The sequence below is a fragment of the Gordionus sp. m RMFG-2023 genome, chromosome 1 (genome assembly GCF_954871325.1).
Source record: "Gordionus sp. m RMFG-2023 chromosome 1, tfGorSpeb1-WG-v2, whole genome shotgun sequence".
In the NCBI taxonomy this organism is placed as follows: Eukaryota; Metazoa; Nematomorpha; class Gordioida; order Chordodea; family Parachordodidae; genus Gordionus; species Gordionus sp. m RMFG-2023.
Genome location: NC_088775.1, coordinates 7063393 through 7207571, shown reverse-complemented (window position 1 = coordinate 7207571; position 144179 = coordinate 7063393). Strand labels below are relative to the sequence as shown.

General features: G+C 26.5%; 7 protein-coding genes and 2 long non-coding RNA genes across 10 annotated transcripts in view; 6 read left to right on the top strand and 3 right to left on the bottom strand.

Moving 5' to 3' along the window:
- Positions 1-14086: 14086 nt before the first annotated feature.
- On the bottom strand, positions 14087-14462 carry LOC135922412 (uncharacterized). Its single transcript, XR_010570883.1, has 3 exons — positions 14412-14462; positions 14168-14363; positions 14087-14125 (listed from the first exon to the last, which is right to left on the bottom strand). It is a non-coding gene; the product is annotated as an uncharacterized LOC135922412 (long non-coding RNA).
- A 21144-nt stretch (positions 14463-35606) lies between these two features.
- Positions 35607-58791, top strand: LOC135931028 (phagosome assembly factor 1-like). The gene is made up of 13 exons (XM_065467882.1): positions 35607-35681; positions 35726-35808; positions 35849-35976; positions 36019-36098; positions 36143-36222; positions 36265-36368; positions 36663-36781; positions 41574-41656; positions 43504-43668; positions 44034-44116; positions 49925-50078; positions 53232-53399; positions 58592-58791. Exons 1-13 carry the CDS (start codon positions 35618-35620, stop codon positions 58646-58648), a joined length of 1368 nt encoding a protein of 455 aa, XP_065323954.1. The 5' UTR covers positions 35607-35617; the 3' UTR covers positions 58649-58791.
- Positions 58792-62142: 3351 nt separating this feature from the next.
- On the bottom strand, positions 62143-77129 carry LOC135931339 (solute carrier family 35 member F2-like). Its single transcript, XM_065468388.1, has 7 exons — positions 76967-77129; positions 71817-71926; positions 67450-67676; positions 66109-66292; positions 65835-66000; positions 64651-64876; positions 62143-62886 (listed from the first exon to the last, which is right to left on the bottom strand). The coding sequence occupies exons 1-7, from the start codon at positions 77065-77067 to the stop codon at positions 62518-62520; spliced, it is 1383 nt and encodes a 460-aa protein (XP_065324460.1). The 5' UTR covers positions 77068-77129; the 3' UTR covers positions 62143-62517.
- A 1512-nt stretch (positions 77130-78641) lies between these two features.
- Positions 78642-78971, top strand: LOC135931055 (uncharacterized). Its single transcript, XM_065467918.1, has one exon. The coding sequence runs from the start codon at positions 78642-78644 to the stop codon at positions 78969-78971; it is 330 nt and encodes a 109-aa protein (XP_065323990.1).
- A 6036-nt stretch (positions 78972-85007) lies between these two features.
- LOC135931776 (ATP synthase subunit O, mitochondrial-like) lies at positions 85008-91130 on the bottom strand. The gene is made up of 6 exons (XM_065469074.1): positions 91068-91130; positions 90985-91026; positions 90697-90940; positions 90452-90564; positions 88452-88538; positions 85008-85262 (listed from the first exon to the last, which is right to left on the bottom strand). Exons 1-6 carry the CDS (start codon positions 91086-91088, stop codon positions 85149-85151), a joined length of 621 nt encoding a protein of 206 aa, XP_065325146.1. The 5' UTR covers positions 91089-91130; the 3' UTR covers positions 85008-85148.
- Positions 91131-98471: 7341 nt separating this feature from the next.
- Positions 98472-102711, top strand: LOC135931047 (protein PFC0760c-like). The gene is made up of 4 exons (XM_065467907.1): positions 98472-98571; positions 98938-99089; positions 100873-102210; positions 102261-102711. Exons 1-4 carry the CDS (start codon positions 98472-98474, stop codon positions 102369-102371), a joined length of 1701 nt encoding a protein of 566 aa, XP_065323979.1. The 3' UTR covers positions 102372-102711.
- An 8366-nt stretch (positions 102712-111077) lies between these two features.
- Positions 111078-121350, top strand: LOC135931653 (uncharacterized). 2 transcript variants are annotated; one of them, XR_010573115.1, is made up of 6 exons: positions 111078-111138; positions 111286-111347; positions 120379-120618; positions 120659-120727; positions 120776-120820; positions 120863-121350. It is a non-coding gene; the product is annotated as an uncharacterized LOC135931653 (long non-coding RNA). The 2 variants fall into 2 exon arrangements; XR_010573114.1 differs by lacking the exon at positions 111078-111138 and adding an exon at positions 111170-111243.
- Positions 114747-118367, top strand: LOC135927647 (uncharacterized). The gene is made up of 2 exons (XM_065463776.1): positions 114747-115017; positions 115064-118367. The coding sequence occupies exon 2, from the start codon at positions 115195-115197 to the stop codon at positions 116284-116286; it is 1092 nt and encodes a 363-aa protein (XP_065319848.1). The 5' UTR covers positions 114747-115017; positions 115064-115194; the 3' UTR covers positions 116287-118367.
- A 19499-nt stretch (positions 121351-140849) lies between the features above and the next one.
- Positions 140850-144179, top strand: part of LOC135931036 (uncharacterized protein DDB_G0271670-like) — a 5369-nt gene continuing 2039 nt past the window's right edge. The window contains exons 1-3 of the mRNA XM_065467900.1: positions 140850-140965; positions 141044-141235; positions 141282-141383. Coding sequence (XP_065323972.1) covers positions 140921-140965; positions 141044-141235; positions 141282-141383 — 339 coding nt within the window. The 5' untranslated portion in view covers positions 140850-140920. The remainder of the gene's footprint in view (positions 140966-141043; positions 141236-141281; positions 141384-144179) is intronic.

Below are 144179 nucleotides of genomic sequence, written 5' to 3'. Positions count from 1 at the left end.
AATTATATTTAAATATAAATTGATATAATTGATTAAGACGATGGTTGATTACAATGATAGATTTAAAAAAAAATTATATTCAAAATCGATAAATAATTTTTCTTTATTCCTAAAACGGATCTTATCTTTATAAAGCTGTCTGATCCACATTCGGTCCTGTAGGTGAGATGGAATTTGTTAATTTCTTAAATTTCAGGAAGAGCATATTAAATTTATGTAAAAACCTATATCTTAAACGATAAGTGTAAATTGCGTAAATGTAAAAACTGGTAGAATAATAAAATGTTTCTGGTATATATATCCAATATGACAAATGGGGGATCCCGAAGAACCATTTGAGGTTTAAAAATTTTTCCAAATAAATGCAAAAAATGGGAATAAAACTAGCCAATTGAAAACTTAGTAAGCACACAAGCAACATTTGATTACGATTGCCCTCCTTGAGTAGACTGTTGCGACTGGGCAAAGAACGGTTCCTTTTGTATACGAACCTTCTTAATGCGACTCTATAGCTAATATTGACCAATACCTGTCGCATATAATTATATTATAAAAATTTAACCAATTTCCAATGAAAAGATAGATATCTTAATCTGGACTAAAATTAGCAAACGGCTGATAACACATTTATAAAAATAAGTAGTAATCAATGTAAGGCGATTTGCTTAAATATAAAATGTAGAAGACATATTTTAAATTAAAATAGTTACATATACTCTACTCATTCTTTTATCTACTTTGAAGGCAATTATAAATAATTTATAAATATTTGATATATAAAAACATAATAAAACCAAGAAACATACCATAATTACTAGGAAAATTGCTCTAAAAAGCACTTCCATATAAATATAAATTTTGTATTCTGTTCCAAATGGTAGGTTCGCGGGATGAGCCAGATTGATCATATTGGTTGACACATTATTAATATAATCATCATATTCGTGGATCTCAATGCGCAACTCGTTAGAGTGCTGTAATGAATAAATGTAATTTCGAACTTCATGGAAATATATATGATAAAAAGGAAATATTATGATAATGCTTATTGTTATTAGAATCGGTATAAGATATTTTATTTTTGCCACGGATAAATGTCTTCTATGCCTTTGGAAAAATCTTATCATCATATACCTCTCTAGACTCAGTATAATTATAAGTAAGATATGAAATACCTTCAAAGTTATGGATATAATATCCTTAGTTTGAATGACGAATGAGACGGAGATAAATAATTTTAAATCGGGAATTAAGTGCTTCATTTTAAAGAAAATCCAAAAGCAGAAATTAACAAAATTGACACAAAAATTGGTAATGTTGATCAATCGTACCAGAGTCAAAAATAATTGAGAATTCGTTCTTTTGACCCTTATCCAGAAAGCTAGGAATATAATATTGCCCACCATCCCGTGAATAGCGAAAATGAATATTGAGATTTCTGATTCAAAGTCATTTAAGGGCTTCAACCAATATTCTATTGATTCAGATCGATTATAGGTGCCTTCCATCGTCCAATTAAAACCGGTAAATTTTATGTTGATAAGATCCATTATTGAAGTTGTTCGAAAAGCGAATATTTGTAATTAAAAAAAAATATATTAAAAAGGGGAATTTTTTTTATTTACTATTACTATATTAAAATACACTCATGTTATTTTTTTAAAAAAAAAAAATTTTTAATAAAAATTCTTCTTAAAAAATTTATCAATTCTTATATTTTTATTGAAAAGTTAACAGATAAATCCGATTATTATTTTAAAATTGGCATACCAAGAGGAGATTCCCCCCCCCCCCCCTTGACAAATTTCCCTGTTCGTAAATATCATTTTCTAAAATTATTATCTTATACCCTTCCCCACCCCTTTAACGCCCGAAAAGCCTCGTCTAAAGTCATCCAATAAAATCAGTGAAGGAAAAGGTCACTCCAAAATCCCCCTAGAGATACATTCTGCGCCTAGATAATATATTAATTAAGAGATTAATAATTTTCTTAGTTCTATAGCAATAATATTAAATTTCATATGTCACAATGAGGCGATTTGTCATTGTGAATCAAAACCTAAATATAAAATAGAAAACAAATATATATATATAAAAAAGAAATTAATAATAATTAGGAATCACGAAATCAATTTAATGCTTTATTCAAAATTATAACATTATCAAATTAACAAATTATAAAGATAAAAATAAAAAAATAAAAATAAAAATTAAAATAAAAATAAAAATAAAATACAAAAAGTTAATAATTAAAAAAGATCTTTTGTATGGTAAAAATTGGCCTTTTTATACTCTTTTTCAATCTTCTTATAACTAATAATCATAACTATTCAAATATAATATTTTTATCACGCGTTATAACAATAAATCCACAAGAATTCTTTATGCAAATTAAATATAAAGTACAACAAAATCCAAAAGAATTCTTTATGCAAATTAAATCTAACATTTACAACACCTCCCTACTTAAATTAGACCCAACATTCTGCGAATGATCTATCTTCTTTCGATCTCGACTTATTCTTCTTAATCTTTGCTGTCTTCTAAGTTCTAACGAAGGCTGACTCTTGTCTAGTATTCTTAGTTTCGAACGACCGTTTGTATCCGATTGTCGCTTGAAATTTTTGGATTCTATCTTTTGTCGCTTGTCACCCTGGGAAATGATCAGCTTTTTATCTCTGTAGACCACTGACGAACTTGATACACGCCTGTTTTCCACGATCCACGCTTGATGAACGATTATCGATGACATCCAGTTTCATCGTAGCTTGTTTTCTATCATTCTCTGGTAATCCACGATTAGCTCTTTATCTCGATAAACAATTGATTGGTCTGCGATAAACTATGGTTTTCACGAATTCTTGTTCCTATGATTGTCGATTTCCGTATCTTAGACTCAAGTCTCGGTAATAATTGGCTATTATTGGTCCGCGATTAACGATTGCAGCATAACGTCTTGACCCTCTTTTTATCACTTCGCTTGTTTTCTACTTTCTCTGGTAATCGATTGATTGTTGCCTCTAATTCTTGTAATCGTATCTATCTTTTAGACTTCCGGGTCTTCTACAACAGTTTGCCCTTGCTGAGATATCGGGTAATCACCTCTAATCTACTTCTACCTAAAATAATCTATTTAAATAACTTCTGATATTTATTCTCAAATATAAACTACCTAATACAAATATACTAATAAAATATATAAATATACCAACTTCATCCTAATGTCTACATTTATCTCCTCTAATCTAATTCTGCCTTTAATAACTGGCGTAAATTATACTAAATCTTAAATTTATAAAACGTAGCAAAAATATCTATAATAAATTATATAAATATATCAAATTCTATCACCCCTCTCCCCTTAATGAAGCCTAGACCCATATTTTCATTGAAAAATTTACTTGTACTCATCCTTTAGCTATTGATCCTCATCTTTTTTTCAGCTATGTCTATACTAAATTTATATCTAAAAATCCTATTCTAAAATATATATCAAAATCTATCTTTTAAAAAAATTATTTCCTCATGTACTCTTTGACACTCAAGTCTTTAAAAAAAAACTGCTGAAATATATAAATCTCTTTTCATACATACATTGTCGAGAAATCAATGACATCTAATCATAAAAGTTTTCATACTAACGTTTATGAACAACCTATTAACTCTAATCACTATGGTTTTCACCCCACGTCTTTGAAGAACTTATGAACTCTTATCATTATAATTTTTCCCACAACCGTTGTTGAAAACTGATATGTATATTTCTAAAGCATGTTTTTCTTTCTGTTATTATTAGAATAATGTTGCATAATTAATCTCAAATCTTATTTATGATTCAAAAAAAATAAAAATCCGATCTCTAATTGAGCTCGATTGCGGCATAAATTTTCTAATGACGAAAGCCGTTTCTCTTTATGAAGATTTTTGGTTAATCTACAACCTAATATACTACATTCACATTAATCCTTGCGGCTGTTTTATCTCTCGCAGCCCTTAAAATAAAAGTTAAACGTAAATCTTCAATAAAAATTTAATTAACTATTTCCTAACAATAAAGTTATATTCTAATCTTATTCACCGAATTTTTTAATTATTATATCTCAGCAACCTATTAGTTAAATATTAACTTTCGCAATTTATGTTTCTATTTCATTGTCAAAGTTATTTCTAGTGATCAATTGATAATAATTCTAAAATCTAAAATATCATAGTCTCTATTAGTTTCAAAATTCAAATGGTTTTAGTTTACCAGTAACTTCTAAATATAAAATTCCTAATTATCACCTTTAAATAACTAAACACAAACTTCTTTATATCATATCTACTATGAATGTTACCTATATAATTCTTTGTTTTTAATTTTAGATTTTATATTCTACCTAAACATAATCTTAACAACATAATTTTTCACCTTTATTTACATATTTTTCTTACGTTCTTCTGGAATATTTTTTTTTGTATTAGAATACAGTTTGACACATCTCCTTGTTGTCCCACCGGTCACAATGCGTGATTTGCATTAGACTGTGTTACAAGTCCGAACTTAACTCAGGGTGTTAATGCAGTATTGGGAGAGCTAATTAAGAATCAAAGGTGTATTAAATCTATATAATTAAAATAAAAGATTAATTTTAATAATAACGATTGCTAACCACTTACTTTTAAGCACACCTAAAATATATAATGTAAACTCTTTTAAATAATTCTAATTTATTAAATTGTGGTCTTACTTTTTCTTTATTAAATTTTTTTTTTTTTTTTTTTAAATTTCACACTGACCACTTTATTGAAAATTGAATTATTTATATATACATAAGTATTTGCATATTAAATATAATAATTTTTCGAAGAATAAAAATATAAAATTAAAATATTACCATTTTAATATAAAAATGTAAAATCTAGTACAACTATTACTAATTTTCGAAGAATAAACATATAAAAATTAAACTATTATTATTCAAATATAAAAATGTTAAATTTCGTACAATATTAAATTTACATAATACCACATCTCCCTCCTTCAGTTCTCCCTTACCCCCATTGTGTCCGCCGCTTCTAACATGTTCCTGCTCGGTACACCTGAATTATTATTCGTTGTTAACTCCAAGCTGGGACAAAACCGTAATTTATGTTCTCCACCACAGGCCCAACAATCTAATCTCCTTCTTGCACCATATGGGGTTGTTCTTCGATTCCATCTTGTTCTAGTCGGAACTTCTGGTAACCACTCCCCGTATCTTTGTCTGGCTTCATTCCTTGCCGCGTCTACCCATCTGTTTGATTCTTCTGAACCGTCAACGTCTCTTATCTCGATCCTCATTATCTTGTTACCAACTCTGACATATGAGGCCATCTAAATAAAATACATTATACACATATATATATATTCTTCGAACTCTTATTTCTCTATACTAGGTTAAACTTTCTTCTCTAACTCTTTAAGTCTATCATCCCTTTTATTTCCTTCAATTATTATTCTCCTACTTTGTATATCATCAATTTATTCCTTTCTAAATTATGAATCTCTTAATTATGTCTCATCAGTAAATTTGATTCTCATAATTACGTCTTTCATCAATTTATTTCTTCTAATCCTTCGTATATTTCTTTTTTCTCTCTAAGGCCCTAAGCTTCTAAGCCTTACTTGCTTCAGGTGCCTTGTAAAAACTCCTTCTTGTCCTTCAATCTTTACTTCTACTTTTTTTTTCCTATATTTTTGCTTATTACACCCTTCCCCCATTTAATAGGCCCATCAAACAACAATACCCACACCAAACTTCCTACTGGAAATCTTTCAATCTCTACTTGTTCTCTCCTTATCACTTTTTCCTTTAAAAAATCTAATTCTGATCTCGTCTTTCTTCCTAAAAATATTTCAGCTGGTGACTTTCCTTTTGCTGTTTCCGTACTGTTGTATGCTAACAATGATAACCACCATTGACCTTCTCCATATTTTTCCCTTTTCAACCAACTCTTTACTAACGCTACCATTCGCTCAGCTTGTCCATTGCTTCTTGGGTAATAAGGTGGTGATAATAAATGTCTAATATTCCACCTATCACAAAATTTATCAAATGCTCTACCTTTAAAAGCTGGACCTCCATCTGATACTATCGTCTTCATTAATCCATATTTGCCTACAAAATCCTTTATCTTATCTAAAGCTACCCTTGTTGATAAACCTGAAACTTGCTGACAATCTATCCATTTTGAACCTGCATCTACCATGATAAAATATCTTTTCTTCTCATATTCTAAAAAATCTACATGTATTCTTTCGCATGGAATGTCTGTCTTTGGCCATTTATCTTCCTTATTCTTTGTTGGAACATTAGCCCACATGTTACAGGTTTCACAGCTCCTCGCTAACTCTTCTATTTCCTTATTCATTTTAGGCCACCACATATATTCTCTTGCTTTATTTTTCATTCTTTCTATGCCTTGATGACCTGAATGTATTACATTTAAGGTTTCCTTTCTTAATTTATTCGGTATCACTAATCTATATCCTCTCAATAAACAATTGTCTTCTATATTTAATTCACTCTTAACTTTTTTAAACGCTTTATCTGCATTTTTCCATTCTATATCTCCTTTTAAACAAGCTTTAATTCTTATTAATTCTTCATCTTGTTGGGATATCTTTTCTACTATTTCAAATGTTATAGGTTTTTCTCTTGTATCTATTCTCACAGCTCTTATAATATTACCATTTACATTTTCTTCTTCTTCTATATATTCTAAACTATTGATTACTGGCTCTTTGTCTTCAATTTTATTAAACAATCTTGATAAAATGTCCGGTAAGCAATTTTGTTTACCTTCTCTGAATTTTACATCAAAATCGAAATTACCAACTAAAATTAGCCATTTATGCAGCCTAGGTGAAATTATAAGTTCCTTATTTTCCTTCTTAAATAAATCTACCAACGGCTTATGGTCCGTATACAATAAAAACCTTTTTCCTATCAGATATTCCTTGCATTTCGTAAATCCAAATTTCACTGCTAAAGCCTCTCTTTCTATCGTGGAATAATTTTTCTCAGAGCTATTAAATCGTCTCGATAAAAACAAAATAGGTTTCTCAACATTATCGATCATCTGTAATAAAACTCCTCCTATACCTTCATTAGAGGCATCGACTGCTAAAATAATATTTAAATTCTCATTAAAACAACTTAAAATAGGCTTCTCTACCATCTTTATTTTCAAATTTTCGAAACTTTTCTCCTGTGCTTCTCCCCATTCAAACTTTTTATTTTTCTTTAATAAATCATACAACGGTGTAGCAATTTCTGCAAAATTTTGAACAAACCGATGATAATAATTTGTTGCTCCTAAAACCGCTTGTACCTCCGCTTTATTATTCGGGGCTCTCATATTCATGATCTTATCAATATTCTTTACAATTGGCGTAATCTCATTTCCCTTTATAACATGTCCTAAATACTTTATTTCTTTTACTCCAAAAACGCTCTTCTTCAAATTAGCTTTTAAACCATTTTCTAATATAATATCTAACACTTTAACTAATCTCGAATTGTGTTCTTCTTCTGTTCTACCAGATATCAAAACATCATCTAAATAATACATTATTCCTTTTATTCCTTGAAATAACGCCGTCATCGTTCTTTGAAATATTGGCGCTGATATTTTCAAACCAAAAGGTAGTCGGCAGAATGCAAACAAACCTCTATGAGTTGTAATCGTTAGTATCTTACTTGTCTTTTCACTCACCTTAATTTGCAAATAAGCATTCGAAAAATCAATCTTTGAAAACAGGGTGTCTCCTCTTAAATTCGCTAGCAGTTGTTCTATTCTAGGTAGTGGATACTTTTCATTTATTACGAACTTATTAACTGTTACTCTATAGTCTATACACAATCTTAAACTGTTATCTGGTTTTCTTATGGGCACTAAAGGTGTTGCCCATTCACTATGCACTATTGGTTTTATTATTCCGTCTTTTAACCATTTATCTAATTCTTTATCTATCTCTTCTATCCACGAAAACGGTAATCTTCTTATGCCGCAAAACTTAGGTTTATAATTTTCTTCTAATCGTATATCTACTTCAAAATTTTTCAGAGTACCTAATTCTTCTTTAAAGACTTCCTTATACCTATTCAAAATAATCTTTATTTCTTTTTCAAAAATATCCTCAACAACCTTCTGGTCTACCATATTATTAATTTCTTGTTTAATTTCGACTGAATCTACCTCTATTGACTTTATATCTCATATTTTCTTATTTTCTTCTAAATTGCTTCTATATTTAATCAAAAATTCTGGTGTTCGATTTTTAAGTTCATCGAGAACTATCTCATTTTTGACTCATAAACAAGGTAACTCAGTCTTCTCTTTATCCTCACTTCTTATTATCTCTTTAGTTGTTTTGTTGTTCTCTTGTATATTTTCAAATAAGGACCACCACTTATAATCAGGACCTATCTTCTTAATGTCATTCCAACCTAAAATTGGTTCCATATTTAGTGTCGTTATCCATAACTTTATTTCCTTCCTTATATCTATCAATTTTATTATATAAAAACCAAGAATTTTAATCATACTCCCATCTACCTGTCTCACTTTTATTTTCTTTGTGATGAATCTATCTTTTGAAAAATATTTATTAAATTCTTTTACACTCATTAAACTAATCTCGACTCCTGTATCTAATAAAAAGCTAATTTCCATTTCACCTATCTTTATTTTAATCCTAGGACATCTATTTTTCCTTATAATATTTTCCAAATCAATCTTGCATATGTTTTTTGTTTCAAAATTTTTTTTATCATTTATCTTATATTTATTAGAATATTCTAAATCATTTATATTATTATCATTTATTCCTAATTTACAATTAAAATTATAAAAATCAGATATATTATTACTATTATAATTTATATACTTATTCTCTCTTTTATATAGTCATCTGTTACATGTTTCCTGAACATGTCCTTTTAGTCCACATTTTAAACATATTAAACTATTATCTGCAAAACTTCTACAATTTGTTACTAAATGGCCTTTCCGTCCACATCTCGTGCAATTTAAATGTCCAGTTAAATCACATTGCCTCGACATGTGTCCGAACTTTCCACAACTGTAACATTTAATTGTCCCTACATTATTTATTTGACTTATCTTGCTTTCCTTTCTTATAGCGTTCTTTATTCTTTCTAAATCTTTATTTTCCAATCTTATTACCGAAGTATTTCTACCTATGATTAATCCTACCGAGAAACTTAAAATTAATAACAAAATTATAATTATACCTATATATTCAAAAACTAAACTTAATAAATTAATCTGTGTAATATACATTATAAAGTACTCAATAACCACTTAATTAATAAAATTTTAAATAATTTAAAAAAATTGCATAAATATAAAATTACTACTATAATAAATAAAAGTAATAATAATTTATATAACATAAAAATAAATTTGTTTTTACCTTTGAATTCCTAAGTGAATATCTAACAGGCCCTGATTTACTTCGGTCCAAATTGTTACAAGTCCGAACTTAACTCAGGGTGTTAATGCAGTATTGGGAGAGCTAATTAAGAATCAAAGGTGTATTAAATCTATATAATTAAAATAAAAGATTAATTTTAATAATAACGATTGCTAACCACTTACTTTTGAGCACACCTAAAATATATAATGTAAACTCTTTTAAATAATTCTAATTTATTAAATTGTGGTCTTACTTTTTCTTTATTAAATTTTTCACACTGACCACTTTATTGAAAATTGAATTATTTATATATACATAAGTATTTGCATATTAAATATAATAATTTTTCGAAGAATAAAAATATAAAATAAAAATATTACCATTTTAATATAAAAATGTAAAATCTAGTACAACTATTACTAATTTTCGAAGAATAAACATATAAAAATTAAACTATTATTATTCAAATATAAAAATGTTAAATTTCGTACAATATTAAATTTACATAATACCACAGACTGAAAGTTGTAAAGGGCCGGTCTCCTCCGCTCTCCAACACCATTGTCACAATGAGGCATTGACATTGGAGCTTAAGAACCTAAATATAAAAATAGAAAACAAATATATATATATAAAGGAAATTAATAATAATTAGGAATCACGAAATCATAAAATCCACTTTAATTCTTTATTCAAAATTATAACATTATCAAATTAACAAAATTATAATAGTAAAAATCATAAAAAAAGAAAATAAAATAAAATAAACATAAAATACAAAAAAGTTAATAATTAAAAAAAGATCCTTTGTATGGTAAAAATTGGCCTTTTTATACTCTTTTTCAATCTTCTTATAACTAATAATCATAACTATTCAAATATAATATTTTTATCACGCGTTATAACAATAAATCCACAAGAATTCTTTATGCAAATTAAATATAAAGTACAACAAAATCCAAAAGAATTCTTTATGCAAATTAAATCTAACATTTAAAACACATAACATAACTTAAGGGTAGTACAAGTCCTTGAAAATATATTTTAGATAGAGATATAAGATATTTTTTATGAAGAAGTCTATCTATTCCTTCTATGCAATGAATCGACAAAGCGGTCAAGGTAAATACGTGATTCACAAAATCTATAAAGGCATGGTGAATGACCCACAATCAAATATGATATTTTGACAATTATAATACTCGCAGAATATGTGATTATTGGTTACTAGTAATGTATCATCGACAAATATATATTTGATGATATTAGTTCATAAATTCTGAGAGGAGTTCGTTATGAATTCTATTGAGTCTAAGGGGGTGTTATTACAAAAAGATTTTTTAATATTAAACAAATATACAATCAACAAATTGAAATCACTAAAAGATTATTATTTCTATATCCAATATTGTTCAAAGGGAATTTTATTCAACCCGATAAAATAAGGTGATGAATATTAAAAATTTCAAAAAAAAAAAACAAAGTATATATTCACAAAATTTTTTTTTACCTTAGATACAAGTAATTCGTGATATCGTTCAACTCTTCTACCTAATAAGCGATCAACCGTGTTCTATCTATAGTTTTATCATATATTATATGAAAGACGAATGTCATAAAATTACCTCTCGATATATTACCAAATTGTATTTAAATTTTACCTTGATTATTCGTTGAAAAAAATTAAACACTAAATAATTTATTACTTAACAACATAATATTTCAATCCAGATTTGTGCTGATAAACCAAATAAAATTAACTACTTCTCACCTCACTTGATGTAATTATTGTCTTCTAAATAGGGGAGGGTGGGGCCACTCCCTTGAAAAATACTGCAGATAGAAACCCTGAGATCCCTTCCCAACCTCATATCCTATGCTTATCATTCTTTTCAAGCCCACGTTAAAATTTTGAACTGATATTTTGATTAGACGAATTCTTGACTGCTTGATAACAAATTTTTAACTTTATAAAGATGAATGTTATGTTTATATATAAACATAATCGTTTTGTTTGTGGTAACAAGAATTATGAGAATCTTGATTTTAAATGTTGATGATATATATGATTGAGTTGTTGTTAAATAACGGTTAAATTATGAGAATCATAACTGTAGAAATTTTAAAATTGTTGATAAACATAATCGATTCGTTTGTGGTAACAAGTGACAATTATGAGAATCTTGATTTTAAATGATGTTGAAGGACATTATGATAATCATATACAGTAACAAGCCAATAAAGTTGCAATTGAGAGAGATATCATGAGTTAGGATTATAATAATAGTGAGGGTGATATATATATTGCTATACATGTATAGTTAAATTCGTTTATAGATGGCGTCGTATTTTAGAATTGGGAATAAGATCATTAAAATAGAAATTAGAGGAATAGACGGGACGGTGGAATCCAGAAGATGGTTATACGCGGCTAGGAAGAAGTTCAGAATCGTTACGGTGAGATGTTGCAAGAACCAACAAGAGTAACAGAGAGACGATGGGTGCCCGAAGGTTCCAAGAAAAGGAAGATCGATTGTTGGTCATGCGGAGGCAATCACCTAATGCGAGTTTGCCCGTCACTATATGTAGCTAATGACAGTTCGGTAGTATCCCGGCCCATTCAAGAAGAGGTGATTAAAGGGAATTTAGCCGAAGAGTCAATAGAATAGGAACGACAAATTTAAGGAAGAAGGTGTCGTGATTATGTAGAGAGTTAGACAATATTATTTTATTTATGCAAATATTTCTTGTTATGAGTTCGTTTAATTATATTATAATACATATCGATATATTCAAATTTTTCTTATTATAAGTACGTTTAATTATATTATAATATTTGTCGATATATTCAAATTTTATTTTGTGTAATTTTCATGTTTAATGGTAGATTATATTAATGATAAACAGAAAAAAGCAAATTGAAAATAGATTTGAATATTTAGTTTTTTTTAGTTTATAAATTGTTTAAATATATTTTTGAATAGCGATAACCGTAAATAATTTAATTTATGAGTATAAAGACTCTAATTTTTTACCATTCGCGATCATTAAATTTTTTATTATAATTTTTTCTAAATTTTATATTTATTCATTATCGAAATAAAATCGTCAAGTTCATTAATTCGTTTTCTTTTTATATTATATATATATTTATCCTAATTTATTTAAATATATTTTATTCTTTCTTTTATTTAGATTCCATAAGAATTCTAACTTGCACTCACTTGCAACAAAAAATTATAGTTTTTATATTAAATTTTTTATTTGCAATTGGGCTTGGTTAGAGATGATTATATGCTGATTGTTGAATATAATCAAAAAAAAATTAATTTTAAAATATTTACAAAATTAAAACTTTGTTTTAATATTTTTCTTCTCTCTTGCTAAGTTTAAAAATCTTTTTTGAAAATTCGAATTAACTGTTCTGAGGCGATATTTTGTTATATATAAAAATCATACATTTTCCTTTTTTATTTGACTGTTATATTAACAAGAAAAAGAAAATTATTTTTTAAAAAGATTATTATCATTATTTATAAATTGGAATTCACTATAAAATAATAAAGCTACCATTTCTGCTAATCCCTACAATGCCTAGTTCTAATTTAGATTTCCAACAAAGAGCTTAGAATTGCTATTGGTTGATTAGGCTCGAATCCATTATTAACGAAGTGTGCATTATGTAAAATCATATAGGTAGTCTAGGTCACCATTCTCTATATTTTCACATTTAAAAAAGGGGCATAATATAAGCCCTATGCCATCAGTTGATCATCAATAATGTTGAGAGCTATAAATATTCCTTTCTTATAGGAGCCCTCAGGCTCCAACCCCGACAACTATCAAAAGGAGAGACTTTGCTTAAGGCCAATATTTTCATCAAAGTGAAACAATCGTATTTCTATACATATATCATTCAGTCATAATGTCTTACCAAAGATAGTTTTTTTTTAAAAAATTATATATATTTTTCAGAGTTGTTAAAAGATACTTTTTAAATGGATCTAGATACAGATACATAGTCTCAAAAGTTATCTAGATACAGATACAGATACAGCGTCTAAAAAGTTATCAAGATACAGATACAATTTTTAAATGTATCTGTATACAGATACATTTTTTATGCTCTTATAGGTTTGCATAAACCTAAATTAATATTATATTGTGAAAATTCATGAAATGAGCTAAAAATTTATTGACGCGATATAACATTTATCAGAATATAACCAAAATTATAATTTTAATATAATATATGAAAATATATGATTAAATAATTATTAGATTTCAGTAATAAAATATTTTCAAAATTTTGATCATTTAGGCATCCTCGTTTATCTGTGAAGACATTTTTAGCAACACTAAATAGTCTTTCCACAGGGGCGCTTGAAGGAATTGTAGTGTTATATTTAATAAATAACAATTTTATATCAGTTCTTTAAAAATGCTAAAATCTCTACATTTATTTTTGAAAAAGTTATTTAAAATTTGTTGATTATCAAAATTTAAATCATTATTAGAAATTATATCTGCTGTAGGGTACTGAAAAAAATCTGAAATTAAATTATTTGTTTTTTTTGGCAGGTTATTTGCTTGCAGTCAGTTGATGACTTTGATAATTCACCCCTTTTTTATTTTTGTTAACAAGGTTGGATATTTTCTCTTAAAATTTTAATTAGAATTTTAAATATATAATATCTATACCCTTATGTGCTTCACGATATTGCACGTTGAAGTCATACTGACGGATATTTTTGTATTTTTAGGTAGACACGGCAAACCTTTTACCATCAGAGAATTAATTGTTTTCTTTGTTTTGAGATATTATTTTAAAATATGCTCAATTTGGCCATGGTAAAGCAATAGAACTTGTTGCTTCCTCTTCTTCATCGATATAGATCTAAATAAATATATAAACTTAAAAATTTAGTTATAAAATAAAATTTACCATTTCCATATTGTAATATTAAAATTTGTATGGTTTATTGATAAACTCGGACATAATATTTAAATTAATGAATATTTATATATATTTTTTATATATAAGTTTTAATATTTTATGTATATATAATTCTTTATTATAGTATTAATAAATATTAATATATAATATATATATATTTATTTATTTCATAAGCTCATATGAAATAAAATAAATTTTACAGTCAAATATTTTTATTTACAATAAAAAAAGGGGTATATAAAATGTATCTTAAAAAGTATCTAAAAAGATACAGATACCTCTAAATAAATATCTAGATACAGATACCTTTCTAAAAAATCTATCTTGATACAGATACAGATACTACATTTTTATATCTAAATACAGTATCTAGATACTTGTATCTAGATACTTTAACAACTCTGATATTTTTTATAGATAGTATATAAATTTTTTGGATAGTATATATATATATATTCATTATAAATGTTATTATATAAATTTTTTAAATAGAAAAATAAAATCATAAAATTAATATTAAGAAAGCATTTTACTTACAAACTGTGCAAATAATTTAAAAGGTTTATAAAATAACTTAAAAAATGCAGTGGCCCCTACACTTACTGAGCGAACGAAGCAGAATACCCCCCTGAAAAGTACCCCCCCCTTCGAAAAAATGTTAATTATTTTATGACACCCATAAATTTCAAAAATAAATAACTATAGATATAATAATAATGATAATTACAAATATAATGAAAATAATTATAGATATTTTAGACATCAGAACGAATCGAGATACATGATACAATAATAATCAGAACAATAATCAGTCATACAACAACAATGATGATGACAAGGCAAATGATGATTACAAAATTACGATATACCTTAATGATTTACCAATTGTCATGCAGATCAACACCGGGTCACGATTTTCCAAATTGCCGATTAATATTACTAGAAAGATAGGAATTAAAGTCTTAAATAAATCGGATACGAAACTGACTGGCTATGATGGGAGAAGAATAGAGGTGCTAGGAATCGTTAAAATAAAAGTGAGATATGGACAAAACTCAAAACTTAAATGCGTATGTAGTCCAAAATGACAAGATTACAATTAAGGGAAGGACGTGGATAAAAGTTTTTGGAAACATACTTAATAAAATTGTAAATATAATTGAGGAAAATAAAGTAGATAGTAAAAATTATGAAAGTATACATATTACAATAAAAAGCATGAAAATTATAATTATAAATATCATAATAATAAAAACTTGAATAAAATTTAATTATGTAAATTAATACCAAATGTTAAAAAAGAAATAAATCATATGATAATAATTGATGAAATAATAGTGATTAAAAACAATAATGAAATAAAAATTAAAGAAATTAATTAAATTAATAAAATAAAAAAATTTATAATTAATAAAAATTTTATAAAGAAAATTAAAACAAATATTAAGGTGAAATATCGTGATGTTGAAAGAGAGATTAAGAGTACGATATGGAGATCGTATGTTGAAAATGGAAGGAGAAAGAGAAATTTTGTTATAAAGAACAAGTTGAAGAGTAATTATGATATAAAAAAGTGTTTAAATTGAAAAATAAAGGAGTAAAATTTAAAAATAAAAATAATTAAATAATATATAAAAAATTATAATATAAAATGAAACAATTCCAAATATTCTATTATTCTATATTCCAAATTATGATTCTTATTCTTATAAATGATTCTGATAAATTATTTATTCCATTATCTTTCAATTATTCCAAAATTATTTTATTTGAGATATATTGATCATAATATATATTTACAAACATTGATAAATAAATAAAAATGATAATAAATAACGAGATGAACAAGCTAATGTGAGGATGATATTCAAGCAATGATTAGACGATAAAGATAACAAGATGCGAACAAACCAATGAAAAAGATATGACTCAGGCTAAACAACGAACAAAATATCAAATGCAAATTCTACTACAAAAAATGAAGATATTTTTAGAGGAAGAAGTCAACAAGTTCAAGTTCAACAAAATTCGAAAATTCAAAGTCAAGTTCAAAATTCTAAAATTCAAAGTCAAGTTCAAAAGCGAGAATATGACCTACGACATAGAAAATGATTGTTATAAATAAATAAAAATGAGAAATGGGATGATCAATACAAACAGCAAATCAACAAGCAATGTTCAACCAACGACGTGCAACCAACGATGTTTCATGATGTTCGATAATCGATTCAACAAACGATAATCAGATGGTCAAACAAACAATCTAAAGATATACGAACAAATGACTAATGGTGCAATTGAGAAACAAATGACTGGAAATGAAGATAAGAAACTGAGGAAAGAAGACATTAAAAGAAAAAGGGGGAAATGTTAATATATAAATTTTGCATATTTTTTAATTTGTAATTAATGACCTTTTCGTAAAAATTCTTTCTTTTAAATTTATTTAATGACCTTTTATTTAAAGATGAATTAAATAAAAGATTTCAAATATATTTTTTGGTTTTCCTTTACCTTGCGTTCCCTGAAAATATTAGGTATATATTTTAAAAAAATTAGATTTACAACGTGGTCGCCTAAATAATAATTTTTAAAGTTTTATATAAACTGCAATTTCAAAATTTGTTTGCAATTTCTAGTAAAGGTGATTAGATATAATTCTCGTAGGGATATTTATAAAATAATAATGGATAAAGATCTATTGGTTAGCAACTGGTATTACAAAATTTAAATGTATTAACGCCATCTATTTAATACAATTAAATTTTATATTTTTACATTAAAATTCAAAAATAATATTTGGTTTAAACAACCTAATTTACAAAATTATTAATTTATTGAAACTGATGTTGTAACAAGCAACTTTACTATGTATTTGACCAAAAATGTAGCAAAGACACACCTAATATATTTACTATTAAAATACCTTTTTTAAAATTTATGTTTTCATTACCAGTATTTTTCATTCGACTCATTCTGGATCAATAACCTTGTAACTATAATAAAAATTATTCATATTAACTAGGTAAGAGATACGATATATATTTTTCAGAGTTATAATGTTTGAATAGGATCAAAAGTTATTGAAAAGGAGATAGACACTTAGATGAAGAAAAAGTGAAATATAGAATAGATAAAGGTGGTAGCAAAGTATGGGAAGATGTTGGCATGTAGGAAAAGGTCATGGGGTATAATGGCCTAGTATATAATAGCCTGAATAATCAAGTAAAATATAATTGGGATGGGGGGGGGGGGCTTGTTAGAAATTAAATAAAATTTATATTGATCTAGGAGAAAATGGGTAGTTGGAATGTAAGAATTGGAAAAAAAGAAAATTATTTGTTTTGAATTTTTAAAAAATATTTCTGTTTAAAAACCAAAAACCTCGCTAAACTACCGTTTACATGAAGACAAATGGTTTGCTGTTGGAATTCGACACAGGCACTGCTTGCAATATGATAGACTAAGCTGTCTGGACTCATACTAGAAAACCAATACTTCCTGAGTTTAAACTTGCAGGGTATGACAATATTAAAATCGAAGTTTTGGGTAATTAAAGGAAAAAATTCCCTTAATTTTGAAATACTAGAAAATTTAACATAAAGCTTTCGGAAAAAAGTGCGGATAAATAATATAAAATATTAAAACTGTTCCTAGATTTAATACGATTATATCAATATTTCCTCAGGTTAAAACTCAAACAAGCAGTTGTCCGCGTAAACCCGAACGCAAAACCTATTGCTTTACAAGCAAGAAGAGTTACAATTCTTCTGCGTTTATGAATAGAAGATGAGTTGGACAGATTCCTAGATGAAGGCATCATCAAAAATGTGAATGCCACCACAACAATTCCAATTATTTGGGTGATACTAGCGATAATTAACTTAAAGAAATACGGGCCGTGCCGATATGCGAAGATTTTCGTTTAACAATCAATAAATATTCCGCAAAAGATAACAATTTACTATCAACTTTAGTAGATATTAACTAATAGGATAAGGTGGTAAAAAAATTTTGACGATAGATTTAGAGACACATTCCTATCGGAGTTAGTCCGGAATGTATGGATCTTTTAGTAATTTTGATTCATGTAAGTTATTATCGATACCTAAGAATTCCCTATGGGTTGACTAGCTCACCGAATATATTTCAATGCTTTATGCTAAATGTGTTAAAAGGATTTCCTATGGGCAGTGTTTTTTAGACGATGTAATCACTTCTAGGGAATAATTTTGATCACCTAAATAATTTAGAAGTTATAACAAGAAAATTTGACTGGGCCGACGACTATAGATAAAATAAAATTGGGGAAAGGTGGTCAGATATTTCGATCTTGTAATTAATGTTCGGAATACCCCTGACAGAAGATAAGATAGTAGCCATAAAAAAGTCTATAACACCTTCAATGTGAATGAAATACGTTCCTGTTTCTTGGTATGATAAAATACCATGAGTAGTATTTACAAAATTTAAATTCTATTTATGAGCATTTATACCCAATAACGAGTTAAAATGTTAGTTGATCTTGGTCCACTCAAAAAAATAAAATAATTAATTGAGTTTAGAACACATTATCAAAAGAGGTTGCAGTGATTTTTCGCTCAGCCGATATTCTTGTCGTGATTTTGTGTGACGCTTCCGCTCTAGAAGCAGTGTTTGCACATTGATTTCTTACTGTCCAGAATTGTATACCTTAGAAATGATGTTGATAGGACGCTTAAAACGACATTAGTGAAAATTATCTACAAAAGAGAGGACTGAAAACGTATTTTAGGAAAAAAAATATTATAAAGCGAGGAAACTCCGAGCCCCGTTAATTTCAAAAATAATTAAAAGTTTGGATATAATACGAAAGAACTACGGGATAATGATGTGGATAGCATAGTAAAAACAGACCAACTGAAAGTTGTCTGACATGTAAGCAAAGGAAATAACAGTGATGGGAGACTTAAAAGTGTTTCGAAACCCCATTACCTTGACGACAATTAGTAATGGGAAAAACTGTATTGTATAATCGATTAACTGTTATTTTAGATTATATAACAACTTAATCTATTAATGTAATCGATCATTTGCTATTTTCTTTAAAATTTATTTTAGAAATTAGCTATTAATTAAAATGTTGCTGTTATTTTAATATATATAATGTGATTTGATTTGATTAATAAATACATCAATGTAAGAACATGTATTATGAATTCTATGACAAATCAACAAAAAAACACGATTTTCAACCAGTTCCTTCCTTATTCTTCCCCGATTTTTGCCTGCTCCTTTATAATGTGAAATAAATTATATTATAACAAAATCACTATATCTATATGGCAAAAATGATTATGATTTATAATTATGCATCAATGAAACTATTAACACGTTAATAATTTAATCTGATTAATAAAAATTGCAAAAATTTAAAAAACACTATACAAATTTTTTTTTACCAAAATAAGAAACTCTTAAATATTTTAGTACATCCAATTATGTATATACCGCTAAATTAGCCATTCATTCATAACATGCATTTACAAATGTTTATACTTAGAAATCAGCTCTAAAGATATTTTGTGGGGTGCATGTTGATTAAATGACATTAATAAGCATTCATGTAATGATTAATAAAGACAATTAATTTCGAAATGCAGACCGCAAAATTGCGCTATAGCTGAATCCCGTGTGTGGACAATTTTAAAATGAATGGAAATCTAGTAGTATATATATAGATTATTGAGTACATCTTGGTTGAATAAGGCAAAATTGATTAAACATTCAAAAATATTATTAAAATTTGAATGATAAAAATATAAATAATAATAGACACCATCTAATGGATAAAATTTTTTGTTTTTTACTTTTAGTGAAAAATAAATTTATGAGTAGATTTTAATTTATAAACAGATTTTAGGGGATGGATCAGCATTATCTATGTTGTCTACTATGTCGATAACAATATTCTAAATGAGTTACATAAAAATTCCTATCATAAAAATTTTTTATGTCCATTCCATACTGAGATAAGAAATATCATAATATCAATCACAATTAATTGAACTAAAATAAATTTTATTTGTTGTATTCGCTTTATCCGCGAAACCCCCAAATAAATTTATGATCTATTTTTGTTAAACTAATATTGGTATTGGACCAATATATTTGTATAATTGGTATTAGTATTGGTTGTAAAATCAATATCAATATTTGATTTTATAGTATTGGTATTTTAAAACAAGAAAATATTCGTATTTTGTCAGCTTACTTACAGTTGAGCAATATTTAGCAATATAATTGATTATGTAATTAGCCGAGCTATATTTAGTAATAAATGGTTATATTAGAGCTATATTTCTCATCCGAGCTGTATTTAGTTAAATATATAACTTTATCTTATTCCCCCTAATATATAATTTTATCTTATTCCCCTATCTTGCTATTAGAGATCTGCAAAAGTAGGCCCGGTCTGAACTTCGGGATAGACCTAATTTTTTTAAAAAATCGGGTTCGGACTGGGTCGGGACTAATAAATTTAAAAAAAAATTGCCGGGACGGGTCGGGCCTTGGAAATATTTTTATATTTCTATTTTAAATAAATTCAGGCCGGGCCGCTAAATTTTTTTAAAAATAATTCGGGTTCGGGCCGGGCGGGCAAAACTTTTTAAAAAATGTCGGGCCCGGACATGAAAAATTAGGCTCGATGCAGATCACTATTATAGCCCCTCCCAATCCCTTTTAAACTTTACTTTATTTCCCAGACCATTGCTACTCAAGTGCCCATTCCTTATACTATCACCTTCCCATTACTTTTATCTTTATCTATTCCAAACTATTACACCCTTCCTTCATATAAAGTCTCCTAAATCTAACATTTGATCTTTTTCAACCACCATAACCTTGTCAACAATATGTCACATATTTTTTATTTTAGTATCAATTTATTAATCCAGAATAAGTAGAACATAAAATATTGACTTGTTTAAAGATCTTATTTACAGATCTAATACCAAATATATTAGGAAATGCTATATTTTGTAGTTTAGCACTTAATACATTGTTATAACATCAATCTACAATCAGCAACTTAATAAATTTAAAATTGATATTTTGATAGATTTTATGTAAAATTTGGTTTAATTGGCTAAAAATTTTTTTAGGAATTAAATTTAAAGATTTAGTTGATAAGGTTAGAGGGCGTTAAATATCTTAATTTTATGATAAAATTACATGTCAATAAATGTTTTATAATTAATTTTTTTATAAATATTCTCGTGATAATTAATTCTAACCACTTACAATAAAAAATCAAAAAAAATTATAATATTAAAGTTCATTTATAAACTTTATTATTCATTTTTAAACGACTAAATTTTACAAATAATTTTCATATTACATAAGCGCACAATGACGTTTGTCTAATATTGCATTACATCAACTTCTAAATAATTTAGAAATTTTTTGGTAATAGCATCATCCCATGTTCTAAAATATAATTATTTGAATTTATTTTTAAAATTATATAATATTTCAAAAGATTTCTAACATTTTTTTATTGTCAAAATATCTATTATTATATAAAAAAGTTTTAAAAAAGCAAACCAAGTTGTGTTTATTTAAATTGGCGCAATTGTAAAACCTAAATGTGCGCAATTTAAACAAATGCATTAGTTGCGTTTGCAACGCAACATTTGAAACGCTCAATTTGTGCGTTCTATAATGCATATCAAAATTTGAGAACAATGGGTCCAAAAATTATATCAATCAATTTTTCTCAACTCATCGTTCTGGAGCATACCTTGGCCTTTTTTAAAGAGATTTGTAAACCAGATCTCTACTGGACCGATGTTTTTTTAAATTGGCGCAATTGGAAAACGTAAATGTGCTCAATTTAAACAAATGCATTAGTTGCGTTTGCAAAGCAAAGTTTGAAACGCTAATACATATCAAAATTTGAAAACAATGGGGCCAAAAATTTTATCAATCAATATTTCTCAACTCATCGTTCTGGAGTATTGGCCTTTTTTAAAGAGATTGGGTATCAGATCTCTGCTGGACCGAAGATCCCAACGAGGGGCACTACCTACATCAGTGGTTTCCCCTAAACATAACAAAGTGCAATAATCTCAGCTTTATAATTTTAATGACCGAAACTCCTTGCTTGAACATCCCGTGCATAGTTTAGGGTTAGTTATTTTGCTCTAAATTATAACGATGGTGATAAAAAGAAATTTGGATTACAGCTAAAATTAATGACAAAAATGCAAATAAAGATGTTCAGAATTCAAGAATGGCTACCAAAGCTAAGCCAATGCTACTTTTGAGATGAAGATTTCTCAAATATTTACTTACTTAAATAATAATTAAATTAACTTAAATTATTAACTTTATATTTTAACAAATTGTTTCATAAATAATATATTTATATATGTATATAAGAATAAATTATTATATTATTTAAAATATCGATTATTTCATTTTTAATCCTCGGAATGCTCTCCATAATAAATGAATAATCCTTTAATGTTTTAAATTTTACAAGACCACGAAAATTATTTCATAATTATTATTATCAATTTCAGGCTTCCTAAATCCAAGTGGCCACGTAAAGGTCATGCAATCCGCTCCAAAACAAAATCCTCTTACCCCACTGCTTACTTACCTGATAAAAAAATATTATTTGGATAAATTTGATTGACGTTTTTTGAGGATTATATATAGAATAAAGAATATGTAATATCATAATAAATAGTCCTGAATCTTGATCCTTGTTTATTTATGTTGATTTATTTACTTTTGATGACATTTAAGATCAGTGTGACCGTAAGTATCGGTGTGATTTCACGGTGGAGGGGGCAGGAGCGTGTAATATCAAATTCGCTTTAGCAGAAATATATAAAATGATCTGTCTTGTTAGGGTTTGCCAGTATTTACATGGTAGGAGGGGGAGGGGTAGGAGACAAATGCCTCCTAAATAGTCCCATCTTATATATCTGCTAAGAATATAATCAATTATTTAAAATATTAGAAAAATACTTTAAATTATTTCCAAAAAAAGAATTGAAATGAAAAAAATAAGCATAAATTCTTTTAAAATAAATAACTGCCCGAGCAAAGTCAAAAGTCTTAAAAAAACTCCGCCTAAAGTCCTGCAATAAAATCCGTTAGAGACCTAAAGCTCCCTCAATAAAAATACTGGCCATGGTAAGAGAAATTCTGATATTAATCGTTTTCTTAGACTTAAACCTATATTATTTAAATACATAAGAAATTTCAAACATCCACCTATTTATGAAGAGGTTTACCTATTCCTTCTACTTAATAGGCTATGAATCGACAAGGCGATCAAGAATAAATACGTGGTTCTTAAAATGATTGATATCATCGCTTTCCCACCCAACTGCTATAAAGGAGAGTTTTGTTGTTTATTTACCCAGAATAATCATGCCAAAACAATTTCAAATTTTTTAGAAATCTATATCTAAATGGCAGATATATGAAATTTTGATGTCTATAATCAGATATTCTCACGATATCATTTATTTATATAAATTATGCCTGGTTATAGAAATATATCTTATTTCAGATAAACATAATCAACAAATAGAATATTAAATAAAAGTTTTGTGATGTGTGTGCCCGCATTTATATCCATTTTATGAAAGTGAAATTTTTTTTTATATCTTTAATAAATAATTTATAGAAAATATATTTGTTTGTAATATGAAAAAAAAGGCTTGAAATTGATAGAGATGATTTATTCTATTTCAATTAAGATAATGCAATTTTTTACCCAAATATATAAATTTAGTTTTTTTCGTTTACTATTTTAGATTTCTTATCATAAATAAATAATAAAGAAGGTAAAATCCCTTTTTAGTATGGGAGGTACTCTCAAGCTCTTCTCCACGCAAAATACAGAGGATCCTTAGGAGATATATAAAATTCGCCTTAGCCGATATATATGATTTTTTTTTATAATTATAAAACAGGGAAGCAAATTATTTTATGTAATATAGGGGATATTTTAACTGAAATCAGATATTTAAGTTAATAATTTGGATGGGAGAAACAAAATAAAAGGTTAAATTCATAAACAAATTATAAGAATAACAATCAATATAATGGTATTATAAAATGGATAATTATATTGTTGTGATATCAAGATATATGCAAATGTAAATGTTTTTAAATTTTACATTGTTTTGCAAAATAATTTAGATAGTCTAAATAAATTCACAATTTAATTAATGAATTTATCAGTCTAGGCTAGTATTATATGTTATTGGTTCATGGTCGCAATCATATTCTTACGTCTAATGTTGTTAAACGGCTATTTTTCTGGATAAAAAACTGAGTTCCGTTTTAAAAATCGGCTCAAAACGAGCCGTTTAACAACACTACTTACGTCTCTTCCTTTATGATTAAATAAGATCCATCTTAAGGAGAACACATCAATTATTCGAATCAAAATCTTATATTACTACAATAAATTATAAAATAAATATCAAGTAAGAAAACTGATAATAGTGACAATAGAAGAAAAATTAGATATTTAGATCAGACATATTATAAGATCTTTTTTAAAAAATTTTTTTTATTTAAGTGTTATTTTATATAAACATGAACAATATAGAAACTTTCGTTGTGCATTTCAAGGTAAACTTAGTATTTCTTATTAGCAGTAAAACAAAACTGCTTCTTTAATTTTAAATCTCTCAGAATTATAATACATTATTTTAATTATATGAATCATTGTGATACGCCCCCCCCCTCCTCTTTAAGGTATAAAGAGGCGAATTGTTCATTCCTACATTATCCCCATTTATGAATACACTTATGGAAAGTAAAAATATATAATCTTGCTATAGATAGATATAGCATTACTGCGAATAATATCCACCTTATTGGCTTTGACTAATTACCTAGTATTTTTAGATAACTATGGAGGCTAATCTATGAGAAAGCCGGTGAAAATGAGGCTTAGTATTTTTAGATAACTATGGAGGCTAATCTATGAGAAAGCCGGTGAAAATGAGGCTTATTATTTAAGACAACGTTCAATTGTAGATATATCCAAGTTAATTGTTTGAACTTAACCGGGGGGAGGGGCGATGGATTTGCTTGTTCTCGTAAATATCACTTTAAGATATTAAATATTATCACCCTACTCACACCCCCACCCCCACCCCCTTTTATCCAAAATTGTTATAATATATAACAAAAAGGAAGAAAAATTAAACTATTTATTACAATTTTTATTAAGAAAGGTTTTATTACAAAAATAAGCGTAACCCCAAAATTATTTTTATAAAAATATATTGAGAAAGGCCTACAATAAATGGGCTTAAGGACCTCCACCCTCCCCTTATAGGAAAACCCTGGATATGCATATGTGATAACATATAAGTGTTAAATATATATTGTAATCAATTATTACTACACAATGGTCATGTATTAAATTGGTAATCAAACATATAACTAAACGATATGATAATAATTAATATATATAATTTGTTATATGGAGGATGGGCGTTCATATAATTCACATACACTCAGTTTGGTTAGGTCTATGACTGACGTGCAAAATAAGAATAAGAATATTTGTAATTTATTGATATATAACTAATGTAATGTGAATGATTCATTACATTGTTTTTACTCATTATTGTTATTTTAGTTTTATAATTTTTATAGAGCTGAAATGAAAAAAATAAAATATTGAATGATATATTTATGATTATGCAATTATATTTAAATATAAATTGATATAATTGATTAAGACGATGGTTGATTACATTGATAGATTTTAAAAAAAATTATATTCAAAATCGATAAATAATTTTTCTTTATTCCTAAAACGGATCTTATCTCTATAAAGCTGTCTGATCCACATTCGGTCCTGTAGGTGAGATGGAATTTGTTAATTTCTTAAATTTCAGGAAGAGCATATTAAATTTATGTAAAAACCTATATCTTAAACGATAAGTGTAAATTGCGTAAATGTAAAAACTGGTAGAATAATAAAATGTTTCTGGTACAGATATCCAATATGACAAATAGGGGATCCCGAAGAACCTTTTGAGATTTAAAAATTTTACCAAATGAATGCAAAAAATGGGAATAAAACTAGCCAATTGAAAACTTAGTAGGCACACAAGCAACATTTGATTGCGATTGCCTTCCTTGAGTAGACTGATGCGACTGGGCAAAGAACGGTTCCTTTTGTATACGAACCTTCTTAATGCGACCCTATAGCTAATATTGACGAAAACCTGTCCATATAATTATATTATAAAAATTTAATTAATAAAAGATAGATATCTTAATCTGGACTAAAATTAGCAAATAGCTGATAACACATTTATAAAAATAAGTAGTAATCATTGTAAGGCGATTTGTTTAAATATAAAATGTAGAAGACATATTTTAAATTAAAATAGTTACATAAACTCTACTCATTCTTTTATCTATTTTGAAGGCAATTGTAAATAATTTATAAATATTTTATATGTAAAAATATAATAACACCAAGAAACATACCATAATGACTAGCAAAACTGCTCTAAAGAGCACTTCCATATAAATATAAATTTTGTATTCTGTTCCAAATGGTATTTTCACGGGATGAGCCAGTTTGATTATTTCGGTTGACACATTATTAATATAATCCTCATATTGGTGGATCTCAATGCTCAACTCGTTAGTGTGCTGTAATGAATAAAGGTATTTTTGAACTTCATGGAAATATATATGATAAAAAGGAAATATTATGATAATGCTTATTGTTATTAGAATCGGTATAAGATATTTTATTTTTGCCACTTGGAAATGTCGTCTATGCCTTTGGAAAAATCCTATCATCATATACCTCTCTAGACTCAGTATTACTATTAGTAAGATATGAAATACCTTCAAAGTTTTGGATATAATATCACTAGTTTGAATGACGAATGAGATGGAGATCAAAATTTTTAAAGTATCGGTAATTAAGTACTTCATTTTCAAGAAAATCCAAAAGCAGAAATTAACAAAATTGACACAAAAATTGGTAATGTTAATCAATCGTATTAGAGTCAAAAATAATTGAGAATTCGTTCTTTTGACCCTTATCCAGAAAGCTAGGAATATAATATTGCCTAACATCCCGTGAAGAGCGAAAATGAATATTGAGATTTCTGATTCATAGTCAGTAAAGGGCGTCAGCCAATATTCTATTGATTCAGATCGATTATAGGTGACTTCCATCGTCCAATTAAACCCTGTAAATTTTATGTTGATAAGATCCATTATTGAAGTTGTTCAAAAGCGAATATTTGTAATAACAAAAAAATATATATTAAAAAGGGGAATTTTTTTATTTAATATTACAAATATTAAAACACTGATGTTTTTTTTACAAATAATTTACAAATAAAAATTCTTCTTAAAATATTTATTAATTCTTATATTTTTAACTGAAAAGTTAACAGATAAATCCGATTATTTATTTTGAAAATGGCATTGCCAAAAGGAGATTTTTTCCCTTGATAAATTCTAATATTTTTCATAAATATCATTTTCTAATAAAAAAAATCAGCGAAGGAAAAGGCACTCCTAAAGCCCCCTAGAGGAACATTCTGGCTACGCCTAGATAACATATTAATTAAGAGACTAATAATTTTCTTAGGCTTATAAAGCAATATTATTAAATAACATAACATAACTTAAGGGTTGTACAGGAACTTGAAAAGATTCTTTATAATAAAAATATCTGTTAGAGATACAAGATTTATGAAGAAGTCTATTCGTTCTGTGCAACAAATAGACAAAGCGGTCAAGATAAATACGCGATTCACAAATCTATAAAGGAATTGTGTATTTTGACAATTATAATACTCGCAGAATATGTGATTATTAGTTACTAGTAATGTATCATCGACAAATATATATTTGATGATATTAATTCATAAATTCTGAGAGGAGAAATTCGTTATGAATTCTATTGAGTCTAGAGTGTGTGGGGGGGGGGTGTTATTATAAAAAGATTTTTTTATTATTAAACAAATATACAATCAACAAATTGAAATAACTAAAAGATTATTATTTATCATCCAAGGGTCATTTTATTTCCCGCGAATAACTAAGATGATGAATATATTAAAAATTTCAAAAAAAAACAACGTATACATTCACAAAAAGGATCTTGTATCTTAAATACAAATAATTATCGGTATTCTTCGACTCTTCTACCTAATAAGCGATAAACCGCGATCTATCTATAGTTTTATCTTATACTAGATAAGAGACGAATATCATAAGATTATTCATTATTAAACCTCTCTGTATATTTCCAGATTGTATTTAAATTTTAAGCAAATTATCTTCTCAGCTCCTTAATTATTCGAATAATTTATTACTTAACATAATATTTAAAATTCCCTAATCCAGATTTGCCCTGATAAACCAAAGAAAATTAAGTACTTCTCACCTCATATCTCTCCGCTTGATGCAATTATTTTCTTCTAAATGGGGGAGAGGGGAGCCACTCCCTTGACAAATACTAGAAACCCTGAGATTCCTATCCCAACCTCATAAAATTTTCCATCCTATGCTTATCATTCTTTTCATGCCCACGTTAAAATTTTGAACTGGGGATATTTTGATTAGACGAATTCTTGACTGCTTGATAATAGTAAATTTTTAACTATAAAGATGAATGTTTAGTTTATTTTAATTTTTCAAATTTTTTTTAATTCCAACATTTTTTACTATAAAATTTGGGTGTAGGTTGAAATGAAATGACAATATTGAAGCAGAGAAGATACTCGAAGCGCACCAAGCCCTTGAAAACAAAGGAAAAAGTCAGATTACTCTTTCCAGAATACATTTTTTTTAATCTTAGAATTGCTTTTTTTTAAAAAGATTAAAATGTCCATTCATATGTGCCACCTTCATGTTTTTAGAGAGATAAGGTGCTATTTCCATAAGCGTTTTTTTTCAAAGAGTATCTAATAAACTTTTATTCAAACGGGATTTTTTTTGTGTAATCTTAATTTTCTTCCTTCTTATCAATTTATAACAATTCAATAAAATAGAAAATGATCACTAAAATGATTTCTAATAAATTACTACATATAACATACCTAAAACGAATCATTCGTTATTCGATTTTATATAATTTGTATTTAACGAATACGTATAACCAAATTATCCGATTCGAAAATTATAATCGAATGCGAATAAGGAAAATATATTATCCGTCGAATAATTTTTTATCCATAATTTGATCGAATTATTCGTATTTCGTATGAAATTTTTCGAATTATTCAAAATTTATCGTAAATATCTTACATTATTCCTAAATATTAAAATTAATTTATTCATAAATATTTAAAATTATTTGTAAGTATTTTAACATGATCCTTACGGAATATTTTAATATTTTATTTTTTTTAAACTTTATTTCTACATTTATAAATCACCCTTTTAAATTTATATATCACATATTCAATTTTATTATTCTAATTTTTCTCAAGTTAAAAAATATTTTGAGCAAAAAATTTTTGAAGATTTATAAAGATACAGATTTTTGATTTACCTAAAATTCAAAATATGTTTAGTAAAAAGAAAAAAAATCTTTTACATGTAAATCTTTTATAATTTTCTAAGAAATCTTTCCGAATGAAATCACAATTTTTTTTTTGCAAAAAAATATTCAATTTATAATTTAAGGAATCAGTGGAATAAATAAACCCAAAAATTCTTTGGGGGCAGGGGAGGGTGTGTGGGGGACACCTTTTTAAATAGTTATAAATAATATTTTTAAAAAAACGAGTGTTTACTAAACAAATGCGTCAGAATAAAATTTTTATAAAAGGATTTCTTATATAAAATAAATTATGTAATAATATAATTGAAAAATCAGTTAAAAAATTGATCCAAAATCTGTACCAATTTATGCTTTATAAGCGACTACGAGGGCTAACCAGTATAGTATCCAGAAAGGATAAAAATTTTAAGTAAAAACATTTAGACAATTTTTAATATTAAAATGCTAATGAAAGCAGGGATGTGAACCCGGATCCGCCGGACCCTGAACCCTCCTGAACCCTCATATTTTGGCTGAACCCGAACCCGGACTCTTTTAAAAAGTGGAGGGTTCAAGGGTTCAGGGTATTATAAAAAAATTTCTAACATAAAAATTTTTTTTTTAAAAAAATAATAATAATTTTATTAACTTTTTACGTGGAATCATTTATTATATATTACGTTTTTCTTCCTGGACTTCATTTCATTTTATTTAGAGATATACCATAAATTATTTTATAGTGTAAATAATAATATTTCAATTGTGATAATTTATTTGCTCTTATTAGGAATACTTTGAGTATTTTGATTTGAAATTGAAATATTTGGAATTTTTTTTACTGCAAGTAATAATATTTTATAATTAATATATAATAACTTTGTTTACTTGTTTTATAAAATTTTATTAAGTGATTATTATGCTATTAAGATTATGATTTTTTGAGAATTAAATTTAAATTAATCAAAATTGTAAATATATCATATTATTTTATTTATGCTGCATCCAAAATGTTTTGAAAAAATCTTAAAATTTTCACAAATTAATAACAAAGCACTTTGGACACCTTTAAGCTTTAAAAAAATTAAAATATTCAAAATGCTTGATATGATTATAAATATTTAATTGTATTTATTATTTTATATTACCTTTCAGTTATTAAGAACCTATTATTTGATAATAGTTATATTTAGATTTTTTATATACTTAATTAATATATACTATGTTGTAAATAATTATATCAATATTTTATAAACAGTTGTCAAAACCAATAATCCTATTTTGAAAGATAATCTTTCCATAAAATATATATATAAAAATGACTCTATTTTAGGTAAGCGTAGAACGAGGATTTTCTTCGTTAAAATATATATTGCCCAATTTAAGAGGTAATCTGAAGGAAGATATTTTAGAAGATATCATGATTGTTCGATTGTATAAAATATTTAAAATATAAATTATTTCATTTTGAATTATGAATGTGTATATATTGAAGTATAATAAAAATAAAAAAATGAATGAAAAAAAAGTCTTATTTTGAGTCATTATTTTTATGTTCCCTGAACCCGGACCCGAACCCTGGACCCGGGTCCTTTTTAAATTTATTACAGGACCCGAACCCAGACCCGGACCCTTTTTTTTTGTCGAAGGGTTCACATCCCTGAATGAAAGCATTTATTTTTGAAAATTTTATCACAGGTTATCGTTTGTATAACATTTTAATCCGAATGGGAAACAGTAAAAAGAAAGAAAATATTTTAGTAAATAAGAAAAGTTTAGTGCCTAATTATTAATTCTCATTCAATTTCGTCAGCCACTTAGCAGAATTACGAGACAAATATCTGTGAATTTTGCCCTAAGCATGAAATCAGCCAAAAGCATTAAGTCCGTAACTTATATTAATAAATTAGTATGTATATTTACAATTAAAAACAGAAAAGGTCAAACGCCAAACCCTTACGAATCATAGCCTCTATGGTAAGCGTTCTATTTTTGAATTTTTTTGAAATATTTTAATTTATAACAAATGTGTTTAAAATGTTGTTTATTTTAGATTTTTATCAGGCACTCTATTAAATAGAAAAGGAAATATTTTGAGATTATTTTATAGAATTAGGAAATTAAGAAGGGGAGTAGGTTTAATCAATTTTAAAAAAATGAAAGCAAATTCCAATCTAGACATCAAAAATTTTACCTAATTACATTTTCTTCGGGGAATTATTTACACCACTGTTTACGAAATAAAATAATAAATATCAACATATTTTGACATTTTTTTTTTACTTGCACTATTTAAAATTTTCTGGTGCTCTTGAGGAAACTATCCTATCCAGCTAAAAATTTAGATATTTCCCTTTTTCAAAAGTAGATCAAATATAAATTTAACCTTCCCCTTCTTTACAAAAAAAAAATTATTTAAAACATTTTTTTTTGAAGAATTATATGCCCATTTATTACATGAAAATTTGATCTTTAAAAAATAATTTATATAAATTATTTTAATTTTTTAAAAAAGGCTTGAAACTGGTAACCCTCAAATCTATTTACTTGTTTTTAACAAATCTCAAGTAAGGTAATTTTTTCCGAATTTATCAATTAGTAGATTGATTTTTACAAAAATAATGTGTTTTCGTTTATTAACCATCTTAGATTTTTCTATCATATATGAAATAATAAATAGAGATGGTCAAATCAGATTTTCAAGAGATTTCTATGTAAAGTCAAAACTATAGAGCCACCTATCTTTGTTTTTTTAAAAAGATATCAAATTATATTTTTTTTGGATATTCTGAATTAGCTAAAAAAATACTATTTATACCTGGAGATTTTGTTATTTTAAGGAAACCTGATGATAACGTTTTGAATGTTTTGGCCAAACATTTTTGATATTTATTAACGTAGCCTAAAAGGTTGTCGAAATGGTAGAATTATGTCTACAAGAACATATGAGCATTTAATAAATATAATTTTTTTAAATCATTATAAGTAGTTGAGTAAATTTTTCGATTTAAAAAAAAAAACTGTTAAGATCAAGAGTTTTGCAAAAATATATTAACTATGCTTCATGATTTCGCCAAGAGTTAGTTTAACCATCTTCTGGAGACATCTCGAGACTTGGATAATTTTTATGTAAAATTTCGATTTGTTTAAATTGACTAAATCGAGACTTTATTAACACCAAATTTCTTAGAAATTTTGAATTATAGTCGTTATTTTAAAAAATTATTAACTTAAATTTTACTTATTTTTCTATAAAATTATTTCTTATAATATATTATGTTTGATAATTACTAGGAGAGGCAAATTTTCAAATGAGAAGGAAATTTTCCACTTAGGTTCCCCTGCGAATTCAACAATAAATAATTTTTAGTTTTACAATAAATAGTAATTGATATTATAATAAATATAAAAAGATTCTATTATTTATCAATTGAGAAATTAGTTTTTATATTAGATTTTTTATTTGCAATAGGGCGTGGTTAGAGATTTATATGATTATATGCTGATTGTTGAATATAATCTAAAAAAAATTAATATTCATTTAAAATATTTATACAAAATTAAAATGAAACTTTGTTTTTTGGAGGAAAAGGGAATAGGTAATAATGGCAGGGCTATTCAAAATTTAGAAGCATGACGTCATTGATTTGCTAACAAGGAATCGTATTATTCATTTAAAAAAAAACAATGAAAAAAAAGCCTTAGGCTGCATTCAAAGTGGAGACTTATCCGTTTTTACATCCATTCCGTCAAAAATCAATCTCATTAAAAATTATATATATATTGATTTACATTTTTAAAAATTAAAAGTAACGTTATAACGCTCTATAAAATTTGCCAGATCAAAAAGTCAAAATGTTTTGACTTCAAAATTTGCTGGATCCGTTTTTAAGACGGAAGGTAACGGAACGGACGCACTTTGAACATATATATATCATTTTTAATGAGATTGACTTTTGACGGAACGGATGTAAAAAATGGATCCGTCTCCACTTTGAATGCAGCCTTAAAAAAATTATATGTTGAAATAGGAATAGTAAATTATTTGTATATAAACGCATATAAGTTTCAAAAAAATTTTATAGAATATTAATTATTTAAATTTGTAGATCGATTAAAATTGTTAAATTAATATATATTATTATAGATAGTAAATAAATTAACAATATTATTATATATTTTGATAATTGATTCGTATAAAATATTTATTAATCCCCCCTATTTTCGCATAGAATAGCTATAATAGGTAAAAAAATAATAATAGATATTTATTTAGCTACTTTTAAAAAGATTGTGATTAAATATTTAAGAATGATGAATATTATAAACTATTCTATATTTAAATTAAATATTTATTTCTTTCATTTATTTTAAATTTTAAAAAATAACATCTCATTAGTTGATCATAAATTTATAGATTTATAAGATATTTTATTCAGGAAAAATAAAGAGGGGATCTTAATAATAGATATTGTAGAATGGGCTCTGGAAATAAATTTGATATAAAATTATTCAGGAGTATTTACGTTTATTTTTAAAGAAAATGAAATTAGTATTAAGATGTTAGAATTTTCCAACCGACAAATAGTTATATTTCTAAAACTAGAGATGAAGAAAATAATTAAAGATAAGCTGATTTTTAGATTAGGAACTACATATTTCATTTTCTTTATACTCGGCATTTAAAAAAAATCGCCTAATAAAACGAGAATATCTCGTGTTCTCGAATTTTTTAATTATATTTTCGATGAGAATGATAAAAATTACTGATTATATAACAAATTTTTTGAGAACATTTATTTCAGATCTCACATAAGACCGTTCCTTATAAAATATAATACCCCCATCTCATTCATTTCTCCTGTAGATTGATTATTTAGTCTAGCAAAAGTTTTTCTTTGTTAAAAGGGAACTTTTCTAGATGGAAACTTTGAGAGATATCTTCCCTTAAAATAAAATACAAAATAATAACTAAAATTATATATATAACTAATATTTTATTATGTGATATTATTATTATATTTCAAATTTAAATAAAAGTTTTATTTAGGATTGTAAAAAATATATATAATTGGGGTACAATATATTATTTATTCGGTCCTTACTTATGAGATAAAATTTTTGAAAGCAGTCTAAGAGTCCCTCTGGAAAATTTAATTATAAAACAAATACATCTTAATATTTTAGCCGGCATCTTAATTTTTCGTCCTTGGGTAGGGGGGGGGGGTATGAGTAGCCTAGCCTGACTTATACTGTATTTAGATTATGAAGATTTTTTATATATTATGATTATAATACACAATAATCTTTTTTTAAATTATAATACTTAAAACTCTATAACGTTGAACATTAAAACACTCTGAAAATAAAACATAAAAATAAAATATAAATATAATTTCATCATTTTTGTCCAATGATATAGTTATATATATCATTGTTTTCGTCAAATTTTTATGCCAGGATTTTTATTTATAGGTTGATGGTAAAAATACCCTTTGTATTTATTGAAATTTAGATTTTAAGTTTTTCTCTGTGTGGCACTATAAAATATGAAGTTTAGTCAATTTTACTTAAATTAAACGCTTATTTTAGTTTATGACTAACATTATAAATTTGATATATTACAGTTATCCATTTTCTAATGTTAGATTTTGAAATTATACCAGAGTTTGCATTGGGAAATGCTGATTGTAAATTTCTACTCGGTAATATTTATTTATAGTTTATGATTAATCAAATTTTCTCCTAGGCATGTTATTTAATCAGGCTGTCTATTTTATACAAGATAATTGTTTGAATATCAAAGCGGTTCAAATATTATACAGTGATTTAGTATGATTATTTTAATTTTTATTATTAAAGTTAACTTAAGGCACCATTATCTATGGATTTAGTTGTAAATATGTCTGAAGATGGAGTTAGATTAATATTTGATTCATACACACAGAGGCTTAAGCTAATTGAGATTTACAATTTGCAAAAAATTAAATTAAAATACAGGTATCATTAATGTGATATATATTTTTTTAATATTATTTTTAGTGGAAAATATTTTTGCACAACTGAAATAAAACCTACTCTTGAAAAGATTGATAATGTATTTGGCCCAACATTACCCGGGAGTATATTAAAAACATCCTATAATCATATTCTTATTCTATATTAGTTTATGATCCAAATCAACAATTGTTTGTTTTGAATTTCAGAGGTCTTTCATTTTCCTTCCCAATTGAATCTCATTTTCAAGTATTTTTTATTTTTTTAAAAATATCTTAATAATTTATTTAGCCAAATTATTCAAATGGTATGGGCTCCTTACAATTTTTAGAGGGACAGACACCTATTGTATCTAAAATTTGCATTTATTCAGGAGATGACTTTGATAATATGAAGTAACTTGAGTATATATTTAAAACTTAATATAAAATTTAAAAAATATATAATGGTTTATCTATATTAGTTTATTTAAAAATATATTTTATACAATGTAGTACTAGATTAAATGTAAATTAATATTTAGTCTATGATTTTATAATTAGTCTTTTTTAAACATATGGTATCAATTTTCTCTTAGACAAGAGGAGGATGTTATGTTTTTGAGAAAAAGTTATAAATAAAATACCCTTTAAATTAGCCTATCAAATGTTTCAATATAATTATTTTCTTACAAAACTCATATCAATGAGGTGCCCTCCAATTTCACCTATATCTTTTGAAGGCGGTTCATATTTAGAGAAAATAGATGTCTTAATCAAACAAGATAATAACACTGCCTATGGTCTCAAAATTGTGTATTCTACTGAAGGTATAAATTGTATTTATGAATATATGATTTTATAATAAGATTGACATATAATTTGTTTACATAATAAAAATGAAAACATTAATTGATATTATTTCAATCAATAATAAATATCGATTAAATTCTATATCATCTAAAGATATATCTTGACCCCTAATCACTATAGAATATTTTTAAAAATTTTGTATGATGATATATTATATTATATTTTATGATTTGGTAAATATGTGTGTATCTCTTTCTTTTGAAAGAAAGATAGGCAGTAATATTTTTAGTGTATAACCACTTTGGAATATTAACAAAACTTTAAAATGAATTTTCAAATGAATGAAATCAGCTTATGTTTAGGATTGGCACAATTTCTTCCTACATTTTTAATTGGCTGATTCCAAAATCTCCTTAGAAATACTTTTGTTTTATTATAGCTACCAATATGGTGCCAATTCTGAGATATGCATATTTATAACTATCCTGGTCACGGCACCACTAAAAAAAAATGAAATAACCAAAACCAAAAAGAAACCAAACAAACTATACGAAATTACAAAACAATCAGAAACCGGGAAATAAATATAATTGGCAAATTAGAGATCAACTTAATCAATGCTCTAATATATAATTAATTACACACACTAAAATTACACGAATGATTTTCTTTATTAATACTTTCCACACAAAATAAAATCTTCAAAATATCATATCTATAAAATTAATTCAAACTACGTTTTCGTAATTTTCATATTCAAAAATTAATTAATGAATAATATAAAAAAATATATATCCTTTTCCTATGTTATATAACTAAATATAAAAAAACATCACGTGATTATAATTAACGTGTTATAATATAAGATATATATTTATAAACTATGATTATATCTAATTATCCTGAAGATAGGACATGCCTACCCTTTATGGGCCCGGCACACCTATATATATATCAACAAAACAAAAATGTATTCAAAATATATTTCTTTAAAAAAAAATTTAATACATATTACATAAACAAAAAAAAATACGAGGGAAAGTTCATTGACTTACTTCAGTCTTCCCGAATATATCCCTATGCTGACATGACACTTCCCCAAAAATCATCTGTGCCAGATCTGGGCTCTCCAAATGCTGACTCCACTGACGGTTGTACCTGCGTGGCCAACGCAGCCACTGCTCGATGCAATATATCGTCCCCAACTGAATTGCCAGATCCCCTTGAGAAAGGTATCGACACGTTACCGTCTTGATCATTCTGCGGAAGTCTACTCGTGCTGGCTATGAGTCCGTGAGGAACCGAAGTCGCCACGGGTCCTAACTCGCGATACGCTCGTCTTTTCCCGTCGTTTGGTCCCCGCCATGTATTGTCGGAAACGGTCTCCAAAGGTACCCGGGTTCCCCTTAGGGGTCTGGAACATTGGTGACGTAGATGCCCCTAGCCCTGACAATTGTAACATCTTTTTCGGCGAACTCCTGGGTCAGGGAGTTGGTTTTCATCAGTGGATCTTGAGCCTAAGATCATGCCATTGTTCTTTTTGATTAACGTGACCTGGAGATAAAAGTCCCCAAGGTCGACTAACCTAGAGGTAGTCTCCATTACGCCGATTTGTGAAAATATTTATGGATATACCGTTATATAATGCTCCAATGCTATACGCTGAAACTATGAGGAGATTCTTGTTCAGGGATATATAAAAGAAAAGAGATTGGTATTGTGGTAGTGTGTAAAAAGGAAAAGAGATAGAAAAGTTGTAATTAAAGAGATAGAAAAGTTGTAATTCATTTCGTGATTATAGTGTAATTATTGTTAAAGGGAAAAGAGATCGAAAAGTTGTAATTCGTTTAGTGAATACATTTTTGTTCATAGCCTTATAGGATAAATCACGGCTGTTGAACATTAGTATTTACAGGGAAGATATTTGTAAAAAAAGAGAAATTATGCGGCGTGTTTGAGTTATTTGGTAATGGGAAGATATTTGTAAAAAAAAAGTAATTAATTAAAAGGTTTTTTTTGTTTGAGTTATTTTTTTTCTTCCCCCCTTTTTCTCTTGTTTATAATGTAATGGCCCGTGTATGTTTGGAATACCGTAAAAGGGAATATGAAAAGTTTGAAAATGTGTTTATGTTTCGTAACGCAATCATTGATTGTTGTTTTATTGGTAAATTAGTCTGTGTTGTAAAAGTTGTAAATACTTAATCGGTAATTTTTTTTTTGCATTAATTAATTTATTTGTTTGTAAATTCATTTTTTTTTAAAAGAAAAACATTACCATTATTCATTTAATTTTTGTGTGAAAGTTTTGTTTTAAAAAAAAACATTAGCATTCATTTAATTTTTTTTTGTGTGAAAGTTTTGTTTTAAAAAAATTATTACCAACATTTTTTCCAAAACCTAGAATAAAAAGGGCAATATATATCCCTGAACAAGAATCTCCTCATAGTTTCAGCGTATAGCATTGGAGCATTATATAACGGTATATCCATAAATATTTTCACAAATCGGCGTAATGGAGACTACCTCTAGGTTAGTCGACCTTGGGGACTTTTATCTCCAGGTCACGTTAATCAAAAAGAACAATGGCATGATCTTGGGCTCAAGATCCACTGATGAAAACCAACCCCCTGACCCAGGAGTTCGCCGAAAAAGATGTTACAATTGTCAGACGTCACCAATGTTCCAGACCCCTAAGGGGAACCCGGGTACCTTTGGAGACCGTTTCCGACAATGCATGGCGGGGACCAAACGACGGGAAATAGACGAGCGTATCGCGAGTTAGGACCCGTGGCGACTTCGGTTCCTCCATGATTCATAGCCAGCACTAGTAGACTTCCGCAGAATGATCAAGACGGTAACGTGTCGATACCTTCCTCAAGGGGATCTGGCAATTCAGTTGTGGACGATATATTGCATCGAGCGGTGGCTGCGTTGGCCACGCAGGGTCAGTGGAGTCAGCATTTGGAGAGCCCAGATCTGGCGCAGATGATTTTTGGGGAAGTTCCATGTCAGCATAGGGATTCGGGAAGACTGAAGTAAGTCAATGAACTTTCCCTCGTATTTTTTTTTGTTTATGTAATATGTATTAGATTTTTTTTTAAAAAAATATATTTTGAATACATTTTCGTTTTGTTGATATATATATAGGTGTGCCGGGCCCATAAAGGGTAGGCATGTCCTATCTTCAGGATAATTAGATATAATCATAGTTTATAAATATATATCTTATATTATAACACGTTAATTATAATCACGTGATGTTTTTTTATATTTAGTTATATAACATAGGAAAAGGATATATATTTTTTTATATTATTCATTAATTAATTTTTGAATATGAAAATTACGAAAACGTAGTTTGAATTAATTTTATAGATATGATATTTTGAAGATTTTATTTTGTGTGGAAAGTATTAATAAAGAAAATCATTCGTGTAATTTTAGTGTGTGTAATTAATTATATATTAGAGCATTGATTAAGTTGATCTCTAATTTGCCAATTATATTTATTTCCCGGTTTCTGATTATTTTGTAATTTCGTATAGTTTGTTTGGTTTCTTTTTGGTTTTGGTTATTTCATTTTTTTTTTAATAACCAGGTCATTTTAATATTGGTATCAAATATAATTTATACATTTACTAAAAATTCAAGATTAATTTATTGGGCAACATTTGGCAAAATATTTTTTGCAAGCCAACCCAAAATTTTTCCCCTATTTATTTGGAATTGAACAAATTTATATCTTTTTTCCTTCAAAAAAAATTATCATCTTTTTAAAAAATTATCATCTTTTTAAAAAATTCTTATTGGGCTGTGCAGTTTTCTACTTATGCTTATGATGAGGGTCCCTTCAAAAAAAGGTAAAAATCCTTAAGGCTATGTTTTAATCCGGTTTATTTTTCATACTTATTTCTGTTTAGCTTAGTTTAAACAACTTTTGAACTAGGATATTTATATCCATAATATTATGTTTTATGTACTTGGTTTACTATATTGTAGTGTATAGTAATTATTTAGATAATTGGATGAATGGAATACTTATAAACTAAATTGTCTCTTACTTTTTCCGTTATTTGGTCGGAGCTATATAGCCCGCTTATTTTGAAACGAATTGAACCAGAACATGGCCTTAAAAGTTGTTAAAATCTATATATATATCTTAATCTCAACTATTTTGTTATACGTTTTTTTTATAATATTCGTCTATCCAGGTCATAATTTATTTTTTCGAAAAACAAACCTAGACCATGCTTGAAATAAAACCTAGGATGGGCCCTTTAAAAATAAATTATTATCCATTAATCAAGTCGTTAAATGTTGGGAAATCATCATAATAATGGACCATTTAATATTCATTTTACTTGCTCATATTTTTCTTCATTTTTTTATATACCGATACAAATAATTTTGAAAAACACAGAGACAGCCAAAAAATTATTCAAAATAAACTAAAATTTCTAAAAGAATTTCGGCCCGATTTTAGTTAAATATCTGTTTATTTCTTTCGGTATAATTACTAGTGATGCAAAATCGCTCCAGTTGAGACCATTAATATTTTATCCTAACAAAAATCATACGCAAGCCCGAAAATTTTTACCGTATATGGTACAAAGGTTTGGTCATCTATTAACGAAATGTCGAGGTATAAGCAATTCGGTTCAAATGGAGCCGTTTAACGGAATAATTACCATCATTATTTCAAAAAGAAAATTGTGAAGTGATTATGTTGAAAATCGGACTATTTGGCCGGATTAAAAATGGGATATATGTCACAAATATTAAGAATTTTTTTTTAAATATCCAATTAAGCCTTTGATCCCATTTCTACAACAAGTCATAGTAACGAAAAAATAACATTTGAGAGGCACATATATTTGGATGATCCATCTCAGGTATATTAATTTTAATATCATGCATTTTTTCTAATGTTCTAACGATGAACGACTTTTTTTTTTGTCGGACTTTGAACGTGAACGCGTTTCGTATTTTTGACGAACGCGTTCGTTTTTTACGTTCGTTCAATTTTTAGAAAATTTTCTTATTTTTATTCATTTGAAAGATAAAAAAAAAATTAATATAATATTAATCCAATTTTTTTAAGAAAAAAGTGTTATTTTAATCAGCTGTTTCCATTATCACATTAATTTTTTTTAACCAGCCACTATTTCTGTCCTACAGTATACTTGAACATTATTATTTATAGATTAGCGTAAGCATGGATGTAGTTATTTCATCATCATTATCTTATTTTGAATTAACATTACCATGGTCAAAATCTAATAAATAACAGTAAAATCATGTATTTAATAAACTAAATTCTATCCTTACCAAATGTAAAATAGGTCCCAAAAGTATAATATCAGTTTCAAAAATCTTCAACTTCTAATTTAAAGAGGCACTTGTTTGTAATATTTATTTTGTATAATATAACTGTTAGTGGTCTGTTAAAAAATTTATATTAAATTGTTGTATATAGGCTTATTATATTAGATATATTTGGTAAAAATCATTAAATAATATATATTATATACATAGATATAAAATAGTTAATATCTTTTAGAAATTATTTATTCTATAAATATTTGAAATTTGTATTTATCACGGTTTTTATATGCATTTGGACAAAAGCTCGTCATGTTGAGAAATATTGAACACTTTTTTTCGTTAGGTTATTTTCATATGATTTTTTAAACAAAATAAATTTATTTGTTATAGAAAAAATATATATAATATAATTAATTTGTGATAAATGCAGCAATATTATTTTTAATAAATTTATTATACTATATAAAATATAAAAGAAAATATAATATAATATATATTGAAATGAAGAGATAAAAAGAGTTGCCAAAAATATTATAAAACAAATAGTTATGTAAATTATATAGAAGATTAGCTTATATCATATTTGTGTCTTATTTTATTCTTTCTCTTCTAGCCAAAGCTGTAGGTTGGACATAGATCTTAGATCCCTTTCGGTAATAAGTTTTTTTTATTTAAAAAATTGTAATGAAATTGAGTAGGGGTTTTTAAATTTTTTAATTTATGTAAAATGATTTTGTTGATTTTAATAAAATAGCATTAATGTATATATCCTTGGATAAATCTTTGACATCCTCGTCTGATGTCATTAATTCTACTTCAGTAATTATATTATTATCATAATTTTTGGAAAATGTTTCAATTTCATGGAAGCTATTCGAATTTTCATTGTTATGATTGTTTTTAATTAAATCAGGAAGTTTAAAATCATTTTCAATATTTTTCAAGGGCAGATAAAATGAAGGACTTGGGTAACATTCGTCTAAAGCTAAAAGGGAAGGCTATAACTTCAATGATTAGGATAAATTCTGATACTTTAAAAATAGAAGTGAAAATCCATAAAATATAGTGTTGTATAATCACTCCCCAATATTATAGTTTTTTTTATGTGTTCAAACTACAAATATTTAAGATTAGGACTTAATTTTGAAACTTGGCTAAGCGAATACTAAATTACTACTTTGCTGGGCCAGAAAATTCTGTCATTTCTAAACCACTATTGCATATATGTATGGGCGTAGCCAGCGGGGATACGAATTTTCTGTTTTATTACCATTTCGGCCTGGAGTCTAATCCTAGAAAACTTTTGACACATTGACTAAATTATGAATCATAATGAATATATACTTTTTTTAAAAACATTTTAAATTAAAAGTAAATAACACTGTTTCGTAATCTTATTTTCATTCATTCATAGAATATCCATTCTTCTTTGGGTCAAGCCGACAAGATATTTTACAAAGGGGAAGACAAAATGGAAATTCACAAGCAAACAACTTCCAACTTGCAAGCGCATTGTTATAACCCATATTCCGCCTCCGTTTACACGGATTATTTCTACAATTATTTCGACTTGGGATTGGTTCGTAAACCTCGTCATTTTTATTAATTCCCCCCCCCCCCTCTAACCTACAATTTAAATATATCGGAATGTTCGATACCCTCACATCTAGAACAAAGAGAAATTCCACCTATCCAATTTTAAGATTATTATGTTCACCTTAATAATATAGAAAGAATTAAAGAAACAATGAAAGAAAGGTAGGAAGGAAAAGTATAAACAAAGGATGGATTTTTTATAATCCTATTATTGGCTTTGTGCTAAGGGACTGAAAATCCAGGATCCTAAATCAGGTCTTCTAAGTCTTATCGATTATCAGCTTAAATCTTCTTTACTTATATCTGCCATTTAATATTTATTTTTTGAAAATAAAAAAAAAATTCAAGGATATTTTATTTGACGGTGAACACAATAGGGTCAAAAAATTTATACTTCACACCAATTATCCCGGTCATTACGATTTCAATATGTAAATAATTTTATTTATTTCCATAATTAGAAAGAAAGAAGGAAGGAAGGAAAGAAAAAAACAAACTTAGCATAATATTTATTTATAAAATTATTAATTGCCATTTTTTAATGAATATTGTTATGATAATTTTGAGAAGTAATAGAATTTGAGAATCAGTCTTCTCTTCTCTATCACCTTATTTTAAATGCTGGTTCGTTTGTAACCAAAATTTAATATGTTAATTTCTTATACAAAGTGATTAAAAAAAAGGTATATATATTAAAATTATAAAATAAAAACATAAACAATGTTAAGATAATATTTAAGAAATATGATTTTAAAAAAAAAACTATTCAAATTATAAGGCGTGTGTGCCATAATAAAACTTAGAACGTAAATATTATATAATAAATATAGGATTCTAATTCTATATTTTTTGGACAAAATTAAGTTGGTCAAACAAAGGAAGGGGCCTTCCTACACCCCCCCCCCCTACAATTGTTTATTTTAATACACCAAAATATAGAATCCTTAGATAGAGTTAACCAGATGGAATAATATAATTTTTTTTAATCGTCCTTCTTATTGACATGGAGTTAGAACTGAGGACGTATCAGCATATCCGGCAGAAATGCTTATCCCAAATTTTTTTCAGATTTAAAGGTTTCAAATTATGTGTAAAGCCTCCATTTCTGTGGGGGAGGGATCTAATTTTTGCACCTAATCAGGACACTGTTGAGTAATACGAATCACAACAAAGTATTCTTCTTCTCCGTTTTATGGCGATTTCCAGGTTTACCTAGGTAGGCCAGTTTTCCCTCTGATTTTTCTTTTCCATTTTTGACGGTCCTGAGCATCAATACTTGTAAGATTCATGCATCTCATATTCGCCGCTATCACATTTGTCCACGTCATCTTGGGTCATCCTCTAGGTCTTGATCCTCCTACTTCCATTATTGTGCATCTCTTTACCCAGTCATCTTTTGTCATACGTTCCACATGCCCAAACCATCTTAGTCTATTTCGTCGCATTACCATACCAATCATTTCTATACCCAATCTTGCTCCCAATTCCTTTGCTAGTTTTTCTCTCTCTCGGAGATACCCCACACCCATCTAACCATCCTCATCTCCGTTCTTTCTAATTTGGCTTCGTGAGTCGCTTTCATTGCCCATGTTTCACCGCCATAAACTAAACAACTCCTCACACAGCATACGTAAACTTTCCCCTTTAACTTCAGAGAAACTTTTTTATTTGTAAGAATAGACGACATCTCTCTGAACTTCTTCCAAGCTTGTCTGATCCTTGCAACAACGGCAGAATCTACACCACCATCTGCATTTAGCATATCACCTAAATAATTAAACTTATCCACTTTTTCTAGGGTTAACCCATTGCCAATATCCAGACCACCATTTTTTAGGTTATCATTATTATGTATCCCTTTCATGCATGTTCTACAAATAAAGGTCATTCTTTCTAACATGAAACTGCCTTTTTTCCCTCTTACATCTTTTATGTACCCATTTCTGGCATCTGGTGCATTGGATAGAATTTCTAGCAACTCATTTCCCACACCACAAGGCCACTTACCGGATTCCTCCATCTTTAGATTTTCCCCACCAATCATCACCTTTGTTTTTGAATTCATTTTCAGGCCCTTTGCTTCCATAGTCATCTTCCATTTGCTAACTTTATCCCTCAATTCTCCCTCACTGTTTGCCATTAATACAAGGTCATCTGCATATAATAGCTCCCAGGGAAGTCCTTCACGCATTTCTCTAGCCACCACATCCATTATTAAGGTAAATAATAATGGACTCAGCACGGATCCTTGATGAAGTCCTACCTCACCTCAAAGCTGTCACTATCACCAATCCGTCCATACTGCTGTTTGTGCTCCAACATACATTGCCATCACTGCGGTAGCCAACCATTCCTTACCTGATTTTCTCAAGGCCCATCTAGTAATCTCACGCGGCACCCTACCAAATGCTTTCTCCAAATCAACAAACGCATAATAGAGTTTCTTTTCCTTTGCAAGATACTTCTCCTGAATTTGTCTCACCACAAAAATTGCATCTGTCGTGCCTTTTCCCGATGTAAAACCAAATTGCATTTCATCAATTTTAATTTGTTCCCTTAACCGCTTCTCTAACATTCTCTCAAATACTTTCATTGCATGTTCCAAGAGTTTAATAGCTCTGTAAAACCCGCAATCTAAAGGATCACCTTTCCCCTTGTATACTGGGATAATTATACTTCTTTGCCAGTCCTCGGGAATAGTACCTTCTGTGACAATTTGATTGGCTAAATTCATTAACCATTCAATCCCTAAATCATCAGAACCTTTAAACATCTCTGATACCACCATCGTTAAACCCGATGCCTTCCCTTTCTTCATCTTTTTCACTGCTCTCTTTATCTCGTCCTTGCCAAATTTACACCCTGGACCTTCTACCTTTGCACAACTAATATTATTATTCCATTCATTTTCTTCATTCAAAAGTCCTTTCATGTAAATCTTCTAGGTGTTCTTAATACCACTACTATCAATCGTCATTTTTCCTTCCATATTTTTCAAACACTTTACACCTATCACATCCTGCCTCTTTTTTGACATCTGTTTTGCCATTCGAACCATTTCCAATTCCATCAGCGCATTCCATTTCTTTAACAAACTCGTGTCTATTTTCTTCTTGAGCCTTCGCTATTAATTTCTTAGCATTTCTTTTAGCCATCTTGTAAATATCATTATCACTATTTTCTTTGCTATTATACCATACTTTAAAACACCTACGTTTCTTATCCACGGCTTTCGCTACCTCCGGGTTTTACCACCAAGTCTCCTTATGTCTAGGCGGCCCTTTTGTCCATCCACATACCTCCTCAGTTGTCATTACCCAGGCTTTATTCATGGCTTCCCACTTGTCATTCATCCCAGATGCTTGTGCCACCTCCGCCTCCCTAATCGCCAATGCCATATTGAATTGACGTCTAGCACTCTCCTTCAATTTCCAAACTTTCAGCCTTGGGACAAACTTTCTTTTAGTGACCCTGGCACCTTTAAGAGTGAGATCTCCTACAACTAGTCGATGCTGATTTATACATTCCTCTTTCGGTATCACTTTCACATTTTTTACTATACCTCGATCACATCTCCTTAATAACAAGTAATCCACTGCACTTTTGGTACTACCCGACCTATAAGTCACCAGCTTCTCTGATTCTTTCTTAAACATTGTATTACAGACAATCATATCCATAGCATCACTAAATTCTAAAATCCTCTCTCCTTCCAAATTTCTCTTGCCTTAACTGAACCCTCCATGTACTCCTTCATAACCCTCACTACTCGCTCCCACATGTCCATTCAGATCACCAGCCAGGATAATCCCCTCTTCATTTGCCAGTCTCGCGATGTCACCCCCAATAGACTGTCCCAAAATATATCTTTCTCCTCTTCACTTTTTCCAACCTGAGGAACATATGCCGAGATCATATTATATAGCTTTCTACCAAAAATCATCTTGATTACCATTATCTGGTTGTCTAGCCTTCTCACTTCGACTACTTTGTCTACCAATTTCTCAGCAACCAATACCCCAACTCCAGCCTTACCATCATTACTTCCTTGCCTAAAGAATTTATACTTTTCGCTAGTCTTGCCAATCATTCTGGTCTCATTTCCTTTCCAACTAGTCTCCTGTATGCAGAACACTTCTATATGCCTTCTGTGCAATACATCGACGACTTCTCCCGCTCTTCCCGTCATACTCCTAACATTCCATGTCGCGACCCTAACCCGATCACCCGTAAACTGGTTTCTCCACTTTTTATCAGGTCGTTTATGGCCGTCATAAGTTTCATTTTCATGAATAGTGGTTTCACCAGGTTTCCCACCCTTCTTTTTGTCGTAGGCGGATGAGGAGGCCCACGGGGTACTTTGGGCTGTACCCCGCCCATGCTTTGTTGTAACCATAGGGAAATTTTGTAGCAAGGTTTTTACAATCGGATGCCCTTCCTGACATCAACCTCTTTAAGTGGTTTTTACACCTTGTCGAGGAGACGGTGATCCTATTCTAGACCCAGATCACAGGGAACCTTTTAGACCTCCATTAGCCACCAAAAGACGTTGCCACTCCCGCCACGATGAGGCTGAAGGTAGGATTTTGAGAGAGAATCACGACAAAGTATAATTACTAGTAATCGATTCTTTTAGTTATAAAGAATTTAGATATATTTATCTTGGCTGGAAAAGTGATAAGTTTTTCTTATTTTTTCGTAGAATTAAAATATTATTTCTTAGCATTAAAAATTCTTTATTATTATCAACTTTCCAAGAAATATTAAAATACTTTATATATGAATAATTCTGAATATGATTTTTTTTTCCTCCGAAGACTATATTGCTTTTTGTTTTCTACGAAATATTGCCTTATTTTTTTTAAAAATATATAATTTTAAAATATAAAATTAAATTAGCGATATAAAACAGTAACCCATAAGAGTGAAATCTTGATGCCAATCAGTGACACAGTCACATTCTAAAAAAAGAACCATGGGAATTCGTAAAAGATATTCTAAAGTGCAACGTGAAATAATCGATAAATGCCAACGTCAATTCTTATAAAGGGCAATTACGATTCGTTTACGACATTCCCAATTAAACTTGATGCCTACTTCACTTTAAATGATATATCGGACAAAAAACGAGCAGCTCTTATATCGGCGCCAAAATGTGATTTAAATAAAATTATTCAGTTTGTTGCGATAATTTTTGTCACCCCTGCTCTTGAAAGGATATCGATTCTTATACGAATAATACTTGTCATTTTTATACTTATAGTAAGGATTAAAGTTGTCCTTGCTCTTATCAAAGCCAAATAATCTTGATGCCGGCTAAAATATTTTTTTTAAAATATTACCATTTTTATGATTATTAATTTATATATTTTTTTAATAATCAATCTTACATTTTATCGCAAATATATTCCAATTAACATTTATTACTTTCAAAGCAGGAAATTTTTTACTAATTTATTCTATGAATTAATATCGATTTCGATAGGTTTTAAATTTGTCTCATTTTAAAATTTCCCGCTTAATAATTTAAAACTTTTTCACTGCAAAACTAAAGGCGAAATATTTCTAGAAAAATTATATTGATTTGATTGAGATCGGAACTTACGGAAATTAGTGGAGAGGGTTTGACACCAAGCTCTTCATTGAAAAATTAGGTTAATCTCAAAGAAGATTAAATTTCACATTTTAAATTTATAATGTGCTTCTTGATCATATTTCCCCCATTTTTTAATACTTTGTGAGTTTGTATACATGCTTTATTCTTTATTTCTAATATTTATTTTAATTTATATCAGAGACCTGTAGGCCAGGTCCGGGTACATGGGCCGGGCCTTATTAATTTTTATAACAATGCCAGGCTAGGCCTAAAAAAATTTTTTTTAAATTACCCGGGCCGTATATTTTAAATCGCTATTATTATCTATAAAAATAAATATAATATATTTTAAAAAAATCCGTGGTGGGCCTAAAAATATAAAGCTCGGGTCTGGCTAAAAAAAATTAAAAATTCCGGGCCGGGCTGTGCCATGCAAATGTCATCTTTGCAGGTCTATGATTTATACACCAAATTTTAAATGCTTTAATAATTGTAAATTTTTTTTAAGTTATTTTTCGAGATTATTTTTATAATAATTTATAAATTTAATATTATATCATCGGGTTATATTTGAATTTGTTTAAGATTTTATTATAAACATTTATAATTATTATTTTATATTTTGTATATGTATATACGATAGATACAATCGGGCCCATTTCGACATACCCCTCAACTTAACTGCCGATCAAAATATTTCTCAACCCTTGATCACGACATCTGACGACAAATCATTTTCAAACGATCGCGATAAATCTGTCACCGATGGCATATTTCATATCGATCCATTTTCTAAAGTAAACATATCTAAATTATTTTTTAACAAAATAACTATAAAGTGAGATGACGTGTTATAATCGGAGTTTGGAATCTGAAACGAAAAATGGTTCTGCCTTCAATGTAACATTAATTTATAAATAAACGATTCCCCACTTCTTCCTTATAATTAATAGCTACCGATCCCATTTCCCCTTTTTGTTAAATTTAATATTCTGCCATCTTTGTTCTCTCCAAGTATCCCTCCATTTCCTGAACCATGTCGTCCCTTATCATAAAACTAATGCACTGTTTTCGCAAGAGATCATAATTGTCAAAAAATTTCGGCATCACTTCCGTGCGACAGGGCTTACTGTAAAAGGTCACAGTGCAAAGGTCGCTTACAAATATTCAGCCGCCAAGAGGACCTTAGTAATTCCTTTAACCCTTCGCACTTACGATAACACACAATTTAAAGTCTCAGATAATTTGTTTATTTACACTATTTTCTCTTATAGATGTATTTCCAAAAAAGAACAAGTTTATATGCTTATGACAGAATTATTTCTAATAATTTTAAACAAGATTTTTCCCTTTTTCATTATATTTTTTAAAAATAAAAATAAGAATGGATTAATTAAAATGCGAATATTATTTATTTTTATTAATCAACTAAAACTAATAATATCATTTGCATCATGATCAGTTACAATCCAAAAACATAATTAAAATCCTTTAACAACTTCATCAATTTTAAATCACACTTACGACAATAATGACAATGGCAATCACATATTTCATTGTTTATAAATCTATATTAATAACAAATAAATTAATTTATTGTAAATATTATAAACCTGAATAGGCAATTTCTATCACCAACAATCTGTTCGGTGAAAAAATTCTCTCCCATCACACCATTATTTTATTTTGGATATCTTTTCTTGATCACAATATGAAAGCATTCAGAAAGAAAAATTTTCCAATTTATTTGGTGGAAAGAAAAAGATCTGTATCATCTTTCTTGGAAATTACAGTTTTTACTATACATTCTTCATCAAAAAATATGCGTAATTAAATGATAATACAAATTTATATTTCTCTAAACAAAATTGTCAATTACAACGGATACATTTGGATTAGGAGGCATAACAACTATTAATCTAAAAAAACAAATTAATATCAATTTATAAAAATATATTCGTTTCCATTGACACCTTAACCCTCTTTAAAAACTGCATCATCTAAAAAATATTTGGAAAATTTATCATTTTGAATTTTATGATCAAGATAAGATATCCAAGATATAATAATGGTGTGATGGGAGATAATTTTTCCATCGAACGTATTATTGGTGATGGAAATTGCCTCTTCAGTGTATATATATATTTACAATAAATAAATTTGTTTATTATTAATATAGATCTATAAGCAAAGATATATGTGATGATTAATATCATTATGATCTTCTGTGAAAACATAATATTCTTTTTATGATGAGGGACATGGTACAGGAAATAGAGGGATATCTTGGTGAACCCGTTAGATTGCAGATAATGCAACTTATAGCACCGATTTGGAGATCGGTGCTATCGGAACATGTTGCAAACAAATATAATGATGTTTATAAATGAGCATATTATATACCTATAAAAAAAATTAGAACACATTAAAAAATTTGATGTCGATATATATTTAATAAATCACGGGAATCACTTTGATTGCATAATAAATTTTACTTAATCTTATTTTTATTAATAGTTAATATATAGTATATCGATTTAATTTATACATTTTTTTTAATCATATGGGTATAAATTTGTATTATTTTTAATTATCATATTTATAATTTTTTTTAACTAAAAAATAATAAAATTTTAACTCTTATAATGATTACGATAATTATTTTTGGTAAGTTATATTTTTATTGTGTTTTTTTTAGGATTTTAAAAATCAGGTTAAAATTACGGTTAATAAATTTATAAGGATTATTATAATATAAAGAAAATATGACCTCATTTAGTGTTGTAAACGGGCTGATTAAGATTATAACCAAAATAACATTATGTAAGACTAAAGATTTTGCTTATAGCTGGCAGAAATTGGACATTTATTTGCCAAATCTAGATGCTTACATAATATTATTTTAACTAAAATCTTAATTGGGCCATTTTAAAAAAAATCGGGCTTTTTAACAACACTACCTTTCAATACTCTAAATATGCTATAATTATAATTTTGTGTAGTTTAAATTTAGCAGGGTGATACCATAATGGAGAGAGAAAGATTTTACCGCATTAGTTTGACACTATTGTGTATTATATATAAAAATACCTATCAGCCAATTTGCTATGAGTCTTGACTTGATGATACCAAAATGAACAGCAAGAGATATTTTACTGCCACATTAGTATCACATCCACTGTGAACTATTTTAAGAAGTTCATTTCTTCCGTCGCAATATAAAATTATTTGTCCATTATGATGAGAATAGTGAAACAATTTATTCTCTCAAATTATGTATTTGGAGGCATGTACACGCAGATTGCGTCTTGAGCCAATATTGATAGGCATAGATGACGGATATCTCCGATAAAGTATATAATCCTCTATCTCATCGAATTCTATAGAAAAATATATTACATAAATTTTATAATTGATTTATCGTCTTTCGTTATTTAATTGAAAAGAATGATAATTTTTGTATCAAAATCAACTATTGAAATGAATAAAAAAAATGTATATATAATAAATTTCATTAACAAGATACATATATAAATTCATTGTAAAAATTATTCAAAGCACACTATACATGTTAGTAAGAATGTAAGTGAATTAATCATTATAAAAATCTTAATTATATATTAAATATAGTTGAGCATTGGCTGAAAAATGTTCGGCTCAATCTGTAGGGACTAAGAAAATCCACTAAGCATTAAGTCGAGAGTTAATTTATTTCTGCTTATCAAAGGTGGATTATATTTCCAAAAAAAAACTCGAGGCTGAAGTGATTTCTTTTAAAAACGTTAAAAATAACGCAATCCACCAACAATGAGTCATGGAGAAGTTAAAATGGGGCTTGGGGAATCGAAGCATCATAAATTATCACTAAATTGTGAGATCTGCCAACTCTCTGTTTATATATATATATATTAAAAATTATTTACCATAATTTTAATTTTATTGAAACAAAGTGGGACGAAATCAAGGAATTTTTCTCTCGAAAATCTTCTAATGACCCTTCTCGTCGAACAGATGAAATACCCGATAAGCCTGTCGTTTTAAATAGGACGTCTTCCGTGAATAGTGTCAACCCTTTCGGTTCCACGTATTGTTACGCTTTCAAGAATATAATATTCGAAGTAACATACCATATTATATGTACTGTATTAAACAATAGTCCTCGAGGTATGGGTCGAACTGGAATTCACCCCTCCACATCTTAATATAAGCAGAGATCCAAATCGAAACCAATATCGGTTCGGTTCGAACCTTTAAAACCCGGGCCCCCCGTTGGTATTGTTATTATCGTAATTGCATGCACATTATAAAAACAATTATCTAATTTATAAACAATAACAAATAAATATGAATTAACTTCAATATTGAACATTAATTACTTTAAAAAAATAGTTTAAGCAATACTATTAAAATATTTTCTACCTTAGTTAAATTACAAATTTCTATCCCTAACTTGAAAACCGACACTGCCAATATTACTGCCACTATGGTTACATTTAAAAAAGTTGAAAATTTTCATTTTATAAAGAACTCAATTTATTTATTTTAAAAAAAAAATTTTTTATTTATGTAAATAAATTTTTGATAATATTTTTTTCCATAAATTATTAATTTTTATAACAATGATGGAAATTAATCAGTAAATATATATATTTTTTAAGCTAAATATTTTTTATTGTATTAGACCCTGCTGTAATTGAATTAATCCCTACTATAAATAATTATGAAATAGATACTACTCTTGCAGGTGAAAATTAATATATATTATTTATTACACACCTTTTGCAGTAAAGTTAGATATTCATGATTCATCATTTTAAAAGAATGGCTACATAAATACGAATTTAGTACTACAAATTATGCAATACCGTTTCAACAAATCTAAGGATCTAATCTTTAAGTCTACAATAATATATGAACGAGTTTATTCCCAATGTTATGAGGGGAAAGTCAGACCCTCCAAATCAAAAGATTTTAATTTTATAAGTATTTTTTATAGGAAAAAGACAAAGATTGTCAATTAAAAAAAATTGTTTGTCTAGAATCTCTTTTACCCAAGATGGATCATACCTAAAATGTATTCATATATATGATATACATAATCATGATAGAGGTTTTATTATTTTTAAATGTAGATAACCTCATTTTTATAGATCTATCTTTGTTCATGTCATCTTCCCGGCAAAGACAATTGGATGGTGATCAAAAAACGATAATTCACCAAGCTCTCAAATATGACGAAAATCTTACTTTGATTCATCAAGAGATGAAAAAAAATAATTAATATAACTAAAAGTGATTTATATAATCTGAAACATAAATATATGAAAAAACAAAGTAGCATGAATGATCTGGAAGATCTCATCATAACGATAAAATTAGACGTCACTAATATTGTCGAATTATTTGAAGAAAATGGCATCTTTAAAGCATTATATTATCAAACTAATAAAATGCAAAGTCATTATTCTAGATATCCTAAGGTTATTATAATCGATGCTACCTATAATTTAAATTCTTACCACTCGCCGGTCTTTACTTTGGGTATAATAGATGGTGAGATTTGTCCCTCCAAAATTCTAGCCTCTCTACGCCAAGCTGAATTCCTCACGAATTTCATGCCGATTTTTTATCGTAGTGTAAAAATACCTTTTGATATTTAGAATTTTTTTTAAAAAATGGTAATATTTCCAATATATGCCAGGGCTTTTTGCATAGACCTATCTTTTAAATTGGAGAAGAATTTTTTTTAACTTTTATTAAAAGTTAAATTACATTTAATTGTTATCTGTCTTTTAAATATTTGTAGAACGTGAAAAATACAAATTTCCAATTTTGCATTGGGACTTGATAAATTGATCTTTCTGTAAATTTTTTATCAGATATAATTATTAGAGTTTTTAGGAAAATTATTATTGTATATTTTAAAAATTTGGCACATTTTTAAAACAGTCATGGAACTTTTTAATAAAATTAACTAGATGGAAACTATTCTGGTATTTTCTTCAACATCTATTATGCCCAAAGTAAAGACTGGTAAGTGGTAGGAGTTTAGATTATAGGTAGCATCAATTAGGACAACCTCAGGATATCTAGAATAATGACTTTGCATTTTATTAATTTGATAATATAATGCTTTAAAGATGCCATTTTCTTCAAATATTTCGACAATATTAGTGACGTCTAATTTTATTGTTTTGATGAGGTCTTCCAGATCATTGATGCTACATGGATTTTTCATATATTTATGTTTGAAATTATATAAATCCCTTTTAGTTATATTTAAAAAAAAAATTTTCATCTCTTGATGGATCAAGGTAAGATTTCCAGCATATTTAAGAGCTTGGTGAATTATCGTATTTTGATCACCATCCAATTGTCTATGTCGGGAAGATGCCATGAACAAAGATAGATCTATAAATAAATTATGTTATTTACATTTAAAAAATAATAAGACCTCAATCATGATTATGTATATCATATATACAGATACACTTTCGGTATGATCCATCTTGGGTAAAAGAGATTCTAGACAAACAATTTTTCTTAACTTACAATCTTTGTCTTTTTCCTTTTAAAAATACTTATAAAATTGGAACCATCAGATTTGGAGGGTCTGACTTAGCCCTCATAGCATTGGTAATAAACTCGTTCATATATTATTGTAGACTTAAATATTAGATCCTTAGATTTTTTGGAACGGCATATTGAATAATTTGTAGTATTACTAATTTCGTATTTATGTAACCATTCTTTTAAAATGATGAATGATGAATATCTAACAGTTACTACATAAGGTATGTAATAAATATATATATATTAATTTTTAATTGCAAGAGTAGTATCTATTTCATAATTATTTCCAGTAGGGCATAATTCAATTCCAGCTGGGTTTAATTCGATTATAGCAGGGTCTAATATCATAAAAAATATATATTTATTAAAAAATATTGTTAATAGTGAAAAAAAAACAATTTTACTTTTTTTAAATGAAAACATTGGCAAGTAACAATAGCCCCAATATAACATCAAACAATTTATATAATTCGAGATATCAATATGACTGATTTTACTGATAGTCTAAGATATTCATTTCTTTATAAGCAAGGTTCTTTAGTAAAATTAACTAAAATATTTATTATATTCTATGATCTTTCTAATGGATTTTTTTTTGTTTATGATCATGTTTGTTTTAAATGTTTCTTCAAGACTGTTTGCTTGACATCTTAATTTTTTAATATTTCTTTTGGATTTTGTTAATTTTAGCGAGTTTTTAAGTTAATTTCTTATGGCCCCTGTAAATTTACATTTGGATATATCATTTATAAACTATACGTAAATAATTTATTTATTAGATTTAATTTATCTAGGCATTAATCATTGGTTTATATTTATTGGATTTAATTTATCTAGGCATTAATCATTGATTTATATATATATATACTACTTGATTAGGGATTCGTTATTAAAAGTGTACAGCGCCATTATGGTTTACACATAATTGTCTGATCGGTGATTATATCAATGCGCATTAATGTCATTTAATAAACTTGCAAACTATAAAATGACGCTACAGTGCAAACCATAAAATGACGCTACAGCTGACTCCTATGTATGATATTTTTCTATATCACACATCCGATCCAAATATATGATTTATTTTTCTTTAATTTAATCTTCAATGTATATTCTTTTCACGTAGAATATATTAAAATTTTATGATAATCCTCCTTGATAAAAAGAATTCAAAAGAGTCATGTGATAATAAAATATAGTCAAGTACATTCGATGCACTAATCGTCAATCTTGTAGTTTATACTAGTGATCTGCATCGGGCCTAATTTTCCAAGCCCGTCCCGACCCGAAATTTTTTTTATAAAGTTTTGCCCGGCCTGGCCCGAATTTATTTAAATATAGAAATTAATTCTTATAATTACTCTAGATAAACGATATATGTTATATGGCGTCTACTTTCTATAAATAAAATCACATATTTTTATTTTACATAAAAAATTCAACATAAAATTGATAAATTTAGATATATTTTAAAAAATTTGTTAGGCCCGACCCGGCCCGGCCCGAATTTTCTTAAAAAATATTAGGCCCGCCGGGTACGGGCCGGTCCTACTTTTGCAGATCTCTAGTTTATACACATTATTGGCTTTAATAAGGTTTTTAAAAATTTAAATATATCCAAAAAGAAAATTATTTTTTAAAAAAATGTTGTAAAATAGCAATATACGAACATTTATAAAAAAAATTGTGACTGATACTTATCAATTAAAATTGAATGATGATAATTTTTAAAAAATTATTTGGACATAAATTAGAAAAATTCGCATTTTACTAAGAATAAATTTCTCATTATATTATAAGCATAACCATGTTCATGAGATTCAAATCGATTTATAATCATTTTTAGAGGTTCGGGTCAGGTTTGATAAAAATAACGGTTAACCCTTTCAGGCAGGATAATATGTAATAAGAATGATAAAATTAAATATATTTTTAATCATTCCAATTTACTACATAAGTTATAGTGATTTGAAACTGGAGTTAATCAAATATGACATTTTATTATTTTTAAATTAACCGATCTTAATTTTACTATAAAATTATCAATTTTGATGATGAAAACATATTTAATCATGGAAGTACAATTAATGCAATGCCCTCCTTTCATCCTTTTCTCTAATCTTATTTAAAAATTTTCATGGCTCCTGATATGGCTGGAGGAAGTGGAATCCATATGATATGATTTTTGAAAATTTAAAATATATTTTAAAATAAAACTTTTTACTAATAACAAAAAGGAAAAAAATTTATCAACCTCGTTTTGGGTTAAAACCGGTTTAAAGGTTCGGGTTTGATTTGGATCCCTGATTATAGCATTATATATTTTTTTTAATTAATTAGTGTATATGACGATTATATTTTATTATACTGATATATACTTATTTCAAAATAAAATTAAGAGGAAAAGATATGATACAATTATGATAATTAAGGTTTTGACTGTTCAATGATTATTTATAAAAATTTCGGTTTCACCCATCATACTCAACACTTGACCGAAAGGACCGTACTCTTGTAGTTGTAACTTCTTTTTTTTCACTTATGATGAAATTTTTTTTAAATAGTATTAAAGAAGTGGTGAAGTTATAATAAAGATAGTTATCATGGAAAGAAGTTCAGTTGACTGGAGAGTCCATTTTGGATGATAGGAAATAAAAGAATGTTTGATTCTTTAATAAAAAAAAATTAATTGATGACATGCTAATTTATTTATTTTTCAACCTATAAATGTAAAAAGATTATGCCAAATAATCACATATCAACAGTCACGATATTCTGCCCAACGACAACTTGATAGAAAAAAAAACAATCTAGAAATCCATAACAAACACGATAATAATGTGTTTTTTACGATTATTAATAAAATTTTAATTTTATAAATTAAAAGTACCGAAAAATTTAATATAATTTTTAGTCGTCTGTCCGGTAGATGTTATAAATAGGATATAATATATATTTTGTAGATAATAATTATTATAATATTTTAAATTTATTTATACAGATTATAAATAATATATTATAAAATGTAAATTATACGAAAAATAAAAATAATAATTTGAAGTCATTATAATTAATGAAGTTTGATACTAAATATTAATATTTCATGTGTATGTGTTGGGCGCTTTTATCCAGTAAAAGGTGGTATGGTGCAAGAACGGTATTCGTAGGTGGGGTGGGGGATAGATTGCTAATTTTGATGCATGGAAGGATAGAGTAAAATAGAATTAAAGTTGGGGAGAGGATATGGGATATATCGCTAATTTCTTTTTATTTTTAGAAACCTTTTTAAATTTTGAGGAGGGGCTGACTCCCCCCCCCCCCTTTCCCCATCTACCAAAAATTTTAAATATCTTTTCAAAAGTGTTAAATTTGTATCCTCTTTTTCTTTATTATTGTAATAAAAAATTTTTAATTTTATAAAGTCAAAATTGAAATTTTTTTCATTTTTTTTTCTAGCTAGATCACACCTTTATAGCATAGAAGATAGAGAAGCAAAAGTTTTATTTTCCGATATTTTATTCATTAAGTTTATTATTAAAAAACGGATTATAAAAAACAATTAACGATAAAATTATAGTGCATATATATATAAATTTTTATAAAAAACAATTAAGAGATCGGATTACTTGCGTTGCTTTATGGAACCATGAATACAATGCAATTTTTTGATATAGCCATCATAATGGCTTGTTTAAAATAGAAGGCTTCATTGCGATTGCCACTTATTTGTCTTAATTTTCTCTCTAATATGATAGTTTAAGGAATTCCTCATCAAAAACACCAGAATATTTGGTGACAAGTAGGATAAAAATTACGTTAATGAGGTTTGAATATTTGTTTATTTTTAAGATTTCTGCCTAATTAATGTTGAGGTATTTCGGTTGGTTTTAACAATTTGTATGGATGGTTGGAAACAGTGTTGGGCAGTAATGTGAATACTTGCATTTAATACTAAATTCGAATACTTTTTTGTAAATTAATTTATTTGAATACCTTGAATTTTATATTTATTACTATATTCAATCTGCAAAAAAAATTTCGTCTGTGATACGTTACCAGTTTGTGGAATTTTTATCTGTTATGAATGCATTTTTTAATTTATTAACATCCTTTTTGGTATGTTGGCTGAAATAAATCGGACTCCATTTTATTTAAGAAAGATGAGCCTTAGTTAGTATCAAGATTTAATGGTAAATCCTAGGTCTTGTGCTATGATTTTTATGGAATTACTATATGCAATTTCTCATGTTTTGTCATAATATTCTTAGACTTTTCCCGTATACTCCTTGTGCCATCGAGAACTCTAAATATTTTTATAATTTCCCTCTCATTATTCACAATCTCTGAGCTTTCCCATAAAAAGGATATCCTTGAGGGACCTCCATATATTACTGTCTCCCTTTTTATTTTTCCTTGAGCTGATTTCATTATTAATTCGACTAACCTTACATTTATGATTATCTGCTAATACCACAAGAGGATAAGAATATTCTATATAAAATCGTTAATATGAATTCCCATAATTTGATTAAACAACTAACTATCATTACAGTAACACATTATCGGAGATTCACATGATAGATTTGAGTATTCATATTTTGAAAATTAAAAAATATGGATTATATATGATTTATGAATGATTGACCACGTGATTAAAAAACGTTCTCATTTTAATAAAATATAAAAGAATATACTCATTTATATTATTAAAACCTAACTCTTATCTGTCTAACCTTATGCACGTTCGTCTCTCACGTCTCACATATTCCAGTTTTGGTAAAATTATGCAAAATAACTATGATTATTTTCCCAAATGAAATGTCTTTATTACTTGAAATTAAAGACCTGCAAAGCCAGGCCTATTAGGATCTTTCGCACGAGTTGCCAGCCGTTATTTGTCAGACCGGATAAAAATTTTTGACAATTTCCAGGCCCGGCTCATTAAAATTCTTATGAAACAGATGGCCCTCTAAATTTTTTTGTACGAATTTTCCTGCCAGCTTATTTTTAATGCATAATTATATCTGAATCAATTTTTCCCCAATGTCAATTAAGGTCCTTTTATCTCTACTCTACCAACTGTGTTTTGATACGCATATTGTGTGTAATTGGGATCGTATCTTAAATAACTAGTTTAATTTTTTTCTTTCTGAATTTATTATTTACGTTAGACAGCTCTTACAATACAAAAGGAACAAGCATATTTGTAATCTAAATAGTATTAATCAAAATATTAGCTTGGAATCCACAAAAAAATATAACAATTTAAATGCCCAGACTGGCCCATTACGTTAGAACATATTCGAACCGCCCTATTCTACAAATAGGAAACAAATTTTTTATATTTTATGCACGCATTTAATTTAGTTAAACCGTTTTTAAAATGAAAATAAATAGACTGTTATTCTAAAGAATATTTTAATCAAAATCATAGGATTTGCGAAGCTCGGCTCAGTTTTTTATATATTAATTATCCGGCCGGGCCTAGGCTTTCAATTTTACATACGAATTTCTCGGTCCGTTATAAATTTTTTCTAAAATTTTCCCATGTACTCGGGCAGGTTTTAGATGGGTCAGGTTTGCTCTGCCTGAGATATTTAGATAACTGTTAGTTATACCGTTATCAATCGATCTGCTTATTACGAATTTTTTTAAGAAAAAAATAATCTTAGAAAGTGTATATACGGCAAAATAATTTTTAATAACTGTAATTAATATTGTTTTAAATTTTGTCTCTAGCTTAAATCAAGCCTTAGTTTGGATCAAGAATCAGCAAAACAAAAAAAAATCAAATAGATCCTTATAGCCGCCAAAGCCCCAATTTATTGGTTCGCTTTAACTGGCGAGCTGGCCATAAGTATCTGATCGTTTATACCGAGACTGACGGGCTACATCAGTTTTTTAGTCGATATCTAGTTTCCTCGGAAAATTGAGTGATACCCCTATTTATATTATTATAAATTAAGCTTTAGTTTAATCCTCTAGGTCTTATTCCGGTTTTGGCGAAATAAAGCAAAACTATTACAATTTATATCGTTTCAACTCTAACCTAAATGGGGCTCTAGCTTAGATGGAGAATCAGCAAAATCAAATAGATTCCTATGGCCGCTGCAGATCTAAGACATCTGTTTAATTTTACTGACTGTGGGCTTGTTACTACAATCTTCTGTAGAAGGGCTTTATTATTTTTCCCCGGGATTTTTAACTCATTATAAAGTATTCCAAATTAAATTACTGGTTTTTTCTTGATTACCCCTATATTGCATAAGCATAAAAAGACATTGTAAATGATGTGGAAGCAAATGATTTTAATTATTTCTTTTAAACATACTATTTAAAAAATAATAATTGTATACGATCTATAAAAACTAAAAAATTAATATTATTGTATGTTGTAACGAATCAAATACTAAAAAGAATATTGTGAATATACTATTGTATAAAAAAAAAATTAAGTAGACGACAAAAATTATAGGGTCTTTTATAATATAAATAATAAAACACGATTACTATTATTTTTCTCTTTGAAAATAAAAAATTTTAAACGTTTTTAAAAAAAATAAATTTATATTTGTTTTTTTTTAAAAAAAAAGAATTATTATTTGATTTAGAGATTTATTTATTTAGTTTGGAAATTTATTAAAATTTTTAATAAACCAATCATTATTTATTGGTCGGGACCAAATTAGTCTCCGGATCAAAATTATCGTTGGCAAAATTTGATTGAGGATCGATAGATATCGCGAAAGCGTCCTTTGCCCCATCTTCAAAATGATTAGTAATAAAGGCGTTGTCATCACTTGCGTTACGAAAAGGCTTGCTTTTATCAAGAATAGAAACTTTACCGTTAGTAAAACCGTTTATATTGGTCGAGGAATCTTTAAGCTCGGCGGCTTCATTCGGTTGGGGCATATTGCTGGAATCGTTAGTATTTGTTTGAACCGAATCGGAGGTTGGTTGCGACGGGGCAAGGTTGTAAATAACAACCCCGTTTATTATTAAGAGAAAGGCGAGAAGGAATAGTGCATTGAACTGTTAGTATAAAATATTGAATATGTTGTAGATTTTTAACTTAATCTTAATGATGAGCAACGAGATTTAACAAAAATAATGAATAAAAGATACTTTCTTATTGTTTATTTAAGATAGGAGATTTTTTGGTATCATAAATAGAATATACATCTTTGTTAGACTCATTTATGCCAAAACAAAAATAGAAAAAATGATGACAAAGTAAATATTTAAAATATGACAGCTTATCTAACTGTTGGCGTATGGTATCATTTATCTTAGAGATCTGCAAAGTTAGTCCCGGCCCGTACCCGACCCAAATCCGGCCCGGCCCGGGGCCTAATTATATTTAAAATAATCGGGTGGGCCGGGCCTTTTTTAAAAATCGAGCCGGGTCGGGTCGGACCTTGGAAATTTTTTTAATATATCTAAATTTATCAATTTTATATTGAATTATTTATGTAAAATAAAAAAATTTCATTATATTTATTGAAACTAAACGCCATATAACATATGTCTTTTATTTTGAGTAATTATAAAAATTAATTTCTATATTTAAATAAATTCGGTCGGGGCCTTAATTTTTTTTAAAAAAATTGGGGCTCGGGCCGGGCCGGCAAAACCATTTTAAAAAAATTTCGGGCCGGGCCGGGCTAAAATTAGGCCCGATGCAGATCACTAATTTATCTCCCTGTAACCAATTTTGCCTATCACAAATCATTATTAAAATAATGATGGACTATTTCATTCGAAAACTGGGGGCTGAGTGTGCATTGGTAACTTTTGTAACTTATTTTCGGGTGCAAAATGATTTACTAAAATAATTAATCAAGAAAATTTTGTTAGATTGAGTTGATTTTACCTAACATATGATTCTTTTATAAGCGTAGCCAGAATTTCCCTAATAGGTGGGGAAAACTCTTTTTTTAGTGCTTCCCCCCAATTAAATTTTAATAGATATGTTAAGGCCGATCTTTCTGCAAGTCTTTTTTTTTATCGGGTTACATTATTTTTAAATGCTCTTTTCTTAGAAAAATCTCAATTACTTTATTTTTTCAAAATTTACTGTTTATATTGACATATTATTTTTTCTTTATTAGCCTGAGACTTTCTAATCTTCCGCCTCAGCTACGCCATGAATTCTCTAATAGTCTTTGAATATTACATTAAAAAGTGAGATTATTCAGGGTAATGTATCGCGTGACTATAATTTTATTATTTTTAAACCGATATATCGTCGGCTAATAATTATAATGTTTTATATCCGCTTTTTTTTGCAAAATACATTTTTTGTACTGTATTCTTTCATATCACACCATAAAATCTAATTTAGAAATAATCCTTTATTTCCATTATTGTGTTGAATGCAATATATTTTAGCTCTACTGAAGAATTAATTTTAAAAAACGGATATAATATAGAACATTATAATACACAACCGACGATACGTATAATAAAACCTAGTTCTCATCTTTATTTAACTACTTTCACTGAGAGAAGGAATGGACTTTTGACTAGTAACTCTCTAATGAAGATTTATTACTTTATAAATAGTTGTTCTTTTTTTGAACTTTTTTTAGACAAATCAATTTCTCAATACTATGATAAATGGTTGGTGGCAAAACCTTTTATCGGGGAGAAGTGTGTGGGGGGGGGGGGAGTCTAAATGAAATAAAAAGGTAAATTTTACCACCCGAGTATAATTTAAAAAAATAACTCGAATATTAGGAAATTTCTTTAATTTTATGCAGCCACATGGAGTTAAAATAAATAAATATGTATTACCTTAAAATGGAACAAAAACACTCCCAAAAACAGGGTATAGAAATCGGCCGACAGTATAGAAAGGTTAACGGCCAGAGCTGAGGTTCTATTGAGGGCCGTAGCCATGCAGAAGTAAAGTCCGAACATGGCGAGAGAAAATAGGAATACAAGTAATATAGGGTAAGAAGTTTTCAGGTTTGAATTAATGAAGTGAGAAATTTTGATTTCGGAACGTTCTAAAATTAGGCTAAATTTTTTTTTGTAGGGAGGGCGAAGGTGGGTGGGGGTAAGGGAGATAATAGATATAAATTAACGCCTATAACAATTTATTCGTTTTCAGAATCATAATTTAACGAATAAAAATAATTCTGCTTAGAAAATATTCAATTCAAATAAATGAAGAAAATTATTCGCTTACTTTAAATCAAACTTTTATTATACATTTTTTCTGTATTCATTTTAAAATACGTTTTATTCTAAAGGCTGAGACCATAACAGAGCGTTCTAGCATTTAAAAAACTGTGTTGTTTAGCGGCTCGATTTTTTAGAAAGGGCAAACCCAGTATATTAGCCAAAAAAAGGATTTCGCAAGTCTGGGAAATTTACGCATAGATGGCAGAAAGGTTTGGAGATTTATTAACGAAATCTCGAGGCTTTCGTTAATATTATTTTGGCTAAAAAATTAATTTTAAAATCGGCGAAATCGAACCGTTTAACAAAAAAAAATTGAAAAATAAATTCTGTTTTTTTTTTGGATATATATATATCAGAGACCTACAGGGGTACCATTTGCAAGGCTTGACCCGGATTTTTTTTAAAAAAAAAAATTTCGGCCCGGCCCGGGTTTTATATTTTCAGCCCCAGCCCGGATTTTTTTAAAATATATTATATTTATTTTTAATTTTCTAATAATGGCGATTTCAAATATTTGGTTTCAAAATATATGGCCCGACCCGGATATTTTTTAAATAAAATTTTCAGGTACGGCTCGGGTATGTTTAAAAAAATTAAAATACGGTCCGGCCCGTGTATCCGGGCTTAGGGCCTGCAAGTCTCTGATATCTATCTTCCTTTATGTTTAATTTCTCAAACACTAGAACACTTTACCCTAAACTTAGTTTTGCTTAAATGTACTTATAAATAATTATGAAACAAATTAAAAGGTTCATTTTTTTAAAAAAAAATGCTTATTTTTTTGCTTTTACAATTGTACTCCATTTATAAGGGTAGCGAAGGTTCCCAGCAAGGCCAAAAATTCGTATTTATCGAATCTTTTCACAAAAAATTCCTGCCCAACATTGGAGAGACCGTAGAGGATAGCTGCTACCAGGCAAAGCATATCACCCAAAAATTTGTTATTACCGAAGGTATCTTTGTTAAAAAAAGAGAAAAAATATTATAATATAAATATTAATTTTTAAAAAGCTAATTTATAAGAATAATTCTTTGGGATACACTATGAATACGAGTGTAAGAAACCCTGTTGGATATTCAATGCTTGAGCCGTGGTGGTAGTGATCCTTTGTTGACGATCAGAATAAATCAGGAATCCCACCCCCAACACACATATGAATACGCCAAGAAAATGGGATACTCTGTATCTGGCCTTGAGAAACAGCACGGACAGTAGCATTACCACGGGTATGATTAAGCAATCCAACAACTATAATTTATTTTTGAGATTATTAATTTGTTAAATATATATATATATATATACCTATATTACACTTTAATATTTGATAGCTTAATTTTAAGAGATCAAATTCAAAAGTAGTTAGAATTGACCGATATAATAAGATCCGTTACCAATATCGAATTGTAATTAATCGATAATTGATAGTGAAGGTCAAAGGGCCGGTTTTAATGAAATCCTTATAATATATGGATAAAGTTTTAATCGAGTTAAACTAACGGGATAAAGATAATAGAGGGAGGAAAGGTTTGGTTAATGTTAAATCTGACCGTTTGAGCTTATTTGTTTGGATCAAAATTACCACGCATGATTATAATATAATTCAAACAAAATCACTGTTTTAGAGTACCGTCTATGACCACAGACAATGATTGAGAATATCACTTATTTTCTGATCTAACCTTAGGAAGATTTGACCGGGGTATGATATGTAGCAGATCGAATGCAACGGCACGATTCCGTTAACATATATTAATTAAAATGAGGCTTATTTTGGATCTTAATACAATTTTGGTCGTTGTTTAGCAAATTGCTCTTGTTTCGGATAGATGGGTCCATGTAAATTTTTCGGTTAATATTAAAACTCATCGTTTTGGAACTGAAAGAGGCAGGAACAGAATAAATATTTTGGATATATCGCAAACATTAATAAAACACTTTTGAAATAGAGGTGGGGAGAGGGGGGGATCTAGGCCAGTTCCTATTATTATGAAGCGGATATTCAGATAAAAGAGAACGAAAAATCCATAACTTTTGCTAAACCAGTGAGAGTTCCAATAACCCGAATGGGTGAAATGTAAAAATTGGAATGATAATGGAGATATCGAATCATTAGATTTTTCATAAATAATGAATATACCAAAAATTTAAAAATAAAATATTAGCAATAATTACCATAATAAAAAATCATTTAATAATTATATCCTCATATATCTTCATTTTTCGGAGTAGACTGGTTTCAAGACCCTAGCACCAGCAATAAAATGTCGGCTCAGTCAGAAATAATATAATGATTAATAATTTCCTGCATTAAAATGGTACTATAAATACAAGACTGGTTAAGGGCAGGCTGGAAACAAAAAAAACGATTTTGCAGGACTCCGAATCTTACTAAACTAACGCTAAACCTGGATACTGGTGAGAGTGGTGTACTGGTAAGCCTTAACTATCAGGTAATTAGCTTCGACATCAATGAGGGCTAAAACGAAGTATTTGATACCACGGTTTTTCAATATCTCGAAATAATAGTATTTGGTGTAGGAGGAATAGCGGGATGATATCACGTTCCGCCTTTTAAAATAGAGACACGCGTTGAACACCAGCGCCAGCACCAGGTAATTGAAAAAATTTTGAGCTTTTATTTTTTTTTTAAGGAATGTGGCAAAAAAAATGTCAGCATAATACTTCAAATTTATATAATGACAAGATTCAAATCGACAAGAAAATTTGAAAATAAATTTTCTTAAGGAAAAAAAATTTCAACGTTCCCAAGAGGATATTAATTATCCCTTTCCGGTGTAAAAAACCCTGTTGATAATTTTTTTTTCCTTTTTGTGTAAAAGTTTTATTTTCATCGAAGATCTGCAGGCCCGGCCCTAAGCCCGGCTCGGGGATACGGGCCGGGCCGTATATTTAGAAACCAAAAATTTTAAATCGTCATTGTTTATAAAAAGAAATTAAGAATAAATATAATTATATTTTAAAAAACCCGGGCCAGAACCGAGAATTTAAAAAAAAATAATAATAATCTGGACCGGGCATGAAAATATGAAAGCTGGGCCGGGCCGAAAAATTTTTTTAATAAAAAATCCGGGAAATGTATTTCTGTAGGTCTCCAATCTTTATCAATATAAAATATCAAAAAAATAATTTAAAAAAATAAGTGGTATCCAACTACCCTTAGCCCATAATCAGGAGTCTTATAAAATTTTAAATAAGATTAGATGGAGGGGAACATTTGCACCTAAATTTTATTAAATTTGTTTTAATCATATAAAATTAATAACTTTATAGCCCTATATAAAGGTAAAATCTTATCTTTTAATATTTTAATAACATTGGTTAAATTTAAAAATAATAAATTGCATATTTGATTAACTACTGTTTCGGATATTATTATATGCCGAACTTGTGTAGCAAATTGGAATGATTAAAAATGTATTTTATATTTTGGGTGGTTTCAATAAAGATGAAATTTAATATAGTGGTTTAAGAATACAAATTTTAACACCCATGAAACTTTAAATAATGATTATTATTTTAAAAATTTGTGTCGAGATTTTACCATATTTTAAAGATTAATTATTATAATATAAAGGTGTTATTAATAAAGTGTAGTACTTAGCAATATACTAACTTCCAGCTTACCAGCTGAAAGACATTTTTGTGTGCTTAAGAGTGTGCTTAAACGGGGAATGCCTCATATGAATAAAACTATGAGACCGTTTTATTGAATACTAGAACCTCCTGGTCTTTTTCAAATCTGGCAAATGCCCAGATACCAAAAGACCAAATAAAAATCAATAAATATTCATAAATTTTCGTTTATCATATTTTCATACCAATCATATCTACCACAATTACCTTTTGATATACTCGTCCTATCCTATCATTCGTCAAATATCTAAGCTCCCAAATATGTAAACTCAACGGAGAGCCCAGAGAAAATTTCCCCCACCCTCCATCCAAAGGTCCACCAGACCAACTGTAAAAGCAAATTACATTAGCTAATTTCACTTTTAATTTTTCTTTTACCCCTCCCTAATCGCAATCGCCCAACTTTTAGTGTATGCCCTCTGAAACGATATGCCAACGAGTCGGGCTCTCTGTTAAACAGTGAAGGGAACGAACGCAGTGAAGAGATCGGTGGGTTTATATTATAAATTTTTTTTATTATTTTAAAATCATATTTTATCGAAAAATATAAAATATTTAATTTACTCAATATATATATAACATTAAATGCATATTTTACGTAAATTATAATTTTAAAAAATGTATCTTAATTATTTCTTGAAAAATTAGTATCTAAATAAATGTATTTAGATATATTTAGCCCATGTATCTGTATGATACATTGGAATTTTTTTTCTCTAATTTTAACGAAATAATAAAAACAAAAATAAAACTTAACTTTAATTTAAATAAATCGGTAGAGAACTAGAATTAAAAAGGCTTCGGGAGATAAAATCTCATTTTTTTGAATAATGAATTAATTAGTAGGATTGTTTATCAAAATAATTTCAAACGAAAATATAAAAATCGACAATTTTATAATTTCCCGAAATTAAATCCTCGTTCCTTAAATATAATAAAGGAATACCAACTTTAGCACCTGCCAAACTGTCTTTTAACGTATTTACCGTTTTAAACACGAAACCTTTTCATATGAAAATGTGTTGAAAAACACATTAATAAAGATTGAAAAAAAAAAAAAATTTTTTTTAAATTTTATCTTTACTATATAAGAGTAGAGATTATACTCTATTATATTATATATAAAAATAAAAATATTGATACCAAACGGCTAACTAACACGATACTATTTTGATTTGGCATTTATATTAAATATTATAAATTCATTTTTTTTTCAAAAATAAAATATTTAAATCGTTTACGAATTTGAACGCGTTTAATTATTTTTTTTTGTAAATGAACATTGAACGTCAACACGAAAAGCCGGAAGGAATTATTTGTTCTTTTTTTCAAAAATATTTACACAGTACCACAATAATATTTTAAGCTAATTATTCGCTCCCAAATTAAAAGTGAGGAAGTTCCTTAGTTTATGATTTTTTGATTTTCTGAATTTTCGCCTCTAGATCGCCAAGAGTCTTCGCACATCCCTAAAAGGGGTGTTTAAGATTACGAATAGCGTAAAAGTGTAAATTAAATGAATGTGAATGGGGAAAACAAATATAGATTATATAAGATGGATGCTTGTTATAAAAGTGCTCCAATTTTTACGAATCGAATATCTCTCCACTCCTTTATTCAAATTTTCAATTCTTTCATCGAATAATAATGGGAAATAGAATTATTAAAATGAATTATTAAAATATTTCTACTTCCGGTTGGGTTTTTAAAATTGGTCTTCATCTAACCGAGATGTTCTGGTTCACTGTATAGATTATTCAGACTATTTCACCCGAACATTTACCACCAGATTTCGATGATGAGAAGAAAGCAGATGCCCTTAATTTTTTTTGAATATCGCACGAATTTTATAAGATCAAAACTATTAATTTTTTAAATTTGTAATTTGGCATTGTAACGACTGGCTAAAATGACGAGAGGTTAAAAAAGAATAATGAATCGATATCAATGATCAGCCAATGGGAGTCTTATGTGTGTTAGATTAGTATGACGGATTAAAGATTTTTTTTTGCAAAATAATCACAAAAGACTTATAATAAACTTTGTTACAAAAAGCATATTTTTGAATTTTTAGGCAAAATTAGCTCGAAAAAAAAAACTTGTTTGACCGCATTCTCAAAAATAATAATCTTTTTTAAAAAGATCTCTAAATATTTTTTTTTATTTTGAAGAGAATTCAAAACTCTGGAATAAAGGCTTTAAACATATAGTAAAAAAAAAAATAACCTCCCAAAGATGAACTCTCTATCCAAAGTAATATTGTTTAAACGGTTCCATTAGAGCCGTTTTTTTAAAAACAGTTAGCTAAATATTTTTTTCAATATTTTAGTCAGGAGAATATTGAATAATCTTTAGATTTGGTTAGATAGATGTTCAGATCTTTGTATCATCTATGAGAAAAATCTTCAGGTTTGCATATAATGTTTATCCTGAAAAATATTGACCAAGCATCGATATTTGGCTAAATATACGCCCAAACCCTTGTGCCTCTGTATGAGCAAAATCTTCAGGCTTAAACTAATGTTTATCCTGAAATATATTGAGTTAGCCGTTTTTCCAAATCGAGCCGTTTAACAACACTAATCCATAGTGTATTCTCTTAGTGCAAGTTTTAACATATACATATTTTTTTTTATAAAAATTTTATCTTAAATATGAAAATCGTGTGTCATATTAAACAAATATACCATATTTTAAAAAAAAAATTTTTTAAGTTAATAACTTCTATTTTTTTCGTTTACTTTTTCTATCTTTTGAAGATTATGTTTATGGCTATCACAAAACCAATGTGTATATAACACAAAATAATCGATAAATAAGATTATGAAATCGAAGCCTGGTCCTGGACGTTGATAATTTTAATAATTCTCTTATTTTTGAAAAAAAGAAAAAATTGGTCATAATATTTTGTAGATTGGCTGGCCCGTATATTTGTATTTTTAAGGCAAAATAGTATTATTTTTAAAGGCAAAATAGATGTTTTATTTTAAATGAAAATCGCTTTATTTTAAAGGAAAATATACATATTTTAAGAGAAAATATAATTATTTTAAGGGAAGATATACAGATATACATGAATTACTTATAGTAAATAAAAAAACTCTTTTATTTATTTTACCCGTGGGTATATGAACGTGATAAACGGAAGCTAATACTTCACTCGTCACTCCGGTCGTGCAAATCAGTATTGAGATTAATTGGCCCAATAAAACGCTTTCCCACAAACTTCTAAAAAAATTTATAGTTTTTAAAAGATAAAATTTAAAAAAAATATATATATCAATGTCGACAAAGTTATCGAAAAATTTAATATATAAACGCTACGTGTTACATTTTCCGCATGTCGTATACCATAAATTTTTTTTTTATTAACACTTAATACAAAATAAATTGAACAAAAAAAACCGACGTGCGATATCTGATAAGATTTGTTTATAAAAGAAACCGGAAAACATCTGTGATATAAATTGTTTTTCTTTTAAACGGATCAAAAAAGAAGGAAGAGTAGGAAGGAAATCGTAGACCGAGTATTATAATGTTCTATGTATACTTTCATTTTGCGAAAGGCATTTTTCGATAAATCAATTCACCTGCCTTTTCCATATTAACAATAAAAATGTTAAAATACAATTTAGTATAATCCTTAATCCGCATTATTATCCCTGAAATATTTATTTTAAAATGTATATAAAACACTCTAATCCTCAACCGAAGAAATGTAACATTTTTTTTATTGGTGAAGCTAAGGTCTCACTCTAAGGAGATCCTACTTGCGTTACCCTTACCAAAATACTATATGGCGTATGTTTAATGGCATTAAATACTAACCTACATATAGACGATTAAAAGTACACAGATACATTGAAGTGAGCTGTAATTAAACAAAACCCATTTTAAAATTTTTGGGGAACAGGTTCTAACCAAAAAGTGCAAGAAATTAAATATTTTACTTTTTTTAAAAAAATATTTGAAATAAACGATTTCGATAGAATGTTAAAAGGGGTCAAGATTGGTCATCCATCTTATTATTTATTTATTTTTTACACCGGATTAAATTGTTTCAATTCAACATTAAATTCCATTTTTGTATTATATCGGTATTTATATTTTTAAAGTAAAAATAACAATTTGGTCGTATAGCCTTTTAAATCTAATGCAAAATTTTTTTAAAAATATTTGTCTTAATAATTTTATAATCTTAATAAATGTTTTAAAAAAAACCACGCGAATATATATTAAATATAGCAAAATAAAGAGTAGGTCATAAATTATGGATGAATTTAATATGATTTTATTATTATAATAATATATGACATAAAAGATTGTATACTTCGAATGACAAATGGCGTATAAATTATTTTCTTAGAAGATTTATGAATAAGCTAAAAGATCAATTCAAAGTTCGCAAATTAATGGGAATTTATGGCAAAAAAAATATATCAATTAAGCTATGACATAATGTATATTTGTACTTTGACTGAATATACATCCAATTAAATGCGTTTTAGGGTGGCATTGAATGCAAATCAGATGGTGAGATGCCATTTTGGTTATCCAAAAATAAGAATTTTTCAATGATATATATGTATATAACACAAGATTGGCGATGCGTGCATCAAATGCATTTAAAGGTTTTCATACATAACAGTCAGCTGGTGCCATTTTATGGTTTGCATGTTAACCGCATTCATATAATGATGAATAAGACACTTAGTGGTGTGCAAAACACAAATATAGCTGACTCATATGTACACTTTTAGTCATCGACAATCTAGTAGTATATATATATATATATATGTATATAAATTCACTGGAAAAATAAATGAGAATCATTGAATGTTTTTTGGGGAATTCATTTAAAATTTTAATATAAATCATTTTCAAAGTTGTTAAAAGATACTTTTAAAATGGATCTAAATACCGATACAGATGTATCCTCTAAAAACTTATCTAAATACAGATACAATTTTTATTATACTTATAAACATTGTTCGCCGTTGTTCTCAAACAGTAACTCCTCTTATGAGATCAACAACATTTTTATATTTTATTCTCATTCAATTCGAACCCCACATAAAAAAATTGTCAATACTCCTATTTTTAGCGTTCTTTCGAGCAAATTCTCATATAAACAGTGCATACCTTTTTTTTTAAATTTACATCAATCTTATAATTTATTCATCAAATATTAGCGGAATAAAAAATTCTAAACAAATTTATTTGCTTAAAATAATTTAGTGCATCAATGGCATTGTTTTTAATAATTAATGGGCGTCATGGCTTAGCAAGGATTTATATATTCCTTTACATGATAAAAATATCCTTCATCTTGAACTGATATCTATAGATTTAAATAGGGGGAAAAAATAATATTTAATGAATATTTATATATAAGTTTTAATATTTTATATAAATATATTTTTTTTATTATATTAGTCTAAATATTTTTTTAATATATATTAATTTAAATTATATGCTCATATGAGATAAGATGTATTTTGCATTTGAATATTTTAATTTTTTAGTAAAATAAATATACCAAAATGTATCTGAAAAAGTATCTTAGATACCTCGACATATCTAGATACAGATGTCTTTTATAAAGGTATATCTAGATACATATACGATATACTGATTATTTTACATTAAGGGAAATCAAACCAGCTGATTTACATTGATATTGATCATATACATTTAAATAAATGAATGAATGTCAGTCAGTCTAGGCAAGGATTTAAGCTGAAGGTAATTCCAAAAATTTTGTACTACGTTTCACCCGGACTCGCTTTCGCTCTACGAATTTAACTTTCAAAATTTTGTTTTGAATAGTATTTTTAAATTTAAAAAAAACTTCAAATTTTTTTAAACTGAAATATTTGTTTATTTTTTTTTTCTGAGAATGCTCAAAATTTTATCTTAAAATTGCGAATTTCGTTTTTTTTTTGATAAATAAATCCTTCCTGAATTTTTATTTAAATTATATTTATGATTGTTTAAAAAAATTTTGACCAAAATTTGGGCAAAATTTTATATCTAAAAGAATGCCAACATCTATTTTTTCAAAAATCATTTAATTAAGCTTTTGTAATTTTGACGTAAAAAAATCTTTCAAGATGAAATTTGTTTCAAAATTTTTTTAAAGATATCTTTTTTTTTCTATCAAACTCTAAATTTGTATAGTCAACTGTTACAAGTTATAACGAATAACAACAACAACAAATTAAATTCTACATAAATTAATCAATTTAATGCAACTAACGGTCGCGATAAATATGACATCACATTTATTTCTCATAAAACGTGAAACTTATTTATTTAAATAATATTTTTAAAAATTTTTTTTTATATATTATAACCGGTCCACTTTTCCTGAACCATATTGCCCCGATAATAAGGAAAAGTTTTTAATTTTAAAATTTTATGAATTTAATTAATTTATTTTCTTTAAAAAAATGTAAAGAGAGAGAGAGAAAAAAAATTAGATTATCATAATTTTTGTTTATATTTTTTTTTAGGAATTTCGGGCCCTGGAGGTTTATTCATTTATTATATTTTATTTAAATACGCAAAATCAACTAAGTTCGATTTATAATATCATATAAAATTTTTGCGAAAATGGCGAAAAAAAATTTACGAATTTCTATTTAGGGCAAATGATGTGTGTTTACTAATACTTGTAATGTGGCGATTCTTTGTACATGTAAAAGTGTGGATACATAGGAAGTCAGCTATAAATCTAGTGATCGATAAGGCAATTAGTCGATGTGCAAACCATAAGGTGCTACAGCTGACTTCTATGTGTGTGAACTTTTAATTAATGAATTGCTAATACATCATTGATTTAGGGTAAACATTTTATATATACCATTTTACAATAACTTAAATCAAATTATACTTATTATTTTAATGTTCAAAAATAGATTTCTAACGTTTAAAGAGAGAGAGAAAATTAAATTTTGTAAGAGTTTATAAATTTTGAAAGATAAAAATATATTTTTTTTTAAAAAAATCGATATTCTAGTAAACTTTTTATAAATACAGATACAGATAATTATTTGAATGGGGAGGGTCTAATTACTTGTACATATCTTTCAGGAGGTAAGGGTAAGCTCATAGAGGACAGAAGGATATGGGATAGGAGTAAACCTAGATATTATTCTTCTCATGAATATTCTGCAGCACTAGTTGTGTTTGTGTAAAATGTGACATAATTAGCTTATCATGTGATGTCCAATTCACCCAATCTTTATTGGTTACATTTTTATAATTTTACAAGAACACACAAGCTAAAATAATTTTAAATTCATATTTAATAATTTATTTATTATTTTAATCATTTATTTTATTATTTTCATATAAATTCTTTTCCAAGTGATAGCAAATTTGACATAAAAGATCTTAAAAATTGCAAATAAAAAAAAAACTAATGCAATCATGGGTTGATTTATAATATAAAATATTTTTTTCAATAATAGGTGGCCCTCAGACTATGGTATGATAAAAAGCATAGAATAATTGATTTATGCTTTTTAGCCATTTTAACCAATTTTAACCTAGCTAAAAACTTAGTTATTAGTTAAAATGCTTAAAAAATATAAATCAACTATAAAAAAGCATAAATAAATTAAATCACATCTCAATCATCCCTACCAAATTATTTAGGCATATGCCTGAAGATTAGGATGAATTGATTTTTATAGCCATTACTTAACTAATGTATAAACTTAGAAGTTGCTATTGAGCTAAAGAACCAAAGCAAATTGTAAATTTAATTCCACTCTAACTTTATTTAGATGAGTTATGGAATTGGGTTGCACTTAAAATTAAAAAAATTTGTATGTAATATGTTTAAGTTATTAATCAAGTCATTTATTATAGTGAGAATATAATTTCAATATTGAATATATTTTTAATCTTAATTTTATATATTTTTTTTAAATGAATAAAAAAATATAGATTTCTCATTTTTATAGTTTGATATTTCAAAAGGTAAACATTTTTTTAAGAATAGTTATGATTACAATGAGTATTTAATTTAATATTATATAATTATACAAGAAAATAATTATAAATCAGAAAATAAATGTTCTATATATAGATAGTAAATTTATAATACATTATTTGTTTTTTTTATCTTAATACAAATAGTTTTAATTATTATTTATTCAAATATTATTAATCATCATAAAATTGCAATTTAAAATATGTTTGCGATAATTGAATAAAAAAATAGTTTTAAATTTTTTTTTAACAATTATTAAGTATTACCTTGATTTTATGGTATCAACAATTTTGTCATAATCTATAAAAAAAAATTTCTTCTTAGTTTTTGACGTTAAATATTCTCGGCTGGTAGATAATAGGGACATTTCTTATCAAAATTATAATAAGGGAAAAATATAATTTTTTATTTCATGCTTGTTTAATTCGTTTCAAATTTTCGCGAAAAAAAAAGTGACATCTGACATGCCTTTTAAACGTATATAACCTCGAGGTAATTTAGTATAATAATAAATAAAACATATTTGTTATATTAATCTATTGTACAATTCCATATCATAAAATATCTGCCTATTGTGGTCTAAGATCATCAACAAACTGTAAATTTGTATAATAATATTGAATGTAATAATATTTTTTTAAGACAAATAATTTTAAAGGTTCAGGGAAGATTGTAACATAATATACTTCTTGTAAAGACTAAAACTTATACAAAAGTGTCATTATCAAGTGTATCATATAACACTGGTCTTAATATGGCGAAAACTACTAAAGTGTAAAAATAAGTAAGGGATATAGTTTCTTTTTGGTGCTTTTTTAAAAAATCTTTGTGGTTGTAATTTTCTTAATTTAGTTTGCTTCTCAATGCTACAAAACAAATTAGACTTTTTTATTGTTTAAAGTTTATGAGTATTTTTCTTTTGATGTAGTACTTAAAGTTAGCCGGATTAATAAAAAATCATGATTAACTTCAGGCAATACTCGCCACTCAGCATTGATAGTCAATTCGATTCAGTTTATATAAATTTAACGATAACGCCAAAAAATTTAACACCATCTATATTCATTTTAAAAATATAAATAATTTTATATAAATCAATGAGAAAAAAATAAGAGAAATAAATTCGAAATATTCACCATTTAACTTAAAATTAGTGCTGGTATTAATTTTTACTAACAATTATTTTTCAAAATTTCATCTGATAGACAGGAACACTTGACAGTTAATACGGCATGAGCTATACTAAAAACGCGATCTACGGGGGGCAGATGAGGGGATTGGCCAAATGGTTAGATGTATGCATGGAAACAGAAGAACGAAGAAGGACTCGGGTTCAATCCTGGTAAGGAGCATAAAAACTTTTAAGTTTTTCTTCGATGACTTATGTGTAAAGGATGAATTTCGGAGCTTAGAGATGACACCCCGGTCATCGACAGGCTGGACAGCCGGGTGATAAGGATACCTGTCCAATAAACAAAATGAAGGAAACAAATGGAAATATGAATATGAAAGCTAGGGCGTTCCCTCCAAGCGACGCGCAGGGTTTAGACCTCCATCCTATGAAAAGTAAAGTAAAGGTCAATGCAAAGAAGACAAGATTAGCAAGTTTGAATATTGGGACGCTTAAAGGTAAGACGAGAGAATTGGCATCAATGTTGAATAAGAGAAAAGTTGATATAACGTGCATACAAGAGACGAAATGGAAAGGTCAGAAAACTTTAATGATTGGAGATGGGTATAAATTGTACTATAATAGAATTGTTAGCAATAGGAACGGTGTCGGCATCATCCTCGGTCCGGTCAAGATCTAACCTCCTCGGTAATAGAAGTCAACAGGATCTCTGATATACTAATGAAGATAAAACTCTGCATTGGTGAATTAATACTACACAGTCTATTCAGTATATGCTCCTCAAACGGGTTGCAAGGAAGAAGTGAAAGATGACTAGAGCTATCCTTGATGAAGCTGTAATGGAAATCCCTAAGGATGACCTAGTCATAATTGGTGGTGACTTAAATGCGCATGTGGGGAAAGCAAGAGATAGCTACAAAAGGCATCATGAAGGTTTTGGATATGAAGAAAGAAATGATGAAGAAGAGCACGTACTAATATTTGTGCAAGCCTTCGACCTTGCCTTAACCAACACCTACTATAGGAAAAAAGACAGTCATTTAATAACATACGAAAGTGGTACAAGGAAAGCACAGATTGATTACATGCTAATCTCTCGCAGAAGATTAAAAGATGTAATAGACTGCAAAATCATTTAAGGATAATATATCGCCGCACAACACAAGCTACTAGTCATGGATTTAGACATCTCAAATAAATCCACTCAAAACAAGATAAAACTGGAACCATGCATCAAATGGGGCAAATTAAAAACAATGAAAGATGCCATTGCAATCAATGCAAACATTGAAACAATAGATTCCTTACAAGTTGGCGAAAAAATGAGGACAGACCTTTCATCCAGATTAATAGACACTGCACTAGGCTTGACAAGGGGAGGCAACAAATCATACAAAGAACTATGGTGGTGGAATGAAGAGGTACAAACCATTATAAAGGAGAAAAAAGCCTTATATAAAATATGGTTCAAATCCAAAAACTCAGATGACAAGACAAATTACAAAAAATCCAAGAGAATAGCTACAAAGGCGGTGGCTAGGGCCAAAGCTATGGCATACGATGACATGTATAAAGAACTACATACCAAAGAAGGGCAAAATAAAATATACAGATTAATCAAAAATAAAGATGGGAAATTGATAATAAAGGAAAAAGAAATAATGAATATATGGAAAGAATATTTTCAGGAGCTTCTCAACTTTAATCCCCACATACTACATCTGGATGAACACTCCCCATGTCAAAATCACATGCCTCAAGCATATGAAAAACAACAAAGCTAGGGGTCCAGACGATATTCCAATAGAAAGCCTTAAAGTACTAGGAGATGATAGAATACATCTCCTCACAAATCTGTACAAAATACTTGGAAATGAAGAGGTTCCCCAAAAATGGAGGCAGGGCTATCTAGTTCCTATCTTTAAAAATAAAGGGGATCCACACAATTGTCAAAATTACAGGGGCATAAAACTAATGTCACACTGTCTAAAACTATACGAGAAAATAATAGAAAAAAGATTAAGAGACATAATCGAAATAGGAGAAACTCATTTTGGCTTTATGCCTGGAAGATCAACAACTGATGCTATCCACGCAATTAGGCAAAAAAATTCAGGGAAAAGAACAAAAAGCTATACATGGACTTTCTCGATCTAGAAAAGGCCTTCGATAGAATCCCAAGAAAACATATCTGGTGGGCGCTACGCCATAAAAAGATTCCCGAAAAATATATAAGAATAATACAGGATATGTATATGTGCCATACAACTATGGTCCGTAGCACATCAGGTACTTCAGCAGGCTTCACAATAGCGGAAGGAGTTCATTAAGGGTCGGCTCTCAGTCCACTTCTCTTCATTACAGTAATAGATGTATTAGCTCAGTCTATACCTAGACGGAATATATGGTGATATGAGGAGATGAAACAGAGAGTATTGATATAAATGAATGGCAGATATCGGCAATTGAAAGCTGCAAATATTTGGGCACCACTATACAAACAAACGGCACAATAAAAAAAGAGATAAAGACTAAAATTATCAAGGGTGGTTAAAGTGGAGATCTTTATCTGGAGTGCTATTTGACAAAAGAATCCCACACAAATTAAAGGTAAAAATTTACAGTTCCATAGTACAACTAACTGTTCTTTATAGTTCGGAAACTTGGCCAACCAAAGAATCAGATGAGAGAGTCTACAAACTATGGAGATGAGAATGATGTGGATGATTGCTGGGGTAACAAGAAAGAATAAAGTGCACAGTACAAGAATACTAAGTAGTTTAAAGGTAGTGCCCATTAAGACTAAGTTAATGGTAAACAGACTTGGTATGGGCACACAATGAGAAGGCCTATGAACTACATAGGAAATAAGGTTGAGAGTTTGGAATTGGGCAAATGTAAAAGAGGAAGGCCAAAACTTCAATGGGGCCATAAAGTTAGAGCCAATATAAAGAAGTATAAATTAGATAAAAGAGATTGTATGAATAACATAAAGTGGAGATAAATGTTGAAGGAGCTTACCTCCAGAAAAGGTGAAAGCTAAAGAGAGAAAAAAACAACTCTTTTAACGTGGGAAATTTTAAAAACATTTATTGTTTTGTCCTTTGCTCCAAAAAATTGAGATAATTATCCTCCTCCAATATCCTCTACTTCCTCGTCAAAAAAAAGGATATCTATAAATTAACAGTTCTTGCATTATCATTTCTAGGGTTTTCGATGCATTTTTTTTAAATAATGTAAGTTTATTTTTTATAGGTTTGTTCTGTGGAAGTTTGATCCATGGCTATTGAAACTTGAATATTGGATATATATAATTGAAGAACGTTCAAATCTTTAAAAAAATAAAACATATGTAATTAATTTGATAGTAATAAATTTAGTACTTTTTTATTAATCCCATTTAATAATTTGTTTATCAATAGTTGACCATAATGGATACTAATTCTTTTTTAATTTTAAATAACTAGTGTTATTGTTAGGATCAAATAACCAAAATGTATTTTTTCAAATTGAATGTTTTCCTACCTCAATGGAGCCTTCTGGCTTATTTTCCGATAGTAGGCATACTGATGGGGTCACACGTATCCCATGGTCTCAGGAAAAATTTTTAATATGGGATTTCTCTTGTCTGGACACTAACTCCCCTTCTAAATATAACAAGGATGCTCTGAACAGAGCTCAAAATTTTAAGATCAGCAAATACAGCTATGATTTCTCAAATTACATATTCATTATCATACCCATCATTTGCTTCACCTTAACTACATATGGTGATTTGGCTAAAAACTTATTTAAAGACGTTGGCCGCCTAATCAGAAAATCTGGGGAGTCTCGCGAAGGTTTTTACTTAAGGCAGAGGATCGCAATGGCCATTCCTAAGGCTAATTATGTTTGTTTTATTAATTCGATTTCTCCTGATGATTAGATGAAGGAAGTTTTGAATAATTTTTGCTGCTTTCGCTTTTTTTTGTATATTACATTATTTTATGATCTATGCCTCAATATTGTCCTTTTGTTATTATGATTTTTTTTTCGTAATCCTTTAATAATTATATATTTTTTTGAATATTTATTATTTATATTGGAATATGAAATTTATATATTAAAAAAAAAAATTATATTATATAAAATAATTAATATTACAATCAAATGTCGTTTTAAATTGGAACTTGAAGATTTTGAAACTGATATACTTTTTGAGCACATTTTACATTTGATAAGTATTGAATTAGTTCCTTCAATATAGAATGTTGCTGTAAAATATTTCATATTTGGGACATGGTAAAGATTCATCTGATTTTGAATTTTCAGATTCAGATAATGAAATAATAATATACATGCTTATGCTAATCTATTAAATTAAAATATAAACAATAATATTCAAATTAATAAAACGCGTTCCAAGTTCGTCAAAAACAAAAGGAACGCCATTCACCATTTTTTTTAAACAAACAAACTTCGTTCACGAACGCGTTCATTTACAACTACTTAAAATTAATTTATTCCTAATATAAAAAATTATATCAATTATCCACAACAAACCATTTGTCAAATCCTTTATATTGTTATATTGTGAATCCCTGCTGTCTAAAATTATATGTTAACCTGGTGAGAAAAGTTCAGCATTATTTTCTATAAAATAAATACATTTGATGGAACAAATAAATAAATAAGGAGTTTAAAGTCATAAGCTAACAAAATATTGTAGGGATGTTTATATAAGTAATTATGGAAAAGGCTAAAATTTAGATGAATATTATAGGGTGCGTGCTATAGATGTTAGAGTGGATGCGCTAATTCACGGTGGCAATAAAAAAAATTCACCCCCTTTCAGGCTTACTACTAAAAAAAATTAAACCAGACCCGCCCGATCATGAAGGACAATATTTCGTTCACGCCCGTCACGCTAAGAAAGTCACGATGCTTTTAAATTTTTCAAAACTTTATTTATATACTTTTACGCTTTATTCTATCATATTTTTTAATTCCATATTAACAACACAAAATAATTAATTTATAAATTAAGAGTTTTATTTAGAAAAAGAAGAATGCCCATGTTCTTTTATTTCATCTGTGTTCGCCTTTCCTCTTATAAGCGATAGAAAATAACTTTCCGGGTCTAAATTTTTTTTACTAAAGGAAATGAATTTTCCTACTTCTAAAATTCAAAATATTGTCATTGTTATTTGTTCTGTAAGTGATGAATCTCTAATTTCATCCTCACAAATTTTCCTGGGTAGATATTGAAGCTTCATTAGTATGGTCTGGAAATTCTCTAAATGTTTCTTAGAGTATACGGTTATTTACATGTAGGATGAATTAGAAAATTTATAAATGGTAGCTGGTATTGACTTATGCATATCGTTTAATCTTCTATCATTTCGCATTTTTAAGGTTGTATCGGAGACCTGCAGAAGTACCATTTGTACGGCCCGGTCCAGATTAAAAAATTTTCGGCCCGGCCTGGCCCGGGTTTAAAAATTTAAGGCCCGGCCATATTTAAAAAAAAATTTTTTTAGGCCCGTCTCGGAATTTTTAAAAATTATATTTGACCTGGTATATTCAAAAAATTCATTATTTCGTGTTTTATCATAATTTTCGGTGAGTATTATCATTTAATAAGCATGTATATTAGCTAACTTGAAATTTCGATACTATATGTCTAGACCTTTGCTCCTTCTATGAGCAAAATTTTCAGGCTTGTATAATATTTTTCTGAATAAAAAAACTTAGCCGTTTTAAAAAACGGCTCAAAACGAGCCGTTTAACAACACCAAATATTTTATTTTATTTTATTCTAAACAGACATTTAGTATATTACAAATGCTATGTATTTATAAAAAAAATAAAAATGATATTTTTAATAAAAATGATATTTTTAATAAAAAATATAACAATATATCATATAATAATGTATTTAATCCTTTGCATATTTATTCCATGGCAGGAAAACTATAATTTTATTATGTAATAGATACTATGAGTGTTAGCTAGTTAACTTTCACCAAAAATTATATTAATTATAACTATATATAATCATTATAACCATATCTAATTGACGAATATAATAATTCATGTTGTATAAATTTTTTAAAAAATACGGCCCGGCCCGGTCCGGGTATTTTAAAAAAAAATTTCAGGCCTGGCCCGGGTATATTTTAAAAATTTCAGGCCGGGCCTGCAGGTCTCTGATATATATCTTCCTTTCCTTCATTGTAATAAATTAACTTTAAATAAATTGGATTTTGTTGTTTGTTTAAGAATACAATTTATGTTAATTGATTGATTATCGTTAATGTACTTTCGATGAATATATAAACATATTTAAAGATTCCGATTTTATTTTATTAAGATTAGAAAATTTATATTATAATTTTAAAATTGCATATTCATAAAAAAAAAAATTTAAAAGATTAAATTTTCTGTGATTCACGGGTAATTTATGTTCAGGTCCAATCTTGCCCTACAAAATATTTGGGAAGACCCGTCACGCAGACTCACGCTGTGACCCACTGTGATTTATCGTGTCACATAGAAGTACACATAGAAGTAGTGTTGTTAAAAAGCTCTTATTTTTATAGATTTTTAAAACGGCCAGATTAAGAATTTAGCCAAAATATAATTACGTAAGCCTCTAAATTTTGCTCATAGATGACAGGAGGGTTTTATAGACCTCTATTTTCCTAATCTGGTTTATATAATATTATTTGGGCAAAAATTTTAATCGGGGAGTTTTTAAAAATAGACCCAAATCGGGCTTTTTAACATCACTATATAAGAAGAATAAAAAAAATAGAAAAGCATTGAGACAGGAGTTAATTTTTTTTCACGCCTTCTACAAAGTATCTTTCTTAGATAGTTTTCGGCTAAAAAGGAAGTTATTAACTAAAATTATAAACTCATGGATAAAAAAATATAATACTAGAAACTAGATAAAAAAAATAAATTCTTCGAGTAAACCCGACCGGTACCTGATTCGACCGAAATTAAAATTAATTAAAATAATCCGAACCAACCAACAGTTGTGTGTGTTCTTAGATTAGGTAGGGTTTTGCAGACCTCTACTAAAAACCTTATTATAATGCTTTTTATAATAATATAAATAAATTTTTATTCATTTTTTTCAAAAAAATAATTTTTATCAATAAATAAATAGTATATTTTACAGTTAAATGAAAAAAAAAACAATGCTACAAACCCAAATTTGATACAATATTGTATTGTTTTTTTTAAAAAAAATGAACTAAAGTGGTTAAAACGTTTAAAACATTCACACATAATTTTGTGTAAATTCATCTCATCCTTTATCGAAAAATTTAAACGGGTTGTTGAATATATTGCTTGTAAGCGTTGAGTTTTGAAGCTATCGACATGTCAACATATTTATCTCCTATTTTGACGATCATGCCACCTATTAAGCTTGGATCAACCTTAAAGATAAAAAAAATAAATAATGATATTATTATATATTAACAATAATCAATTTCGTATTTTATGGTGTCAATAAATATATAAATATTAGGATGCGAATAAGGAATGTATTCCTTTAATGAGCGATGAATCCCTTCTACATGATTATTCATCCTCAGGCTCCTAATATCAAATGTATTCCACATTTGATATTTAAATTTTGCATTTTAATTCATACGAGTATTTTTAAAGTAGCTTAAAAAATCATGATGTGAATTTATACTAAAAACTTCAGCAAGATCGTTAATTATATATGGCACATCCCTTTCTAACAAGAAAGAAATGGCCATTATAATTCGAAAAAATTTCTTTATATATTTTGGCTGAATAGTCGGTTAAGTTGACTTTCTTGAATGGCTCTTAACAATTTTATAGTGCGAAAAACCGCTTTAAGGGCTAAATATACGCCAATTTCAAAATCAATAGTGGCAAATCGAGGGGAAAAATAACCATAATGATAAACAATAACTTTTTAATAATGAAAACATATTTAAATAAGTATTCTTATATTTATCGGACAATAAAATGTATGCACAAATAATTAGAGTATAATTAACTAAAATAGAAATAGTATAAAAAATATTTTAGGCGAGGTATTAAAAGTACCCTTTAAAAAAAAAATTTTCAGTCAAGCAAAGGCCTGATAAATATGAGTTGTAAAAAATATATAATTTGTTATCGTCTCTGTTAAAAAATAAAAAATTTCTCCTATCAATTGTAAATTTGTGTTCTTCACGTAAAATTATGCTGTAATTATTAAGAGGAAATTGAGGTCTAGTTGACTGAACCACATGCCCCATTATTGATTTCACCGCCAAAAATCTTGGCGAAGTTATTGAATGATATAAACAGAACATATCCCATTTCCGAATGCGCATTACCTTTTGGTAAATTTTTGGTAAACTAAAATGAATGTCTATTTTTATCTCATCTTTGAGTTTATTAATGGTGACGAGAAGATGATAGTGTTCTCGTCACGGTGATCATGTGTTCGGGTCATAGTAAATGGTGCCCCTAATTTACCTCTCCCCTTACATATATTTAAGCGATATTTGTAATACAAGTCTTCATAATCAAGAACGCATAAATATCGGTTAGAATAGATAATATTCTTTTTGTATTTTGATTTAATTCTTCCCTCTAATTCGTATTTCTTTTTATGAAATAATTTGGGGCACATTTTACTACGACCCAAACACATAATCATGGTGATGATGAAGATTACTATCATCTTCTAGTCACAATTAATAAACTCAAGGATCAAATTAAAATAGATACTCATTTGAGTATAAACAAAATTTACCAGAAAGTAAGGAGAATTCGTAAATTGGATGTATTTTGTTTAAATCACCCAACGACTTTGCCAACATTTTTGGCAGTAAAATCAATAATGGGGCGTGTGGTTCAATCAACTAGACCTCCATTTCTTCTTGATAATTGAACATAAATTTACAATAGATAGGAGAAAATTTTTATTTTTTAACAGTGACGATAACAAATTATATATTTTTTACAACATTAAAGCGGTCTTTCGCACTATAATTGTTAAGGGCTGTTATTTCCACTTCTGTCAGTGCGTTCACATTCAAGAAAGTCAACTTACCCGACAATTCAGACAAAATAATGATATAAAGAAATTTTTTCGAATTAGAATGGTCATTCCTTTTTTGTTAGAAAGGGATGCGCCATATATAATTTACGATCTGAGGCAACAAGCTGAAGTTTTTAGGATAAATTAAATTAGTAATTTTTTGAACTATTTCGAAAAAAATACTTGGATAAATCATAATGCAAAGTGTTTCATCACTCATTAAAGGAATACATTCCTTATTCGTATCCTACTATTTATCTCTTTGTTTACACCATAAAAACTATAGAAAAGGATATAGACTTGAAATTAATCCAATTTGATGATGCCAGAAAGGTTACCGAAAGAAGAAAAAAAATATTGCATAATAGATGAAAAAATAAATGAAAATATAATACTTTACTGTGAAGGTTATTTTACCCCTATAGATTATTTGGATAAAATATCCAAATTTTTATATTCAAAAAAATCAAATCACAATTTTTCCATTGTATAACAAAATTGTTTTATAATGTTAATAAAGGATAACATTACTATTGATCCAAGTATCTATAGTCGGTTAAGCCAGAAGTGATATACGTCAATTTCAAAATTTATAGTTATTAAATTTTTGTTACATATACTATATCATATTGTTTCGTCACTGTTATTTTATTTATATAATAAACATGCACTAAACCTCTCATTTTTAATAGTTTTCCACACAATGGTATATGATCATATTTATATATCGCAATACAAATGTGTAATCATATTATATTCGCAATCCAACTATTATTTACAAATCTAGTGATAAAATACATATATTATTTTTATGTCATAATACATTATTATTTTTAATATTGTTTACAAAAGCTATAATAAATATTTAAAATTTTATATAGGATATATGATAAATGAATATTTTGGGATAAAAATTAAAGAATTTTAATATATAAAAGGTGCAATTATATTATCATTGAACCCTCATTAAGATATAGATATTCCTAAAATTATTAATCCTATTATATGTTCATTCTCGAATAAGTTGAATTTTAAATATGACCAGGTAAACGCGAGCCGAGCCACACAAATGATATAAACAGTTTTAAAAGTCATACTTTTAAATAGTTAGGAAAGACAACTATTATATGCATAGTTAAAAAATATAATATCAAATATATCCGCCTTGAAAAAAACAAGATTGTTTTTTCCATGAAACTAGCCGCTAAGCAAAAGGTATTAGTTCTCTAAACTATTCCTACAAAAAAAGTGGGATGTTCTGGTTAGAGTGTCTGATTGTTCTGGATATAATCACATAATATTTTATAGACAAAATGGCCAGTTTGGGCATTTTTTTTAAATTAAAAATTAATTCTTTATTCAATCAAAATATTAAAGGTCTAAAATGAAATAAAAGTTAAGTATAAAAACCAAGCGATCATTTTTAAATATAAGGTGGAAAAGTGAATGCGCTTTTTTAAAAACCATTGAGGGCAATGATGCATTATGATTTTTTAAAATTTATTATAAGTAATAATATAGGTTAAAATTTAGTAATAATTAAAATAAATAGATATACCTTAGTAGTTATCTTCAATAACTGTCCCTTTTTGATAAATCCATGCAAGGCTAATTCCACTTCTCTCATCATATCTTTATCTAATCCCTATCATAAATTATTAAAATTGGAATCAACAAAATGTTTGAAAAAGATTATAATTACCAATTTTATATTTTTAAATAATTCCAAACTTTAATTATATGGGTAGCTTTAGGTTGGAAAATGAATATCAAATTTATATTGTCTTGTACAATTTAAAAAAGATTGATAATTAAAACCCTTAACAAGAAGTACTATCCTCTATAATTTGTAATTGTGGTAATATTCAAATCTACTTTGAAACGAAATCAAGAAAAACGTAAGATATGCAAATTACTTTTAAACAAAATCAAGAAAGACGAAAGATATTCAAATCTACTTTTAAACAAAATCAAGAAAAAAGAAAGAAATCTCTATGCAAATTGAGACTATGTAAATATAGATTAAAGAAAAAGGATATGTAATGGAAACAAATATTATGCGAAAAGGTCTTCTTTTTTTTCTCTTGAATTTAGAATTTTATTTTTTTATCAGATAATTTTTAGTATTTTATACTTTTACTTTTTCTTTTTTGGTTATGTTTTCCCTTATATTAATTTATAATAAATTTTTAGTATTAGTATTTAATAAAGGATTCAAAACTATAATTTTAGTATCTAATTTTATTTCTATTTTATATTTAGGTTCCTAATCTCCCAATCCAAATTCTCCCAACTACAACAATAATAAAATAGGTAGACATCATGTATAGGATGGGATCTACAGTAAAAAATATATTATGTCCACTTTAATTCTTGGAAGGGGTGTGGGGGTAATAAAATCCATTTCATGAATTTTCTTGCATGTTAATGAATTAAAATTTAAAACCTCCATTATTTTTTACAAAATTCTAAATATTTTTGATCAATATATTTATACAATTTTACTAACGTAAAATAGATTATTAATGAGTAGTAATATGAGAAATACAAAAAATGGTCAGTTTTTTTGGATCAGTAAATTATAACTAATTAATGAAATTGAGTATAAATTATTAAGTGTCCTAAGAACTTTTCAAATTAATCATGCCGATTAATTTCATCAGATAATTAGATTTTTGATTCCATTATAGAATAAAAAATTCTGAGCAATTTCTTGGACAAGGTTAGACCAGTAATTTACTGTTTGATCAAAATCTTTAGAAAATCGCAAATTTAAAGGTAATAAAATTTATATACTTTAATAATTAAGCATTAACTTATACTATAAAAGATTCTTAAAAATTAAATTACTGGATATATTTAATAATCAAAATTAGGTAATATAAATTAATAATTATTATAAAAAATTTAGGATAAAAAAAAATATTGTTATAATATTTAAAATAGGAGATGGTCATTGTCATTTGTATGTAATGTAATATAAAATATTATCACAAACTAATAAATTTCTGATCAATTTTAGAAAATTAGACATTTAATAGCAATTATTAAATTTAAATATTAAATCTTAAAATTAGATATAATAAATAATACCAAATTAATTTTACTGGCAAATTAACTATAAATATTGCACATAATTAAAATGATGGAGAAAAATTGATTATTGAAAACCATTTAAAATTCTAGAAAATCTATTTACTAGTAATTCTATTACTAAAATTTTTTTATTTAACCCTAATATACTATCATATTGTTTATTAGAGGTTGGCAGAGCTTGTACCAAAGCTGAATGGCAGACAAGGTTGGGTTGGAATAAAATATTTCCAAACTGAGCCATGTAAATTGTGTAGAATATTTATATAGGCCAGGAGTAAAAAATGTTTTAAAGATTAAGTAAAAAAAAATAATCATGGGCCAAGCCAAACTCTTCTAAAAATGTGCCAACTTCTAATTAATATCAGTAAAATTAATATTGTCATTTATACTGAAAAAATATCTATAAAAGTACTGGTAATTTTAAATAAATAAATAACAGATCTAAAAATATATTAATTTTACATGTGCAGTAATAACTTCAGCTTTAATTTCCCCTCTATGAGATGACATTAAGGTGTCAAATGCCTTTATTATGCTGTATAATTTGTTGTACCTTCCATTTTCAATTACAACACCTAAATATAATTAAATAGTATTTTAACAAAATAATATATGGAAAAAGAATGAATATCCCTTAAATAAACACAAATTTATTGATCAATTTAAATAAAAAATTTAAGCTAGATAAAATTTGAAAATTTTTCTACTTAAAAAATTAGTCGTCATATTTGAAAAGCCCAATTTTTTCAAAAGTAGCACAATAAACTCTTTTTTAGGTTTGCGTGAGATTAAAGGGTTAAATACAATTGAAGATATTTTATTATCGGTATGGAGAGTATCACCAAATTTTTTCAATTCTTTTTCTACATTGTCTAACTTATTATCTTTATGTGCTGCAGAATATAAGGCATGGGCATATCGCCCTTCTAGCCCATAAAGTTGAAGAGAGGGCTAAATAAAGTGTTATATTTAATTTGTAATAAAAATATAAATACTTTGATAATATTTAGTTTTGCTAATGATGTTGAAAATGAACGCTATAGTAAATATTTAAATTTTGTAAAAATAGTGAATTTACCGCAAATATAAACATTGACATGTTGTTAAATGGTTAAATGTTTATAAAAGAGCGGCTGACATATAGCTAAGTAAAAAATTAAATATATAGTGATTTTAAAAAATTTAAAATATTGTGGAAATCAATTTTTTACAAATAGTCAATAGAACAATAAATATATATCCAGCCGAATAGTGTTGTTAAAAAGCGTGATTTAAGTCGATTAAATAAAACGGCCTGATTAAAATTATAACCCAAATAACATTATGTAAACCTAAAGATTTTGCTAAGAGCCTACAGAAATGCATCTATTTGTCAAATCTTGCTACAAAATATTTTTAGCTAAAATCTGAAGCTGTTTTCAAAAAAGTGACCCAGATCGAACTTTTAACAACTGCAGCCGATCCCTCTATTTATATGTTTGCGAGAAATTCCTTTTTAAATATTTTTCTGGATGAATTTAATACTAGACACATATTCATTTTACAAATAAGCTGAGAACTTTGCCGACTAATATAAATTTTATGTTACAATTAGAGATCCTAAAAACCCATTCGATCTGAAAGCCCGCCTCGTTAGACCGCAGTTTTTTTTAAAGATAATTGACTTGACCTGGTTAATCGTTCGTCTATAATTAGGAAGTAGGGCCAAACAATTTATACATTAAAAAAATATCTCTGATCTTTAGTAAAATTTTTATAGACCAGCCAGCCCTGACATTTTTATTTTAATATATTTTTTTGACTTTCAAGCTAATATTTTAGTTTTGATTAATAAATAGGTCGTAAAAAATTAATATTTTGAGAGATGCCTAATTAAAATAGAAAATAAATAAATAATTTAGTAAATCCACAAAAATCATACATGTTATTTATTTATATGATACAAATACAAATACATAATATAAATATCAGGGACAATTGATTCACAAAACAGTTGTTGAAGAAAGAAAATGATAGTCATTGAAGATCGAATAAAAACTTGAATTGATATTTGGGAAAAAATAAATATATATATATTAAAAAATAGGGTAGGTAAAATCAACAGAAAAATTAACAGCATATCTTAATTTTAATTGATCTAGCCATGTAAATTTAAAATAATTAAGAGCCAGTGGCGTCGCTAGGGGGTAGCGAAGGGGCTCGAGCCCCCTGAAAAATTTGAATAGCCGCCTGAAGCAAAAAATTTTTTTTAATGGCTCCTTAATATCCCCTTGAACTAAAAATAAATTTTACTGATTGCCCACTGAATGATTTCTTTTATAATTCCATTAAATAATATATAGATATAATTTTATTATTTATAAATAAAAGACTATTTAAATTTTTATTAAGTGAATATTATTTTAATTATTAGATTAGATTAATACATATGAATTATATTTTCAATAGGTCAGCTTGCAATCAAATTCTGTATTAAAAATATAATATCAAACTCACTAGATATTAATTTAGCTTTAACAGTTGTAGTTTAATTGACTTTTGTTATTTAAATTATTATTTAACCCTAATTAAATAAATATAATCATATATTATTTAAAAATTAACAAATTTAATATTGTAATTAGCCGAGTTCAAAATGACTAATCAACTGTATATTTATTTTAAAATTTTATTATCATACCTTAAAAATATTTTCAAGGTCCAAATAAGTATAAAAGATTTCTTTATTAAAAAGTAGGTAGACATATAATTTATAATCCTCTACTATATAGAGTTGTTTATAAAATATTAGATATAATGTCACTTTAATAGACGTATTTGACAGTTATATAATATATTATAGTTAATATTATAATAAACTTTACTAATAAATGGTTTTGATAATAAATATAATAACAAATTGCAATCAAGTATTTAATGCCATCTATTTAGTTATAAATAAATTTTAAAATTATACATTTTATTATTCATCCTGCAATAGATGTAATAAATTTGATATCTTTTTTTCTCCTTTTTTACGTGTTTTTAGGAAAACTATTTTTTTCTTTTTCGAAAAACAGTCTTGAGTTAAATTTTTAATACAAGTATATTTTTGATATTATTACAAACTTCTATTATTTTAAGATATAATATACCAAGGTGGTGTGACAATATATAAAATCTTAATTGTTTCATCATATCATTCATGTCCTTATTTTATAGTTAGAAAATGTTTCATTTCTAAAGCATTGTTGTGTAAATAACTCCAGGCTTCAATATATTTGTATAATTAATTCTTCCAAAGATTTTTAGTATTTTTTTTTATTAATTTATCCAACATAATAAATTCTGATATTAGTTTACATCGTGAGTGCCATGGCTATTACGCAAATTAACCAGCATCTATTATTTATGTTGCTATGTAATTTAAGATTATTACTATAACGGCTGAGAGCATATAATTGCATATTTTAGATAAACAATAATGGTCAACCAACTGTGTAGTCGTTTATACATTTATAATGAAAGATAATCTTTTAGAAATTTAATATCTCACAATAATTTTCTCGATTACTTATCTAGATTCCATAATGTCATCTAAGAGAAAGCTCTAACCACCATATAGTTTTATGGATTGGCCTTTTATACTCTCTCCTACAAAAATTGTTGATTTGGTTTAATCCTATAAATTTTTCCTTTAATCCATTCTCATTGTCTAAAATGGTTACAGAGAATTATACTAGTTTGATAACCTTTTGTCAATGTAAGTTGCTAAGAATTATATTATTGCATTATGTGATTTTTTATATGCCAGTTAATTTGTATGTCTAATAAATGACAAAATATGAAAATTAGAATAATTGTTCAGAGTTAACAAATTTTAAAAAAGTATAATATATTACGAAGGCCTGCAAATTAAAGGGTATGGGGGCAAAGCCCCCCATAAAATTTTTTTTAGTTGAGCCCCTTGAGATTGTGAAGGCTAGCGACGCCCCTGTTAAGAGCTGGTTAGAAATTTAATGAGCTGTGCCAGGCAACTTCTCCAAAAGTTCTTAAAGGTTTCAGACTGACAAAACTGGGCTTTGCAGATCAATATAATGAATGTGAACCTGAATGGTAGTGCTATAATAATAATTGCTTTATCTGTATTGATCTGTTCTACTCAGAGTTGTACAAAAGATCTTCTTTGAAGATTTTTGAGCGAGATCTCGCTCAAAAATTTGAGCAAGATCTTTGAAGATCGTAAAATTTGAAGATCTTTTACTTTTAAAAAATTTTGAGCAACGATCTTCAAAGATCGAGATCTTTTGAAGATCTTTTATTTTAAAAAATTTTTGAGCAGCGATCTTCAAAGATCTAGATCTTTGAAGATCTTTTATTTAAAAATATTTTAGATGAAACGATCTTCAAAGATCTTCATATTTTATAATGTTTTATTTTTTTGATATTATTTTTTGAACTGCATGTTAAATTAAAATAAAAATTTAATAAAGATGTACCGACAATTTTCATAATCGTTATTTTTTAACTTTTTTCGACATATATGGGTAAAAAAAAATTTATATAAAAAAAAATTTATATTATAATTTCAATGAAGATGTAATGTATTAAAAAGTGGAAATTGTAATAATCGTTATTTTTAACTTATTTGATTTATTATATCCTAAATTAAATAGGTTATAATTATTAATATTAAGATGTAAAAATAAAATTTCAATGAAGATGTACCATAGAAAAGTGACAATTGTTATAATCGTTATTTTTGAAAATTTTTTTATAGCATAGATATTGTTAACATGTTAAATTAAAATTTCAGTGAAGATGAACCACAGGAAAGTGACAATTATCATAATCGTTATTATTGAACTTTTTTAAATTTTTTTAAAGCAAATGGGTAAAAATAGATATTGTTAATATGTTTTAAATTAAAATTTCTGTGAAGATGTACTACAGGAAAGTGACAATTGTCATAATCGTTATTTTTGAACTTTTTTGAAATTTTTTAAAGCAAGGTAAAAATAGATATTGTTAACATGTTAAATTAAAATTTCAGTGAAGATGTACTACAGGAAAGTGACAATTGTCATAATCGTTATTTTTGAACTTTTTTGAATTTTTTTTAAGCATTTGGATAAAAATAGATATTGTTAACATGTTAAATTAAAATTTCAGTGAAGATATACTACAGGGAAGTGACAATTGTCATAATCGTTATTTTTGAACTTTTTTGAATTTTTTTAAAGCAAATGGATAAAAGAAGATATTGTTAACATGTTAAATTAAAATTTCAGTGAAGATGTACTACAGGAAAGTGACAATTGTCATAATCCTTATTTTTGAACTTTTTTAATTTTTTTTAAAGCAAATGGGTAAAATAGATATTGTTAACATGTTAAATTAAAATTTCAGTGAAGATGTACTACAGGAAAGTGACAATTGTCATAATCGTTATTTTTGAACCTTTTTAAATTTTTTAAAGCAAATGGGTAAATGAAGATATTGTTAACAATATAAATTAAAATTTCAGTGAAGATGTACTACAGGAAAGTGACAATTATCATAATCGTTATTATTGAAATTTTTTTAAAGCAAATGAGTAAAAATAGATATTATTAATATGTTAAATTAAAATTTCAGTGAAGATGTACTACAGGAAAGTGACAATTATCATAATCGTTATTATTGAAATTTTTTTAAAGCAAATGAGTAAAAATAGATATTATTAATATGTTAAATTAAAATTTCAGTGAAGATGAACCACAGGAAAGTGACAATTATCATAATCGTTATTATTGAACTTTTTTAAATTTTTTTAAAGCAAATGGGTAAAAATAGATATTGTTAATATGTTTTAAATTAAAATTTCAGTGAAGATGTACTACAGGAAAGTGACAATTGTCATAATCGTTATTTTTGAACTTTTTTGAAATTTTTTAAAGCAAATAGGTAAAAATAGATATTGTTAACATGTTAAATTAAAATTTCAGTGAAGATGTACTACAGGAAAGTGACAATTGTCATAATCGTTATTTTTGAACTTTTTTGAATTTTTTTAAAGCATTTGGATAAAAATAGATATTGTTAACATGTTAAATTAAAATTTCAGTGAAGATATACTACAGGGAAGTGACAATTGTCATAATCGTTATTTTTGAACTTTTTTGAATTTTTTTAAAGCAAATGGATAAAAGAAGATATTGTTAACATGTTAAATTAAAATTTCAGTGAAGATGTACTACAGGAAAGTGACAATTGTCATAATCCTTATTTTTGAACTTTTTTAATTTTTTTTAAAGCAAATGGGTAAAATAGATATTGTTAACATGTTAAATTAAAATTTCAGTGAAGATGTACTACAGGAAAGTGACAATTGTCATAATCGTTATTTTTCACCCTTTTTAAATTTTTTAAAGCAAATGGGTAAATGAAGATTTTGTTAACAATATAAATTAAAATTTCAGTGAAGATGTACTACAGGAAAGTGACAATTATCAAAATCGTTATTATTGAAATTTTTTAAAGCAAATGAGTAAAAATAGATATTATTAATATGTTAAATTAAAATTTCAGTGAAGATATACCATAAATAATCTTTATTTTTGATTTTTTTATATATAAAATTGAAAACTGATAATTGTCATATGTAATATTTTTAAACTCTTTTTATTAAACAAGGTTAGAATAAAGATATTTTGAAAATTATTTATTATTTCAAAATTATTAAAAAAATATATTGTTAACCAGGTTTGTTGTTAATAAGGTCCTATCCCATTTAATTTAAAAAAATAACCGATCTAATTTTTTTTAATAAAAAATATTGGCTCATTATGTTTCTTAAATTTTTGATGGCTTTTAGATTGTAAAATATTAAAAAGTGGTGCCTTCTAACTTCTATAATTTGAGCGTTATTTAAGTAAAGTCGTGCTTTTACAATGTACAACGACATTAAACAGCAAGAACTCAAATTTATATTACGAGCCAAATATATTTATGGATTGTCAAATTCTTGGTTTTTTAGTTTTGACAAAATAATAAACCTGACCTAACTTATTCAATTGGATAGATTTAGTTTTTTTTATACTGAAAATATTTTATATTTTTTTTATTTTAGTCTATCAATTCGAGTCGCGAAAGGCAGTTTTAAATATGAATATTTATTGTAAACCTAGCATATAAATATTTCTCCTTTTAAAATTCAACCCATACTTTTTGATCCTTCACTACAAAGGTGGAAAAAAATCCCTTAACTACAAAGGTGGGGTCTATTTTATCCCAAATTTTGATTAATATCTCAGAACATATTAAAACTTGAGATCTACAAATACAATTTTGAATATATATTTAAATATTATTGGAAATAATAAATACAAAATCTTAGATTAATAGTTACTTCTAAAAACAGTTATGCAAATTTTACTAAAGTTACTAAAATAAAAATTTTTTTCTGAGACCTTTCTTTAATTATATTTTGATCACCATAAAGTATTTAAAAAAATGCAAATTTTATTATATATTTTATTAGATGAATTGATATAATAATTTTATAAAAAGATATCAAATATTAAATAAAATACTAATCATCAAATATCATGTAAATTTTTGTACTAACATTCACGACAAAATGTATGCATATGATCTAATGAATTTTTAACAATTTAAACAAATAAATGTTGTTTTTACCTCCTTCACTCTTGGACAATCTTTACATACTCCCTTTTTATTAGTTGGAATATGTTTTTCATCAGTTATATTGAGAATATCCCCAATGTTGTTACGTATTAATCTACATATACTACTCTCTAATTGTCCCATACATAATATTTCTCTATAAAATCAAGATCTACAAAATAATTCTCTACAAAATAATTCTCTACATTCATTTTAAAATCATTCTCTATAAACGACATTCTCTATAAAACCATTTGTTATAAATGCATTCTCTATAATTGTTTTCTTCTCTATAAATGTTTCTCTATAAAATACATTCTCTATAATGGTTTCTCTATAAAGACGTAAAACCACATTATTATTATTAAAAAAAATTTTATATATAATTCTTTTTATAATAAAAATAAAAACTTCACCCTTCGCCTTCTATTTTATTTGAAAAAAAATTAGTTTTAAAATTTTGGGTTATATTGATGGGGGATTTCTTAACATGTGATGTGTTAGTGAAATGGGGGATTTATTAAAAAAAATTTTAAGATTATATAAAAATCTCTCTAAAATTCTTTCTTTTTTATTAGTTATTCAGAGTCAGATAAAATATAACATTATATATTTTTTTTTAAATATATAATTCTTTATATTAATAAAAAGAAAAACTTCTAACGTTTCCTCGCCTTCTATTTTTTTTCCTTAAAAAAATTTTAAATACCCCTTTCCTTTTATTATAAATCATACATATACATAATCATAATTTTCTTTTTCGTTTTATTTTTTCTTTCAGATTAAGATATATGAAATTTTTTCTTTATTAAATAAAAAATTTTTAATTAATATTATGAAAAAAAATTCTCTTATATCTAACTTCTTTTTATTTGACCAAGACAATATTTTTGCAACATGCAGCTCATGCCATAAAAAGCTCAAATCAATTCCATGTAAGATATTTTAAATATATTTTATTTTTGTTATTGGTTTTTTTACAACATCTTTAAATTTTGGTGATCTAAATTTTGCTTCACAATTAGGTATATTATCTAAATTTTTTAAGCTAATTCTTTTTAAGATACTTTGGCCTTTTTAAAAATTGAATTAAAGGATAATTAAGAAGAATATTATAATTTTTTTTCTAATTTTAAAGTCATTCAACATACTACAAAACCTATATGTAACAAATGATTTATTACGGAATTAAAATAAGTTCGATACCAATTATATATACCCCACCAATTGTTTTCTTTTTATATTAGGCCTACCTAGTTTAAAAATGACTTAATAACCTACTAATTATATGCATTTTAAAGCGAATCTTAAAAGACATATTTTCAGTCAACATCCTAATATTGCAGCTAATTTAAATTCAAATGAAGTTAACAATTTAGATATATCAACATCAAGTTCGCAGTCAAACGAGAAGACATCTCAAACAATTAAAATTGTCATGAGCAAATCGAAAGTATTTTTTATTACATACATTATTAAACAATAAAACACTACAATTATGATTATTGTTGGTAAATCGCAGAGTTGTTAAAATATACTTTTTAAATGGATCTAGGTAGAGAAATAAATATTAGTCTAAAAAGTTATAGATACAAATACAATTTTAAAAATGTATCTTGTACAGATACAATTTAAACAATTATCAAGATTGTTGTATCGATTATGTTTTTAAAAAAATTATATATGCTTTTTATATAATTATCTAATTTAACTATTACAATTATCCAATTCAATTGATCTTAATAATTAGAGACCTGCAAAAGTTTACCGGCCTCGCACAAGCAGTATTCGGGCCGTGTACGGGAATATTTTTAAAAAAAATGGGAATCAAGCCAGACTAGGACCTAATTTTTTTTAAACTGGGTGGGATCGGACCATGTAATTTTTTTAAATACACCTAAATTTATCAATTTTATAATGAATTTTTTATGTAATATTAAATTATTTGATTTTTATGTAAAATTTAATTATTTGAATTTTATTTATAGAAACTAGACGCCATATAACATATGTCTTATATTTTGAGTAATTATAAAAATTAATTTCAATATTTAAATAAATTTATACCGGGCCGGTCCTGCAAAATATTTCGGGCCGAGATTGAGATACTATACATTATGCAGATCACTATTAATGATATACTGAAATTTTCAAAGGATTTTAGCATGACAGAATATTAATTTTTATTGTTCTTCATGGCAATTTGCAGGTTTATCCTGGTAAGCCAGCTTTTTTCCCTCTGATTTTATATTAAATTAAGATTTATAGCAAATTTTAAACACTCTTCTATAATTTGGGAAAGTTATGAGTATTTATTATATCTACATATTATTTCGATCATGATTTCTTAATTTATATGGGGCTTGATAAACCATAAACATCAATTATGGCACTTAATAAGTTTTAATATTTTATATATATTTTTTTTATTAAAGTAGTTTTAATTTTTTTTAATATATATCAGACACCTGCAGAAATACCATTTGCACGGCCCCGTCAGGATTTTTTTTAAAAAAAATTTTAAGATCCGGCCCGGCCGGTTTTTTTTTAAAAAAATTTTTGGGCCCTGTTCGGAATTTTTTAAAATCATATTCGACCTGACATATACAAAAATTTACCTATTCGGTATTTTATCATATTTTTCGGCGAGTATTATCATTTAATATGCATATTAGCTAATGTTGTTAAACGGCTCGTTTTGTGCCATTTTTAAAAACGGCTAACTCAATATTTTTGCCAGAAATATATTAACTATGCCTCGAAATTTTGAAACTATATGTCCAGACCTCTGCTCCTTCTTTGAGCAAAATTTTCAGGTTTGCATAATATTTTTCTGAATAAAAAACTAATTAGCCGTTTTTAAAATCGGCTCAAAACGAGCCATTTAATGAAATAAAATAAATTTTGCATTAAATTATTTTTTATTTATTATTAAAAAGTGTATCAAAATGTATCTTAGAATGAATTTCAAATCAGATACAGTTACTTCTTAAATAATATATAAATACAGATATCTCATTTTTATATCTAGATATTTTAACAACTCTGGTATCGTATATTTTAATTTTTTAAATGCTATTTGACTCAGATTTACGTTCAGATAAAAAATTATCTGATTGATAACAAAATAAAATTAAAAGGTATTTTTTAATCTGATTTGATATGAAAGTTGAATTTTGCAGGACTTTAATTATTAATCTTATCTTAAATCTAAATAATTTTTAAAAAAAATTTAGGTTTACGAATCGGTTGTGGGATTAATTGCTATTAACAACTTGCCAATCAATTTAGTTACATATGAATCATTCAAGCTATTATTAGATCCAATAGTCCAATCATTGAATATGACTTTAAACAAACACATCGTAAATGATAAAATAAAATATGCGGCATCAGAAATAAGATGCCTAATAATGCAACAAGTAAAAAATAAGCTCATTTCTTTGAAGATAGATACAGCCACCAGATTTCAAAAATCAGTGTTGGGGGTTAATGCCCAATTTATTATAGATGATAAGATTGAAATACGAACTTTAGGCATGTTAGAAATTGTAAAGGCGCACACGGCGTCTAATTTAAAGGAAGAAATAGAAAATTTATTAAAAAAGTATAATATATGTTTGAGCCAAATATACAGTATCACTGTTGACAATGGTGCCAATATGATAAAAACCGTGGAAATGATAGCTGAAGAACAGCTAATTACTCATATCGATCTTTCTGAAGATGCATTCTCAGAATATTTGTTACAAAATAGCGATAATGAGTCCTCGCAGGAATATAACGACTCTTCTCAACCAAATAACGATTATAATAATATAGAGATCACCCAGGAAAATAACAGTGGTATTTCAAATATACATGATAATGATTCCTCTGGGGAGTATATAATAAATAATCTAAATCAAGATGATAACATACATTTTCAACATGATAATCAAGAACAAATAAATGATGATATGGAAAATTTATTAAATGATCTAAGAAAATCATTTGGGCTGATTTGTGTGCGATGTTGTGCCCATACTATTCAATTAGGAGTTAATGATTATATAAAAAAATTTCTAAAGGAGGATTTAGAAGATATAAGATCTATTCTAAAAATATGCAAATCACAAAAATATAAAAGTTTATATTCATTAGAAAAAATTAACAAACCAGTGCTGGACACTGTTACTAGGTGGAATAGCACCTATAGAATGCTAAAAAACCTAAAGGATAATAAAATATTTTACTTAAAAATGGGCCATATATATTTAGAAACTTTTATAAATTCAAGACTCTGGGATAGAATTGACGCATATCTCACCGTCTTATCTCCTGTTAATTTATGTACCATTAAACTGCAAGAAAAATCTTGTACAATCGGAGATTTTTTTAAATTATGGCTTGAATGCAAATTAGATTTAGAGGAAATAAATAATGAATCCTCGAATAATTTGATTAATTGTCTGGATTATCGTCAAAAATATCTTTTTGATAATAATGTTTTTAGAAGTGGGATCTACATGGATCCCAGATTTAATTATCAGAATGAAATCTATCCATCCGAAAGTGATAAATTGCTGGCCAGGGTAAATTTATAATATATAACTTTAAATTAAATAAATTTATTTTATTTTAGGAACATCTGATGTCTACGTGGAGACAAATACAAATTTTTAATAATCCAAAAGATAATCCAGCTCTGAGTGGCTCTCCTTTTATCCCTGTAAGTTGTAAAAAACCAGATTAGATGTATATTTGGAGCGAGAAAGCGCTAATGCTCCAATATACCAAAATATTGAAATCCTTGATATGAAGACCAAAATTAATGCTTTAATATATGGTCAAAAATTGCCATATGATCAAAATATTTTGCAATATTGGCAATCCAAAAAATTTCAGGATCCGGAATTATATGCCCTATCGCGAGTAGTTCTAGCCGCTCCTTGCTCTCAAGTATCTGTTGAGAGATCATTCAGTGCTCTGGGATTGGTCCTTACACCGCTACGAACAAGATTAGAGAAATCTATATTAAATGATATTTTATTAATTAAACTTAATAAAAGTGTATTAAATAACGTTATATTTTGATTTTTTATATAAAATTTTTATTTGTATATATTATATCATGTATTATTTAATTATATATAATCATTTTACTAATTAAAATACGAATAATTGAAATAAAAATAAAATTGTTACCCAAACTCTTGAAGTACTGAAAAAAATCTAAATTCACAAATACTTGTTTTAAGTGCTGAAATTTTTAAAATTGAGGTCTTTATAGTCCCACCTTTCTTTTGATGAAAGATAAATTTGTTTTATTAAATCATGTTTTTGGGAATTTTATATAAATATAAGTGCTAAACTGCTAGATTTTCAAAAAGGGCTAAATTTAATAAAGAAAAATACTAAATATATTTGAGGGGAATTAAATATTTTTAACTTACCTAAACCTTGACATTTCGCTGATAAATGTCCAAACTTTTGTGCCATCTATGACCACAATCTTAAGGCTTACATGATCAGGGTTGCCATGTCTCCCCCCATCAGTGGGAGTCTCCCACAATTTTTTAGTTTACCCACATACATCTCACTCCCACAAAACTCCCACAATTAGAAATCTCCCACAAAAAGCTCCCACAATTTTTTAATTTCTCCCACAATTTTTTTTTTTAGCATTTTAATGTTTTTAATATATAAATAATAATTATGAGAGACACTATTTGATTATTTTTATATTTTTAAAATAAATTTTAAATATTTATTCGAAAAATATGTCTAGTTCTTTTATTTTATTTTTCCGCTCTAAAATATATTTTTTATAAAATTCTCCAATTCTCCACTCGACATTTTCAAAATTTTTGTGTTAGAAAGAATAGAAGTTAGAACAGTATGTATAATTATTATAAATATATTTTAAATTACTTAATATATTTTATATCGTTACCTAGAATTGCAGTGCTCCACTCGACATTTTCAAAATTTTTGTGTTAGAAGAATATAACTTTTAGATGTGGATATTATTCTAATCAAATCAAAGTGTATTTACCGAATTGAGGCAGCACAATAATCAATTAATACCAATTGGCTGTATATACCATATACTGCATAATTCTTGCAAGAAGGCAATGAATGTACTATCTGTAGATGTCGAAGTAATTGTGATGAAATGTTTTAACGAATTTGTTCAACTAAAAGAGTCACTGAATTAAAAGAATTGGTGGAGTGGTCTGATTTGGAATGGTGTGAGTTGTTGCGATATGTACCTATCAGGTGGTTATCATTAATACCTGCCATCGAGAGAATTTTAAAATTTTACGAACCCTTAAAGAAATACTTCTTAAATAAAGATTTTAAAAGCTGTCCTAAAATTTTGAAAAATTTTTTCGAGGTTGAAATGTCAGAAGCATATTTGGGATTAGTTTCGCATGTAGGAAATCTACTTCATGTAGTTAATATTCAGTTGCAATCAGAAGATACTTTATTGATAAAGATTCACAAAATCATGCTACAGCTCTGTTCATCTCTACAGTTAAAAATAGATAATAAATTTTATGGCGCTATTGCTAAAAATATCATATTAAAATGTTCAAATATTACTATAATTAACGTATTTTTAAATGAAGCAAATATTTTTATTAAGACAATTTTGGAATATTTACAATCCAGATTTGATTTTAATAACTCTATTTACAAGTGTATAAATATTATGACCTTGGAACAGAAACCATCATTTGATGGTTTTTGTAATTTAATAAATATATTTAAATTACCGATAGACATTGAAGCCTTGTTTGAAGAGATTGTAATTTTTTCCATTTTTTATGATTCGCCAGAATACTTAAAGTTAGATGGTCTAAAAGCAGAGGAGAAATGGGTACAATTTTTTCGTAATAACGATAAATCCCCATGCTTGGAAAAAATTTGCGAGTATGTTTTCTCCTTACCTCATTCTAATGCCTCATCGGAGTGCATTTTTAGCCTGATGAGGACTGCCTGGAGAAAGGAAAGAAATCGAATTGCTTTAACAACATTAGAGGCTGAGTTAATGGTTAAACAAAATTATAAAATGTCATGCCAGGAATTTTATAAATATCTTAATAACGACGGTAAAATTTAGTTCCATTATTTAAATCTCAAATAAAATATAATTAACTATAACTATTTGACTTTCTATATTTTATAAAATCTTATTTACACATTTGCATAAAATCTAATAAATTTATTTTTTACATTGTAAAATTAATATTTTGAATATTTTGGCAAATCATAAAAATAAAGAAGCATTACAATCTCCTTAAACATGACATCATATTAAATCTTATTAATAATTATCCGATAATAGTAATAATATTCTTACTTTGGTATTTCTGCAGCATAATTTAGTGAACCTTTATTAAATTATATTATTCTGATTGCAACTGCATATTAACAGCATATAGTAGATTTCCTATATGTAAAATTCCTAAATATACTTCTGCCATTTATTTTTGAAAATTTTTTTCAAAATATTAGGACAGCTTTTATAATCTATTTATTTTTTAAAGGTTTGTAAAATTTTAAAATTCTACGATGGCGCGTATTAGGAGGAACCTGTCAACCAACATTATGCTGACTCAATTCTGTAAATACACTCTGGTTTTTGCCAAATTCACTGAGGAATTATCAGATCAGAAAGCTGTCATGCAATTCATTGGTAATGCCAAATCTGCCATATTTACCATTATATATGGTTAGCTATGTCTTTGGATATTTCATATCTGGAGGAAAATTTTATAGTTTTATTGAAATGACATTAATTTTGTTGAAATAGGGGAGGATCAAGGGAAATGTTTTGATATCTCCTTATTAGATGCATCTGTTAGAATTGCATATGTTTGCACATCTTTCAAATCGTCAAGAATTGACCTTCTGGATTTATATCCTAAAACATTGATGATAGCTTTGCTCATTTGTGTTCTACAAAGTATACTTTTCATTTATATTAGTCGTTAAATATTATGGGGAAAGATTCTACCAACATTGTGATGTTAAGTAGCTCTCTGAATGTTGTACTGCAAGATAGGTATTTACCCTTTCCGCAACTGTAGTTGCATCTGTATTATTTCTTATTTTTGAAGAATATTTTTGTTTTGCAATAGATGTTGATAGACTGCCCTGTACTGATTTATGCTTTGAAGATTTTTGATGCCTCAAAATATCATATTCCCTTCCCCCTTTGTATTAACTAAATACTGTAGAACAACTTCCCCGCACTGATTATAATTATTTTTTACATTGTAAATTTAAAATTGTTTGTTTTTTTATAAAATCTTATTTATACATTAGCATAAAATATATTTTTTTTACATTGTAAAATTACAATTTTTTTATAAAATTTTATCTTGTTTACATTCTTTTGTATTTAAAAAAGATCGTTGGTTATTATTTTTAAACAAAATTAATATATTATAATAAATCAATATGTTATTTTAATAATAAAGATATATTTAAGAAATTTTGTGTCGTACTATAATTACCTATTTTGAAAAATAGTTGCGTATTTTATTTTGGAAAATAGTTACCTATTTTATTTTGAAAATTAGTTGGTGGCTATTTTATTTTGAAAAATAGTTGGCTATTTTATTTTGAAAAATAGTTGGCTATTTTATTTTGAAAAATAGTTGGCTATTTTATTTTGAAAAATAGTTGGCTATTTTATTTTGAAAAATAATTACCTATTTTATTTTGGAAAATAGATTCGATTTTATATTTATAAAAAATAATAAGCGGATAACTAAGTCAATGGCCCGCAAAATTTTTTTTTTAGCAATTTTCATATTTCTCCCACAATTTTTATATTACTCCCACAAAATACCGAATTTCTCCCACAATTTGAAAATTTTGACCTGGCAACCCTGCTTACATGACGAGGTAACGTTTGAAGTTTTTATTAATAAAAAAAATATTTAAAAAAAAAATATATTTTAATGTTATATTTTATCTGACTCTGAATAACGAATAAAAAAGAAAGATTTTTAGAGAGATTTTTATATAATCTTAAATTTTTTTTTTAATAAATCCCCCATTTCACTAACACATGTTAAGAAATCCCCCATCAATATAACCCAAAATTTTAAAACTAATTTTTTTTCAAATATATCTGAATCTGAAAGAAAAAATAAAATGAAAAAGAAAATTATGATTTATAATAAAGGGGTATTTAAAATTTTTTTAAGGAAAAAAAATAGAAGGCGAGGAAACGTTAGAAGTTTTTCTTTTTATTAATATAAAGAATTATATATTTAAAAAAAAATATATAATGTTATATTTTATCTGACTCTGAATAACTAATAAAAAAGAAAGAATTTTAGAGAGATTTTTATATAATCTTAAAATTTTTTTTAATAAATCCCCCATTTCACTAACACATCACATGTTAAGAAATCCCCCATCAATATAACCCAAAATTTTAAAACTAATTTTTTTTCAAATAAAATAGAAGGCGAAGGGTGAAGTTTTTATTTTTATTATAAAAAGAATTATATATAAAATTTTTTTTAATAATAATAATGTGGTTTTACGTCTTTATAGAGAAACCATTATAGAGAATGTATTTTATAGAGAAACATTTATAGAGAAGAAAACAATTATAGAGAATGCATTTATAACAAATGGTTTTATAGAGAATGTCGTTTATAGAGAATGATTTTAAAATGAATGTAGAGAATTATTTTGTAGAGAATTATTTTGTAGATCTTGATTTTATAGAGAAATATTATGTATGGGACAATTAGAGAGTAGTATATGTAGATTAATACGTAACAACATTGGGGATATTCTCAATATAACTGATGAAAAACATATTCCAACTAATAAAAAGGGAGTATGTAAAGATTGTCCAAGAGTGAAGGAGGTAAAAACAACATTTATTTGTTTAAATTGTTAAAAATTCATTAGATCATATGCATACATTTTGTCGTGAATGTTAGTACAAAAATTTACATGATATTTGATGATTAGTATTTTATTTAATATTTGATATCTTTTTATAAAATTTATATAATTATCTAATATATAATAAAATTTGCATTTTTTTAAATACTTTATGGTGATCAAAATATAATTAAAGAAAGGTCTCAGAAAAAATTTTTTATTTTAGTAACTTTAGTAAAATTTGCATAACTGTTTTTAGAAGTAACTATTAATCTAAGATTTTGTATTTATTATTTCCAATAATATTTAAATATATATTCAAAATTGTATTTGTAGATCTCAAGTTTTAATATGTTCTGAGATATTAATCAAAATTTGGGATAAAATAGACCCCACCTTTGTAGTTAAGGGATTTTTTTCCACCTTTGTAGTGAAGGATCAAAAAGTATGGGTTGAATTTTAAAAGGAGAAATATTTATATGCTAGGTTTACAATAAATATTCATATTTAAAACTGCCTTTCGCGACTCGAATTGATAGACTAAAATAAAAAAAATATAAAATATTTTCAGTATAAAAAAAACTAAATCTATCCAATTGAATAAGTTAGGTCAGGTTTATTATTTTGTCAAAACTAAAAAACCAAGAATTTGACAATCCATAAATATATTTGGCTCGTAATATAAATTTGAGTTCTTGCTGTTTAATGTCGTTGTACATTGTAAAAGCACGACTTTACTTAAATAACGCTCAAATTATAGAAGTTAGAAGGCACCACTTTTTAATATTTTACAATCTAAAAGCCATCAAAAATTTAAGAAACATAATGAGCCAATATTTTTTATTAAAAAAAATTAGATCGGTTATTTTTTTAAATTAAATGGGATAGGACCTTATTAACAACAAACCTGGTTAACAATATATTTTTTTAATAATTTTGAAATAATAAATAATTTTCAAAATATCTTTATTCTAACCTTGTTTAATAAAAAGAGTTTAAAAATATTACATATGACAATTATCAGTTTTCAATTTTATATATAAAAAAATCAAAAATAAAGATTATTTATGGTATATCTTCACTGAAATTTTAATTTAACATATTAATAATATCTATTTTTACTCATTTGCTTTAAAAAAATTTAAAAAATTTCAATAATAACGATTATGATAATTGTCACTTTCCTGTAGTACATCTTCACTGAAATTTTAATTTAACATGTTAACAATATCTATTTTTACCCATTTGCTTTAAAAAAAATCAAAAAAGTTCAAAAATAACGATTATGACAATTGTCACTTTCCTGTAGTACATCTTCACTTTTAATTTAACATGTTAACAATATCTTCATTTACCCATTTGCTTTAAAAAAATTTAAAAAGGTTCAAAAATAACGATTATGACAATTGTCACTTTCCTGTAGTACATCTTCACTGAAATTTTAATTTAACATGTTAACAATATCTATTTTTACCTATTTGCTTTAAAAAAATTTAAAAAAGTTCAATAATAACGATTATGACAATTGTCACTTTCCTGTAGTACATCTTCACTGAAATTTTAATTTAACATGTTAACAATATCTATTTATACATTTGCTTTAAAAAATTTTAAAAAGGTTCAAAAATAACGATTATGACAATTGTCATTTTCCTGTGGTACATCTTCACTGAAATTTTAATTTAAAACATATTAACAATATCTATTTTTACCCATTTGCTTTAAAAAAATTTAAAAAAGTTCAATAATAACGATTATGATAATTGTCACTTTCCTGTGGTTCATCTTCACTGAAATTTTAATTTAACATGTTAACAATATAATATCTATGCTATGCTTTAAAAAAATTTTCAAAAATAACGATTATAACAATTGTCACTTTTCTATGGTACATCTTCATTGAAATTTTATTTTTACATCTTAATATTAAAAATTATAACCTATTTAATTTAGGATATAATAAATCAAATAAGTTAAAAATAACGATTATTACAATTTCCACTTTTTAATACATTACATCTTCATTGAAATTATAATATAAATTTTTTTTTATATAAATTTTTTTTTACCCATATATGTCGAAAAAAGTTTAAAATAACGATTATGAAAATTGTCGGTACATCTTTATTAAATTTTTATTTTAATTTAACATGCTTATGCTTACTAATCCATTTACTTCAAAAAATAATATCAAAAAAATAAAACATTATAAAATATGAAGATCTTTGAAGATCGTTGATCAAAAATATTTTTAAATAAAAGATCTTCAAAGATCTAGATCTTTGAAGATCGCTGTTAAAAAATTTTTAAAAATAAAAGATCTTCAAAAGATCTCGATCTTTGAAGATCGTTGCTCAAAATTTTTTAAAAGTAAAAGATCTTCAAATTTTACGATCTTCAAAGATCTAGATCTTTGAAGATCTTTTTATTTTGAGCAAATGTACAACTCTGGTTCTACTAGTAAAAACAATGATGAAAACATATACATATAAAAATGAACAGTAATCGAGCCATAAAATTTTTTTTAGTTGAGCCCCTTGAGATTGTGAAGGCTAGCGACGCCCCTGTTAAGAGCTGGTTAGAAATTTAATGAGCTGTGCCAGGCAACTTCTCCAAAAGTTCTTAAAGGTTTCAGACTGACAAAACTGGGCTTTGCAGATCAATATAATGAATGTGAACCTGAATGGTAGTGCTATAATAATAATTGCCTTATCTGTATTGATCTGTTCTACTAGTAAAAACAATGATGAAAACATATACATATAAAAATGAACAGTAATCGAGCCATAAAATTGTTTTTAGTTGAGCCCCTTGAGATTGTGAAGGCTAGCGACGCCCCTGTTAAGAGCTGGTTAGAAATTTAATGAGCTGTGCCAGGCAACTTCTCCAAAAGTTCTTAAAGGTTTCAGACTGACAAAACTGGGCTTTGCAGATCAATATAATGAATGTGAACCTGAATGGTAGTGCTATAATAATAATTGCCTTATCTGTATTGATCTGTTCTACTAGTAAAAACAATGATGAAAACATATACATATAAAAATGAACAGTAATCGAGCCATAGAAATTTTAACTCTTGAACAATTTTAAAGAAAATAGTATATAATAGGCTTGGAGGAGCAAGGAATAGCTAGGTTAATGATGCTTGGTACCTTAAGGTACCATCAATCAAATTTAGAATTTTGTTCATTTTTCATTTGGATAGGCACTACCAAATATATTTATAATATATATTTGAAAAATCGAGATTTTTGGAAAGCCTCTATGGCCTAGTAGGCAAGGCTTGGTTTGCTTATCCCATGGTTCCGGGTTTGAATCCCGGGAATGATCATGTTTTTTTTCTTATTCTAACTTGGTGGTTCCATCCTTGGGGGGATAATATATAGGAGGCCGGACTCGACCACGTGATTCCGTATTAATATATTAAATAATAAGGATCTTATTACATTTTAATAAATTTTGGTCGGTATTTAGCAAATTAGGTTGGTATTTAGAATATTTCCATACATTCACTTGGTAGTAAGCATCATTAACCGAATAGCTACCGCAAAGGATGCGTGCAACCTTCCCGCCTTTTTTATTGTCAAATTAAACTTCAGGTTTATTATATATAAATTTTAATTATAATATTTAAATTTTAGCTGTCCATATCTATTTTGATCTCCTTATTTAACTTATTTAGAAGATTACAAATTAAACTTCAGGTTTATTATATATAAATTTTAATTATAATATTTAAATTTTAGTGTCCATAACTATTTTGATCTCCTTATTTAACTTATTTACAAGATTACAAATTAAACTTCAGGTTTATTATATATAAATTTTAATTATAATATTTTTATATAAATTTTGAACAAATAAATGGGGTTTTCTTGTCCCTAACTCTAAGCAAAAGGAGCACCTTCCTTTTTGTTTGGTTGATATAGGTTTTAATATGGAGTTATTAGCTCCATTGTTAATAATTTTATAAACTTTGATCTATTAATCTCCTTTAAATTATTAGAATTTATGCAAGATATAGTCAACAAATTATAAAAAATTGATTAATCTTTCAATCACATCAAAAGGCTTATTGCTCAAATTATATGGTCCTTCAGGCTGATTGCCAGCATATAATTCCATTTTCAAAGTATAACATGTTCTTGAATCCATGAGAGCATAAATTTTTAAGCCATATTTGGATGGCTTATTTGGCATGTATTGCTTGAAGGGACATTTCCCTCTAAAAGCAGAAAGCATTTTATCAATTGTAATGTATTGTTTCACACTATGGCATTTATTACAGTTTTCATTAAAATTATTAAAGATATCTGATATGTGTAGCTTTATCTTGTGCTTCCCTTATCTCCCTTGTATACAGTAGAGACCTTATTGGGCCTAAATTTTAGAACCAAGCCCGGCCCAGGCCCATTGTAAAAAAAAATTTTAAACCTAGGCCCAGCCCGACCCACTTTTAATATTTAAAAAATTTCCCAAGCCTGGCCCAAGCCCATAATATAAAATTTAAATTTCTATATTTTAAACGTTAGTTGTATTTTTTATATTTGTCCTATTAAATATCCTTAAAATAAGTTAAATTTGAATTTAAAAAGTCTAGTATACATATCATCAAATCTTAGCATTTTCAATAAGAATTGGAATAGGTTAATATTCATAGTATACCTGAATACATTCACTCCAAATCCATCATTACTCCATAGATCTCTTAAATTCTGATGATTGGATTTATGTATACCTGCAATCAATAATAAACCTATCAAAGTATTTAATTGAGTTGCATCAATTTTGACTTTGGAAGATGAGGGAATTTTTGAATTATAATTTTTTGATTTGTGTATTTTATTATTAGATTTGTAATATTTGGAGTAATAAAAAATTTATAGCATTCTAATGGTCAAGTTGCATGTTGTACATTAGATTTTACACCTGGCAAGCTAGAATTACCTAAATTTATAATATAAATTATATAATACTAGAATATTAAACTATAAAAATAATTATTATTTTCTTTTCCCTCTTTATCAGTCTGTATCATCTTATCTAAGAAATAATCATCATCTCACCTAAACACAAATTTTAGCAGTCCTTATATCAGAGGGGTCAGGCCGTATTTTAATTTTTTTAAATATACCCGGGCCGGGCTGTGGTGCCTATGCAGGTCTCTGCCTTATATACTATTTGTGTGTCCTTATTGAGCTTTATATAAAAGGTTTGAAAATAAATTTTAATTATAATATTTTTAAAAAACACAAATTTTAGCTGTCCATATATACTATTTGGGTCTCCTTATTAAGCTTTATATACAAGGTTGCAAATAAATTCAACAGAAATCAGGTAAATTAAATTTAAATTATAATATTTATAAAATTTTTAGTTGTTATAAAGATAAATGGCATTACAGTCAAAACCGTTTAATTGCGAAAGCTTGGGACCAAAATATTTAAAAATTTCGCAATTATCCGATTTTTCGCAATTATACGATTAAAATTCAACAATTTATTTATTAAAAATCAGTTTGTGTTTTTTATAAAGATATTTATCATCTATATATATTTTAATCATATAAGCCATCAAACTTTGCAATAAATACAATTTTTAATTAATGTAACCAACTATATATTTTAATTTGAATAAGTTATGTAACGAATAAAAAAACTAAATTTTAAAAATTTATCTTATTTGTTGAAACATATGATCATAGCTTTTTTTTCTTCCCACTAATAATACTATATTTTTATCGTCAATTCATCAAGTTATTATTTTATAAAAAGTATTCAATTAATTTAAATCAATCAAATAATATTAAAATATCTGAAGCACTTGAAAGTAATGTGATATATTTTGATACATATATTTATATTTTCTTTAGATCTAGACATGATTATAGACAGAAAGGAACAAAGAAAACAAGACTTTTAATTATAAAATGATTGTAATTATTTATGTATTAGCATTATAGTTGTTAATAAATTATTTTTTATTGAATAAAATTATTTAATTAAATTTGTTTACTTGATTTTATCATCTTATTTTTTATTTAAGATATGTAAGAATTAAAGCAAAAAAAGCTTTTGTGGAAAATAATAACATTTTTTCCTTTACAATACCCTAATATTTATTTTAACTACTTTTGTCATTTTACCTTCATTAAATTTACTGAAATATAATTTTACACAAATATATTATCACTTTTTAAATTCTAATTTATTATTAAAGCCAAATTTTAAAATATTTTGCCTAAAAAACTGGAAACAATAAGATTAATATAAAAGAATTTAAGTTTATTAAGTGTTTTGTTTTCATTCACATGATATTTGATTTAAAATCCTGTGCCTATTCAAATCTTATGAATTCTAATATTATAAATGTAAATGTATTAACAGACCATGCTGGAATGAAAGTTTATTAATGCTTTGTTAACATAAGATTTTATTTGAACTAATTTTATTATACATGCATCACAATTATTATAAAGTAATGTAAGATTTAATAAAAATATTTTATGATAAGAGTTTGGCTAGACTCTGGAGTAAATAATTCTTTTTCCACTATATTCTCTAGCTTTCTTAGTGAATCTTGATCGCTTAGATGTTCATGAGCATATTCAAGAAAAGTATAATAACCATTAAGAGCCTGAGTTTTGTAATTAAATGATACTCTTTTAGTTGTAGGAGGTTTATTCCTTAGAAATTGTGAGCATATATTTTCTTTATTCGCTATTAAACGGTAGATTGTCGAGACGTGGCAATTGTAATTTAATGCTAATTGTGTTTTTGATGTAGTGTTTAATTTATCAATTATTTCTTTTTTATGCTTCAGGGTTAGTGTTTGGAATAATTTTTTTACCATAATTTCTGCCGTGGTAATGAATGAATGGAAAAAGGTTAAATAAAAAAAATGATGAATAATTTTTTTCGATAAATTTTTCTTATTATTCACTTATCCGATTAAATTAACGTTATTGTCATAAAATGGGACCTGAAAAATTTTGCAATTATCCGATATTTCGCAATTAACCGATTCGCAATTATAAATGTAATTTAACATTATACCATAGTAATTATTATCAAAATCGCGGGGTTTTTTCGCATTTAAAAGTTTTTGCACTTAAGCGATATGCAATTAAACGGTTTTGACTCTATATCTAAATGCAACATTTAATTCTATTGACACTTTAAAAAAGTCAATAGATATATATGAAAAGGAAAATCTAATAAATATATCCATATATAAATCAGAACTGTTGAAGTATCCATGTAGCATAGAGTTAATTAAACAATTTAAATATCAAAGAATATTTTATGTCTGTAAATATTCTTTGAAAAAGAGGTCTCGTTCAACGGGATTAAGGAAGACATCTAGCTTCCGTAAAGAGTGTACATTCAACTTTACGGTTATATACAAGTTAGATCCTATCGTTGGGCCTCATTTAGTCATCGTGAAATTTATGGAAGAACATAAAAATCATGATCTAAGTAGGAAAAATATTATATTTTAATATTAATATTTTATATTATCTAGATAAAAACATATATATGCTCCTACCTTAACAAAGAAAGTTGTCTCCAATCAAAAAACAGATTGTCGAGCAAGCTCTAACCTTCAAGGCAAACAAAGTTAAAATTCAGGATTATATTCTGAAGACAGGACAAATGGTGATGCTGAGAGACATTCACAATCTTTCAGCAAACCTAAACAAACCATCTACCAACATGTTGATCGATGTGGTCAATCAATTAAGAGAGGACAAAGATGCCATTGTAGAAATTCACGAAGAAAACAATGAGCTGATGGGCATCTTTTATCAGGACATAGCTATGCGACATTTTGTAAAATGCTATCCCGAGGTCCTGTTTATAGATGCAACCTATAAACTGAATAATCTTGGCATGCCTTTATTTATCTTAATGGTAATTGATGGAGATGGTCAATCACAAATAGCAGCTTTGTGGTTAGTTAAAGGAGAAACATACAAATGTGTAAAAACAATGTGTGATATTTTTGGGAGATATAATATCAAAGATAATATTCAAGTGATAATAGGAGACAAAGATTTTGCAGACAGGCAGGCGTTGTATGAAAGTTTTCCAAAGGCAGAAATACACATTTGTATTTTCCATGTTATGCGAAGTTTTAAACGAGAGATCAGTACTGGTAAGCGTGATATAGCAGAGCAAGATGTAAAGCTGGTTCTTGATATTCTACAGAGTTTAGTATATGCTCAATCACAGGAGCATTATGATTTACTTTATTTAAAACTTGTGAATTTAAATCTTCCAAAAGTTATGGCATATTATAATAATAATTGGCATAATATAAAAAACGAGTGGGTTATTGGGCTAAGATCATGTGTTCCACATTTTTTTAACTCTACAAATAACCGAGTTGAGTCAATGAATCAAAAGTTCAAAGCGGTAATAACAAAATTTTCAACCCTCAAAGGGCTATTTAAGGATGTAATTTCTATAGTTAACTCAATGGCATTTGAAAAAGATTATAGAAGCATTATGAGCAATGAAAAAAGCTCATTATTTCCTTATAGTCTTTTATCAGCTGAGAGCAAATATAGAAATTTGCTGACCTATGCCTTTAAAAATATACTCAATGAAATAAATCTTAGTAATTCAATCAGCATACCGGTATTAGCCAATGACATGTTCACAGCCATAAAAATCAATGATTTAGGTAATATAAGTGCTCTTGTGGTTATCTTACCACAATGCTTTTACCATGCCGCCATCTAATGGCATTTAATTTTTCAATTTTGTAAAATCAGCCATTGTTAAAATGTCAATATATTAAATTTACTTTATGGGGCAAGGGAATATTATTTAAAAAAAAAATAATATAAATTAAGTTTACTATTAATCAGAGAATGAATATCTATGCTTTCATCTGATGGTATGAGGAAGAATAATTTTCCATCACTAAAACAATCATCCATTTTTTCAACTTGGTCAAATACAAAGTCAAAATTGTCTTGGGGTAGATTAGATATATAAGCAGCTTTTGGTACAAATGATTTTAAGATCTTGTTATATTTTTGCTGCTGTGATAATTTTTTTTTGTATTCATACATACTAACGATGTAATTGATATGTCTGTAGTATACGTTTGAGGTTGTTCAAGACTGCATTTCTTTGAATAATTCCTAGTCCATCTCACATTACAAAGTTCAGGATAGTATTTATCCATATTATATGCAGCCCTTAATGCCATTAGATGGCGGCATGGTAAAAGCATTGTGGTAAGATAACCACAAGAGCACTTATCCATAGATACATTGTAAATATTACCTAAATCATTGATTTTTATGGCTGTGAACATGTCATTGGCTAATACCGGTATGCTGATTGAATTACTAAGATTTATTTCATTGAGTATATTTTTAAAGGCATAGGTCAGCAAATTTCTATATTTGCTCTCAGCTGATAAAAGACTATAAGGAAATAATGAGCTTTTTTCATTGTTCATAATGCTTCTATAATCTTTTTCAAATGCCATTGAGTTAACTATAGAAATTACATCCTTAAATAGCCCTTTGAGGGTTGAAAATTTTGTTATTACCGCTTTGAACTTTTGATTCATTGACTCAACTCGGTTATTTGTCGAGTTAAAAAAATGTGGAACACATGATCTTAGCCCAATAACCCACTCGTTTTTTATATTATGCCAATTATTATTATAATATGCCATAACTTTTGGAAGATTTAAATTCACAAGTTTTAAATAAAGTAAATCATAATGCTCCTGTGATTGAGCATATACTAAACTCTGTAGAATATCAAGAACCAGCTTTACATCTTGCTCTGCTATATCACGCTTACCAGTACTGATCTCTCGTTTAAAACTTCGCATAACATGGAAAATACAAATGTGTATTTCTGCCTTTGGAAAACTTTCATACAACGCCTGCCTGTCTGCAAAATCTTTGTCTCCTATTATCACTTGAATAGTATCTTTGATATTATATCTCCCAAAAATATCACACATTGTTTTTACACATTTGTATGTTTCTCCTTTAACTAACCACAAAGCTGCTATTTGTGATTGACCATCTCCATCAATTACCATTAAGATAAATAAAGGCATGCCAAGATTATTCAGTTTATAGGTTGCATCTATAAACAGGACCTCGGGATAGCATTTTACAAAATGTCGCATAGCTATGTCCTGATAAAAGATGCCCATCAGCTCATTGTTTTCTTCGTGAATTTCTACAATGGCATCTTTGTCCTCTCTTAATTGATTGACCACATCGATCAACATGTTGGTAGATGGTTTGTTTAGGTTTGCTGAAAGATTGTGAATGTCTCTCAGCATCACCATTTGTCCTGTCTTCAGAATATAATCCTGAATTTTAACTTTGTTTGCCTTGAAGGTTAGAGCTTGCTCGACAATCTGTTTTTTGATTGGAGACAACTTTCTTTGTTAAGGTAGGAGCATATATATGTTTTTATCTAGATAATATAAAATATTAATATTAAAATATAATATTTTTCCTACTTAGATCATGATTTTTATGTTCTTCCATAAATTTCACGATGACTAAATGAGGCCCAACGATAGGATCTAACTTGTATATAACCGTAAAGTTGAATGTACACTCTTTACGGAAGCTAGATGTCTTCCTTAATCCCGTTGAACGAGACCTCTTTTTCAAAGAATATTTACAGACATAAAATATTCTTTGATATTTAAATTGTTTAATTAACTCTATGCTACATGGATACTTCAACAGTTCTGATTTATATATGGATATATTTATTAGATTTTCCTTTTCATATATATCTATTGACTTTTTTAAAGTGTCAATAGAATTAAATGTTGCATTTAGATATAATGCCATTTATCTTTATAACAACTAAAAATTTTATAAATATTATAATTTAAATTTAATTTACCTGATTTCTGTTGAATTTATTTGCAACCTTGTATATAAAGCTTAATAAGGAGACCCAAATAGTATATATGGACACAGGGTTTTACAAAAATCTTCAAATAAAAATTTGAAGATTTTTTTCGCCCAAAATTTTGAGGAAAAAATCTTTGAAGATCAATTTTTGCGAAGATCTTTTCGCTAAAAAAAATTTTGAATAAAAAATATTTTTTGTAAAAATCTTCTATAATTTTGAGAAAATATTTTGAGAATTTTATAATAAAATAAAATCTTTTGTAAGGAAATCTTTATTAAAATATTTTTGAAATTTTGATCTTAAAATTTTTTGGTAAATTCTTTAAAAATAAAATTTTTGAACTCAATTAAATATTTTGATAGGTTTATTATTGATTGCAGGTATACATAAATCCAATCATCAGAATTTAAGAGATCTATGGAGTAATGATGGATTTGGAGTGAATGTATTCAGGTATACTATGAATATTAACCTATTCCAATTCTTATTGAAAATGCTAAGATTTGATGATATGTATACTAGACTTTTTAAATTCAAATTTAACTTATTTTAAGGATATTTAATAGGACAAATATAAAAAATACAACTAACGTTTAAAATATAGAAATTTAAATTTTATATTATGGGCTTGGGCCAGGCTTGGGAAATTTTTTAAATATTAAAAGTGGGTCAAGCTGGGCCTAGGTTTAAAATTTTTTTTTACAATGGGCCTGGGCCGGGCTTGGTTCTAAAATTTAGGCCCAATAAGGTCTCTACTGTATACAAGGGAGATAAGGGAAGCACAAGATAAAGCTACACATATCAGATATCTTTAATAATTTTAATGAAAACTGTAATAAATGCCATAGTGTGAAACAATACATTACAATTGATAAAATGCTTTCATGCTTTTAGAGGGAAATGTCCCTTCAAGCAATACATGCCAAATAAGCCATCCAAATATGGCTTAAAAATTTATGCTCTCATGGATTCAAGATACATGTTATACTTTGAAAATGGAATTATATGCTATGCAATCAGCCTGAAGGACCATATAATTTGAGCAATAAGTTTATTTTGAGGTGATTGAATAGGTGAGATCAATTTTTTATAATTTGTTGAGCTATGTCTTGCGATAGGTTTTAATGATTGTAAAGAGATTGATCACAATCGTTAGTTTATAAACTTATTTAAAGCAATGGAGCTAATAACTCCATATTAAAACCTATATCAACCAAATAAAATGTGAAGGTGCTACTTTTGCATAGAGTCAGGGACAATTGTCATAATCCCATTTATTTGTTCAAAATTTATATGAAGCAACAGAGTAAAATTATAAATTGTAAACATGTTAAACTTGAAATTTAAATGTGGATGTAACCATTGTAAATAAGTGACAATAAGGAGATCAAAATCGTTATGGACACTAAAATTTAAATCTTATAATTAAAATTTATATATAATAAACCTAAAGGGTAAAATTATAATCTTGTAAACATGTTAAATAAAGATTTCAGTGATAGAAATGTGACAATTAAATCATAATTGTTATCTTTGAACTTTATATATAAGCAAACCTGAGGTTAAAAATATAATCTTGTAAACCTGTTAAATTAAGGAGTTCAATGAATATGTACTATAGACACGTGACAATTGTCACAATCATTATTTTTAATCTTTATATATAATTTTATTTGAAGATATTATATATTGTAAACTTGTTAAATTAAAGTTACACTGAGGAGATCTACCATAGATATGGACAGCTGAAAATTGTCATAATCATCATTATTAATCCCATTTAAATATTTTTGAACTTGACAGGGTAAAATAATAAACTTGTAAACTATGTTAAATTTAAGATGATCAGAATAGTACTATAGACAAGCTGACAATTGTCATAATGGCCATATTTAAAATTTATATATAATAAACCTAAAGTATAATTGGACAATAAAAAAGGCGGGAAGGTTGCACGAAATACTAATTTCTATTAAGACAACGAAAATATAGATTTTGAAAAAATTTGTAGTCTGAAATTACCAGCTCAGATGAAAAGACAAGGCAAGCCGAGGAAGTCTGATTTATCTGTAATAGGATTATCTAAAAAAGGGAATAAAAGCAAAAGGAAACATTTTGATATTTAGAGTATACCTAAATTTGCTGAGGACATAGGAAAAGGTATATATCATAATATAATTTATATTATTATTTTAACTAGGAACACCAATTATAACCAATTCTCAAATGGAGTTTATAAATTTCATAATCAATGAGAAAATAAATGCAGGTTATTATTAATATTTAAAAATATAAATATTTTAATATTTAAAATTAGGTGATACAAAACCCAAAAATTTGGGCAATCGTCAGATAACTTATAGTAATTTTAAAAAAATAATATTAATATATTTATTTTTATCAGAAAAGTTATCTAACCTTATACAACTTTGTCTGAAGAAAACAAGGCAAGATGGATTATAGATAAAATTTATAAAGGGTCTGCAAAGAATAAAATTTATAATAATGAAATGGTTGATTTTGATGACATTCTTACCATAAAAAATAGTATGCAATGTTTAAAAAATGATGAAGTCGATTTTCAAATGATAAAATCATATTTGACCAATCAAGCTTGGATACAGGTTCAAGATTTACAAGTCAAGATTATAGCGGAGTCCTGGATTTGTCATGATATTTGTTTGTGCTGGTTCCACTTTAAATGTCAAAAAATTAAGAAAAAACCTTATAAAATTCATTGGTTTTGTAATAATTGTTGTTAAATATATTTACTAGTTTTGTTATAATTGTTTTAAATGTATTTATATTTGTCTTTTATATTATAAAATGATTGTAAATATTTATGTATTAAAATTATAGTTGTTAATAATTTGTTTTTATTGAATAAAATTATTTTAATTAAATATGTTTACTTGATTCTATCTTATTTTTTATTTAAGTTATGTTAGAATTAAAACAAAAAATAGCTTTTTTTGGAGGTTAATAACATTTTTTCCTATACAATCCCCTAATTATTATTTCCAGTATTTTTAACTTCTTTTATCATTTTATCCATTTAATTTACTGAAATATAATTTTTTAAATTCTAATTTATTTATTATTAAAGTCAAATTTTAAAATATTTTACCTAAAAAAATGGAAACAATTAGATTAATATAAAAGTAGGAAAAATTTTAAATTATAGGTGAAGGATCACATATTTTTATTAGAATAATATCAGCTGTCTATTTTAAAACATGACACAATTTTAGATATTAATTTAACAGGATAAGGAATTCATTTGAGTATATTTCTTCTCAATTTCAGTTAGATCCAAATACACACATACTCATTTTAAAAGTAGGTATATGCTTAACATTTTTTAAATTTACCAACATTGGAAGTTGTCATTTTTTAACATTTTTACACTTTAAAAGTTGCTATATATCAGTTTTTATATAATATTGTCAATATCATTATTTATATTTGCAACTAGGTTGCACCTATCTGCGATTATATTGGCCATCAAAAAGATTGTCAATATCATCAATTATATTTGCAACTAGGTTACCAATATCATCAATTATATTTGCAACTAGGTTGCCAATATCTTATTTGCAACTAGGTTACACCTATCCTCGGCCAATAGCTACCCTACCATTGAGCATTATCAATTTAGTAACAGATGTTTTTCTTATAATTATTCATCTATCAAAGATGCAAAATTTTGCTAATATTTTAAGAAATACCCAACCTTTTTATATACATAATTTAAAAAATAAGCCTACCTTCATTTTCAATTTAATCAATATTAAACTATATTCAATATCTGTTAACGAGATGGAGTAATTTTACTATTAATATTTATAATGTCACCAATTTTAAAGATCTATAACTCGATTTCATATTGAAGATGGTAAATTTCGAGGATGTGAAGATGTTTATAAAAGATTTAAAAGGTTAGATTGGGGTATTTGGATAAGAACAAAATCGGGTCATGCAAAAAGAAGATGGAAAATGTCTCAAAGACAAAAAACTAGATCCCTGGCTCATGTATTTTGCAGAGGTTTCTAAATCAAATTAAGATATATTTCATTATTATAGGTACCCAGTCAAAAAAACTTGATTTATTGGCTGGAAAAGATTTTATTAGAGAAAAGTATTATGTGGATGATCCATATGAACGATTTCATAAAAGATATTTCAATGGACCTCTTCCAAGAGCAGTTTCATCATATTACAAACATATCTTAAATAATCACTATCAAACTGATATATATTAGATATTTAAAAATTATATACATACCTTGGATAATTAGTATTGTTTGATAAAGGATGTTTTTTTAATTATACTATGACTAGTGATTTTTATTTAATTTACTTTTTACTTCTATTCACTATACTTATCATTTTAAAACATGACAAAATTACTTATTTTAGGGATTACCATCATATCTACTGAAATGCTTAACAAGCTCCAGTCATTTCATATTATATATATATGCTAAAACAGGTCTCAAATAGATTTGCTCTAAATTGTATTTTAATATAAGAAAAATATAAATAGGGAAAAATTTTTGAGGAAATCATGTTTCGATATATTTGAATATGTAGTGGCAACAATTTTTTATACAAAAGATAATATTTATAATTAACCATTTTAATTTGATGTACAAAACTATGAATAATAAATTAGTAAATTTATTATCTATTTACAGAATTCATGAAAATATTAGCTTAAATTTTTTAATATAAATATTTATTTTCAAACAATAATATTATACTAAGAGCAAATCCTAAACTTTAAGATTATATTATAATTATTTTATTGGATTTATTGTATATATTAAAGGTGAGCAAAACCCAAAGCCTGCCAATGTTTCTAAAGCTGATAATTAAACACATTTATTTCAATTTTCCTTCATAAAGGTTATTGCACGCTATCAAATTTTATGGGTCTTGTAAAAATATTTACAAGCTTGACTCAGAAATGCATTAAAAAGTTATAAAGGTGATTTTTAATTATATATCAGAGACCTGCAGGCCTGTCTTTATGCCCGGGTACACTGCTGGGCTGCACATATTTTTTAAAATATACCATTGCTGGGCTATATATTTTAAAACCAAATCTTTTAAATTATCATTAATAGCTATAAAAATTAAAAAATGATATATAAAAATTCTGGGCCAGGCCTGAAAATATACAATCCCTGCTGAACCCAAAGAATTTATAAATCTGGGCTGGGCTAAGCAAATAGTATATCTGCATGTCTCTGCTATATATATATGTTCTTTGTCATTTATAGGCCCTTTTCCAGGTTTACCTTGGTAGGTCATTTAACCTTCTAATTGCTTTTCTCCATTTTATAGATTAGATATATATATACAAAATATATATTTCAAATGTACATCACAAATCACTGGTTAATAATAATATAAACATAATCTATAATTAACTCTTTCTTCACATACAGATTTAATAAAGGCCAAAATATTCTCAGCCAAACATCGTAATTTTTTTTTTTTAAAAAAACATTTATAATCAAAGCTGTAATCCAATACTAAATTATTAATTAATTTTCTATATTTCATTACCACTGTCATGAAATCAGTTCATAACATAGAGATGCATTCTAAGAATCTTTCAAATTCAAATTTTTTTGGCAGGCTAGCGCTGTCCAATTTTCAATTTGGTTCTTTGATTATACTGAAAGATTTTGGTATTTTATAGAAGTGATAATTCATTAATGTTTTTAACTTAACTACTCTCCAATATTATAAAAATGTTTACTTTGGTGTTCAGCAACATATATTTTGGTATAAGCTTTGATTTACAAAAAAATAAAAATTTATGTTAAAATAATGTATAAAAATTACCTTTTTATTATGTTCAGAAATTTAAAGAGTAAATCACATAATTTTTATTAATCTATTGTTGAAAAAAGAATATTTTACCTGCATTAGCAAATTTGATATGGCATATTGTGTTGAGTATATTCGCCATATCTGTAAATCACATGAGAATTACTATTGGCTTAATATTGCTAAGATGATTATCATTGGACGAATATTTTTTAAAAAAAACACAATTGGTTAAATTTAATTGACACTTTTTGAGGATTATTATAATAGATTAATTATTACATAATTTGAAATTTTTATATTTTTTTCAATATATTTTTTTATAGAAAATTATTTAAATTTATGATATTACCTTACCCACTTTAACACAATTTTTATAAGCCTGACTGGGATTAAAATATTTATGAGGTAGTAGAGTCCTAATAAAATTCGAAAAAGTTATAGAAAATAATATATTCTTTTTCTAAATAAAATGAACATTAGAAATTTGTCCCTGAAAAAGAGAGCAATTAGTGATTTACAATGTCGAAATACGATGATTTTATTTGGAAAAAATATTTATGTAAATAAGAACAAATGTCAAAGTAATCCTATATTTTAAATATATTTTTGAAAGTAACTCATAAAATCCAGTTAACAAACATTTTCATTTCATTGATTCTCAATTATGTATCTAACCACTATTGATGAATGAATGTGTTATGACTCTTGTTATCAATTTCACATAAATTGAACTACTTTATTGATAATCCTATTTGTCACCTCCTGATTTACCTAATAGACATGGTATTGAGTGTATCATTTTAACAATTGGAAGCAGCTATATAGGTCGTATTTCGGAATATGTTTAATTGTTTCTACAAAATGAGAGTCTTTGTAAAAAAATAAAATAATATTCATTGACAAATGACCCGCCAGATGACATTTTTAATTTAAATAATTGTCATGTATCTCATCCAATAAAAAAATCAGTCAATTTAAAAGGCAACCCTATAAAAGAAGACTTTGTAAAATTTTAAATAGAAGCTATTATGATGAATGTTGTTGCTGAATTTTTTAAAAAGATGTGTTACTAAAATTATTTAATTTCCATTAATTCATAGAATCTATCTTCAATTATCTTGTTTTTCAAGACCCCCCTCCCTTTTTTAAAAAGAGATTTCTTCCAGATTTTTTAAGTTATTACCATTTTGTGAGTTATAGATTCTATAAAAAATTGCATCCGTTTCAATTGAATATTCAAACTATTTTTATATATAAATCTATGGATAATAATTTCACGTTATTAATATCGGTATTTTTGAGCATTATTGGCATATTTAATATTAATTATTTAAATCAGTTAGTACCAAAAATAGTTGAAATTAACTTTAAAAAAAATAAAACCTTTATTATTTTATTTTTGACAGGCTCATTTTCCATCCTGAATCTTCTACGTTCACTAAATTAACTATATTTCTCCTTTTCTTCATTACAACTTGGGGCGGGGTTGGCACTATTAGGTATTTTAGCAGAGAAATGAACGAGTCGTTTTTTTATTAATTTTGTAAATAAATGAGTTCAAATTGAACGCGTTCATGAAGTAAGTCCATTTTTTTGAGAAAAAATGATGAACCACGTTCCTTTTATTTTTGAAGAACTTTGAAGGTGAACGCGCGTTAGTTTTTTTTACTTTAGTTCAATTTTATCTTATTTTTAATCATTTGAAAATAAAAAAATTACTAAGAAATTATTTTTAATAATAAAAATATTAGTTTATTGACTTAAAAACTTTTAATTTTAAACATGGTTAATATATTTTGTTAAAAATATATATGGTATTTATTTAGATTAAATTAAATATTAGATGAAATATTTTTTTAATAAAATTATTTGTAAAATTTTGAACGAACGTGGAACGTGAACGCGTTCCTTTCTTTGAAGGTAAACGTTGAAAATGTAAGTGTTCGATTTTTGCCAATGAACGTTGAAAGCGTTTTATTTTTGGAAATGTTTACAGACTAGTTTTTATTAAACCAGTAGGTGTCTCTTCAATTATATTCCCATTTTAAAAAAAATTTATCCAAAAAATCAAAAATATTTCCCAGAAACTCAAAAGATTTTTTTCTTAAATAGGGAGGGGCCAGCGGAATATTTTTCTAAGGGATGAAAATCCATCCTTTCCCATTAAAAAAATAGCCCTATAATTAGGTCTGCTCTAGATATATTTGAGACCTGCAGAGGTACCATTTGCTCGATTCCCCGCCCTGGGTTTAATATTTTCAGTCCCGGTCTGGCTCGTATTTTTTTTTTAAATATATTACATTCATTTTTAATTTTTATAGGTAATAATGGTGATTTAAAATTTGGCGGGTGTTCTAGTTTTTAAAAAATTATTTAGGCTGACCGGGGTATTTAAAAAAAAGAAATATTAGGTCTCTAAGATAAACAAAATATCGAAAATTGTCGATCAATTTATTATATATTCTGTTATAATTGGGGTTGTTTTTCTTTACTTTGCTGCATATGTTATTTTAATCTTTATTATAGTTTTATTTTACTTGTAATAATTTGGGTCGTGTAACACATTTGACTTTGAATTGTATCCTATATTATTTTATTTTAGAGAATTACTTATTATTTTTTTATTGTAGAATATATACGGCCGATTCTGAGGCGAATTTACTATGTCTGACGCTAATTTTATTTTGGAATTGCCTGATCATCGTGATTATAAAGAAGCAAGTTATCAACTTAATAGTGCGCACAAATTGAGCGTTTAAAACGCTGCGTTGCAAACGCAACATTTTAAATAAGTTCTTAAAATAAAGGATTTGTCTTTTGAAAATTATATTATCGTCTGCGTTCTTATTTCTTTAATTTCTAAATATTCCTTTTTAGGATATAAGTAAGATATTTATATTACATTTTATATAATATTACACAGCGAATAATAATAAAAAGTAATGAAAAAGCAAACCTATTTGCGTTTTTTAAAATGGTTGCTAACGCCAAACTGTAATTTTACCCATTTGCACGAGGTCATTTGAAATGCATTATTTGTGCTTAAAACGCAGCGTTTGAAACGCTCAATTTGTGCGCACTACATGAGAATAATTACTAAATTGGTTAACAAAATGGCGAGTCCAGCTGATTTGCATTCAACGACGCTTTCAAATGCATTCAGTCTGGGTATTATTAAATGTCATTAACTTAAACACAGTTTATCTTCTTCGGTTTATATGAGAAATTAAATCCAATTTAAATGGCATTAAATGATATATTTTTATTAAAGGTTTAGATCCTATTTTTATTTTATTTTTGCGTTAAAAATTGTATTTCTAATTGAGAATCATAATAAAAAAATTAATCTTTTATTTTAACAATATCTTTATATATATTTTGACATGGTGTGCCTAATTAGACCCAAAAAAAATATCAGAGAAACAGTGTGCGGGCAAACATTAATTGCTCCAAAATGAATAACCTAAATTTTTTTTACCAATACCAGCATAAATATATCTAAAATCAACGCATATATGAAATATAATTTTATTTAATTAAACAAATTCATATATTTTCCCAAAAACTCAACTTTTAACCTTTAACCCCACCAATAAAAAAATTCCACATTTTTTAAACAAATTGGTTTTTATGTAAATTTATTTCTTTTTTTTGGTGGATTAAAGAATTAAAATAACATTTTATATGAAAATACCCCCAAAGTCGCTTTTTAAACTCAAAAAATGTTTATAATAGTGGTCTACTGCTAATAACCTTTTATCAGGTCAGGCACAAATATTATAGAAAATATTTATATTTTTAAAACACTAAGCGCCCACTAGCGTTAAATATTTTGCGGAAATATAAAATATAAAAACCCTTTATCATATATAATTTTTTCTTTATTTTTTTTCCCATTTTCTTGCCATTATAACAACACGTAGTATTAATAATTATTTTTTTCCCTTTATTTATCTCCATTTTCATGCTATTATAACGACACGCGTGATTAATAAGAAGCTCACGATCTTTTAAAGGCATGGTTCTTGTCAATGACATTATATCATTGGTTCTTGTTTATGAAATTATGATCATGGTAAAATTTATGTAATCCATAAAAACTAAAAAGGGGTTAAAAATATTTGTTTAATTTTATAAAAAAAATATTATACCTTAAATTAATATTTATTAATTAAAAAAAAGTCCTCAACTAATGGCCACAAACATTTTTAAATATCGAAAATTAAGCAAACTCAACCAAAAAATATGTATTTCTTAAAATTTTTGATTTTAATTATTCCATCAATATCCATACGGTCGCATATTATATTTATTATCTTTAAAATAATATTAAAAATTTCCCCTTAGTTTCAGTGACTTACATAAAAATAGAATTAGGGATTGATAAAATATAAAATGTATACCAAAAAAATTTAAAAAAATGTCTAAACCTATTTGAAAATGAATACTTTTGCAATTCATAATTTATGAAGCTTTTTCAAAATTTCTTACTTCAGGGGGTGGGTGGGGAATTTCTCCTCTCCTACCTCCCAGAAGCTACGCGACTGAGCCCTTTTATATACTGATATCAAAAGAATTTCTCACCCGCTACGCGCCTATATTATTTTGGGGCCAATAACCTTTTATCGGGTCAGGCACAAATATTTTAGAAATGTTTATATTTTAAAAGTACCATAGCGCCCACTGTTAAATATTTAACTGAAATATAAAATATACGTCATACGTCATAATTAGCGCAATCGCCCTTTATCGCTATATGAAACAGCAGAGCTACGCTTGGACTATATAGTCCCATCTAATTGGGTTAAGAAATTTGTGGGTAGCCTATGAGATGAGCCCATCCACAATTTTTGGGCAGGCTGCAGTCGTTTATCATATATGTTTTTTTCTTTATTTTTTTTTCCATTTTCATGCTATTACACGTGGCATACTATTAATATATATTTTTATTTGATAAGTTGTTTTAATATTTTAGTGTTTTATCATTTTTTAAAATTATACCAATATCACTATTATCAAAATAAAATTTTATATTAAATGGAGAATATTCTTTGATCGTAATAATAACTTTCGTTTATGGAAAAAAATAGGAGAGTTACTAATTTACAACATTTGGTAAAAGAAAATTTTTTTATTTTTATTAGTACTGAAGGGACATTATTATGTTGTTCGATACAGGCACTAGCATTTCGATAATGTCTAGGGAAAATTATTATAAGTATTGGCATAAGGGTACACTCAAAAAGGAGTCCATGTGTTTCAGACAATTCGATGGGTCTAAAATTGTGGTTTTGGGGAAAACCAAATTGGAAGTGATTCTCAATGATACCACATTTTTTCTTGATTTATGGTTGGTAAAAAAATTGTTGAAACTATTATGGGATGGTATTGGATTACAATGCTCGGCCCCCCCCCCCCCCAATAAGGATTGGAATATTTTTGCAGTAAGTAATGATTTGGCAATAAATAAGGCTAGCCGAAAAATTTTGAATGTTCGAAGTAAAATTTGTGAAATAGAAAGGACAGATTTAACCAGAAAGAAAGGAAACTCCCCCCATTAAGTCTAATACGTGTGAAATTTGGATTAATGGTTGACAATAATCTGTAATTACCTTTGTTTTAAAAGAGAAGGATTTTGCCCCCCCCCCCTTCTTTTCCTTGATACATTGATAGTTCAGTATATACAAGTTCATTGATTATAAATGACCAGTTTGTAATACGGATGTAATTACATTTGCTTTAAAAGGAAAGGGATTTGTTTATTTCCCTTTTTCTTGGTTCAGTATATACAAGTTAATTGATTTATAAATGACCTTTTTGTATTACGGCTCTAATTATATTTGTTTTAAAAGGAGAAGGAGTTGTTTTTTCTTCCCTTTTTCTTGATACATTGATTAGTTCATTATGTAAATGATCTTATTGTATTATGGTCATACATAATATATATTGGAAAGAAAGTACATTATTAATACAGAGTTCATTGATTTGTGAATGACCTTTTGTATTATGGTCCTACATAACATGTATTAAAAAGAGAATATTCTTTGATCGGGGTAATAACATTAGTTATGGAAAAAAAGAAGGGAATTACTAGTTAAACCATTGGTGAAAAAGGAATTGTATTGAGTGGTAATGTCGGTCATTGATCGGTAAAGATTATATTTCGATAATAATTTTTTTTTCTCTTTCCCTCTGTTGTGTTATTTCCCCCCCCCCCTACTTTATGTATTCTTTTATGATGATAGTGATTTGTGCCGCAAATAAAAAAGTAAAAAACTGAAGTTGCCTTTAATTAAGTAGTTAATTTTAGGGAAGAATAATAATTGAACCAACATGATCGGGTTATTTTTTTTTGTGTATAAAATTTTTTTTCCTTTTTCTTTGCATAAGTTATGCTTATTTTTTTTTCCTCCAACAGCAAAATTATGTTGATATAATTTTCTGTTATAATCAAATAAAAGCCAATTTAAATATCTCTTGCTGAAAGTATTCACACTTGATCTTAATGTGTAAGCACTTCTTGATGTTGTTAGTTATTATAGAGATAGTCGTATCAGGAACTGGTAAATTATTAAATTTTCTTGATTTGTCAACATTAATTTTTAGGAATGGGGTAATAATCCCAAATTAGTTCCAACCCATGAGTTTATCGCCCTTTAACCCATTCTTTTTATATATTAATGCACCCTATTTTTAGTAAAATTATATTATTTATAATTCAATGAATCCCGCTTCGCAGAATACCGTCAATTTATGAAAGAAGAATTTTATTGGAATCCTCTGCCTCAGCATATTGGAAAAATAATCCTCCATTAAATACTACATTACCTATTAACTTTAATAAATGTATGGGCTGGAAAAGTAGTAGATGCTGAAACTCTATAAGAAATAATTCAATTTATTTTTTATCTGATTTTCTTCCAAATTTTTGGCATTTCAAACTCATTTATATATTGCTCAATGTAATAACAAGAGTTGGCATAAGCTAGACAAAAAAAAATCAGAGTAAAGGGGGGGGGGGTAAATCAATTAAAATTTTAATTAACAAAATGAAATATTATTTTATTTAAGTAAATCAGACAAAGTAGCCTATTTTATAACAAGTGAACCTTATTGTAACCCCCAAGATAAAAAAAAATACTAATCGTTAAGCAAATTAGTTATTATCTAATTATTTCTCCCTTTATTTTTACGAGGAGAAAGGAAAATTGTAACATTCATTTCTAACTACTTTCAAATTTTTTTTTAAAACTCTTTACGCATCCGGTTCATACCCGAGGTACATAAGATAAACATAATTTTCCCTCTGGGTAAAATAAATATCTCTAATAAGTTTTAACTGTTCCCAAAAAATTTGTAATACAGTACTAATGCCCAAAACTTTTTATCTTAAAACTACTTTTTACCCTGGTGGAGTAAAGAAAATTGCTCTATCGGTTTTAAATTATCAAAAAAGGTTTACAATACTGGTTTTTACTACCCATTTTTATCCAGTCTAAAACTAGTATTATTAGCGCCAGCTTGCTGTAAAATTTTTAGTGTAAATTAAAATCATTTATATTATTTATTTTTTTATTTAAGGCTGCGTCCAAAATATTTTGAAAATATCCTTAAAATTTTAAAATTTTCACAAATTAATAACAAAACACTTTTAACATATTTAAGTTTATATAAAATTAAAATATTCCTGATATGATTCAATTATTTATTTATTAAAAGATATGTAAATATTTAATTGCATTTATTATTTTATATTACGGAGAAATTTGGATAGCTGTAGCATATTATAAATTAGCAACTATCAAGTATCAACCTATTATTTAATAATGGTGATATTTAAATTTTTTTATATACTTAATAGAGATCTGCAAAGTTAGGCCCGGCCCGTACTCGGACTGAATCCGGCCCTGCCAATTCTATTATAAATAATCGGGTTCGGGCCAGGCCTAATATTTTTAAAAAAAATCGAGCCGGGTCGGGTCGGACCTTGGAAATATTTTTAAATATATCTAAATTTATCAATTTTATATTGAATTTTTTATTTAAAAATAAAAATATTTGATTTTATTTATTGAAACTAAACGACCATATATCTTTTATTTTGAGTAATTATAAAAATTAATATCTATATTTAAATAAATTCGGGCCAGGCCGGGTCGGTAAATTTTTTTAAAAAATTTCGGGTTCGGGCCGGGCCGGCAAAACTTTTTTAAAATGGGCCGGGCCGGGCTTGAAAAATTAGGCCCGATGCAGATCACTAATACTTAATAAATATATATATGTTATAAATAATTGTATCAATATTAATAAACAGTTGGCATTTGGCAAATCAATAATACCTTTTATTTTGAAATATAATTTTTCCATAAAATATATATAAATTATTATATTTGAGTTATATAATAAAATTGTAATAAAAGGAATAATATAATATCTTTTAAAAGTAAGTATGGGAATATTTTTATTAATAACTATATGGTTTTCATTTTCTTTGTTGGCATTATCTTGATCTAGCTATCATTCAATAATAAATATCAAATAATAGTAATATAATGTACAGAAATTATAATATCATCAAAAAAATCAATAGACATATTTTGTCCAATATTTATATCATTCATTAGCAATTTCATTAAGGTATGAGGAAGCCTATTAAAATATATTAATTTTATATACAAATATAAAATTATACTGTTGCCGGATGTCAATTTTCAGATTCCAAAAATAAAAAACTATTTTAAATTTTTGTCTTTTAATATTTATTTCAATTAAAAACTTGACTCAGAATATTTTCTTTGAACCATATATATTGTTAAACATATAGTAGATCCTTATTTTCCAGCACTTTTTAATTTTATTTTTACCAGATTTTGTTGGGTGAAAAAATATAATTTATTAAATTTAGCCTTTACAGCTAAAAATTTCTTTCACTTGTTCATAATTCAAGTTATCTTTTTCCTATTTCCTCAAATTTTCCTATTTTCCACAGAATATCTAATTTTTAAGTCATTTTTGCACCAGAGATTCCTGAGCACTCTTATGCTTTCCATAAAATCATACTTTTGAACACTAAAAAATATATTAATATAAAAGGTAATGTTGTTAAACGGCTCATTTTGAGCCTATTTTATAAAACGGCTAACTCAATATTTTAGCCAGAACTAAGTCTAGAGATTTCGATAATATAATGTCTAGACCTTAGTTCTTCCTATGAACAAAATCCTCAGGTTTGTGTAATATTTTTCTGGATGAAATATTGAGTTAGCCGTTTTTAAAAATCGGCTTAAAACGAGCCATTTAACAACTCTAATAAAAGGTTATAATCGTTTAGGTTAGTAAATTTATAAAAATTAACAGCTTTAAAAATTGTATTTACTAATTTTTATAAAAATTTCAAAAATAAATAAATTTTGAAATAATTTCTATACGAATTTATTTTTTTTTAAAAAAATAAATTTTTATAAATACCGAAAAATGAAATTGAACGCTAATTTATCTTTACATTAAAAATATCTTATGTTATTTATTTTTTTCTTCAAAATTTATTTATTTTATATTTTTAAGATTTTGGACGCAGCCTAAACTAAAAGATATTAATCTCATTTATACAAATGAATTTTAGATAAAGATACTATAAATTATAAATTATTGCTAAAATTTATATAAGTCCTTTTAAATTTGCCTTTTAAAACATAATAATTTCAGGAGAATTTTTTTTGATTTTGTAATTTTTCCTATAAATTGTCCCAAGTTATTATTGGCAAGGGCACGCCTTGAGCCACATCATGGCGCAACCTTTGGCTATCTATATTTATAGATAAAAAAATGGTTACATCACATAAATGAATGCATCTTATTAGGAAAAGTACAAAATATTTTTTCAAAACAAAACTTTTCCAAATTAGCCATTAAATTCTAAATATTTCATATAGAATAATTAATAATCCTTTATTTGATATGGCTAAACTTGGAAAGAGAGGCTTATATTTTTGGGATGCCAGGTATGATAATTAGATGCATATGGTGAATCCCATGGCAAAATCAACAACAACAATAAACACAATTTTCAACCCGACTCCTTTAGATTTTTTTAAAAATATTTTTTATAAGGGCTTTGTTTTTATTATAACTAAAAAAATAAATTTTCACCCATAACCTCAAATAACGGCTGAAATATGTTTTCTAAATGTCGAAAAATGGGGTATTTTGGCAAAATGCACTCCATTTCATTTTAAATATATTTGAATATAATTGAGCTAGAATCATCATTTAAAATTCTTTATATAATCTAATATTAGGCCTTTAAAGTTAAATCATGTTAAATAAGTTAAAATGATAACCGGAAATAGAAGGAAATGGTCATAAAATTAAATCTACATTTTTCTCTCTCAAATTTTATATATAAATTATAAGATTAAAGAATAAATTATTAAATTTCAAAGTTTGACCGAGCTCAAGTTTAGGAGATATGGCATCTTAATCATTAGTCCATTGCATTGCAACTATTCTTAATAAATATTTGATATTAATCAATAATTCTAATGTAAAAGCTATTAAATATTTTATGTTTGATATTTAAAAGAATAGTGATTTATGATCTCATAATGTATTTCTTTTTCTTTTGGAATGGGGTGAGTAACTTTGGTTAATTTATATTATAAATTGAATTCTCATAAAGATAACTAAAAAATACATATTAATTTTTTATTATAATTTGTTGAATACAAAATTAAATTTTTATATATTGTAAATTCAATTTTTCCCTTGGGGGGTGAAGTAAATATCACTATTATCTTTTAACTACTCACAAATTTATAATATAGTTCCACCCAAAACATTTTATCTGAACTAAAATTAAATTGTTTATATAAATGTACTTTTTGCCCTCGTGGAGCAAAGAAAATTGCACTATCTGTTTTAAACTATTCAGAAAACATTTATATGACTGGTCTAATACCCATTAATTTTATCCGGTAAAAACCTAATTTATCAAAATGTTTAAGTTTTAAAAGTACAACTAGCGCCAACTTGCGTTAAAGATTTTATTGCAAAATAAAATATTAAAATCATTTCTAATATTTATTTTTTTTACAAACATAAGATATAAATGTAATTTATTCAAATGATTTTTAGATAAAGATATAATAAATTAATACAAATGTTAATAGTGTTGTTTATTCAAATTTGTAAAATAATTAATTGAGTATTAATTTAAATGTTTTGTTACATATTGTGTTGTTTATTCAAATTTGTAAAATAATTTATTGAGTATTAATTTAAATGTTTTGTTACATATACCAGTATATATTCCAGTCGATGATATACATATTATAATTATTTTATTTTTTAAAAGTAGAAATAAAATTTTTATTTAAAATAAATATAACTTGTTTCTTTTCTGGCGCCCCGTTTTTTGTTAAAAAAAAAAGAAGAAAATATATAAAATTTGCCTAAAATTAAAATAAAAAAGTAAAAATTAAATTAAATTCGAAATTGTGATGACTACCTATTGTGACGATTGCTTAATCCATTGAGATGACTCTATTTATATGACTACCTATTGTGGTGACTACCTATTGTGACGATTGCTTATTCCATTGAGATGACGCTATTCTATATGACTACCTATTGTGTTGACTACCTATTGTGTTGATTGCTTAATCTATGGAGATGACTAGAATCAAACCTTAACACTTTCATGCAAAAAGCTTCTTTCTTCATGGTGTCCTGGCTCTGGATGTTGGAATGGAATATGATAATCAGCACCTAACCTAATGTGACAACCTAGAAAGAACCAATATGGAAGTTGGACGTTAGGTTATGAATTCTATATCGTGAGACCAATGATGATCACTTATTATTCTAATCCACGTAAGAAGAAAAGTTATTTGAAATTAAAATTTTATGCCGAGATAAAGGCATGTTGTAAATTTACTTATTAAAATAACTTAAATGTAAATCAATAATGGACATATTTGAACACATAAAAGCCTTAAAAAATTATTTACTTAATTTCTTAGTGAAATATTGATATTTTTTTTTGGATTTCTTGTATGATGACCAATTTTTGTAAATTAACTAAACCTAAAGATGAATTTTTAGATATAATTAAAAATAAACCATTAAAAATCCTAAACAAGAAGATAAAACTTTAATTTTAAATATTAAAATGTAATTAAAACATGAATTAAAAGGTTTAAATCACATGATAGATTTACATAACCCTTATAAGTAATACTTAATATGATAAAAATGTTTTTGAAATAAAGCTTTTGAAGACAAAAGGTTATGTAAAAATTAAACATCATTATTTTAGAAAAATATTGTGTGAAATTTTAATTTTTTTTAAGAGAGGGAAATGTGCATAATATTGGCATATTTTAACCTCGGAGATTGAAAATAAATAAAAATAATTAAATATTAAAACGCTACTAATTAAATATTAAAACTCTACTAATAAAATATCGCAAAATTTAAAAAAAAAAAGCGAAATTTTATATAATTTTTTTGATTTATCATTCTTATGTTATTCTACATTCCAAAAATTTTATTCCAAATTCTTTTATTCCAAAATTTTATTCCATATATTCAAACTTGATCCTTATAATAATGATAACGTACAGCAACTATTCTAACCTACAAAAACGTATGGACTCATGCCATCAGACAGACTTATGCGCCCTCTGAGCAGCAACTTGATGCTTTGTCGAGGAGGGGAATGTTAATAGTGTTGTTTATTCAAATTTGTAAAATAATTAATTGAGTATTAATTTAAATGTTTTGTTACATATTGTGTTGTTTATTCAAATTTGTAAAATAATTTATTGAGTATTAATTTAAATGTTTTGTTACATATACCAGTATATATACCAGTCGATGATATACATATTATAATTATTTTATTTTTCAAAAGTAGAAATAAAATTTATTTAAAACAAAATACAACTTAAATATTACATGTTTCTTTTAACAAAAATATTATTAATCCATTTAAAATTGTTTTTAAAATAATAATTTAAGAATAAAATTATTTTAATATTATTACTTTAAATTTAAACAAGATTAAATAACTACAAATTAAATAGATGTAATTGAACTTTATTTTTAAGAAAAAGCATAATAATAATTTTGATATATAAAAATTTATAATCTTTTTATCAATATTTGTATATTCATCCAAATTATTCTAATACAACTTAATAATATTCCAAATTATGAATAAAACAAAAATAAGATTAATCAACATATCATTAAACTCAACTTAAGTACAACATAAAATTAACATAATAAAAATCATAGTTAAGCATAACCAGTGACGAAGCGTCAAGTCTACTAGAGAAGTAATCAAAAAATTTGATTAATTTTTATTTATTAGTCAAACCATAAAAAATTAAATATATAAATAAGTAGAATTCGTCTTTTATAAAAGTTATTGCTAGATTTTAAATTTTTTAATAAGTTTTTTTCAACCGAAGTCAAAAATTGAATTAAAATTTTAAAAAATAATTTCTACATTAAACTTATAATTTATTCAGCGGAATATCTATAAAATTATTTTACAAAATTCTAAATAAATTTAAATGAACTGATATCTATATCTATATAGATATAAATGGAAAAAAAATTAATATTTATATCTTTTTTATATATAAGTTTTAATATTATATATATTATATTAGTCTTATTATTTTTATAATATATATTTATTTAAATTATATGCTCTATGAGATAAAATTAGTACTTAAATATTATTATTTTTTAGATAAAAAAGCGTTAAATTAAGGTATATCAAAATATATCTTTAAAAATATCTATAGACAGATACAGATACCTCTGAAGGTATATAGATATAGATAAAGATACTTTTTATACAACTCTGATAATCCTAATAAATTTAATAATATAATTACAATTATTAAACATTAATTGTTGCTGTTAAAAAAGAAAAAAATTTTTATTTCAAAAAAGTAAGGAAAAAAATATAATATAAAAAATTTTTTTTCTAAAAAATAAGTATTTTTTTGCTTCAGTGCTTATTTTTTAAATGCATAATTACACAATACATTGGCATGCAAAAAGATACTTGTATTTTTTGCTAAATGAGAGTATCTTAAAATGCAAGATACTTTTTATAGCATTATTCTTGCCAATTAAATTAGAATAATCAATTATAAAATACATTTTTATTACGGAGAACATTAAAATACGCATATAATAAGATCGGATATTTACAATAATTAATAAAATATTTAAAGACGGTTAATTATAATAATCAGGCATTTTAATCAGAGTTGTTAACGAAAAACAAAGAAATAAAAGATTATATGTAGAATTTTAACACAGAAATTGCGCTTTATTATTTTTTTATTTTTCACATTCATAATTATATATATTAATAATCTCTTAACAAAAACTCCAACTCATTTCATAAAAAATTACACACTGAATAAAATATTACTTTTACAATAAAAACATATTATTAAACGAATAATATCTTTAATTCAACATTTGCAACATTATGAAAGTAAATTATTAAAAAATTGCTAAATTTCATTATAAAGATTGTATTTTTAATTTTTATATGAGCAAGTAATGCTTAATAATTTATTTAAATTATGAGCAAGTTAATTATTAAAAAATTGTTAAATTTCCTTATAATTTAATTTTCAATTTTTATATGAACAAGTTAATTTATAAAATTGTTAAATTTCATAATTGTATATAATAAAAAATTTACTTAGACATTTAATTTGGAATAAAGGTATGGAATAAAAATATTTTACGATTCAATATAGAAAAAAAAATTAAAATAAAAGGGAAAACAACACGTGATTAAATTACATAATAGGATAGGCCATGCATATGAAACAAAAAATTAGTGCTGTGAAGTAACGCCAAAAAAGTAACGCCATTCGTTACCTTCATCTAAAAGTAACGAGTAACGGTAACGCGTTTCTTTTTTTGAGTAACGGTAACGCAAAACGTTACTTTACTCGTTATTTTATATTTTTTCTTAAAAAATATCAATAAAAAAATCATATTTTATTGTTTTATAAAATTACTTTTATTTATTTTTTAATTCTTAATATTAATAATTTAAGCCGAGTTTTAATTCATATCAACCACTTCCAACATTTTTTTTTAAATTCTCATTGTTAAATTATCAGTCGAAATTAATATTCAATCAAAATTTTAAGTAAATATAATGATATTATTAATTAATTTATAATTTATTTTAAAAGAATATTATGTCCATAGTACTTCTTCAGATGAAGAAGATTTAACCCTTCCCTGGCCCCAATATTTTAAACCAATTAAGAAAATTAATGGTACCAAGTCTACACTTTGTAAATGTAAATTATGCCCCATCGCAAATATTTCAATGTCAATGTCAAGTAGCTCAAAATTAAAAAAACATTTGAAGGTAAAGAATGAATTAATATATAATTATTTTAAACTTATAAAAACTTAATCATGAAATGATTTTAAAAAAATTTATTTAAATTTCATTATAGATTTTATTATTAAAATACTATATATATATAGCATCTTATTATTTAACCATGTATTTATTTTAATGATAGTACACAATAAAATAAATTTGAAATGTATAAATTTTATACAGATTATTATATTAAAAATTTATTATACATAAATATTTTTAAAAAAATAAGATTACAATAAAATTTAAGTATTCTTGTTACTCTTAATGGTAGTTAAAAAAAAATATATAATTTAACAATTATATTTATAACTAATACAAATGAGTATATTATCAAAATATAAATGCAACTACCTTTATAAAGCAAACCATATAAATATTATGACTAAGAATTTATTAGAATTAGTTTTGCATATCAAAATTTTAATACTATAAGAACATATTATAATCATATTGTAATTTTATTATAATGCTAGAAATTATTTAAAAGCCCTCAAGTAAAAAAAGTTATATAATATATTTATTAAAAATTTATTAGAGTATATGAACAAGGAGAGGAATCGGATGATGAAATAGTTCTACTGCCATTATTTGATCTATTTGAAAATCAAAATATTAATGATAGTATTGTATACTTACCTAAGCATCATTCCTGTTCAGTACACACTTTAAATCTTATGTATTGACACTGAAAAGGCACTCAAAATTCCTAGCTACGCCACTGAGTACATCACTGAATATAATATAGCATGTATTATAAAACTAAGAAATAAATAAGTTAAGATTAAATATTTCCGATTAAATCATACACCAACATACATGCGATATATTTTTAAATCTTGAATTGTAATATTGGGATCTGGGAAATCCTAAATGATTTTATTACTGTATAATATATATATATATATCTCATCCTTTTCAACTAAAAATCATCAGATTCTTTTTATAAAACATGAATTCACTTAAATTATAATGTATATTTTATTTTAATCTGACCGAAATTTTTAATTTAATATAAAAGATAGGAAATAAGGCGTTAAAAGAATACATTATTTTAATTATTATTATAGAATTTGAATTGAGATACCCATTTGTATGACTTGTCTAACATTTTAGTTTTATTTATAATATCTATCCAATTATAAACATTCTGCTAAAAATCGATTTATAATTAACATGGTAATTAAAGTTTATGTTTCTGGATCATCTGGAAATAAAGCAGTAACTAATATAATTTCAATACTTTAAATAATATTATTAAATAAGATATATATAGTCTTTTTCTTTAACTTTATTTAGGTTAAAGCTAATCAAAGAAAAGCAATTGATTTTTTAACAGCATTGGGTGTTAAATTAGATATAGTGGATATAAGTCAACCAGAATTAACAGAAGAACGAGATACAATGCTGGCTTCATGTAAATCTGGAACAAATGATAATGGAAAGTTACCATTGTGCCCTCAATTTTTTAACAGTGATTTATATTGTGGAGTATATATATAAAATTTTTATATCATAGTTTATATTTTTTATTAAGGAATATTCTGATTTTGATGTAGCATTAGAAAATGACACTATTACTGAGTTTTTAAAATTAAAAGAATCTGATATGGTTGAAGGAAAGCCATTACCTCCACATGTAAATATTTTTTAGATATAAATTTTGCATGCTAAAAAAATGTGTTTTATTTTCTTTTTAGAAAGTGCATCGCTACTTCTCTATTAATAATAACTATGACATTTCTTCCCAAACTGCCATTGAATTAAAGCAACAATAACTGCATTTCATATTTGCCAACCACTTGCTTATTGTATTTAACAGAATGTTTTATCTATTAAATATTTGATTATTAATATCTAAGCACCACAGGTATTCTTATCATACATTTTTTAGGGAAATATTTTTTTAATAAATGATTATTTATATAAACATGACATAATTTGGTTTGATATGTTTTAATTATTATTATTTTTTTTATAGAAAATTATATTTAAAAAAAAATATTTATTAAATTTTATATAAAAATTATAATTTAATCTTTATAAAAATAATCAAAAATATACCACTAAATAATGAGAAAAGAAAAGCCCCATATTAATTTTTCTAAAAAAAAATAAATAGTTGATGACATTCCCAACAAACCTCTTAATGTATTCATTCACTTATCATTGCCTTTTGTATAATTATTTATTGATATGTAATACTAATTATTTAATTTAAAAAAAAATTGTTTCATATCCACATCTTCAATTAAATATTTTTATACATTAATACAATATCTTATCTTGAGATTTTAAACAAATTATCTTTTTATTACATTTTTATATTGCAATTACTGTGATGAGTAATTAAAATAACATAATTCTTTTTTTTATATAATTTTTTTTTGCCTTGTGGGTGTTTTTTTTAAAAAAAATAATTTGTATTTTCCATTTTTTTTTTATTTACCTTGAAAATATTCATATTAAATATTAATGAATTTTTATTATTACTAAATAAATAAATAAAAAATAATAAACTAAACTTTAACAAACTCAGATTTTGGGGGAATTTTCTTTTTCCTATCAAAAATTAAATCAGATAGTGGGCATGTCAACTTAATTTTTATAAATATATTTCTTTACTTGTATACTAATTAGATATTATAATAAATAAAATATTAACTATATAACCGGGGGGGGGGGATTAAGCTGCTAATTTCGCTTAATCTAAAAGTGTGTATTGAATAAAATTTGTTAAGTAAAGTGTGAGGCTATTTATTCTTTCTTCACACTTGGGCTTTATTTTCAACAATAAAAATTGAAATTTAAGGATTCATTTTCGGCCAAAAAAATAGGTTTTAGCCGTTTTGAGCAATTAACTAAAATTTTTAATCATAATTATTATATTTTAAAAATATTAAGTTAATTTAATTATTTTTTAAAAAAAAAATGAAACAATAATCCGATTGGTCTATTTTTTAAAAAAATATCTAAAATCACCGATTCCTATTCGATACTAATTTTTTTTTTTTAAAAAAAAAGCTGTAAATAATCGCGATAAAGAAGAGATTAATTTTAGTATGGAAGTGAAAAATTTCATTGAAATGTTACGATGTTTTATTTATTAAATTTTTAACAAGAAATCAATAAAAAAAATTTAAAAATATGATGAATAATTTTGTATAATAGTTTAAGTTTGTAAGAATCGTGACATTAATAAATATGAAATATTGTATAGAGGATATTTTAACTTTTTTATAAAATATTAAAGTGTTATAATGAAAACATTACTACTTTACTTAATATGAAAAATTCAATTTATAAAAATGAACAAATAAATGTGATACTGATAACTTTCCATTCATTCTTATTTAAAAAAAAAAATATATATCTACAAAATTCTTATATATTTTAAAAAAAATTTAATTGATTAAAATAGTATGGAAATTAATTTAAATGAATCGAAACAAATATAATTAATTAATATTTATTGTTTAAAAAATAGTAGTAGTAGAGTAAGTTATTTTATAAGATCAAGAGCGAATTATCAGTTAACTGTTGTCGGATTGGCTAATAACCGTCGGTATCAACTTGTTGATAATTTCCGGTCAACTTCTATAAAAAACTGTTCGATTTGAGCCGATTTTTAAAATCAGGTGATTCAATATTTTAACCAGGAAAATATTGGCTAATAAACCTCGAGATCAAGAGATGTCCAAACCTTTGTGCCATCTATGAGCAAAATTCTTCAGGGCTCGGGTAATATTTTTCTGGACAAAAGTCGACCCTTAAACAACAAGCCAGTCGCGCTATATTGCGAATCATATGCTTTTAGCTATAAATATAAATAGTAAAATGAAAATATATGTTAAAAAATGATCATTTTAAAATTAAAACTGGAAAAGGTTTTTTCATTGTCGGTATAATATAGTTGACTTAAAGCGTTATAGTCAAATCCTCGTTATCTTGATGCATTTTTTGATTGAATTTTTTTAAAATGTCTTTAATCGAATCTTGAGCCTAATGGCATAGGCTTTGCAGTCATATAATATGCATTAGGAAAGTCGCCATTTACCTTAATTTTCAAAGTGGTCAACATATTTGCATGATAACTAGACCCTTATCAGCCGAAACAATTTTTTAATAGCAACCATTTTGGAAATGTTTGTAAAGGAATCGGAATAAACTTAAACATATATTAAACCTATAAAGTGAAATGAGTCATTCACATTTTTTTTAATGATTCAAATATTAATATTATATGGTAAACAATTTTTTATCCACCATTTTTAGATAATATCGAATCGGCCAATTTTACCATATCCGGAATAACCGACATTTTTAAAAAGATATATAAAATCGGCGCATGCGCCAACCCTAGCGATAGAATTTGATAAGCGAGATTATCTATAACACTAATATACTAAGTAATCTTTATTTTTTGAATCTTACA

Bases quoted from the DNA above. Each gene is read 5' to 3' on its own strand.
- LOC135931028 (XM_065467882.1), top strand. From the start codon at position 35,618: ATGTTAGATTTTGAAATTATACCAGAGTTTGCATTGGGAAATGCTGAT. The intron at 36,223-36,264 runs GTATTTTTTATT...TAATTTATTTAG, and splicing joins CAATTGAATCTCATTTTCAA to CCAAATTATTCAAATGGTAT. The intron at 50,079-53,231 runs GTAAACATATCT...ATTGAAACAAAG, and splicing joins ATATCGATCCATTTTCTAAA to TGGGACGAAATCAAGGAATT.
- LOC135931339 (XM_065468388.1), bottom strand. From the start codon at position 77,067: ATGTCCCTATTATCTACCAGCCGAGAATATTTAACGTCAAAAACTAAG. The intron at 67,677-71,816 runs GTAAAATAAATA...AAAAAATAAAAG, and splicing joins TCACGTTCATATACCCACGG to CTCAAAATTTTTTCAATTAC. The intron at 66,293-67,449 runs GTTTAGCGTTAG...AATAAATTATAG, and splicing joins CCACTCTCACCAGTATCCAG to TTGTTGGATTGCTTAATCAT.
- LOC135931055 (XM_065467918.1), top strand. From the start codon at position 78,642: ATGACTAGAGCTATCCTTGATGAAGCTGTAATGGAAATCCCTAAGGAT.
- LOC135931776 (XM_065469074.1), bottom strand. From the start codon at position 91,088: ATGTCAATGTTTATATTTGCG. The intron at 90,565-90,696 runs GTAGAAAAATTT...AATTATATTTAG, and splicing joins TATGACGACTAATTTTTTAA to GTGTTGTAATTGAAAATGGA. The intron at 88,539-90,451 runs GTAAAATTAATA...AATTTATGATAG, and splicing joins CTGAAGTTATTACTGCACAT to GGATTAGATAAAGATATGAT.
- LOC135931047 (XM_065467907.1), top strand. From the start codon at position 98,472: ATGAAAAAAAATTCTCTTATATCTAACTTCTTTTTATTTGACCAAGAC. The intron at 99,090-100,872 runs GTATTTTTTATT...AAAAAAATTTAG, and splicing joins TTGTCATGAGCAAATCGAAA to GTTTACGAATCGGTTGTGGG. The intron at 102,211-102,260 runs GTAAATTTATAA...ATTTTATTTTAG, and splicing joins GTGATAAATTGCTGGCCAGG to GAACATCTGATGTCTACGTG.
- LOC135927647 (XM_065463776.1), top strand. From the start codon at position 115,195: ATGGTGATGCTGAGAGACATTCACAATCTTTCAGCAAACCTAAACAAA.